This window comes from Populus trichocarpa, chromosome 1, assembly GCF_000002775.5.
Source record: "Populus trichocarpa isolate Nisqually-1 chromosome 1, P.trichocarpa_v4.1, whole genome shotgun sequence".
Classification (NCBI taxonomy): domain Eukaryota; kingdom Viridiplantae; phylum Streptophyta; class Magnoliopsida; order Malpighiales; family Salicaceae; genus Populus; species Populus trichocarpa.
This window is the reverse complement of record NC_037285.2, coordinates 23508912-23653090: the sequence shown is the minus strand read 5'-3', so window position 1 is coordinate 23653090 and position 144179 is coordinate 23508912. Positions and strand designations below refer to the sequence as shown.

Below are 144179 nucleotides of genomic sequence, written 5' to 3'. Positions count from 1 at the left end.
AGCTAAAAAACACAACCCCAAATCGCGGATAATACTCAAAACCTTCAAACGCGAACAGGCACAAACGTACCAGTCATTTCCAAGTCAATCCACACTAGCGGCATCTTATAAACTTCTGAAGAAGACGTAACCAAATTCTCCTCATTCTGTTTCTCTATTTTTACCACTAAATTAGAGTCATTCACTTTCTTCTTGCTCTTTCCTGTTGAAAAAAAAATTAAATCAACAAAAATCAATACTAAAAATTAAATAGCAAAACCTTTTTGTGTTTCTCTTGTAATTATTGCTTAATCAGATAATTATCAGAACAATTAAGTCAAAATTCTTCGAGCCTTCGGATTAACCTAGATGTAAAAGCGTACAGTGTGTGAGTGAAAAAGAGGAGCAAAATTGTGGAGAGTACCTCTGTTGTTAGATGATTTAGACTTTGAAGAGGAAGCGATGTTTACTCGATCGTCTTCGGCGTCGACTTCCAGTAGAGAGAACGCATTAGAAAGGAGGTTCATTTTTATTTTCTTTCCTGCTACTGCGAATTTGAAAGCGGATGGCAAGCAAGTCGGGCTTCCTTTCATATTAAGGTAGTTTGCTTTCCTATTAAGTTAGTGATTGAGACTTTAGAATGTTTTAGTGGAATTTTTTAAAGTGTTTGTATTTAAAAATATATAAAAATAATATATTTTTTTATTTTTAAAAAATTATTTTTAATGTTAATATATTAAAATGATTTAAAAATATATAAGAAAAAATTGTAAAAATCACAAAACACGGTTTTAACCATAAAAATTAAATTATTTTGAGGTGCAAAAAGAACATTAGTCAAGTTTTAATTATGACTAAGGTTTTTTTTTTTTAGTAAAAATATTTTGTGTGACTTTTTTGGTATTGGTTTATACAAATATTTTATATAAGAATTGTGTAACATAAATAAATTTTATATTTAATTTTTAAAATTAAGTTATTTTTTATAAAATATTTTTATCTTGTAAAGTTATTTATAAAATATTTTATAAATAAATGTTGATTCACATTATCATTTAATAATTTCAAACCAGATAAAGTAGTACTATAACTCCACCACCACCCATATACTATTCCATAAATTAATATCACCTCCTCACCACCACCATTTGTATTATTTTTTCCCACCATCATCTCTTCACCTCTATTCTTACCTTATCTTGTTATTATTGTCTTTGTCATCACTTACATTATTGTCATTATTTCATTACTGTTATAAACTTGTAAAACTCTATAAAAAAAAAAAGGAGAGAATTGACCTGGTAACTACTTAAAAAAAAAACATGAGGGAACCAACCAATAAACAATTTAAAAGACACTAAGATAAGAGAATACAACATCCAAACATAACATACCCTTATTTAAGAGGGGATATAAATACGTTGAGGGAGGGAGGGAGGGGGGGCCTTTTCTTCTTCCCTATGGCCTGCTGAAACAACCATGGCAACCCTTTCTCTTACAAGTTCCACCAAAGAAATCCCTTGCATGCCACCCATACAAAATACTTGAGCGAGAGGAGTAGATGTAAGGTGAAGAAAAAAAAACATTGAAGTAGTGAGAGAGAAAGGAGGAGGCCAGTTGGAATAATAGTGAATGGGAAAGGAAAAATAAAAAAGAAGGAGAAAAAAATCACAAAAACACTCCCTTAAATTATGTTTAATTTTGTGTGATAAGGATGACCCTTACTCTTACATTTATTGTTTTGATACTATTTGATAAAATAGGAGGAAAACCCCAAATAAAGTAACTTGAGATTCTTATATCTCATGATTGTGAAAGACTAAATGAAGAGGTTAAAAAGTCGAAATAAGAAAAGGATATTTTTTGATTCTATAGCAAAAGAAATTGGTGCATGTTAAAGAGGAAACCCTAGCTAGGGTCGGTCAATTGAAGAAGTGAAGGGAGAATAGAATGGAATGATACAATTTGTTAATTTGTGACTTTGACAAGTACTTGGAATTAGGTGTAAGTTGAAACAATATTTTAGAAGTACTAATATTCTTGTTTTACACCATGAATTGTAGAACTTTTTTAATCGTAAACTTAGAGAATTGATATATGATTATTTCATGTTAATATAGACATATTTGAAGTGAAAGTGATAATTTACATGAATAAACTTGAAGGAATAGAGACAACATGTTCGACCAAGAGAAGAAAATAAAGAAAGTCTCATTAGATGATGATCATCTTTAAAGAAACAAACAAGATAGTAGAAATTGAATTTATACATAATGTGAGAATAGTTATTAGCTTGTGTTTAATGATTTGAAATAGAAATGATTGAGAATGATGAAATTAACACTTAGAAAGAATGTCCTATATTTCAGCCATCATAAAGATTTAGGAAAGAAAATCCTTAAAATATAACTACTTAGAATTTAATTAAATACTACTTAATAACATTATGATAAACTAAATGAGATTATGGAAATAAGCATGATTCTTGAACATATCTAGTAGAACTTCATAAATTGAAATGTGTAGAACATATTATGTCATATTATAATAGAAGAGAATTTGATAGTATCATATTGAAAACACACAAAAGTATGCTTGGTAAGGAAAAGATATAGGCTTCAACTATCTTGGAAGAAAATAGAAAAGAAGGGCTTTCATGAATGTAATGGTAATTAATAGATCCTCCTTAATAATATTTGACGATTGGGTGAAATTGTAATAGATTGGAGATATTACATGCTAATTTTGCCTCATATGCTCTTGGAAATGAATTGTGATGTGGTCGGTGTCCATAAATAGGTTATGATATGATCTTTTAGAAAAAAAGAACTTGGTATTGACTTTTATGCATGAACTTGGGAAAAGAAAGATCGTAATGACTTAGTTTTCGTTGATGATTTTTAATGTAATGACTTAGTTTTCGTTAATGATTTTCAGTGTCGTAATGACTTAGTTTTTGTTGATGATTTTCAATAAAGTTGGAATGAATGTTTTATTATAACATTATTACCATGCAATGACATGAATAAAATACACACGTATAAAATATATTTATATGTGCATGTGCATGTGCATATATATGTGTGGAAATAATCTTTGACGATGCCTAGAGATAAAATATACTAATTAATGGTCTCTTTATGACAATAGAAATCTGATCTTCGATCGGGCGAGGACATACTACGGGGGAAGTAGGTATGTGATTTCCATCTACATCTAATTTTGTTAAATTCTTAAGGTATTTTTTTATAAGGTATTATCGTCTGAATTCTGTTATTTGATTAACCATGAATTATAAGGAATATTGAGATTAGCTTTGGCTAATGGTATCCATGTTGGATAGCTAGAACAAATCATAAGATTAGCTTTGGCTAATGGCATCCATGTTGGATAACCTGTAATAGATGTTAAAGATTAGCTTCAGCTAATGATATCAATGTTGGGTAGTCGAGAATAAATGATTAGTTAGTTTTGGCTAATGGCTTATATGTTGGATAGCTAGGAAAAATGTCAAAGATTAGCCTTAACTAATGGTATTCATGTTAGATTGTCGAGAACAAATGGTAAGATTAACCCGCTTAATGGTATCCATATTGGATAGCCAGAAGTAAAGGATAAAATTAACTCTGGCTAATGGTGTCCACACTACGATAACCAGAAATATATATTGAGAATAACCTTGATTGAAAACATTCATCGATATGATGAAAGGAAGATTATAACGTATTATTTATGACCAAAAATCATGTTTAAAAAGCTATATAGATTGGTTATAGTTAACGATGAACCATTTACGCAATGAATAATTTTGTATGTATAGGATTCATAGATTATAATACATATCATTAGTTGATTGTTGAATATAGCTTAAAATAAAATAACGTGGACTACTGGTGCATGAAGATGTGAAGTAATGTATTCAAAATAGACCCAATAGAAAATTATTAACGTGAACTTACTCATTAGATATTAATCTTAACCACAACTACATGCTTATTTGCTCAGTTATACTATAATTAATGTTTATACACTTACATTAAGTTTAATTTGTGACAAGATCATCTCATGACCATGGTATCAAGCAATCTCATAATATGCACCTTGTGAAATTGTATGATCATGTAATAATTTGTGTAGTAGTAAGAATAAACCACTTGTATTTTGTAAAACTGTATGATATTAATATTTGAATTTAGGATATATAAATTATGGTGTGTTGATAAATTTTATATTTTGCACATGATGTTTATATACTTTTTCTTTCTATAATATTATTGTATTTTATGTGTATCTAGTCTATATGAATGCTTAACGATGATTGGTTATTAACATGATAGATAAAAATTAATAATTGTTTATAATATCATGATGTTTATAATATCATGAAATATACAATTTAAAAATAATAAAATTAATAATTGTTGCATTAAACATCGTGCTGAAGGACGTAACCTAAAAAAAAAATACACCCTTGTTTTCTACTTATTACATATAAACAATATATCAAAATCAATTAAAATTTTATATGCTATTACAAAACCACCATCACCTTCAATATTACTCAAACCACCTTCATACTATAACACATCATTATTATTCCGCTATTATAACTAAAATCATTGTAATTTTTGTAATGTAAAATATTTTAGCACAATAACACTTTGCAACCATACTTTTACAAATTATTCTTTAAATTTTATTATTTATATAGTTGATTTTATATTATATACCGAGTTAAAAATAAGTGAATTTAATAAGAAAAAAAATATAAAATGTTATAGGTTTGCTATTATGATTTTTTTTAATACCCAAAGTGCTTTTATAAGTTGAAAAATATTATTTTACAAGTTCTTTCTCAAGCATTTAATTAAATACTATAAATACAAGGATGCATCAATGAAAAATGTATCACAATGGCCTCATCTTTCTCTTATTATATAAAATCCATGAGAGCTAAACAATTCCCGCTCCTGCTTGTTCCACTGAAGAGCACAAGCATACGAGCCGGCGTCCACCGAGTTCAAGCATGTGCCAGTCTGGGTGTTCCAAAATTTAATGCGCCTATCATCCTCACCTCCGCCCAAGTCTAGCAGGTTGCTCTGGAAGGAACACCAAGCAGGGGCTTTTCACAGCTGGTGTGGTCTTCAAGCTCGTGAAGTCGATGCGTCGGTGAATTTGAAGAGGCCATAGATCTATCCGATATTGGGGAAAAAAAAAAGTATCATTCCCTCCACTTGCTGATTGCTGGCCTGAAGCTGACCATTTCAGTCCACAAACTTCCTGCTGGTGTTTTCAGCAATGTATTCTCTTTTTCTTACGTCATTGTTGATGACTTTAGCATCTTTCCTCCGGTTGTAAATGGCTAGGAATGGGAATGGGTATTCATCTTGAATGAATTTTTTTTTTTTTATATCATATTTATTATTTATTGTAAAAAATTTAGATATTTATATTTTATTTATTGAGTTTTAAATATTTATAAAAATAAATCAACTTTTATTTATTATTCAACAAAAAAAATAAAAAAACAATATTATAAATATATGTATATTACATCAATATTGAAATATGTATATGTTATCCTGGATTAAAAAATATATAGCTTTACATGTATAAATATATATCTCGGGTTAAATTTAAATCTAAATCGGATTTTACAATATTTATAATTTATCAATTACTTATCGGTTAAGTTATCTCTCTCTCTCTCTCTCTCTCTCTCTCTCTCTATATATATATATATATATATATATATATATATATAAACTCACCTATTAAAATTGGGTCGAATCGATATCTTCTGAATAAATTGCTATTTTGATAGTGATTCTTGACCAATTAAGTTACTCGTAATGGTGACTTTGCGGAGCGCTCATAGCTAAACCAATAAGACGATAATATTGAAATAATATGTTAGATTATACCACAACTAAAAAAAAAATGAATGACTTGAAAATAAATGCAGAAATGATGAAGTTTGAAAGACTACATGTACCCAAGAAGACTCACTTTGGACTTTGATGCTATAGGATCTCTTATTGTCTGATCCCCTCCTACATGTCTTGTTAAGCTTAACATGGATGGTAGATCTCTCCTTGGTGTTGGTAGTTTGAATTTTTCTTGATATGTTAGGTATGCTTCTAACATGATGTTTAAGCTCTTTATTATTTAAGAGTCTGGGTATATGATGCAGATTTTTTAATCACGTGGTTAAACGACTCATAACAAAAATGATATAACTCCTGAAAAGACAATAAATCAGGTTTGATAGAGTATGACACAATAATAACTTATCTTAAAGCACCAACATTATTGGAATAAGAAACCCCTATCCTATGAATACAAATTTGCAAATAAGAAGTATAAGAAGGACGCCACAAGATCGGTTATACCTTGATAAGTCAATTTGTTCTTTGTCCGAGCAACAAAAAAAAAAAAAACATGTTGCATCACGCAAAACACAAGTTGATTTCATGAATCAATGGTTGCTGAAAATTTCAGCTTACAAATTCTTATATAATCGTTCAACTTGTAATCCTAATGGATCTAAAACTTGTGGGCTAATATTTACTCATTTACAATAAACCTAAAGTATGTTAAGTAAGCCCAAATATGAAGAAAAAAAATAAAAATAAAAATAACAAATCTGGCACATAAACTAAAGTTGTTGTACCTAATTAATCAAAATAATCTAAGATAGATAATTTTTCTAGTTTAAATAATATCATGAACGGAATTCTCATCCTAGAAACATTATAATCTTTGTTGTAACATTTAGATATCTAAAAAACTAGGAAATTAATTGTTGAAGTTGCCTCCCCTCTAGTTTCCTTATTTGTCTAGGATAATTAATTAATTATAGCTTTAAAGAATCATTCTTTTCTTGTGTAGCTTTAAAAACATGGAAATCTTTGTTGTTTTTCTTTGACCTTCCTTGAAATTTAAAAAAAACAAGATATCTCATTAAAAATAATCTTTACCAAATAAGAAGTCTACAAGTCAAAAAGAAATAAATAATAAAATCTTAACAATTTATTCTACCATATATTACAAAGTCTTTCTAAACTGTGATTGACCTAAACTCTTACCCCAACATAGAATAATATTTCGGACAATTCTAGGTAAATATTCAAATTTCTTTGTTTAACTCTTTCTTAGATCGTATTAGTATAGATTGGTTATGGTTGAATAAAATTCGTTTGGGGATGTGAATTTAGTTCTTAAGAGTTGCAATCATTGGCATCCTCGTTAGATTATTGTGAACAAGAGTGGGGAGTTATTAACTAACGATTGACAGGTCTCTTTAGTGTATGTTTTAAGAGAAGGTAATCAGAGTGCTCTCCTTCTCCTCCTTCTAGTCTCTGTGATGCTCTCCTTGTTGCAATCACATTATTTTGTGTAACCTGATTATGGTTACTTGTAGAGCTGAAGGAGAAAAGGTTGAAAACTTGAAAGCCAAAGCAATGAAATCCAAAATGAATGCTGATCATTTCTTTAAAACTTATAAATTTGAAATCCTCTTAGATATTCACATTGAACTCACTTTTAAACATATTATAAATTCATCAAAATTTTGAAAAATCACTAAAAAGATGGGGCACATATTCTGTTTCTACTGAAAATCAATTGAAAATAGTATAGGTGAATTTTATCCATTTTCATATAAATGCATTGATATTATTTTATGTTTGTATTTTAAAAGCGTTTTTGAAAAAAAATAATTTTTTTTATATTTTTTTCTTTGATTTAAATTAATATTTTTTTAATATTTTTAGATATTTTGATATGTTGATATCAAAAATAATTTTTTAAAAATAAAAAAAATATTATTTTGATATATTTCTAAATAAAAAATATTTTAAAAAACACAATTACATTTTCAAACAGGTCAAATCGATATGGTATATGGATATATGGTGATTTATAGCATAAATTGAAGCATTTTATACCGAGAGAAATTCATTGATGAACTAGCAAGGTTGACACATGTTGAAAGTGATATTGTTCATATAATAGAGATCAATATAATATAATTTCTTCTATAGTGATTTACTATATAAATTGAAGCATTTTAAACAAAAAATATATATATATATATATATATATATTGATGAATTGGTGAGTAATGACACATATTTTTTATCTTATTAAAATAGAATGAAAGCAGTACACTTCATGTAAGAAAGTGTTGAAACAAGATTTATCGATATTTATTTTAATATTTGATAAAAAAATATTTATTTTTAAAACAAGTCTATAATAATTACTAAACTCATATCTAGCACCTTATGGGTTTGGGCTGCATACCCTAGCTTAGATTGTACCCTAGCTTAGATTGTGGACATGAGCAAAGCACCTTATGGGCTTTAGATTTTGTTTAGCCTAATAACATGATTTAATGTTTATAGGTCCAACAAATGTTTTAATTCCAATTATATTTTCCCCTCATTAATATATAAGATATTTTTATTTCTCATTAATATTATAAGATAAAATGATTTTTCAACCTCTTTCCTTAAAAAAAAAAAGTTCATGAGCTATAAATACCTCCTGAACTATCAAGGTAAAAAATTCAAGATTAGACATTAAAAAATGCATTTATATTCATCATAAAAATAACCTTATTCTTGAAATTTAATGCTTTTCAATATATTTATTACTCTTTTTATATATAAAATTACTGACCTTACCCCACGAGAGTCCTCAAATCTCATAAAAAAGATATTCAGAGATATTTATCAAGTAATGTTTTTCTTTATTTTAAAATAAAAAGTTATTTAAATAAATATTTGATTAATCATAACCCAATCACCAAAATATAAATACACTGATTTAACCAAATTAATATGTAATAGAATATATAAAGATCTTACTTCAAAAAGAAACTCATTCACCGTATAAAGTAAATTGATAGTTTTTTTTTTTTAATAAATTGGGAAGTCTTGGTACTGCAAGAGTTACCATTTTTAACTCTCACCAAATAAAGGAAAAAGAAAAAAGAAAAAGCGAAAATTGAGAAAGAAGAATTGGAAGGGGTAGAGTGGTAAAGGAGAAAGGAAGGAGTTGAGGGAAGGGAAAGGAATTATCAGGTGCGGATGAGATAGAATCAGATGCGGAACACCACCATCGAGGGCACATTTCCTTTATATATATATAAAAGAAAAGAAAAAAACCCCACGTAGACGCTCTCCATTGCCTATTTATTTTCCAAAGCCAAGAGTCAGATTTTATCAAAGCACGCACCGAGAAAACCAGCCAGCAAATATCATCATCCTCTATTATTATAACCACATTTCCTGCTCTTTTCTACTCATCTCTCTCTCCCCGATATTTTCCTTCTCTCCAGTCTCCAAACAAAAATGGCCGATCAGCTCACCGAAGACCAGATCTCCGAGTTCAAGGAAGCTTTCAGCCTATTCGATAAGGACGGCGATGGTCTCTTCTCTTAGATCTCTTCTTATTTCGTCACCTCTTTCTTTCTTAGATCTGTTTCCTCTGTTATTTTCTCGTTTTATTGCAGTTTTTCTTCTTTTTAAGCGTGATCTGTCTCTCTTCTGCGTTTTATTCACATCGATTGGTCTTTTTCTTGTTTTTTTATAGAATTTTTCATTTCCTTGGGGATCTGCTGTGAAATGTGCTAGGGTTTGATCGCGATTTTTTTTTTAATATTTTGATTTGGTTCGGGTCGGGTTGACCGGATTGATTGATTGTTTTTTTAGACAATTTGAAAATGGATTTTATGTGTTTTGTAGTGGAATTTCTTTTTGCTGCTTTGTGCGAAATCATTTGCATTTGCGGTAGGGATGAGACTGATGATGTATCTGTTAATTTATTGCGCTGTTTCTTTTGTGTTTGAGAAATGTTGATGGATTTAAACTTTGGCAAACTTGCTTTGGCAAATCGTTGTTGGAACTGTAGGGATTTTTGTGTTTGATGATTAAAGTTGAGGTTCAAATGTTGCCAGAGTGTCGGCAGGCGAAGTGGTGGAGGGTGGGCGTTACTTTATTTGATCGTTGAATTGTAGCAGGAGCCAGAGGAATAATTGCCATATAATGTTTGGATATCTCTCAATGCTTGTTATATCATGTTAGGCGTTTTGTCTAAGTTTTGTGCTTATGCGGCTTTCCAAGTTTATTGTGTTTTATAACCCCATATGTTTATGGAATTAAAACGTTGCCGTGTTATTTTTTTAGTAATAAAAGGTTGGAACTTGATCTGCATTTGTCTGCTTTTCTTTGTATATTTTGCTGTAAATGCAGCTAGAATCCTTATTTTCGTTTCTATTTATGATTTATGTGCGTTCTTTGTGGTGGATATGCATGTATGTTTCCATCTTTTCACTTCAAATGATTTTTGCCCTTTCATTTTAATGATACCACATGCAATTTGTTGATTTTTGTGTATCTGAGTCCTCTATGAACACATCAACATCAGGACTTAATTTGAATGGTATTCATTTTCCGAACTTGATAAGGGGTAACACTAGCAATATGATAATTGTTTCTGATTTTACCACAGGTTGCATCACTACTAAGGAGCTGGGGACTGTGATGCGTTCATTGGGTCAAAACCCAACTGAGGCAGAGCTCCAGGACATGATAAATGAGGTTGATGCTGATGGGAATGGTACCATTGACTTCCCAGAGTTCCTCAACCTCATGGCCCGCAAGATGAAGGATACTGATTCTGAGGAGGAGCTCAAGGAAGCTTTCAGAGTTTTTGATAAGGACCAGAATGGCTTCATTTCTGCTGCTGAGTTGCGTCATGTCATGACAAATCTCGGGGAGAAGCTGACAGATGAGGAGGTTGATGAGATGATCCGTGAGGCTGACGTGGATGGTGATGGTCAGATCAACTACGAGGAATTTGTCAAAGTCATGATGGCCAAGTGAGGTTCACTCACCCAAAACCCAAAATCTGATGCATAAAACAAAAAAGGGAAACGGGGCAGATAAGTTTGATGAGAATTCCATTTCCCCTTGTGACATCTTCATTTGGTGTCATTGGCTTCATTGGGTTGTCCATTCTGTTGTTTGCATTGTTTTGTGGCACTTTTCCATAATGTCTACTTGTTTGCTCTGTTTCTTGTTCAGTAGCTTGGCGTGTTAGTATCTTTTCATTGGTGTTTGACATTTTCTTTCTACTTTTGGTATTATGAACCTAGATCAATTGGGAGAATTGGATGTTTTTTTTCATATGGATGACTAATTTTGTTGATATTTCAAACTTCATTGTCACTTTTCATGTATGTGGCGTTATTGGACATTTTTCTGTGCTGTAATGTCTTTGGCCATAATTTAATGCAATCTGATGTAGTGCCGTTGCTCATCTGTTAAATTTCACAGCAATAATTGCGATGTAAAAGACAATTTAGCTGCATATGGTAGGACAATTCGTTTCTGACTTTAATTGCATTTGCCCCTCTCCCCTTCTCTATGGAAACAAACTTTAATGTGGCTGTGGGCCGATCTCTTAAACCATGGTTAGACAACTGCGCTAGCTGTTCAATAAGCAAAGAATGATTATCTGAACCCCCTATTCAACAATGCCTAAGATGGCATGACTGTGGAGTTTCTCTGCTAGCCATTTGCTGTATTTGGCATTTCCTGGAGGTATATTTTCTACTTCAAACTATTTTTTTTTACTATAAGCCCCTTGAGTTTTCATTAAATCTTGTCCTGGAGAAGGTGTCTGATCAGCTAGCGCAGTTGCCTGGCCTCGGCCAATAACCACTATGGTACGCAACAGTTCTTTGAGTCCAACTTAACAGTTGGGCTGCATGTAAAAAGTCTTAATCCTTGGCTACGTGCTGGGTCAGGCCTTTCATCCCTGTTTGTATCTCTGGATTCTTGTTCTTAGAGGGTATGAAACAAGTTTGGCTTCCAAACACCCTTTTTTTTTCTGCGGGCTCATGAAACAAATTCGCTAGCTCACAAAGTCACAGGACACTGGTTAGGAGTCACATGTAAGAGGATATTTTTGGTTCCCTCTAGCGGAATGAGGAATAACTCTTTATCTAATCCCTGGCCTTACCTTTTTATGGCTGGTGTATTTTTCTGACCCGCCGAGAGTCTGTCTCAAGACAAGTATCTAATTCTTTTTGAAAGATCCCCGTCGAAATTGGTTGAAAACCCTGCTCTTGGGTTTTCTGTTGATTTAAAAGTTAAGCCCTGGTTTGATGTTTCTTGGTGAGTGGTGTTGGAATATTTAGTGCTCCTTTCTGCGTTGTCCCCCTTCAAAAACGAATGTTCAAAGTGAGCGTATCGTTGTCCAAAACAATTTGGTTTCAAAGGGAGGATAAATTTTTTATTTATTTTAAAAAGTAGTTCATAGTTCGAATCTTCCAAGTTCAATTTCGGATTTTTGCAGTCTCTCAAATCCTTTTTTTCGTTTGTTGGTATTTACAAAAAAGCTTTAGCTATCAAAATTTCCATCCTTTGGAAAATTAGCATGTTCTTGGCATCCAATTCCTTTTACTTTACAAATACAAAAAATAGTAAAAGGAAGACGCTAGGTTTGGATCTAAATAAATAAATAAATAAATAAATAAATAAAACCGTTATGCTGTGAATGCATGCCTTTCTTTGAACTTTAGTGTGAGTCATGATTTCTATACCTTGCTTGCAATGCTTTCTTCTTCAGTTAAATCAACAAATACGTGAAAACAGTTAGAACAATAAAAGGAAATGATGTCTTCCAAGATATCACTTATTAGCAATAATTAATTTGATGCTTTTCCTTCACGTCTTGCCCCCCAAAAGAAGCCTCATTATTTGCATTCTTAGAGTTTTTTTTTTCCTTGATGAATAAGAGAGAATTCAATAATGCTTATTTCTAATTGGTGTTTGACACTGAAATAATCTTGCTATAATTTTATAGTGATTAGGGTTTCAGTAGTTACATTATCATATGCATTCAGCATCAGAATGATTTTTTTTTCCTGAAATAGTATCATTTTCTTTGTTCCTAGCAGGATTTCCTTTTTCAAAATTAGATTTTTAATCTATATTATCATTAAAAAAATTCGCCTTTTCTTTTCGATGATCCAATACAGCTATACAATAAAAAAATCATCATTATTCGTACCTCTTGTCACCTCTCCCGGAGAATTTAGTACATAATAAATACATATTAAAAGGGGTTAGACCATAAAATAAAACTACGTATTTTCTACCCAATATTAAAGAAGCTAATAGCTTGAATTGGTTTTATTGCCGTACAGAAAAAGAAGGATGCAAATTGAAGAGAGGAAACAAGTTAGTAGAAAGGACTCCATCTACAAGCAAGACAAAGACAAAGGTGCAAAGAAACGACGTAAGCGAGGCAAGTTTCGAGAATGCTTGATCCTCTAGAGTTCGACCTCGTCACTCTTCATGTGATTTATTTGCCGTTCATCATCAAATGCATTCTACTAATGCATATAGGCAACGCTATAAAAGTAAATAAATAGATCATATTATCATATTTGATCTAGGGGTGGAATGGAACTATTTGTGGAATATATTGCCTTTTATGTATATTTCAGATTTGTTTTTTGAAGTAACACGTGCCAATAAAAAATATTTGACACAATAGAACAATGAAGAGGAATAGCTTGGGGGAGTTAGCTCGAGAGAAAGAGAAGACATTTTTATGAGCTATAATTTTATAGTTGTTGCCTTATATTATCTTTAATAATAAATATGCACACATGCATTACATGTATATACATATGTAAATAACTAACCTTAGATAATCTTAATGGGCTTTGTGTAATAGACCCAAATATAATATATATATTACTAATAATACAACAAATAACTAGGTGCAAGCCTAGAATTATATTTTATCATATTGCTTCAATACTCCCTCACAAGTTAATGAGGAAGACACCACATTTAGCTTGGATTGTAGAAACATAAACTTAAATGATGAGAGAGGTTTAGTGAGAACTTAAACAATCTAATCATGTCATAATTAATGTTTGAATAAGCATGTCAAAGCCAACTCAAACATGTTGTACCAAATATACATCAAAGGTGAAGGGACAAAATCAACCTTAAAGAAATTAAGAAGTACCAAATATACATCAAAGGTGAAGGGACAAAATCAACCTTAAAGAAATTAAGGGACATTATTGTTTCAACTGTCGCGGGGCGACGTCGAACGACGCACTATGAGCCTCCTAAGACATGTGTTGTTGGAAAGAAAAATGGTTTTGAGTTTAATCATAAAATTATGATTATAAAATTCAAGAGTCACCACCTAGTATTATGGTTGCTTGAAAACCTATGGTCCGCGAGAGTCTGGGTAAGGGACTGGTTGTTCAAGAGAAAGACACATCGCCTCCAGTGGACCCTATCTAAGGTAAGCTGCATTGTTGTTTGATTGTTATTCTAAGTCAAGTTTCTATTCATTGGTCTTTTTCTAAAGTCAAAGGCAAATCTTAACCGTTTTAAAGTCTAAATTTTAGCATTGTATTTATTTATACTTTGTATTTTTAATACCTGATGATATACTCTACCGTGTAGTTTTACACCAAAAAAAATTAAAGTCTACATCTAAACCCTAATATGAACAAAATGATTGGTGAAGAGTTTTTGATATTTTGGCTAAATCCTAACGGATAATCATAAACTAGTTACAATATTCACTTTTTTTTTTGCATTTTTAAAATGTGATAAATATGCAATTTTTTTTTTGTTTTTTTTATATGAAAACATACTTGGAAAACTTTTAGGATTTGGTTTTATGCATAAAAACAAAACATTTTTTTTTTGTTTTTGAAAGAGGAAATTAATTTTTTTTTTTTTTGAGATTTTTTGAATTTTTAATTTTTTTTAGAAAAATTTCGGAGAAAATCGGGTATTATAATACTGGATCTGTATCTTACAATATAAATATACAACCCGATACTATGCAAAATTGTTGAAAAAACATGCAAGAAAATCACAAATATTTTGAAATGACCCTTGGAAAATTTTTGGAGTTTTTATTTTTATTGTTTTAATATAATATTATATAATATATTATTTTTATTATTATTATTATAAATTGAGCTGGACCCGACCCAACCATCCAGGATGGGCCGAAACGAGTCCAGCCCGACCCAGTCAGGTTGGGTCGACTGGCGGCCTAACAAGCCCTTCTTTTTTTAAGTGGGCTGTACCCGACTTAACCATATGGGTTGGGCTGGAACAAGTCCATCCCACGACCCATGTGGTTGCTGGCCCATCCTAGTGACCACGCTAATTAATTAGTCACTGTATGCAAAAATAAATTCTGCATGCAGCTGTTACGGGGGAAGAAAAAGAAGGAGAAGAAAGGGCGGAAGGTTGCCTAGTATGGGGATCGTGGCCGTGATGAGGAGGTCTGGTTGGTGGCTCAAGAGGCGTTGGTGGAAGAAATGGTGGTTGACGTTAGCTGTGGGAGGAAGAAGCAAAAGCTTGTAGAGGAGAGAGGGAAGCTCACGGTGGCTACTCACAATGGTTCTGAGGCTGTGGTGAGTGAGGACACAATAGTGGAGGAGGAAGAGTGACTGAGATCAACGGTGGAGGAGGCGAAGAAAGAGGCTGGAAAAACAGGGGTAGGGGCTGTTTTTTTTTCTTTCAAACTTTGGCTTTAGATTTCTCCTTCCTTAGGCCATGAAATCCACCCCTATTTATAAAGGGTGGAAGAAGAATATTTTATCTTTCATTGTGTCAAATCTTAGCCCTTGATTTGACCCCGAAGGATCCTAACCGTTGGCTCAAAGTGGCCATCATGAACTGGAAGAGTTACTGCGAAAACAGGCTGGTCGGGTTGGCTACTTTGGGGCAGTGGCGTCAATCAGCCTGAACGGACCACATTATGGTGTAGTTAGATGTCAGGCCATCGTTTGTGTGCAAGTTTTGTCAAATTTAGTGGAGAGATGAACCGTTAAAATGCTTTGGGAAGGTTGCTCCTTGAGCAGTCTTTTCAGGCGAAAATATAAATAAGAAGATGAATAGTAACTAAAATGGCACTATTTTGGTAAAGTTCATTTTAGTCCTTCGATTTATGATTTCTTTCAATTACACCCCTGATTAGCTTCAAACTTTCAAATTTGTTCAATTTTCCCCTGATGAACTTCAATTTCAGCCCCGGGTTTCAACGTCTTTTTTTTTTTTATATTTTGGTCATTGGTTTTAAATTTATGCAAATTGACCCTCAATTAATCATTAAACTTTCAATTTTCTTCAAATTCACCCCTGATTTCATCCAAATTTATCCCCATAGTTCGACGCCTTTTACATAAAGGTTATTGACTGTGAATTTCTTTAATTTAGCCCTTAATTGACCCTAAAACTTTAATTTTCTTACAATTCTACCCTTGATTTGAACCAATTGACTTGGTAAAAATTAAATTTGATCTCCTAAAATTCTAATCTTCTCAATTATGCTCAAATTGGGCTCCCAAACTTAGTTTTTCACCAATTAAACCTTTAATAAAATTAATTTGACCCATTTAAAGTATAATTAAGACCTTGCACCTAATTTAATCCTTTAATTGGACCCAAATTAATTCTTAAACATAATTAAATTCTCGATTTGGCTCAAGATTAAATCAAATTAGCGTATTAAATATATAATCATGTCCACGAGCTTAATTTTTATGCAGATTTGTTCAGTAATCATGTAACTTGACCTTGAATTTATATTGTCTCTCAAGTGTTGGGTAAGATGGGGTAAAATTAGATGTTGATTTTCCTCATTTGAGTCGATGTTGATAAGAAAAATCCAAAAAAAAAAAAAAAATTTATAAAAAAAGAAAGAAGTTGAAGCACCAAGTTTGGGGACCTAGCAATATTTTTGCCTATAAATAGGAGTTTCCAACACATACACAAGAGGGGCAATTTTACACATTTGTAGGGAGGCAACAAAAAAAAACCCTAAACCTAAACCTATTTGATCTTTCGGCCGCCCTCCCTCTCTGAAAAAAAAGGAGAAACCCTGCTTTGGGATTTTAAACTTTCGGCTTCTTCTCCCTGCAGCTGGACAAGGCTCCCCTCCTCCAGCTGACAGTCTCCCTTTCTTCTGCCTCACCAGATCTCCCCTCTTTGAGCAAACCACAAACCCACGGTCCCCCTCTCATCCATCCCCATCTCCTTTCAGCTCCCCACCACAACCACAGAGGCTGCCCACTGCGCTTCCTCATCTCCTTCTCCCGATCTTTGACAGCCGACCCAACAACCCCATTGCTGGCTTTCACAGATCAGCTCCCTTCCTCGGCCAACCATTCCTCAGCTCTTCCCTAGATCTGACCAACACCTCTCTCAGCCACCGAGAACGTCGCCTAGTAGCCTGCAGGCCCTCAACCTCGCCAAGACCCGAACCGGCCGCCAGTAGCTGCACAGACGCGATAGAAACCCATTCGCTAGCAGTCCTTTGATCCTACCGCCGACCACCTGAAACAGAAAAAAAAAAGGGATCTGCAGAGAGAAAGAAGCAGATATGAAAAAGGAGAAGGGAGAGAAGCAGATCTGAAAACAAGGATGAAAACTTAAAATCAACTGCTATTTGTGTGTTTTTCTCTTGTTGCAGGTGACAGTGATCCTCACCGCCAACGAGGAAAGGAAGAGAAGAAGCCAATCTCGACTGCCTTGTTTCCCAGTTTGTTCTCGTGGCGGTGTGTGAACCCACACACTGCTAGTGGCGGGGGCGGGTGGAGAAGACGCGCTGCCACTATTCCTGAAGTGCTAGAAGTCTTCCCAGCACTGCTCTGAATTTGAGGGGGTTTATTTTGTAAATCTTAAATTATTTAATGTACTGTTTGTTTAGTTTTGATTTTTTTTTTATAATTTGTTGCGTGTAAATGTGAATGTAAAAAAGAAAAGAAAAAAATATAGTAAAAGTGAATGTGTGTGTTTGTATTTTTTTTTATGGATGTTTTTTTTATGATAAAATTATAAAGAATAAAGAAGAATTTAATGTTTTGATTTGCTCACAGTAAATGATTATGAAATTACATGTAAGTCGTATTTCTAATATCCGATGAAATGACAATTTTTAAAACTTCTTTATCACATCAAATCACGATGCAGCTTACCTCAGGTAGGGTGCACTAGGGGTGCTAATACCTTCCCTAGCCATAACCAGTCCTTTACCCGTGAATTTTTGACAAGACCAGTACACTCAGGTTTCCTAGTAACCCTTCAATGAAATATTAGGTGGTGACTCCCAAGAACCAATCAAATGAACAAAAACAAAAATCGCCATAGACTCCGCGCGGGGGACGTGCGACACTCTACATTCACCATCGACGAAGACTACTCCCTCTAACCACTGATAGCAGCTGCTAATGACATACACCAACAATGCTAGCAGTAACATCGATCATGATTATCATAACCCAAATAACTTAAGTCATGACCAAAATCCAACCATCCTCTTTCTTGATCTCACCAACCAAAACAAAACACCACCATAACATCATTATCCCTTTTCAACATCATCACAACAACTTCCTAACCAGCAATAGTAGTGTCAGTAAAAATGGAAGTAGTGGTGGGGGTAGAAGAAAAACAAGAAAGAAAAATAAAATGTTTAAGTGGCTTAATCTCCCTCTTCAAATAGTGGTGGAATACATCACCGACATGGAAAAGAAGATAAGAGACGACACGCCCTATCTAGTTGACCATCTTTGTGACCATCATCAGCGCATGAACCCACATACCACCTGTTGCTACCCAATTTTTGACCCATGTTTTAATAATTTTTCAAAAAATAAAAAAATAAAAAATAAAAGTAAAAATAAAAGTAAGGGTTTACATGTGGCGACAACATAGAGCATCAAGACTAATATTAAAGAAGCAATATGTCAAGGAGATAATTACTGAATCATATATAATTATTGCAATATAAAATACCATAGATATATGATTTGATTCGTGCTGGTTATGGAAAATAATCACTGCAATAAAAAATACTATATATATAGGATTTGTTGGTGCTGGTTATAGAAGACAATCTCTTCAATAATTATTGCAATATTTCTTTAAATAAAACGTGTAGAGATTTTCTATATAAGTGAACATCCCATATATCTAAGAGAAGAGGAAAATTTACAGAGGACAAATTTTTTAAAGAGAGAAATTTAGGTCAAACACAAAAAACCCTAAATCTAATTTTTTCTACCGGCCTAAACCAAGTCGTCGCCCCCATCTTTCTAATTTCTAAGCCAGCCACCAGCGAGAGCCCCTTTATTTCTCCATCTCAGCCACTGCACCCCCACAGAGACCCGACCACAGCACCAACAGTCCCTTCTCCCCGAGTCCAGCCTTTTCCCTTCGTTTTCTTCTTCCCCTCAGCCGACCAAAGAACACACCAGCCCCTCTGCCTTTCCATCTCTTCTTCATCCTCTCATCTTCAAGTCTAAGCCAGCCACCAGCGGCTCCCCCGGCTTTGGAGATTTTGGTCACAGAACCCCCAAGCCTCCAACAGCCTTTCCCTCTCATCAACAGCCCACCATTTTCCCCTTCAGCCAACCGACCTTCCCTCTCTGTCAACACAGCCCCCAGAAACGGCTCTCCCGCAATCTTCCTCCTCACTGGCTATTTCCTCTGCAACAGCGCTGCAATAGCAACACCAAAAATTAACATGACAGCACTGCAAGCTTTAGCAGCTTCAGCCTCTGCATTGTAACCTTCAGCAACAGCGCTGTGACTAGTCTCGCCTCTGCATCAGCAGTTGGTCCCAGTCGCCTGCCTTGCCATATCTCTTCCCCATCGCCCCAGCAGTAGCCGTGTTTTTTTCTCTGCACCGGGAGCAAGAAGCAGCAGGGATCCGCGATCATCACCATTCATTGTAATTCCTCAGCCACTTTGAGCACGCAGGCCAGCAGCAGCAGAGGGAATTTTTTTTTTCTTCAGCCATAGGTTACTCCTCCAGCAGCATCCTTCTTTTCCCTGCAGAAGTTGCACTGGTCGTAGCAAGGCCACCATTGAGACAATCATCTTTCAGCCAGCAAATTAACCTGTCTCCACGGGGAACAGCGAGCAGGGGCGTCCTTTGTGAGCAGCGCCCAGTCGTCTCCCTCCACTTCGCCTCCAGCCATTGCCTCGCAGGTAAGTCTTTCTTTCACTGGTTTTGCTAAATTAATTACCTTGCCACTGTAGCATGCATATGCATGCAATAGTGGCAGAACCGGTTACTGGTGTGAGCCGGTAACCGGGTTGAGCCTTGCTGAATCCCGTCAAGCCCACAATTAATTGCGATTAATTGTGATGCTTGTGTTTTTTTTTTACAAAAAAAAATATATAAAAAATGTTTTTTTGCGTGTTGCATACGGCCAATACCCTAACATATTTTGAATGTTTTTTTTTTATATATAAAAAATATATTGAAAGTTTTGAAAATGTGTTTTTGCATGGATTTCTTAAACACAAATTATTTTCTTGCATTTCTGGATTTTACAACATGTTTGTAAAACTCCAAAGGGTGTTGGCCAATATTTCAAAAAATATAAAAATCTTATTTTGTGGAGAAATCATCTAGTATTCACCATTAATGTTTGGATAAAGAAATCCCAAATGGATGAATATCCAAAATATTTAATGGGAATAACTTGTTATTATTCACTGTTAATATTTGGATAAAGAAACTCTGAGTGGTAAATATCCAAAATAATTTTCTAGGAATAATAAATCCGCACACATCCTTGAAAGAAGCTTTGATTATAATCGAGGACATTTCAATTTTTTTACTCCACGGTTTACGAGCCGTGAGAGTATAAAACACTAAGGTAAAAATAGGCTTTTAAAGCGCCCTAGATTTCTAAATTTTTGTCCCTCCTCCTTGCGATTTACGAGTTGCAAAACTCTTGAAATACTAAGGGAAAAATGAGCTATTAAAGCACATGGAATCTCCTTGGATTTCTATCTTAATAAATTTAGTCTGAATCAAACACAGATTTCAAGAGATCTGCATTGGTTCTCCTTGACACTTTGTAGACATATCTAAAGGTATGATCTATATTGGTCAAGGATTCTTGCTTTTAGACTTTGAACCCAAATCCATTCATCATAGCAAACCTATCATAGGAAAACTAATTAAGAGAACACCAACACCATAGCAATTATAAAGCAAACCAAACACCAAGCAGCTTACCTTAGGTAGGGCGTACTAGGGGTGCTAATACCTTCCCTTTACGCAACCAGTCCCATGCCTTAGAATCTCTGAAAGACCAGTCAGGTTTCCTAGTGACCATAATACTAGGTGGCGACTCCCTTATTCACAATAAAACAAAAGACCCCGAAATCAATCGAGGATCGCCGCGACGCCGCGCTCCGCTCGCGAGGGTGCGACAGGATGGCGACTCCGCTGGGGACACTTGGACTAAGCTTGGTAATTGTTTTTTTATTATGCTATGTGTTGTTGTTTTTTTTACTATGAATGATATTTTGTTTAAAAGCTTTAGCATGCATCTTTACATTCTGTCATACATGATGTAGTCATTCATCACTTTATTATTATTTTCTTTTTGGAGAGCACACACATTAAATTTGAAGTTAAGTGGGGGACTAGCAACTTGCCTTATGACTTGAGTCAAGGTTTAAGTTTGTGTAAACCCCAACTCTTTGCTGAGTGTTTAGACTGATAGTGATTGGTACACGTGCCATCCCACTAACTGCTGAACCCCCATATTGCCTTTACGAGGGTGATCACTAGGACAGCAAGAGACCCTCTTTAGAGACCAAGTAGTAAACCAACCCTATGTCTCACATAAAGGAACTAGAACCTATCCTTAGGATGTATGCTCCATAATATCTTTTTGCATCCAAACAAGCCTAAGCTCAAAGCATCTTGAATCTCAAGACCTTCATTCAAAAGCTAGCCAAGAGAGAGATGTTCCAGAATTGGGAGACCCAAGAAGCTCCATTGGTGTTCAAAATTTAATCAACAATGCTTGTTTGATCATGATATTGTGTTGTTTGCCTTTTTCAACTTTTTAAATCGAGGTTCCAAATGTCAATGGGATTTTATCCTTGTTTTTTAGCCAAACTTTTCCCTAGATTTTAAAGACCCCGAAATCAATCGAGGATCGCCGCGACGTCGCGCTCCGCTCGCGAGGGTGCGACACCACCTACAACTGCTATCACACACCAATGCGTGGCTGTCATGTGCCAATACTACGCTTAATAGTCCAACGACTTCTTCACTTGATTTAAATCATTTCGATTGACTTTAGCCACTCTAGAAGGTTGTTGAATCCTAAATTGATTGTTGAATAATTTTTTTATTATGTTGTTAGATATTGTGATGAAATGTTTATCTATTGAGATTGATTGCGTATTATTGTGAATGTTTGTGACACTTAAAGTGTTGTGATTTATACCATGGTGTGGCAACTTTAGGATATGATGCCCTAGTATTGGACGCTTGGATTTTCTTATATGTTTTTAATTTTTCATTATGATAGGTTTTTCATGTGGATGCATTTTTTAAAAAAGTACTATAGGGGTGTTTTCACATAAAAAAAAAATATATATAAATAATGATTGTATGCTATTATGATTGAATTGCGGTTTTATGTTTTTCAAAAGAAATTGTTTTGTTAAACTTGAATAGGATCAATAGTTGAAGGGTGCCTTTGACGATACCCTTTTGATTCGCCTTTTTATTATTGAGTAAATTGTTGTTCTATCAGCAGGGTCACTCTTGAAGTGATAACATTATGATTGAAAATAAAAAAAACTATCATGTTCTTTTTATCATTTTTATTTGTAATCATGTTTTTTTGGATATTATCTGTGTTTTATGACATATTATCTTTTTTGTTGCAAGTAGACCTGCATTGGGTTAACCTAGCCTCACATAGACCCAATGAGTATAATTGGCACCCTTCGGGTCATTCTAGACATATTCAATAAAGTAGGGCTAAAACTCAATTTTCACCATCCATACGGGTCCAACGCCCATTTTCGCAAATAGGTTTTTTTAATGAAATCCCCTATTTTAGGGATTAACATCAATATTTATTAAAAATCAATGTAATCACCTATTTTTAGTTATAAATGTTCATTTTTTTCTTTCTAAATTGATGAAATCACCTATTTTTAAGGATTAATGCCATTTTTTTTTCCTAAACCAACAAAATAGTCTATTTTCCGGGAGTAACATAAATTTTTTTCCTAAATTGATGAAATCCCTTATTTTTAGGGATTAACATCTTTTTTTTCTTAAATCAAATAAATAACCTATTTTTAGGGATTAATGTTGATTTTTTTTCCTAAATCAATGAAATCCCTTATTTTTAGGGATTAACATCCTTTTTTTTCTATATAAATAAAATCACATATTTTTAGGGATTAACATCGAGTTTTTTCCTAAATCAATGAAATCTTCTATTTTTAAAGATTAACATCCAACTTTTCCTAAATTGATGAAATCTATTATTTTTAAGGATTAACATCAGATTTTTCCAAAATTGATGAAATTATATATTTTTGGGATTAATGTCTAATTTTTCTTGAATTGATGAAATCACATATTTTTAGAGATTAATGTCATTTTTTTCCTAAATCAATTAAATCTTCTATTTTTAAAGATTAAAGTAAAATTTTTTCTAAATGAATGAAATCTCCTATTTTTAGAGATTAACGTCAAAATCTTCCTAAACCAATGAAATATCCTATTTTTATCACCTATTTTTTTAGATCAACGTTATTTTTTTTTCTAAATCGATGAAATCACATATTTTTAGGGATTAACATCAAGATTTTTCTTTATCGACGAGTTTTTTATTCATAGGGACCGATGTTAATTTTTTATTAAAAAAATCTTAAATAAGATTATAAATAAATGTTGATAATTAATAACATATGTAAAATAAATTTAGAAAAACATATTGTAAATGTAACCTTTCATTTGAAAAGATGCGGTAAGGATAACATCGATATTTCATTAGACATAAGTAACTTAATACCTAAATTTGTAAGACCAATGTCTATTTTAAGATTCTCAATTTTCTTTAATTCCTGGTGATGCATTATTGAGAACAACGTAATCTATATGGTTGTGTTGTTCCTAACAATGCAACTAATTAATTGTGCGGACCCAAAAGTTTGGTTGCTCCAAAAGTTTCCACTGCAAATTTAACAATATATATATATTAACTGGCACACACAATCTTTTCAAAATATAGGGTGTTTCTTGCTTACCTCAAATCTCTTGAAAAAGATTGAAAAGGTCTTAATTCAGCCCATCGAAGAATCGCAACAATGGGGAGTCGTATGCCCTTTGCTATAATTACCTTCACCCTCGTCATCTTCCTCTATGGCGAGTACTTTTACAATATTACATATATTAGATTCTTGCATGCAAAACTCTATTGTGCATATTATTCACTTTGATTATTCTCCTTGCTCTTACATATATATTTTCTGTTTGCATATGCAATATTGCGCAGCTTACATATATATTTTCTGTTTGCATATGCAACATTAATTACTTTTTCATTATTCAATGGATTTCGTGAATCCAATAAACATATCAACAAGATTTTCTTTTTATATATTAAAAAATAAACCTGGGTTATGTTATCTTTTTAAAAGAAAAATAAGTGAATTAATGCAAGATTTTAAATATTGAATTATGTACGGACGTTTAGTCCCGTAGAGAAAACGAAGGCCAAGTCTTAGATTCAAGTCCTATTCTTTTTATATGAAAAATAAAATAAAATAGATTCACATAAATTAGAGTTTGATGTATTTAAAACTTCTTTGTGTTTTTATTTGATAATAAAAATATTTTCGAATCAGTTAATTACTCGTGAACCATGACTGTTTAAAATTTTCTTTGAATCGACTAAGATTTAATTATTGATATGAACAAAAATAAATCTTGCGCAGCTTGCACGCATGCAGGAGCTCAATCTGTGACTTTCGTCGTCAAAAACAACTGTCCATACACAGTCTGGCCAGGAACTCTAACGGCTGCTGGCCGTCCGCCTATATCTTCAACTGGCTTCACATTGGCAACAGGTGCTTCATATTCGCTAAGTGTCCCTGCAACATGGTCTGGCCGCTTGTGGGCCAGAACGCAATGCTCTACAGATGCCTCGGGAAAGTTTGTTTGTGCTACTGCTGACTGTGCCTCTGGTGTCATAGAATGCAATGGAGCCGGTGCGATCCCACCAGCATCCCTGGCAGAATTTACTCTAAATGGTAGTGGTGGGCTAGATTTTTATGATATCAGCCTTGTTGATGGCTTTAACATCCCAATTTCGGTAACCCCGCAAGGAGGTTCTCCTGGCTGCAGTTCTACAAGCTGTGCAGCTAACGTGAATGCTGTTTGTGATCCTAGTTTAGCAGTGAGGGGGCCAGATGGGACTGTGATTGCCTGCAAGAGCGCGTGTTTGGCATTTAACCAGCCGCAGTTCTGCTGCACAGGAGAGTACAGTACACCTGACAAATGTCCTCCTAACCAATATTCGATGATCTTCAAGAAGCAGTGTCCTCAAGCTTATAGTTATGCTTATGATGATAAATCGAGCACGTTTACTTGTCCTAGTGGAGGCAACTATTTGATTACCTTTTGTCCATGATCAAATGTATGTGGTGGCTCGCAACTCTTTCTTTTTATGGAAAGAGAGTTGGAGGACAACACCTTTAATAAATGTTTTTTTATGATAATTAATAAAGAAATAGAATAATAGATTTGGGATTCACATCAATTATCAATTTTCATGCTGTTGATATGGTAAAACTGTATGCCATTCGTTACAAATTAGCAACCCTTGATCAACTTATATGTACTAAGTAGATGGTTTTAAATTAATTATTTTTGGCTGCTGTTGCCGCCTTCAATTTCAAAACATTGTTATTACCTTTCTTTGCCAAGTTAACTTGTCATAAGGTGATAATCTTTCTCGATGGTGAAAAAAATTGGAAAAAGTGGATGGTGTGTGTGTAGGACGCACCGACGAGTGGGGGGAGGTCGCAACACTTAGGTGGCATGTTCAGTAGCTTTTGATGACCGATTCTGCCCTTTCTCGATGCCCATTTGAACCCTCTCTCTGTGTTCTATGTCATTGTCTTCTGGTTTGGCTCTAGCGATCGATTCTTTTTTTGTTTTTTATTATTATTATTTATCTTTCATCACTATTTTTATGTCTAACACTCTCAAAAATATGAAAAAGTGTATTTAATTTCTTTAAATGTCATATTTCCCTTAAACGAAAACATGAAAAAACAATTGTTATTAAAAGTAGCAATGAAAGATTTTTTTTTTAATACTTTTTTCTAACTTGGGTTTGGGTTAACATGGGATGGCTTTTTTTTTTTTATATAATTTTTTTTTAATTTCATCCTCTAATATTGAGTTGGTTGAGATTTGGACTTCATATTTATTTTTAATTTGCTTTATATGGGGTTATCCAATTCTCATGACTAATGTCATGAAGTTGGTGGGTTAATTTGAGTTGACTCAAGTTGTTTTTTTTTTTCATTTTTATTCTTTAATATTGGGTTGGTTGGGATTTGACATTTGACATTTTTTCTTCAATTTATTTTCTTTGGGGTTATCGCGATTATATAACCCGGGTTGAATTTCTTTTCTTTCAATTCCATTATTTAACTTTTGGTTGGTTGGGAATTGACATTCGTTGTTTTTTTTTTTAAATTTTATTTTTATAGAGTTATCGCGATCTTATTACTCATGTCATGAATTTGGGGGTTAACTTTGTTTGACTCGAATTTTACAATTTCATCCTTCAACATTGGGTTGGTTGAGATTTGAGCTTTATGTTTTTTTCTTAAGCTTGTTTTCTATGAGGTTATCTCATTTTCATAACCTATGTTGCGAGTTCAACAAGTTTACCCCACTTGAATCAAACCATCTTTTTTTTATCTTTTTTTTAATTTAACTTTTTATTCAATTTCATCCACAAATCTTTTGTTGTTTGGGAATTGAGTTTCATGATTTGTTTAAATTTATTTTTTATTTGGTCATTACGGTCTTATGACTTTGATCATGAATTTTATAAATTAACCATGGTTTGCCAAAATCAATCTAGTTCATTATGGTCTTAATATATATATCAAAAGAATGTCATCTAGTGTTTTACTATCTTAATATTTTAAAAATATATTTTTTAATATGTATGAGATTTTAAGTTTATAATTAATTGTTTTTCTAGAAAACACACGTTAGCAATACCTTAACTTTTTTTACACTTAGAAAATATTATGTCGGGTGTAAATCAATTTTCTTGTGAGTATGGCCCTCTTCCTGCATTAAATTGCGTTCCTCTAAAAGGCTGTTTACTGGTCTGCTTTCTCATTAACTGAGATATATATATCTAGTTAGTCACTTGAGGTTCAAACCAAGAGCATTTGTATATTTTCATTGGGTTTATTTTATTTTTTTTATTTTTTATCAGGGTGGTTTATTTCCAATTTTATAATTTAATAAATATAAATAATTTTAAAAAATAGTTGATAAGTGCAAGTCAATGCGTTGGTCGTTCCCGCACATTTCAGGTGGCATGTGTAGGGATATTCATTGACCAGAGGCTGTCGTTAATGAGGCGGCGCGTGTGGCAGATGGTTGTTCAGTTTAATACCGACAACCTTTTCTTTTTCTTCTTCTTTCCTCTAATTGGCAGTTTACTACTCTGCTTTCCATTTTTTTTCTTCTTTCCTCTAATTGGTTGTTTACTACTCTGCTTTCTCATAGAAAATTTAACAATATATATTAAGTGGCACACACAATCTTTTCAATTTTATGCTCTACCACTAGGTTGGTGAGGAATTAACTTTGTTTAATTTTTTTTTTTATAGAATTGTCATGATTTTATTATTCATATAACAAATTTGAGGATTAATTTTGTTGACTCAGATTATTTTTTGTTTTTTAATTTAATTTATTTTTAAAATTTTAACCTTGAACATTGGATTGACAACATTGAATTAGCTAGGATTTAGACTTCATGTTTTTTTAGTTAGATTTTATGTTTTTTTTAATTTATTTTTTATGAAATTATTTATTTTCATAACCTTGTTTCGTGAATTTAAGAGGTTAAATTGAACAGGTTTTTTATTGTTTTTTATATATATTCTTCAGCCCGTGAGAAACCTATTTGTAGATAACAACCAACTTAACTTTAGAAAAGAGAAATATAGGTGCCTTAGCATTGACGAAAAGCCATGGGACAGTAAAAAGAAATGAACGAGAAACCCTTGCACATACCGAATCTTCTTCAACCAAAAATCATTTTATCTACGGCTTGGCCAATAATTATGCACTGCTAGAGGACTGGATCTTTTGAACATAAAAATCATGCACGATAGTTCATGCATCATCGTTAACCAGGGATCCAAAGCAAGGTAGCCATCATCTCATGTAAAGGAAACATACATCCAAAGCCCAAGCATGGTATGGAAAAACTCCCTGACAGTCCTATGCATTTTTATTTTCAAAAGACACAAAAAAACGAAGGAAAACCTATGACCCCAATAGTTATCAACATCTTTTTCCACCTTCTCATATCGTTCTTGAACTTTAACCTTGGGTAAGAGCATTCTTAATTAACTAGGCAAGGTCTTAACATGACCTTAGGACATGCAATCAAGTTTTCAAGACCATATGCGTTTGAAGCAAAAATCACACCCCATCCCCTTCAGTATCCGTAGCAAGTGAAAGAACACCCGTGACCAGGTTAGGACTTAAAAGATCCACACACCTTACAACACTATATGTTAACTTCATAGCACATAAAGGAAAAACGGGAGCTTGCCTTTGCAGTAGCATGCACATGTAAAAGATTACAACTACATGAGAATAAGTAGAAGCTTTATACCTTGAGTGATTATGATGGAGGCAGCTCCACTGGATATCCCGTACCTCTTCTTCACTCTTTTTTGAGTGGCTAGTGCTTGAATAAAGCTAAGTCCAGAGAGGTCAGAGGCAAGAATGTAGAACGAGCACGCTGAAGATGCACATGGACGATGTGAGTGGGCTCCTGGCCTGCCTTGGGTTATGATTCCGGTAATGAACACCTCAGGTTAATGGTACTGTGGAAGCAGCGGCTATGGTTCCTTGAGTCAACGTGGGGCAAGATAGAAGTTACTCGAGGGTGGAGAAAAAAGACAGCGCTGATGAAAGAGGCTGTATTGTTTTTTTTGTTTTTTTTTTGTTTCCAGTTATAGCTAGAAGGTGGCTTGAAAATGATGATATAATTTTTTTAGTTTTGTTTTGGTAAAGAAGAAGCTCGCTAATGGGTGTGTGTGTTGTGTATGGGAACTTTTTGGCTACCCTTTGAAAGGAAACGGGTCATCTGATTTTGAAAAATGGCAGTGAAGTTTTTCAGCCCCATTTTCTTCTTCTTCTTCTTCTTCTTCTCTCTCTCTCCCCTCCCCACTCTTTATGATTAAGATTTGGTGTGAGCTTTATAGAACACGAGCATGTTGTACCAAATGTACAATAATGATGAAGGGTCAAAATCGACCCAAAGAAATCAAAGGATATGATTGTTTCACCTATAAAAATTCTAGAACCTGCCCCGTTGCTTATTAATAGAAAGGCAAGGTAAGAAAAAGGAGGAGGTGTAGAAAAACACTCTAGCCTCCATAGAAAAATTAGAGAGAAAAAAAAAAGAGTGGGTAAGAAACCGTAGTGACCCTCGAAGAAAAACTTAAGATAGAGAAAAGAAAAAAAATGGAGTGAAAGTGTAGAAAAAAAATGGAGTGAAAGTGTAGAAAAAAAAATAGTTTTCTTCTTCTCTAAAACCTAGCCACCAAAGCAAGTGAAGAACATATGAGAATCTAAGAATTAATTGTTCATTTTAGTAATTAAGTAAATATTTATATTTTAGCTTAATAACAAAATTAAAATGAACTTACACACTTAATTTTGTATATATATAGGATTAATATCGGTTCAAGATTCAGTAGGTTCAAACTATTCAAATCTGGTATTTAAGTTGAACCAGTCGACCGCTTGGTAATACCAAGTGAACTGGTCTACCACTTATTCATCCGTGATGAACATCTGAGAAACTATAGGAATCGATTGACCAATCGGCTTGACAAATCTGAATCGGTTGATTGGTTCAGCCGTCAATGGAGCTACAACGACTAAAAATGGCTGGTTTGTTTTGGAAACTTATAAACAACTCTCATTATTGTTAAAATAAAAGAGGATTCTGAATATACATATTACAGAAGCTATTTTAAGAATTGAGCATTCATATTCTAGCACTAGAGCATTTATTTTCATACTCATGACACTTTATAAAGACCTTTATAAATCATCTAAATGCTATTGAGTAAGTTATGGAGATACTAGAGTTTAAATTATATCATCTACTCTTCGAGAGAGTTTTATTGTGAGTAAAATCATCCTTGTAATCCTTTGAGAGTTAGGATAAAACTCTTGGTATTGGTGAGGGAACATCACCAAGAATTTTTTTTTGAAAAGAGCATATCTTCAAGAGGGAAAAATCTTGGTGTGAATTCATCAAGTGGTGAAAAATCTTGAAAAGAAATGATCTTCAAGTGGTTTAAAATCTTGATGTGGATTCATCAAATGAAAATTCTAATCTTTAATTTGGACTAGTGAAAGAAAAAAATACACAAGACCAATTTGGTGCTTGAGATGTGTATATAAACTCGCTAAACCACATTAAAAATCAAGTTTACAATTCCTATCCCTTTACTCTTCACTTTACACAATCTAATTATATTGTTGGTTAATTGTGTTTAATTGAATTAATTTTAATATTTGTTATTATTAGTGGAACACCTAATTCACCTCCCTTTAGGTGTTTGCTTGAATCCTAGAACAACAACAACTACTCCCTCCAACTAATGATAGCAGTTGCCAATGACATACATTAATAATGCTAGCAGCAACATCGATCATGAATATCACAACCAAAACAACTCAAGTCAAGACCAAAATCCAACCATCCCCTTTCTCAATTGTCGCATGTGGTGCGACATCATAGTGAATGTCCTCCTAGAATTCCATATTGCCATGTGGTGTGGGGAAATGGACAGGATAAAGAATTCTCGTCTTTTATCCTTAGAAAGAGGGAATGAGAGTCACTACCTAATATTTTGGTCACTAGGAACCCCAACTACTCTCAGAGATTGGGCACGAGGATTGATTGCGTAAAGGGAAGGTATTAGCACCCCTAATACATCTTACGTAAGGTAAGCTGCATTGTCTGATATAACTAAAGTATTGTTGTGTTTTCTAATTGTTGGTCTGTCTAAGGTTTAAGAAAAGTCCTCTTTCTAATTGTTTTCTAATTGTTTCATGCACTATTCAATAAAAAAAAGTTCAAAATAATTTTGTTTTGAATGGCACTATGTGTCTTCTTCTTCCCTAACGTGCAAAGGCAGGGGAAGAAGGTTTTTCTTCCCCTCCTTTGCAACTTTCATTTCTCTCTCTCTCCCAAAAACCCAAAACCCCAACACAACCCACACCCCCTCATGGCTTACCACCATGATGAAAAAGCCAGGAGAGCCATTCCCTGCAAGTGGCTCTAGGGGTAGGCCACCATAGCCACCCTACCCCTACACCATGACTGGACAAGGATAGCAGCCCTCTCCCCCCCTTTTCCATCTTATAAATACTAGGGCGAGAGAGGAGCTGGAGGGGGAGACAAGTGAGATTATAGAGAGGAGAACAGAGTAAAACAGAAAGAAAGAGAGAAATAGAAGGGGAAAGAAAAGGAGAGCAGAAGGAAACAAGGGAAAGGATAGAGAGAGAGGAAGAAAGGGAAGGGAAGGTGACACGACCAAATAGTTGATGTCTTCTGTCAAGTGCAGGAGTGTCGAAGTAATAAATAACTCGGCAAGACCGGGGTAGAACCACATAGAGGTTAACTATAATAATAATAATAATAATAATAATAATAATAATAATAATGAGGACTTTGAGATGTAAGATTGATTGAAAGATTAAACAGTGATAAAAACAATTGTTAATGTTAGAGGATCCACTAATGGTATTTCAAACAAGTATAGTATAAACTCTTATTACTCAACTAGAAACCACACACAAAGGAGGTTCCAATCAGATTATAAATTGTTAACATAATTACATTAGCTATCTTATTCGAATAATGCTAATACTTGTAAATGTTGTCAGATATTCATGATTATAACTTATGTTAACAACAAATCAAGTTCCTTTCATAGCACATGTGTCGGTTATACCATACGGTTTGGGCTATGAAAGTACCAAGTATTTTTTGTACCAAGGGTTATAGAACATAAATCTAGATTAACCATTTAACAAGCAAAGTATTAAAAGTGAATAAGATAACAAATACAAAATATGTTAGTATCAAACATTAAAGTCCATATTGAGTTTATACTATACTTATTCTTATACTATTAGTGTAACCTTTTCACCTTGACAAAATTAACTTAGCTAAACATCATGAAGAAGAAAAACATAAATAAACAATATAAGAACATGAACATGATATAAGTTAACTAAGAATAGTAAAGGAAATGGAAAGCATAAACAAGAGATTGATACAACATAAAATAAAACTTGAACATTAAAATAAAAAGAGAGAGAGTGATCTTGATCTAAAAACCAAAATGTCTAAATGTATGGTAAATGCCTCCTTTTATAGGCTAAAATTCAGAACTATTGATTTGATGACTAATTATTGAGTGGATGACCACCTCTTGACTTGGTGACAACCATTGTCTTCTTGTCTGAACAAAACATCATTGCTAATGTCATAATTTGAATAGATAGTCTACATGAACGTTCTGGGCATTTGTCTCAGCTTTCCAACAAAACAAGAATGAGCTCATTTGGATATCTAGAACTCTAGATATGAGCTGAACACTGAACAGTGTTTGGGCTGCAAGACAGATTCCAACTTCTCTTTTGTTGCTACAATTTGAACTTGAAAATGACCCATTTGAATTTGGACTCTTCATTAAAGTTTTAGGCCTATGTCTTAGCTTTCCATCCATATAAACCAGACCTAAATCCAAGTTATACAGCTCCAGTTATGATCCAATAACCGAATGGTGTTCCAGTTTGAATTGAACCATCATCTCTTCTTTAAGCTTAGCCCTCTTTTTGTCTTTTTACTTTCAATAGTTAAACACATCAATCAATCCTTTAAATTGAGAGATTTGCCTGCATTCAAAATGAGCATTTACCATAAATCAAAGATATCTTATGTTATCGTGCTTGCTATTATAAAACATGCTCAAGTTAGGGAATTTAATGATATTTTAAGTCCAATATGATGATATAAAACCTTAATGAAAATGCACTTTTAAGTACTAATAACTATCTCATTAGGTCAAGCCTCTCAATTATCACAAACCTTGTTTCAGCTATAAATATTTCATTTTCTTACTATCCTCACTTTCAACTTTCTTTTTAAACTCTAAAACTTTGCTAAGGTTTTAGATCTTTCTTTCATGCAATGCACCGGACATACCTGGGGTAGTCAATGATAAATGTCACCACCATATAGAGATATCCACTGATTGATGCCTCATTTATTTTTCCAATACATCTAGGTGGATGAGCTTTATGTTAGTGTATATATTTAATTTATTAATAAAGATTTTTTTTTATTTTTAATATTCATCAAATATTTGATTAATGAATCTAATATTTGATAATAAGTCTAGAGTAAGGATAAATTCATTAAGACAAAAATGCTTCACAAAAAAAAATATAAAATTGTCCTGATCTGAGACAAAATTTAAGCATTACAAATATAAAGAGAAAGAGAGAACAAGAGTATAATTTTGATCTGAAAACTAAAATATCTAAATACATAATAAATATTTTTTTTATAGGTAAAAATTTAAAACCAAGATCCCACCAGCATCCTTGGCAGAATTTACTCTAAGCGGTGATGGTGGGAAAGATTATTACTATATAAGCCTTGTTGATGGCTTTAACATTCCAATTTCGGTAACCCCGCAAGGAGGTTCTCCTGGCTGCACAGTTCTACAAGCTGTGCAGCTAACGTGAATGCTGTTTGTGATCTTCAAGTAAACGTGCACGATTTATCATCATAAGCATAACTATAAGCTTGAGGACACTGCTACTTGAAGATCATCGAATATTGGGTAGGAGGACATTTGTCAGGTGTACTGTACTCTCCTGTGCAGCAGTACTGCGGCTGGTTAAATGCCAAACACGCGCTCTTGCAGGCAATCACAGTCCCATCTGGCCCCCTCGCTGCTAAACTAGGATCACAAACAGCATTCACGTTAGCTGCACAGCTTGTAGAACTGCAGCCAGGAGAACCTCCTTGCGGGGTTACCGAAATTGGGATGTTAAAGCCATCAACAAGGCTTATATAGTAATAATCTTTCCCACCATCACCGCTTAGAGTAAATTCTGCCAAGGATGCTGGTGGGATCTTGGTTTTAAATTTTCATCTATAAAAAGAGATATTTATTATGTATTTAGATATTTTAGTTTTCAGATCAAGATTATGCTTTTGTTCTCTCTCTCTTTTTATATTTATAATGCTTAAATTTTGTTTCAGATCAAGACAATTTTATAATTTTTTTTGCGAAGCATTTTTGTCTTAATGAATTTATCCTTACTCTAGACTTATTATCAAATATTAGATTCATTAATCAAATATTTGATGAATATTAAAAATAAAAAAAATCTTTATTAATAAATTAAATATATACACTAACATAAAGCTCATCCACCTAGATGTATTGGAAAAATAAATGAGGCATCAATCAGTGGATATCTCTATATGGTGGTGACATTTATCATTGACTACCCCAGGTATGTCCGGTGCATTTCATGAAAGAAAGATCTAAAACCTTAGCAAAGTTTTAGAGTTTAAAAAGAAAGTTGAAAGTGAGGTTAGTAAGAAAATGAAATATTTATAGCTGAAACAAGGTTTGTGATAATTGAGAGGCTTGACCTAATGAGATAGTTATTAGTACTTAAAAGTGCATTTTCATTAAGGTTTTATATCATCATATTGGACTTAAAATATCATTAAATTCCCTAACTTGAGCATGTTTTATAATAGCAAGCACGATAACATAAGATATCTTTGATTTATGGTAAATGCTCATTTTGAATGCAGGCAAATCTCTCAATTTAAAGGATTGATTGATGTGTTTAACTATTGAAAGTAAAAAGACAAAAAGAGGGCTAAGCTTAAAGAAGAGATGATGGTTCAATTCAAACTGGAACACCATTCGGTTATTGGATCATAACTGGAGCTGTATAACTTGGATTTAGGTCTGGTTTATATGGATGGAAAGCTAAGACATAGGCCTAAAACTTTAATGAAGAGTCCAAATTCAAATGGGTCATTTTCAAGTTCAAATTGTAGCAACAAAAGAGAAGTTGGAATCTGTCTTGCAGCCCAAACACTGTTCAATGTTCAGCTCATATCTAGAGTTCTAGATATCCAAATGAGCTCATTCTTGTTTTGTTGGAAAGCTGAGACAAATGCCCAGAATGTTCATGTAGACTATCTGTTTAAATTCTAACGTTAGCAATGATGTTTTGTTCAGACAAGAAGACAATGGTTGTCACCAAGTCAAGAGGTGGCCATCCACTCAATAATTAGTCATCAAATCAATAGTTCTGAATTTTAGCCTATAAAAGGAGGCATTTACCATACATTTAGACATTTTGGTTTTCAGATCAAGATCACTCTCTCTCTTTTTATTTTAATGTTCAAGTTTTATTTTATGTTATATCAATCTCTTGTTTATGCTTTCCATTTTCTTTACTATTCTTAGTTAACTTATATCATGTTCATGTTCTTATATTGTTTATTTATGTTTTTCTTCTTCATGATGTTTAGCTAAGTTAATTTTGTCAAGGTGAAAAGGATACACTAATGGTGTAAGAATAAGTATAATATAAACTCAACATGGATTTTAATGTTTGATACCAACATGTTTCGTATTTGTTGTCTTACTCACTCTTAATACCTTGCTTGTTAAATGGTTAATCTAGATTTGTGGTGTAGAAGCCTAGGTGCAACAAATACTTGACCCTTTCATAGCCAACTATATGGTATAACCAACACCTATGCTATGAAAGGAACTTGATTTGTTTTTTTTATTTATCAAATGTAAGAAGTATATAGATCGAAAATAGCAAGACAAGCTTGCAATACAAGCTGGAAACCAGCAGAACATTACAGACAGCAGCAGCAGCAGCCAAGGAGAACATATGCCCTTAGAAAACTAAAGCAAGAAGATCTTGCTGAACATAAGAAAACAAAAGGCTTGTGCTGGGGAACAGCCTCCCCTGAACAAGCAACCGGACCATAAAGCAAAGAAACCAAAGCAAGCTTAGCTTGCAAAACAAGTACAACACAAAGGCGTGTGCAGGGGAACAGCCTCCCCAGGACAAGCACACCGAAAATCACTAGGGAACATGCGCCCTTATACAAACAGAAGATCCGATCCAGCAGACCAACCAAACATCCCAAAAAGGGGGAACAGGCTTCTACAGTAAAAGCAACAAGCTACAAGCCAAATAGCAATCAACAGGCCTGACAAGCAAGGCAGAGAGGAGCAAGCAACAACCAGCAACCAGCAACCAGCAAGCCACATCCAGCAACAAGCCAAACAACAAGCAAACTAGGGAACACAATGTATCTCTCAGGAGAACAGGGCAAGAAATAATCATGAATACCTGACTACATTTACAAGTATTAACATTACTCAAATAAGATAATTAATATAATCATGTTAAGAATTTATAATTCGATTGGAACCTCCTTTGTGTGTGGTTTTCAGTTGAGTAATAAAAAGAGTTTATACTATACTTGTTTGAAATACCATTAGTGGGTCCTTTAACATTGACAATTGTTTTATCATTGTTTAATCCTTACATCAATATCACATCTCAAAAGTTCTTTTCAACTCCTTTTCATTTATTATTTATAATTTTATATAGTTCACCTCCCTGTGGTTCGACCTCGGTCTTGCTGAGTTATTTATTACTTCGATACTCCTGCACTTGGGATAAGACATCAATCTTTTGATCATGTCAGATTGCCACCTCTGCTATTTATATAATTAGGGTAGTACATGTGTTATGGTGTAGCATATTACACATAATAAGTCAATACATTAATAATACAATATTTCCTATTCTAACACATTCCATAATACACCCCCTCAAGTTGAAGGTGAGTTATCCACATGAAGCTTGGAACATAAAAGAGCAAATATAGAGTAAGAGAGTGGCTTAGTAAGAACATCTACTAATTGATCTTTGGAGGAGATGAAGCAAATCTGAATCTCCTTTTTGGTCATCCGGTCACGAACAAAGTGATAATCAACTTCAACATCTTTTGTTTAAGCATAAAAAATCAGATTAGCAAATACATAAGTAGCACCCAAATTATCGTACTAGATAGTAGTAACAGAACTAGGGGAAAACACAGATCTGTCAGAAGATAGTGTAACCAAAGAACCTCAGCAGTACCATCAACCAAAGCTTTATACTTTGCTTCAGTGGAGGAGTAAGCAACAGTGCATTGCTTTCCAGATTTCCATGAAACAAGTGTGGTACTAAGAAAAACAATATATCCTCGAGTAGATTTTCGATCATCAACACTCCCCGCTCTAACTGCGTCAGTGAACCCATGAAGTGATAAAGAGGAGCCACGAGTAAGGTGGATGCCATAAGATGACATACCTTTAAAGTAGCGTAAGATACGTTTAACAGCAGCCCAATGACTCTTAGTAGGAGTATGCATAAACTGACAAACCTTGTTAACAACATAACAAATGTCCGGTCTAGTAAATGTGAGATACTAAAGAGCACCAACAATTTATCAAAAGCGAGTGGGATCCGAGAATAACATAGTAGACGAAAGATCAAGCTTAGAAACAAAGGCTGGTGTATCGACAGGTTTACAAGATGACATACCAGCATGACAAAGAATATCAAGAACATACTTATGCTGACTCAGTATGAGTCCCACACTAGTAGGAGTGACCTTAACTCTCAAAAAATAATAAGCATTACCCAAGTCACATAGCTTAAATTTTGAACTCAGTAAGGTAATAAGGCGATGAATTAAGGCAAAGTTGTTACCATTAAGTAGGATGTCATCGACATAGAGAAATAAATAGCAAATATCATGATTCCTTGTCAGAACAAAGAGAGAGGTATCAACCTTGGAAGCCTGAAAACCAATAATCTGAAGGAAGTCACTCAGGTGGGTGTACGAAGCCCGAGGGGCTTGTTTTAGACCGTATAGAGACATGTGAAGAAGACAAACATGATTTCGCAAAGTAGAGTCTACAAAAGGAAGGCATTGTGGACATCAAGTTGTTGAATCTGCCATCCTTTGGACATGACAATAGTGAGAACTAATCGAACAGTAGTTGGTTTAACAACAAGACTAAAGGTTTTTGAGTAATCAATGCCTTCCTGTTGAGTGAACCCGCGCGCAACCAAGCAAGCCTTATAGTGGTCAATAACACCATTAGTTTAACACTTTATTTTATACAACCATCAATAGCCAACCACATTCATGGAGGGATCAAAAGGTACCAGGTACCATTGGCATGTAAAGCTGCAATTTATGACTTCATGGTAGTATGCCAACAAATAAAACGGTCGGCCTCCTTAAAAGTAAGAGGTTTGAGAGTGGAGGGAGACATTACCCGTGAAGCTGGAGGTTATGAGGAAGAATAAGCGACTGAAGTGATGTTGGCAGTCCTGTTATATCTGGGACTCAGCACCATAGGGTGTTGTCGCTGTGCTGAAGGAGCAGGGGTTTGAATAGGGGACGGTGCCACACAAGAGTATAACTGGACAAATCAACACAGAGGTCCAGACTTGGTGAAGACATGGTAGATGATTTGGATGGAGAGGAAGAGCTGGATGACCGTGCTGGAGAGACAGCAGCTGGAGGAGACGCACACACAAACAACACTGGTGTTGCAGACTCTGTACTTGCAAAATGATCAACATATATGGAGGCAGATGGTGATAAGGGGACATCAGGGTTAAAGGAAATTGGTGGTGGGGCTGATGGTGTGGTAGACGGAAAGATGGTGAGTGAGGGAAGGTGTGTGACAGTGGTAGGCGGATGGGTATGGCTGGTGGGTGGAGGGAGATGGGCAGACTCGAGAAATGGAAACACTTGTTCATTAAATCGAAGATGACGGGAGATGTAGAGACAATAAGTCCAGACAATGATACCCTAGATGAGATGAACTATAGCCTAAGAACACACATGTAGTAAAGCGATAGTCTAACTTATGAGCATTATAAGGTCGAAGGAAGGGAAAACATAAACATCTGAAAGTACATAAAAAATCAATTAGGTGGTTGACGAAGCAGACATTCAAAAGGGGATTTATTGCGCAAAACTGGTGTAGACATACAATTAATGAGGTAAACAGAGGTTTCAAAAGCATAAGTCCAAAATTTTAAAGGTGCCTTACATTGACCAAGAAGGGTAAGACTAGTTTCAACATTGTGACGATGACAACGCTCAACAATACCATTCTGTTCAAGCGTATGTGGGCATATGAGGTGATGATGAATACCAATGGTTTTACAGAATAAATTTAATTTACGATATTTAGCACCTAGTCAGTTTGAACAAATTTAATTTTTCGAGAGAATTGTCGTTCGACGAAGACTTGAAATTGATGAGATGAAACATATTGAAGACATCAAATTTGAGGACAAGAGGATAAAACCAGATAAAATTTGTATGTGCATCCATAAAAATAACAAAAATAACAAAAACCATCCGAAGATAACATAGGAGTAAGGCCCCACACATCATTAAAAACAAGTTCAAGAGGAGCAGATGTTTGATGACCTGTAGGGCCTAAAGACAGACGAGATGATTTGCCTAACGGACAAGCTTGACATTGAAAATTTAAAGGACAAGAAGTACAAACAACCTTTTTATTTGACGCTAAGAGACTTAGAACATGAGAGCTGGGATGATCGAGACGACGATGCCAAACATCAGCAAAGGTAGATAGAAAAGCCTGGGGAAGACACTATCTTGGATATAAGATCCTTCATATAGAAAAAAAAAAGAGTGAAACTAAAAAAGACACAATTTTCATGACAAAATTGTTGAATAGATAAGAGTCTTTTCTTAATTTTTAGAACATGTAGAATATTAGACAAAGTAAAGGTTCGTTTTAGAGCATGCAAAATTTTATGAGCTGTATTAGATATAATAAGTGTCTTGCCATCACCAACATACAATTGATCATTACCAAGATAAGGGTCTGCATGTGTCATACCGACAATGTTCGAAGTAACATGTTGATTCGCACCTGTATCGGGGAACCAAGTGATAGGATTTGTTGTTAAAGCATCACTAAAGGAGAGGTTGGTTGAAGCTTGATTCCCATTATGCACAAGCTAAGAACATTGTTGTGCAGAGTGTCCGATGTTGCTGCAAAGTTGGCATCTAATCTGTCGAGGCCACTGGTGTTGCCCTCCTTGTTTTTGTTGATGTCGTAGCTCCTATGTTCTGCTAGGAGGAGCTCCCACTGTTTCCATAGTAAGGCTGGCTAGGGTACTGGTTATAATTGCTGCAAAAGTTACCTCTCCAGCCTCCTCTTCTTCCTCTACCCCAATAAGAAGAGGAGCCACTGCCATTAAATCCAACAAAGGCACGTTGTGCAGCATATGTAGAGGGAGGGTGTGGGTAGCAACGGTGCAGTAGCTGGAATGGATTGAAGAGAGCTCATGTGTAAAAATTCATGTGTAGACAAGTAACTATGGAGCTCAGAGTATGGATGAGGCTTAACGTTGGTCAACAGACTAGTAACCAAATCTCAAAATTCATCGCGAAGGCCTCGAAAAACATAGAGATTGAAGTCAGTGAAGGAGATAGGCCTGCCTGCTACGGCTAGTTCGTCAAATAAGCCTTTAGCTTTCTGCAGGTAGAGAGTGACAATATCATCACCTTGATGAAGATCCTGAAGAGAGCCATATAATTGCATAATCCTAGAGTTGGATGGAGAGGTAAGGGTACTTTCAAGGGTGCTCCAAACACTTGCTGCAGTTGGGCAGTCCACCACAAGGTGAAGAACATCAATGGAGAAGGATGAGAGTAAAGCATTGAGTATGAGTTAATCTTGTTGTTTCCATGAGAGAAACATTTAGGAAGGACCAGAATTAATGTTTGTAGAGGTGACAGTAGAGTGACTGGACAGATCAAGCAGAGAAGGGTAAGAATACGAGCCATCGACAAACGAGAACACCCTTAGCCAATCAGATATGGCTTCATTTGCATACGCTAAAATAAATAATTGGAATTGGTGAGTTTGAGGTTGATGGCCTGCTGTGTATTTGGCAGTGGAATAACAGCTGCTGTCGCAGTAGAGGGAAGCGTGACAACATTAATGTTGGGAGAAGAAGGACTGCTAGTGGTGCCAACTGTAGCAAAAAACAAAGGATCCATATTACAGAAGATGAGTAGAAAACAGAAGTTGATAGCAGATAATTGCAGGGAAGATGAAACAATAGCAAAGAAAATAGCAGAAAATGTTGAAGCAGTAGCAAAATCAACGTTGCAGAATGGAGTAGAAACAGTTGTTGTTACTCAATTTTGGACCCCACGTGCTGAAGACAGTGTATACCTCTTTTGAACAGAGTGTAGGAGTTTAGCTCATATTCACCAAAAGATTGACAAAGGCACATAAAGAAATATTTTAAAACCTTGTTTGAGTTGTTTTCTGCTCTTTTTATCCTTCCCCTTTACTACCAAAATCATCAGGTTTTCTTAGTTTGATCAGGAGTCTTCATAATGCTAAATTCATTATTTTTTATCTGGTCTTTAAGGTTGAATAAATCCCTCAGAATTTGCACTAAAAAAATAGTTCTGCTGCTGTCGCAATTTTTTTGGTTCCAACTTAGGCTCTGATTCTGACTCAGTTTCGTACGATATCTGACCATCCTAGGTATATCCTGTCACTCATTACATATTGAAAAATTGACGTACACCTTTATTAGGTCCTAGGGATCATTGTTCTTAGAGCAGATTCTCATTTAGATTTGGATGCTCAGTATTGTCAGATCAAGAACCTTTTTGACCAACTAGATTACTACCAGTTTCTGTTCTGTAAAAAGATTTTATCTCACTTCAACTCCTTCATCAAAGTTGTAGTCCTAGACGCGTAGATGAATTTGAGCTTTTGAATCACTTGATTTCAATATTAGAGGCTCAAGATGTTCCCATTTGAATATCTAACGTGAAGGTAGAGAATTCTGCCGCGAGAAGGATATTGACCCGAGTCTGCACTAAAAAAACTCTATTTTTGGCCTAGTTTTGTGATGTTTGTTCTTAGTTCATACTCTCAGTCATATCAGGATTCTCGGCATTCGTCAGTTTTTGAGTTAGACCCAGAGATCCCTTTTGACCAACTAGATTACTGCCAGTTTCTGTTCTGTAAAAAGATTTTATCTCACTTCAACTCCTTCATCAAAGTTGTAGTCCTAGACGCGTAGATGAATTTGGGCTTTTGAATCACTTGATTTCGATATCAGAGGCCTAAGATGTTCCCGTTTGAATATCTAACGTGAAGGCAGAGAATTCTGCCGCGAGAAGGATATTGACCCGAGTCTACACTAAAGAAACTCTATTTTTGGCCTAGTTTTTGTGATTTTCGTTCTTAGTTCATACTCTCAGTCATATCAGGATTCTCGACATTCGTCAGTTTTTGAGTTAGACCCGGAGATTCCTTTTGACCAACTAGATTACTGCCAGTTTCTGTTCTGTAAAAAGATTTTATCTCACTTCGACTTCTTCATTAAAGTTTTAGTCCTAGACGTGTAGATGAATTTGGGCTTTTGAATCACTTGATTTTGATATCAGAAGCTCAAGATATTCCCATTTGAATATCTAACGTGAGGACAGAAAATTCTGCCGCGGGAAGGATATAGCCCAAGTTCGCGGGGCTGATTCGAAGGATTTTTTTTGGACCCAGGACTGAATCAAAAATTGTTAAAATGAGGGATTGAATTGAAGAAGGATATTGAAAGCTGGAGAGGGGGCTGGATCATCATAAATGACAGGAAGTTTTCCACACCGAATAAGGAAAATGAGACTTTGCAGCTGCACCCTCCATCTGATTTCTTTCCTTTTTTTTGCTGCAAATTCCTGCTGTTTTTCCTTTATCATCATGCCTGAATTTTGGAGCTGCAACCACGTTTTTTCTTGCCTCATTTGAAAGGGAGCAGCTGGCCCTATGGAAGGAAAGAAAATAGCCACACCCTCCTCTAAAACTGGAAAGAAATCAGACGTAAAGCACCAGCACAAAATCAGAATATTGCAGCTTCCTTTTGCGTTTTTTTACTGCAAATCAGTAGGGATTTATGTCCTAGAATTAATGCATTAAATCTTTCCTAAATAGAGATATTCTAGACTATATATAAACCCCTCTAATGACCTAGCAAGGGGCGGCAAAAAGAGAGCAAAAAAATAGCAAAAAAAGGGAGCAGAAAAATAAGAGAAAAAGAGAGAACGGGAGAGAGGATAGGAAAAGAAAGACAAGAAAAACGCAAGAGAGAGGCAGTAGAAAAAAAGCAGAAAAACAGAGAGAGTTTCTTTCTTGCATTCTTGAGTTACTGTGAGGAAAGAGGAGGAAAAAAAGACAAGACGGAGAGGGAGCTTTGCTGCTAAGCCTTGACAGCAACGTTCATTTGGTTTATATTTAGCTGCTGCAGTAAAGCATTTCAGTAAGACCTGCATTGCTTTGAAAAAGGAGAGGCGTGAGTCGGGTTTTGCTCTAAACTCTGTCAGCAACGTTCGTTTGGTTTTGATTTCAGCTGCTGCAATAAGACATTTCAGTGAGACCTGCAGGTCCTTGTTTTTGATGTTTAAAAACTGTTTTGTCTTCTGGTTTTGCACCTTCGTTTTCTATCTTAGCTACAAATTTGCATGCTTGCCCACTGTCCCTCCCGTGTCTTTGAGTTAAGATTTTTTTATATATGTTAGAGTTGCGTTTGTTTTGCTCTCTTATTGAGAGGAATTTTAAACTTTAAGGGTCTTCATTATTCCTTCATTTCTTTGTCCGAGTGCTCTCTGTTAGAATGTTGCATAGGAATAGTTGGCTTTTAGGCGCAGTTTGGGTTTTTAACACAGACAGAAAAAGGAGTCAGGGGTTTTGCTATAGGATTGGGTTCAAAGGGTTGTTTTTTTTTTACGTGATATGGACTCTTTTGTTTTTTTTTTCTGTCGAAAATAATAGGTCATGCTATGTTTAGGCTCTGAGTGATTTGATGGATCAAATTCTATTTGATGAGTTTTGGCTTTGGAGCGCTTTTCTTTTTTTATTTTTCTCCTGCTTTATTTTAACTGAAATGTTTAAGGCTTATGATTTTTTTTGAAATATATGTGATGACTTGTTGTCTTTATTTGTGATTACCGTGATGCTTATGTTTCGATCAAATAAAAAATATTTTCTTGCGTGTTGCATACGGCCAATACCCTAACATGTTTTGAACGCTCTTTTTTTTATACACAAAAAAACATTGGAAGTTTCGAAAATGTGTTTTCGCATGGATTTCTTAAACACCAAAAATTGTTTTTCTTGCATTTCTGGATTTTACAACATGTTTGTAAAACTCCAAAGGGTATTGGCCAATATTCCAAAAAATATAAAAATCTTATTTTGAGGGGAATTCATCTATTATTCACCGCTAATGTTTGGATAAAGAAATCCTTAAAGGACGAATATCCAAAATATTATTGGGAGTAATAAATCCGCACACATCCTTGAAAGAAGCCTTGATTATAATCGAGGACATTTCAAATTTTTTTTCCACGATTTACGAGCTGTGAGAGTTAAAACACTAAGACAAAAAAAATAGGTTTTTAAAGCACCCTAGATTTCTAAATTTTTGCCCCTCCTCCTTGCGATTTATGAGTCGCAAACCCTTGAAAAACTAAGGGGAAAATGAGCTTTTAAAGCACATGGAACTTCCTTGGGTTTCTATCCTAATAAATTTAGTTTGAATCAAAACCTAGAAAACTGATGGGATTAGAAAACATCAACACCATAGCAATTATAAGACAAACCAAATACTAAGCAGCTTACCTTAGGTATGGCGTACTAGGGGTGCTAATACCTTCCCTTTACGCAACCAGTCCCTTGCCTTAGAATCTCTGAAAGACCAGTTAGGTTTCCTAGTGACCATAATACTAGGTGGCGACTCCTTTACACAAAAAGACCCCGAAATCAATCGATGGTCACCGCGACGCCGCGCTCCGCCGCGAGGGTGCGACAGGATGGCGACTCCACTGGGGACTTAGGACTAGGCTTGGTAATTTGTTTGTTTATGCTATGTGTTATTGATTTTTGTTTTCTTATATGAATGATACCTTGTTTAAAAGCTTTAGCATGCATCTTTACATTCTGTCATACATGGTATAATCATGCATCACTTTATTATTTTTTTTTTTTTTGAGGGCACACACATTTAACTTTAAGCTAAGTGGGGAACTAGCAGCTTGCCTTATGACTTGAGTCAAGGTTTAAGTTTGTGTAAACCCCAACTTTTTGCTGAGTGTTTAGACTGATAGTGATTGGTACATGTGCCATCCCACTATCTGCTGAACCCCCATATTGCCTTTACGAGGGCGATCACTGGGACAGCAAGAGACCCTTTTTTAGAGACCAAGTAGTAAACCTACCCTATGTCTCACGTAAAGGAACTAGAACCTATCCTTAGGTTGTATGATCCATAATATCTTTTGTATCAAAACAAGTCTAACCCCAAGGCATTTTGAATTGCAGGACTTGTGAACGAAATGGCCACCATTGCTAAATTTTCCATCATAGAATATGGGAAAAATTCTGAACTGTCACAATTGACTGAAGGAGACTGCCTTAGAAGCGATGCTAAGAAACTGTCACCAATCAAGAACCTGAATTGCATTATGAATGAGGTGAACAAGTTAACGACTCACTTTCAGAATGTGGATAAGGATGCATTTTTTAATAAATACGGACGTTTGATGGAAATTGCAAGGGTAGAAGTTTTAAGCCCAGCTGTGCGAGCCATAGTTCATTTTTGGGATCCAGACTACCGGTGTTTTTCTTTTGGAAGTATAGACCTATGTCCCACTATGGAGGAATATGGGATGTTGACTGAGTTTCCAAACAATCTGTATCGGATTTATTTGCCTTTGAGATCTGACAAGATCATCCCCGAACTGTCAAAACTGCTCAGAATCTCCAACTTGGAAAAGTTTTTGGAAAAGAATGCTACCGGTCTGAAATGGAGGATGCTAGAAATTGAACTGGAAAAGAAGTCAGGATTAGAAAAAGAGAGATTGATTGCCTTGGGCATATTTGGCCTTGTGTTGTTTCCAAGTCAGACGGGTTTAGTGAGTTTGGAGGCCGCTGCTGCTTATGTAGAGTATGAGAATACACAAATCAATCCAGTGGCTGCGATTTTAGCTGAAACCATCTTGACGCTTAATCATTGTAGGAGGACCGGAAAAGGGGCAATGAGATGCTGCACGCAGTTGTTGTATATCTGGATGGTTAGCCATATCGAAACAAAAAAAACCTGTCTTCAATAATTTTTGGTGGTTCACCCAAAGACCCCTGAAGTTAGTAGAAGAAGAAGAATGGGTGGATCTAGACAACCAAGGTTGGGTTGACAAATTAGAAGGTTTGCCTAATAGTGATTTTAAGTGGAGAGCCCCATGGGTAACGATAGTGAAAGTCCTAATGAGTTGTGGACAAAGACGTTGGGTACCATTGGTAGGGATTACAGGTTATGTAAGTTATGCTCCTGCCCTGGTGGTAAGGCAACTTGGGGGCATGCAGTTTGTTCCAAGGACTATGGGAATTGCTCAATTCTTTGGTTTGTTCAAAGATCCCATTGCACAAGAAGTTTTGGAGATCATCAAACAAGATTGGAAGCATCTGGTTTTGGTTGAGATAGAAGGTTTAAAGGATCCAAGTGCAAGCGAAGGATATGCAAGATGGAGAGACTTAGCTGCTTTAGCCATGCCTTGTGTAGAGGCTAAATCTCCCCAAACTATAGAAGAGTCTGTTAAGAGGAAAAGGGTCAATAATGAAGAGGAGTTGAGAAGACAAGTGGAAAAACTTCGGACAGAGTTGAGCAAAAGCAGAAAAGATAAGGCAATGTTGGAAGAAATGATGCTAAAAGAAGATAAAAGGAGAGCATTTCTAGATGAGCAAATACAATCTAGAGATGCGCGAATAACAAAGCTTGAGTTAAAGCTGGGTGAGGAGAAGATTGCTAGGGAAAAGAGTGAGAAGGAGCTAAGAGGGATGAGTTTGGATTGGATGCAAAGTTGCTCTGAACTTGAAGCAATGGAGATTGACTTTAACGATTGCCAAGGAAGTGCAGAATATTTCCAAGAAAAATTTGCACAAGTCCAGTTTGAATTGATGGATAGGATTGGGAAGTATGAGGATTTGAACAAGAAATATATGGAGTTGGAAAGCCGTTTAATGGGGATTGCAAAAAAAGATAATAAAAGGAAAGGTTTTGAGGCTTTTGAAACAGAATTAGCGGTTAAGAGGAATGAGATAAAAGTTATGAGGATAAAACTTGATAAGGAACGTGAAAAGGTGAAGTATTTGGACGAGAAGCTAGCAGCAATGGAAAAACACAAGGATCAAATCGACGCCAACAACACTGCTTTGAACAGAACCAATATGTTGCTCATAGAAAAGATGACCAAGACAGATGAGCAAATGGATGAAGCTGCTGCACATGCTCGAATTATTAGAATTAATGCGCGGAATGTGGGAGGGGATATCATTCGCTATCGCCGAAGCCTAGCTGAAACCGATGTCTTTCTAGGGAAGATTGAGAACCGTGGTTTTGCCTTCTTACCTTTGGCTAGAGAGTTTGTGGAGGAAAGGGATTAATAAATTTTGTATTTCCTTTTTATTTATTAATGTAATAAACTTATCAAGCATTAATGAAAAGGGCGTTGACCCATCTTCTTATGCAAAATCTGTCTCTTGGTGAATATGATTCAAGCAAACGACTTCAAAGGCAGTACTCCTAGCAATGTGACAAAAGAACCTATGTTTATAAGGTGGTGGCTATTATTCGTTCACAAGAAGGTTGCATCCATACCTAATATACAAAGCATTCTCAATCATGCATTTTCTCATACATCTATACACGCATCTGCAGACTAAGAAACATAGGTCCCCCTTCTAGAATCCACAACACTCGACAAAGAAAAAGGATGGAAAATGAAGAAAGGTCACAACCAGAAGCTTAGTATCAAAGGGAACTTGAAGGAGTTCGGAATGATGTGGCGCACCTGACCAGTTTGCTTGAGCAAATGTTGAGAGCCAAAGATGGAGAGGGAACGTCTACTCAAACTGATGAAGCACCAGCAGCAGCTCAAATCCTTGTCGCACCTATAAACATGGGGGCAAATACACCACATAAGCAGCATCCTAATCCCACTCGGCCCATCCAAATCCCTATTACAATGGATTTAACAAACGAGGATCCACAGGACGTCAGATTCTCTGATCATGTTGGGTATGATAAATGGACTGCGCTAGAAGAGAGGCTAAGGGCAGTTGAAGGAAATGATTTATTTGACCCAATTAGGGCCGCTGAAGTATGTTTGGTACCTAACATCGTAATTCCAAAGAAGTTCAGAGTGCCGGAGTTTGTTAAGTATACCGGGATGGAATGCCCAAAGACCCATCTTCGTTCCTACTATAACAAGATGGCAGAAGTTATCCACGATGATAAGTTGCTAATTTACTTCTTCCAAGATAGCTTGATAGGATCGGCCCTCAGCTGGTATATGAGGCTGGACAACGTTAGGATCAAGAAATGGACAGATCTGGCAGATGCTTTCTTAAAACAATACAAGTTCAATCTTGAGATTGCTCCTGATAGGACCAGTCTAATTACCATGGAGAAAGGAACTCAAGAGTCCGTGAGGGCTTATGCTCAGAGGTGGCGAGACCAAGCTATCAATGTACAACCTCCACTAATAGAGACGGAGATGGTAACGTTGTTTGCCAATACTTTTAGGGCCCCATACTATGAGCATCTTATGGGTAGCTCAGCCCAACATTTCTATGATGCTGTGCGAATTGCTGAAAGGATTGAGCAAGGAATCCGAAGTGGGAGAATTGCGGAACCTATAGAGAAGAGGGGTTTTGTTGGGAAGAAGAAGGAAATTGAGGTAAATAACCTAGAAGACAGTTATAAAGGGAGAGGAAAAAACTACCAAAACTACCAAATACCTACCTCCCAAATCACTAGCATCAACTTTTCCAAACCCTCCGTCCCAAACCAACCCCATCAAACAAAATTCCCCACCAATAGCCAAAACAATTACCAAAGGAGAGACAACCGACAACTAGAAGAACAATTACCACCTTTGCCAATAACCCTAAAGGAGTTATATGCCAAGTTACTAAGTATTGGGCAGATAGCTCCCCTACCATTACCTCCTATGCAACCGCCTTTCCCTACCTGGTACAACCCCGAGTTGACTTGTGAATACCATGCTGGTAATACGGGTCACAACATCGAAAACTGCGTAGCTTTTAAGAAAAGGGTATCGCAGTTGATCAAAATCGGAAGGGTCACTTTTGAAGATTCGCCTAATGTGAATTCAAACCCTCTACCCAAACATGCTGTAGGTGGTAGTGGAGTGAATACTATGGAGGTCGGTAGTAAAGAGAAGGTGCTGAGAGTGACCATGGCAAGGCTGTATGAAATGTTGGTACAATCTGGACATTTGGAGAAACCATCTGAACATTGCATAAGGGAAGATGATTTTTGCCCATTCCATAGAAAGAAAGGGCATCACATTGATGAATGCATTGAGTTTCATCAAAAGGTTGTGAGAATGCTGACTTTAGGAGAGTTAAGGATTGGGGCTGTAAAAGATAATGAAGAGATAGAGATGATAGAGAATCGGGGGAAATGTAGAGTCCAATCAACAGCTAATGGGCTCTCGAAATTGGTATTAACTAAGCCCTCGTATGCAAACAAAGTAGACTATGGAGCGATGCCTGGAGATTATGGTTATACCTCGAATGTCGAAACTCCTTTGTCATTGTTCCAAAATGAGATAAGTGGGCTAACTCGGAGTGGTCGTTGTTTCACACCTGAAGAACTAGAGAAGCAAAGAAAGGCTAAAGGCAAGGAGGTATTGGACCTCGATAAAGAGCTCGAGGTAAATAAACCTGTGACTGAGGAAGAAACAAATGAGTTCCTGAAATTGATGAAGCATAGTGAGTATTGTATAGTGGATCAGTTGAAGAAGACCCCTGCCAAGATCTCCATCATGTCATTAATACTTAGCTCCGAGCCGCATCGTAATGCTTTGCAAAAAGTACTGAATGAGGCCTACGTACCCCAAGATATTGAACAAAAAACTATGGAGCATCTAGTAGGGAGGATCCATGCTGCTAATTACTTATATTTCACGGAAGATGAACTTGACGCTGAAGGAACGGGACATAACAAGCCCTTATATGTCACGGTTCGATGCAAAGATTGTCTCATTGGTAAAGTTCTCATCGATAACGGCTCAGCCCTTAATGTGTTACCAAGGCATATGCTGGATGAAATGCCAGTAGATCCCTCACATATGCAACCCAGTGTGATGACGGCTAGAGCGTACGATGGCTCGCCAAGGCAAGTGATAGGGACAATTGAGGTCGAACTAGCTGTGGGTCCACAAGTCTTTCTAGTAACCCTTCAAGTGATGGATATCCACCCTTCCTATAGTATGTTGTTAGGAAGGCCATGGATACATTCTGCGGGAGCTGTCACCTCCTCACTGCATCAATGTTTGAAGTACATTGCCAATGGTGTTCTGGTTACTGTTAAGGCTGAGGAGACTATATCAATGGTAAGAAATGTGGCGGTTCCATTCATCGAAGCCGAAGATTGTAAGGATGGAAACCTTCATGCATTTGAAGTTGTGAATATCGAGTGGGTGCCCGAGAACACTGTGGTGAGGAAACCAGAAATCTCGGAGGCCACCAAAATAGCCGCTAAAAGCTTTTTGAAACACAAGATTCCTTGCCCATATGACATCAAGAAAGGAAGACTTGAATGGATTGATATAATCAAGCTGAAAGCTACAGAACAGAGGTTTGGGCTTGATTATAAGCCCAAGAAAGAGGATTACAAGCGAGCTGCTGGTGCAAGAAGGGAGAAAAGAATGGCTAGGATTGAAGGAAGGAAGCCTGAAGAAGAAAGCTTAGCTATCCCTCCAATCAGGATTTCTTTTCCAAAGGCCGCATATGTGATGCAACCTGATAAGGGACATGGAAACCTTCTTCAGAAGTTTTTTTCAATGAACATAAACACTTTGGAGGGAGATCAAGTCGAGGACATTGCTAAGAAGATTGAATCCGGAAGAAGGGATGAAGAGCTACCGCAATTAACCATCTACACTCTGGAAGAATTTACCGCCAAGACTTTCATTCGAAAGCTAGCCGAAGGAGAGAAGTTCCAGAATTGGGAGACCCAAGAAGCTCCATTGGTTCTCAAAATGTAATCAACAATGATTATTAGATTATAATTTTATCTATGTTGTTTGCCTTTTTTTTTCTTTCTATTTTTTTTTTTCATTGACAATCGAAGCTCAAGATGTCAATTGGATTTTATTTTTGTTTTTGAGCCAATCTTTTCCTTTTAATGAGATCATGCATTTTCAAAATTCATCTTGATGTCTTACTGTGCATTTACACATCACTTCCCGCTTTCAGGAACCCTGAAAGTGGATCCTCCACAACAACACCTGCACTTTACATTGAGAATGAATGGCCAAACTTTAAAGAATACATAGTAGCTGTAGAAGATGAGGAATGGGAGGAGAAAAACATAAGTGAATTCACAAAATTAATAGAACAGCATGAACAGGCTTGGAGGCCCGCTAAAGAGGAACTTGAAACCATAAATGTGGGTAATGAAGAAATCAAGAGAGAGCTGAAAATAGGGACTTTGATCACCCCTGAAGAGAAGGAAGAATTGATTGCACTGCTTCGAGATTACATAGATGTCTTTGCTTGGTCCTACGAGGATATACCTGGTTTGGATACGGATATCGTAGTACATAGGATACCACTGGTGGAAGGATGCAAACTGATTAAGCAGAAGTTGAGGAGAACTCATCCGGAGGTCTTAATCAAAGTAAAAGCAGAAATTGAAAAACAATGGAACGCTGGTTTTTTGGAAGTAGTCAAGTATCCACAATGGGTGTCAAACATAGTGGTGGTACCCAAAAAGGAAGGTAAAATCAGAGTTTGTGTGGACTTTAGGGACTTAAACCGGGCTAGCCCTAAAGATAATTTTCCTCTACCACACATAGATATGTTAGTTGATAATGCAGCACGTAGCTCCACATATTCCTTTATGGATGGATTTTCGGGCTACAATAAGATAAAAATGGCGCAAGAGGATAAAGAGAAGACAACCTTTGTAACACCATGGGGAACATTTTGCTACAAAGTCATGCCATTTGGTTTAAAGAATGCTGGGGCCACCTACCAAAGGGCTATGGTGACTTTGTTTCATGACATGATGCACAAAGAGATTGAAGTATACGTGGATGACATGATTGCTAAATCTAGAGAGGGAGAGAATCATGTCCAAATATTGAAGAAATTGTTTGAAAGATTAAGGAAATATAAGTTGAGACTTAACCCGGCACAGTGTTCGTTCGGGGTGAAATCTGGGAAGTTGTTGGGATTTGTGGTGAGTGATAAAGGGATAGAAGTGGATCCCGACAAAGTAAAGGCTATTCAATTTATGCCACCTCCCAAGACTGAGAAGGATGTGAGAGGTTTCTTAGGAAGGTTGAATTACATTGCTCGATTTATATCCCAATTAACCACGACTTGTGACCCGATCTTTCGTTTGTTAAGGAAGAAGAACCCTGGAAATTGGAATGAAGAGTGCGAAGAGGCTTTTGAGAAAATCAAGCAGTACTTGTTAAATCCACCCCTGCTTGTTCCTCCTATACCAGAAAGGCCATTGATATTGTACCTAACAGTAACAGAAACAGCAATGGGATGTGTGCTTGGGCAACACGATGAAACCGGAAGGAAGGAAAGGGCCATTTATTACCTGAGCAAGAAGTTCACGGAATGTGAGTCTAAGTATACTGTGATTGAGAAGTTGTGTTGCGCACTGACATGGGCTGCAAAGAGATTACGTCAGTATATGTTGTATCACACTACGTGGTTAATTTCCAAATTAGACCCGTTGAGGTACATTTGTGAAAAGCCCTATTTATCGAGCCGAATTGCAAGATGGCAAGTTCTATTGGCTGAGTATGACATAATATATATGACAAGGAAAGCTGTAAAAGGGAGTATTATTGCCGATCACCTGGCTGACCATGCTATGGAAGATTATGAATCATTAGACTTTGAATTTCCTGATGAAGATGTGCTTGCAATCGAGGAAGAGAAATCAGATTGGTGGATTATGTACTTTGATGGTGCTGTAAATGTATGTGGTAACGGAGCGGGTGCGGTGATAATCTCTCCTGATAAGAAGCAGTATCCGGTTTCAGTTAAGCTACAGTTCGGGTGTACCAACAACACGACTGAGTATGAAGCTTGCATTCTCGGTTTTGAGGCTGCATTGGAGCTAAACATCAGAAAGATAGATGTGTATGGAGACTCAATGCTGATCATTTGTCAAGTAAAAGGAGAATGGCAAACCAAGGAAGAGAAGTTAAGGCCTTACCAAGAATACCTATCTAAACTGGCTGGAGAATTTGAGGAAATAGAGTTCACCCATCTAGGAAGGGAAGGAAACCAGTTTGCAGATGCTTTGGCTACACTAGCATCTATGGCCAAAATAGACTTCGGGCACAGGGTACAACCAGTACACATCAATATCAGAAATAACCCAGCTCATTGTTGCTCAGTCGAAAGAGAAGTGGATGGAAACCCTTGGTACTATGATGTCAAGAATTTCATCCAAAACCAGGCATATCCCATGGGGGCATCCAAAATCGACAAGAAGACCTTGAGGAGGTTGGCAATGGATTTTTATCTTGATGGGGAGATTTTGTATAAGAAATCATTCGACGGGACTTTGTTGAGATGTTTGGATGAATTTGAGGCAAAAAGCGCGTTACGAGAAGTCCATGAAGGGATTTGCTCAACCCATGCTAATGGACACGTGATGGCTAGGAAGATACAAAGAGCCGGTTACTTCTGGATGACATTAGAAAAGGATTGCATCGACTATGTCCGAAAATGTCATAAGTGCCAAGTATACAGTGACAAAATCAATGCCCCTCTAACTCCTCTATTTAACTTGACATCTCCATGGCCCTTCGCGAAGTGGGGAATTGATGTGATTGGACCTATAAACCCAAAAGCCAGCAATGGTCATAGGTTTATTCTCGTGGCTATCGACTACTTTACAAAATGGGTAGAAGCCGGGTCATTTGCTCATGTGACGCAAAAAGTAGTGAAGAAATTTATTGAGAGAGATTTGATTTGTCGATATGGTCCACCAGAAAAGATTATAACTGATAATGCCCAGAATTTCAATGGCAAGATGATAATAGAACTCTGCGCTAAATGGAAAATCAAGCATTCCAACTCTTCGCCGTATAGACCAAAGATGAATGGTGCGGTAGAAGCTGCTAACAAGAATGTCAAAAAGATTATTCAGAAGATGGTAGTCACCTATAAGGATTGGCATGAGATGTTGCCATTTTCCCTTCATGCGTATCGCACCGCAGTCCGAACCTCAATAGGAGCCACCCCGTACACGTTGGTATATGGAATGGAGGCGGTTATGCCTTTAGAAGTGGAAATCCCCTCATTGAGAGTACTGGTAAATTCTGAGCTGGAAGAGGTAGAATGGGCAAAAGTTAGATATGAACAGCTGAATCTGATCAGTGAAAAGAGGATAGCTGCAATCTGTCATCATCAACTTTACCAAAGAAGGATGGCCAAATCATACGACAAAAAGGTTCGACCTCGAGGATTCCATGAAGGAGATCTCGTACTGAAGAAAATATTGCCTTTACCAGGAGAAGATCAGAGTAAATGGGCGCCGAACTATGAGGGCCCTTACATGGTGAAGAAAGCGTTCTCGGGAGTAGCTTTGCTGTTATCTAGAATGGATGGAGAAGATCTAGTTAGGCCAGTGAATTCTGACTCTGTAAGGAAATATTACGCTTGATGTATTCTGTAATCTCCCAATCAATAAAATAAAGTTTGGCCATGAATTTCCTTTGTAAAAAAACCTTTTTTCATAAAAAGCATGATCTCATAGCATTTGAAATCTTTTACTTAAACAAACTCTTTTCTTACACATGACTAAGGAAATGACTCCATTAATTGGAGGGAACCAAATCAAATCTAAACTTGGCGTATTTATGCACACCACACTGGGGGCAAGAAGTGTACGAAGTGCACATAGGGGTCCATAGTGAACCAAAGCCAAAAGGGGTATCATCATAAAAATTTCTAGAAAAAGCGTCTCTTATGAGAATTGCCAATTGCATTGAAGTTTCAGTTTTCATGAACAACCAAATCTTTTGAGTTTTCCTTTTAAAATAATAATAAAAAGACAATACTCAGTGGAGCAATAAAGGGCCCCATAAGGAACCAAAGATCTCTTCACCAAAAGGATAGGAAGTATAGCGCGTGGAGCATATTTTGTTTTAAGAGGACAAGTCGGACAAAACAAGTGGAAACAAGAGCTCAATAAGTCTACAACAGAAAGGGGGACCTATGTTTCCAAAATAGGTAACAAAAAAACATGCATGTTATATTGTCATAACACTAACCTGGCAGGAAAAGGCGTGACGAAAGACAAAATAAATTTCCAAGTTTTTTGGGAACTGCTGAAGTACAAAATCTCAGGTCAACGAAACTATGGAAAATGATAGGAATTGTGAACCAGCATTGCTTCATTCCACGAGGTAAGATGATTTCTTTTGAAGTTCAAAACGGGCAGGTCACCCAATATTGAGATCTTTTTTTTTTTTTGAAAAAAAGCATGGAGTATTTGCTAAAAATCTTAAAACGGGCAGGTCACCCGATATTGAGACCATTCCTTAGAAAAGCGTGGAGTTTTCTAAAGAATTTTAAGAGAGGCCGGTTACCTGATATTGAAACCGTTTCTTAGAAAAGCGTGGAGTTTTCTAAGAATTTTTAGATGGGCCAGTCACCTGATATTGGACCGTTTCTTAGAAAAGCGTGGAGTTTTCTAAGAATCTTAAGATGGGCAGGTCACCCGATATTGAGACCATTCCTTAAAAAAGCGTGGATTTTTCTAAAGAATTTTAAGAGGGGCCGGTTACCTGATATTGAAACCGTTTCTTAGAAAAGCGTGGAGTTTTCTAAGAATTTTAAGATGGGCCGGTCACCTGATATTGGACCGTTTCTTAGAAAAGCGTGGAGTTTTCTAAGAATCTTAAGATGGGGCGGTCACCTGATATTGGACCGTTTCTTAGAAAAGCGTGGAGTTTTCTAAGAATCTTAAGATGGGCAGGTCACCCGATATTGAGACCATTCCTTAGAAAAGCATGGAGATTTCTAAAGAATTTTAAGAGGGGCCGGTTACCTGATATTGAAACTGTTTCTTAGAAAAACGTGGAGTTTTCTAAGAATTTTAAGATGGGCCGGGCACCTGATATTGAGACCATTTCTTAGAAAAGCGTGGAGTTTTCTAAGAATCTTACGATGGGCAGGTCACCCGATATTGAGACCATTCCTTAGAAAAGCGTGGAGTTTTCTAAAGAATTTTAAGAGGGGCCGGTTACCTGATATTGAAACTGTTTCTTAGAAAAGCGTGGAGTTTTCTAAGAATTTTAAGATGGGCCAGTCACCTGATATTGAGACCTTTTCTTAGAAAAGCGTGGAGTTTTCTAAGAATCTTAAGATGGGCAGGTCACCCGATATTGAGACCATTCCTTAAAAAAGCGTGGATTTTTCTAAAGAATTTTAAGAGGGGCCGGTTACCTGATATTGAAACCGTTTCTTAGAAAAGCGTGGAGTTTTCTAAGAATTTTAAGATGGGCCGGTCACCTGATATTGGACCGTTTCTTAGAAAAGCGTGGAGTTTTCTAAGAATCTTAAGATGGGGCGGTCACCTGATATTGGACCGTTTCTTAGAAAAGCGTGGAGTTTTCTAAGAATCTTAAGATGGGCAGGTCACCCGATATTGAGACCATTCCTTAGAAAAGCATGGAGATTTCTAAAGAATTTTAAGAGGGGCCGGTTACCTGATATTGAAACTGTTTCTTAGAAAAACGTGGAGTTTTCTAAGAATTTTAAGATGGGCCGGGCACCTGATATTGAGACCATTTCTTAGAAAAGCGTGGAGTTTTCTAAGAATCTTACGATGGGCAGGTCACCCGATATTGAGACCATTCCTTAGAAAAGCGTGGAGTTTTCTAAAGAATTTTAAGAGGGGCCGGTTACCTGATATTGAAACTGTTTCTTAGAAAAGCGTGGAGTTTTCTAAGAATTTTAAGATGGGCCAGTCACCTGATATTGAGACCTTTTCTTAGAAAAGCGTGGAGTTTTCTAAGAATCTTAAGATGGGCAGGTCACCCGATATTGAGACCATTTCTTAGAAAAGCGTGGAGTTTTCTAAAGAATTTTCAGAGGGGTCGGTTACCTGATATTGAAACTGTTTCTTAGAAAAGCGTGGAGTTTTCTAAGAATTTTAAGATGGGTCGGTCACCTGATACTGAGACCGTTTCTTAGAAAAGCGTGGAGTTTTCTAAGAATCTTAAGATGGGCAGGTCACCCGATATTGAGACCATTCCTTAGAAAAGCGTGGAGTTTTCTAAGAGGTCACCCGATATTGAGACCATTCCTTAGAAAAGCGTGGAGTTTTCTAAAGAATTTTAAGAGGGGCCGGTTACCTGATATTGAAACCGTTTCTTAGAAAAGCGTGGAGTTTTCTAAGAATTTTAAGATGGGCCTGTCACCTGATATTGAGACCGTTTCTTAGAAAAGCGTGGAGTTTTCAAAGAATCTTAAGATGGGCAGGTCACCCGATAATCAGACCATTTCAAAAAAAATTGAAGTTTTTCTAGAAATCTTAAATAAGCAGGTCATCTGATAGGGAGACCATTGTTTAGGAAAAGCAGTGAGATTTAGCAGGATCAGATGGTTTATCTTTACAACACTTACTACGCGAAGCGCTTGACAAGTTTTGCTTCGTAAGCATTGTAAAGAGGGGGCAACTGTTGTTACTCAATTTTGGACCCCACGTGCTGAAGACAGTGTATACCTCTTTTGAACAGAGTGTAGGAGATTAGCTCATATTCACCAAAAGATTGACAAAGGCACATAAAGAAATATTTTGAAACCTTGTTTGAGTTGTTTTCTGCTCTTTTTATCCTTCCCCTTTACTACCAAAATCATCAGGTTTTCTTAGTTTGATCAGGAGTCTTCATAATGCTAAATTCATTATTTTTTATCTGGTCTTTAAAGTTGAATAAATCCCTCAGAATTTGCACTAAAAAAATAGTTCTGCTGCTGTCGCAATTTTTTTTGGTTCCAACTTAGGCTCTGATTCTGACTCAGTTTCATACGATATCTGACCATCCTAGGTATATCCTGTCACTCATTACATATTGAAAAATTGACGTACACCTTTATTAGGTCCTAGGGATCATTGTTCTTAGAGCAGATTCTCATTTAGATTTGGATGCTCAGTATTGTCAGATCAAGAACCTTTTTGACCAACTAGATTACTACCAGTTTCTGTTATGTAAAAAGATTTTATCTCACTTCGACTCCTTCATCAAAGTTGTAGTCCTAGACGCGTAGATGAATTTGAGCTTTTGAATCACTTGATTTCAATATTAGAGGCTCAAGATGTTCCCATTTGAATATCTAACGTGAAGGTAGAGAATTCTGCCGCGAGAAGGATATTGACCCGAGTCTGCACTAAAAAAACTCTATTTTTGGCCTAGTTTTGTGATGTTTGTTCTTAGTTCATACTCTCAGTCATATCAGGATTCTCGGCATTCGTCAGTTTTTGAGTTAGACCCAGAGATCCCTTTTGACCAACTAGATTACTGCCAGTTTCTGTTCTGTAAAAAGATTTTATCTCACTTCAACTCCTTCATCAAAGTTGTAGTCCTAGACGCGTAGATGAATTTGGGCTTTTGAATCACTTGATTTTGATATCAGAGGCCTAAGATGTTCCCGTTTGAATATCTAACGTGAAGGCAGAGAATTCTGCCGCGAGAAGGATATTGACCCGAGTCTACACTAAAGAAACTCTATTTTTGGCCTAGTTTTTGTGATTTTCGTTCTTAGTTCATACTCTCAGTCATATCAGGATTCTCGACATTCCTCAGTTTTTGAGTTAGACCCGGAGATTCCTTTTGACTAACTAGATTACTGCCAGTTTCTGTTCTGTAAAAAGATTTTATCTCACTTCGACTTCTTCATTAAAGTTTTAGTCCTAGACGTGTAGATGAATTTGGGCTTTTGAATCACTTGATTTCGATATCAGAAGCTCAAGATATTCCCATTTTGAATATCTAACGTGAGGATAGAAAATTCTGCCGCGGGAAGGATATAGCCCAATTCGCGGGGCTGATTCGAAGGATTTTTTTTGGACCCAGGACTGAATCAAAAATTGTTAAAATGAGGGATTGAATTGAAGAAGGATATTGAAAGCTGGAGAGGGGGCTGTATCATCATAAATGACAGGATTTTTTCCACACCGAATAAGGAAAATGAGACTTTGCAGCTGCACCCTCCATCTGATTTCTTTCCTTTTTTTCGCTGCAAATTCCTGCTGTTTTTCCTTTATCATCATGCCTGAATTTTGGAGCTGCAACCACGTTTTTTCTTGCCTCATTTGAAAGGGAGCAGCTGGCCCTATGGAAGGAAGGAAAGAAAATAGCCACACCCTCCTCTAAAATTGGAAAGAAATCAGACGTAAAGCACCAGCACAAAATCAGAATATTGCAGCTTCCTTTTGCGTTTTTTTACTGCAAATCAGTAGGGATTTACGTCCTAGAATTAATGCATTAAATCTTTCCTAAATAGAGATATTCTAGACTATATATAAACCCCTTTAATGACCTAGCAAGGGGCGGCAAAAAGAGAGCAAAAAAATAGCAAAAAAAGGGAGCAGAAAAATAAGAGAAAAAGAGAGAACGGGAGAGAGGATAGGATTTTCGTACAATTTGCATTGTTTTCGATCTCTTGTGTGGTTAGTTTCTTTTGAGTTTTCTTGATGATTTATGCCTGTAACCCGTTCTATTAACCAGAGTCAAGTACATGTGGATCTCAAAATAGAAAACACTTTACTCAGGTTATGAAACGAAGCTCGCGTCAACACTAAGGCTATTGCATGATAACAAACACTCATAGAGCTTGCTGCTCCTAACATGGAAAATCAACCATACTCATCTTAAGGAGTTTCATATGGTTTGCGTTGGCATGAAACTGAATGGAGTTGATGAAGAACAAGTTAAGTTGAAAGCTTTCTCTTTCTCTTTAAAAGGGGCAGCAAAGGCATGGCTTTTCTCTATTCTCCCAGGTTCCATTGGAACGTGGAATGCCATGAAGAAGATCTTCCTTGAGAAGTAATTTCCTAGCATCTCAAGTTGCCAACACAAGGAAAGAAATATGTGGGATTCGGCAATCTTATGGCGAGACACTCTCCGAATATTAGGAAAGATTTGAGCAACTGTGCATCCAATGCCCTCATCATTAAATACCCGGTCAGCTGCTCATTCAATATTTCTATGAAGGATTGATGCCTACTGATCGTAGTATCATTGATGCTGCATATGGAGGGGCATTGGTAGACAAGACACCAGAGGGTGCACGCCAATTGATCTTAAACATGATAGCCAACTCAAAACAGTTTGGCACCCGTGGAGACATCTCAAACAAACGAGTAAATGAGGTAAGTATTTCTAACATTGAAAATAAAGTTAATGATCTTACTTCTCTTATGCGCTCTTTGGCTTATGGAAATGTACAACAAGTGAAAGTTTGTAGCATATGTTCCTTACAAGGACATAGCACAGATATATGCCCAACAATACAAGAAGATTATATTGAACAAGTTCATGCAGTTGATGGAGGATTCAACGGATAACCCTAGCGTAACTATGATCCCTTTTCCAACATGTACAATCCCAGATGGAGAGATCATCCAAACTTACGCTATGGGAACCTGCCTCAACAAGGCAATCAAGGCCGACAATTCCATCCCCATGGATTTTAGCCTTAGCAGAATTATCAAGTGAGACCGCCCCCTCCATTCACAAACTCTAATGTTATGGGTTCGTCATCCAATGATGATCTTTATGAGATGACGAAGACATTAGCTTTTAATACAATGACCTTGCAATAAAACGTCATGTCTTTTCAACAAGAACAAGGTTAAGTATTCATAATTTGGAGAAGCAAATGGAGCAAATAGCTTCAAGTGTGGGGAAATTGGAAGCACAAATGAATGGAAAATTGCCTTCCCAAGCATTGAATTCAAAAGAGAATGTTAGTGCAATCATGCTGTGAAGTGGGAAAGAACTTGAAAGGCAAAGGTTGAAACAAATTGAGATGGAGGAAGAAGAAGAGATAGAAACCAAATTGAGTACAAAGAAGAAACACCCTTCTCCTCCACAAAATGAAACAACGACCAACACTCCAAAGGTAACTCGTCAGTCAATGAATTCTAGTTTTAAAACAATTCCATCCTTTTCTGTGAGTTCTTCTAGGTCAAAGAAAGAGGACAAAGAAAAAGATAATTTAGAGGTTTTCAAGAAAGTAGAACTCAACATTCCTTTACTTGATGCTATCAAGCAAATTCCCAAGTATGCCAAATTTTTGAAGGAGTTGTGTACTACCAAGAGAGCTTTCAAACTGAAAGGTCATGAAATAGTAAGTATGGGTGAAGTTGTATCTGCTGTTCTTCAAAAGAATATGCCTTTGAAGCAAAAAGACCTAAGTGTATTTACTATCCCATGTGTTATTGGTAATGCTAGTTTTAAAAGGGCTTTATGCGATTTAGGTGCATCCATTAGTGTTATGCCTAAACATGTTTATGATTCTCTTAGTTTGGAGCTCAAATAAATCTAGTATTGTAATACAACTTGCGGATCATAGTTTTGTTTATCCACTTAGTGTGATAGAAGATGTTCTAGTCAAGATTGATAGTTTGGTTACTCCATGCGACTTTTATATTCTTGATATGGAACAGGACTCTTGTGATTCATCAAACAACACTCTTATATTGTTTGGGAGACCATTCTTGAAAACTGCCAATACAAAGATTGATTGTGGTTAGGATACTTTGTCTATGGAGGTAGGAGATGAAGAAATTGAATTTAATTTTCATGATGCAATGAAATATCCATACAACAATGTTTATTCTATCACATGCTATGACCAAGTTGATAAGTGTGTGCGACAAGTTTTTTATTATGACCGTGAGAACGAATTAAGCATGACTTTGAGTTATGGCTATGATTTTACCAAGATAAAAGAGATAGAGAGGCACATGTGTTCCCCAAAACATGCACGAATCAGCATTGGCTTTGCAAGCTTTGCAAACCATTCCTTATGGTAATGTCTTTGTTGATTTAGTACTTTCACATAAAAAGCTTTTGCCATCTATTTTACAGGCCCCTGAGTTAGAATTAAAACCTTTGCCCGATAATTTGAAGTATGTATTCATTGGCGACAACAACACACTTCCCGTTATCATAGCAAAAGATTTGACAAGGGCGCAAGAGGAAAAAATTATGAAGTTGTTGTGTGATCACAAGACGGCAATTGGATGGACTTTAGCCGACATCAAAGGCATTAGTCCCTCCATGTGTATGCATCACATATTATTGGAGGACAATGCAAAACCAATGAGGGAAATGCAAAGGAGGTTGAATCCGCCTATGATGGAGGTAGTGAAAGCTGAGATTTTGAAACTATTAGATGCAGGAGTCATTTACCCCATCATGGACAGTAAATGGGTGGTGCCTATCCATGTGGTGCTCAAAAAGATCAGGATCACGTTGTTAAAGAACAAAAATGAGGAACTCATTACTACTCGCATCTTGAGTGGATGGAGAATGTGTGTTGATTATAGAAAGCTTAATCTCTCTACACGCAAAGATCATTTCTCATTACCATTCATGGACCAAATGCTTGAACGCCTGACAGGTAAGTCTTTTTATTGCTTTCTTGATAGATATAATGGATATAATCAGATTGTTATTAATCCTGAACATCAAGAAAAGACTACATTTACATGTCCATTTGGTACATATGCATATAGGAGAATGCCATTTGGTCTCTGTAATGCACCTGCAACTTTTCAAAGATGCATGATGAGTATTTTTTCTGACTATGTTTAAAGAATAATTGAAGTTTTCATGGATGATTTCACAGTGTATGGTGATTCTTTTTGTCTTAACCCCATTGTCAACTATATTTAATTTTTTATTTGTATTTTGCTTTTATTTAGCTACATAAAAATAAAAATGCGTATGTATAAAAATAAATTGATTTTTATTTGTTTATTTATTGACGCCAGAGTCAGGAATAAAAAAGGAAAATGATGATTTAAATTTATTTATTTTGGTACCTACGTAATATTTACCAACGCCAGAGTTGGAAATATTCGTAGTTAAATATTCACTGGCGCCAGAGTCAGGAATATTGCAAGTAAACCATCAGAGCATAAACCAATAAATATTTAGCAATTTAAGACAAAACTAGCAATGCAGCCTGCCTCAGGCAGAACATTTAAGGAGTGATAATATCTTTCCTTTTACGTAGCAGTCCCGAACCATAGAATCTCTGTTGACCAGTTAGGGTTCCTAGTGACCATAATACTAGGTGGCGACTCCTTAAACAAGACCATTCCGCATTAAAGAACAGGATGCCAGAAATCCGTTCTTTCCAAAGATTTAATAATTTTTAAGGCCGCCGCGATGTCGGGTGCGACACTTTTGATAAATGTCTAGAAAATTTATCTTTAATTTTGAAAAGGTGCATTGAAACTAACCTTGTCTTGAATTTTGAAAAGTGTTATTTTATGGTAGAACAAGGAATAGTTCTTGGACATGTTGTGTCTTCATGTAGATTAGAGGTTGATAAAGCTAAAATAGACATTATTTCATTATTTCCTTACCCCTCATGCGTGAGGGAAGTTCGTTCTTTTCTGAGCCATACAGGTTTCTATCGACGCTTTATCAAAGATTTCTTGAAGATCACAACACCCTTGTGCAAACTATTAGTGAAAGAAGTGGATTTTGTGTTTTATCAAGCATGTAAAGATGTCCATGATGAGCTCAAGAGGCATGTCACATCTACCCCTATCATGCAACCACCAAACTAGGATGAGCCTTTCAAGATAATGTGTGATGCGATTGACTCTGCGATAGGGGTTGTAATTGGGCAAAGAATTGGTAAGAATTTGCATGTTTAGCCTATGCTTCCCACATGTTGGACGGAGCGCAATGCAATTACCATACAACTGAAAAGGAACTTTTTGCAATGATATTTGCTCTAGAAAAATTCATGTCATATTTACTTGGTATAAAAGTCGTTTTTACTGACTATGTAGCTTTGAGGTATCTTTTGAAGAAAAAGGAGTCCAAACCAAGATTGATTAAGTGGATCTTGCTTTTACAAGAAATTGATCTTGAGATCAAAGAAAAAAAAGGTGTTGAAAACCAAGAGGCTGATCACTTGAGTCGACTAAGGACCGAGGATATACAAACCAAAACAATAAGAGAGACATTCCCCGATGAGCAGTTGTATGTGTTATATTCCTCTACAAGACCATGGTATGCTAATTTGGTGAACTATTTAGTCACCAAAGAATTCCCTTCAGGTTTGTCTACATCCTAAAAAAACAAGTTACTAGCTGATGCTAAATATTATTTTTGGGATACCCCCTATTTGTGAAAATTTTGTGTGGATCAAATAGTTAGGAGATGTGTACCACAGGATGAATTTCATTCCATTCTCACTTTTTGTCATTCTCATTCTTGTGGTGGGCATTTTGGAGAAAAAAAAACGATCCATAAGGTACTTGAAAGTGGTTTTTATTGGCCTTCTATTTTTAAGGATGCATATTATTTTTGAAAATCATGTGAAAAATGCCGAAGAACAGGTAATATCACTCATAAGAATCAAATGCCTTTAACGAATATTCTTGTAAGTGAAATTTTTTATGTTTGAGGTATTGATTTTATGGGTCCATTTCCTTCTTCTTTAGGCAATCTTTATATCCTTCTTGAGGCGAAAGCCACATGAACTAACAATGCTAAGGTTGTTTTAGATTTTGTCAGGACTCACATATTTGATAGGTTTGGAATCCCTAAAGCTATCATTAGTGATCATGGCACTCATTTTTGCAATCGTTAAATGGAAACATTGTTACACAAATACATGTGACTCATTGAACTTCCACAACATACCATCCTCAAATGAATGGCCAAGCTGAAATTTCAAATTGAGAAATCAAATCCATTTTGGAGAAGATAGTGCAACCTAACCGGTGAGATTGGAGTCTACGACTTGGTAATGCACTTTGAGCTTATCGGACTGCTTACAAATCACCTATAGGAATGTCACCTTATAGGATGATTTACGGGAAAACATGTCATCTACCGGTGGAGCTTGAACACAAAGCTTTTTGGGCCATTAAAAAATGTAACATGGATTATGATGCTGCTGGGATTGCAAGAAAGTTGCTATTACAAGAGTTAGAAGAGATTTGAAATGATGCTTAAGAATGCAAGGATTTGCAAAGAAAAGAGTTTAATGTTGGAGACAAAGTCCTTCTTTATCATTCGTGTTTGGAACTTTTTCCTGGAAAGTTGCGCTCTCGTTGGATTGGACCCTTTGTTGTTTCTAATATTTTTCCTTATGGTGCAATTGAAATTACAAGTTTAGAAACAAACAAAGTGTTTAAGGTCAATGAGCATCGCTTGAAACCTTTCTATGAAGGTTGGACGACAGAACTCACCGCTTCTGTGGATTTAGCAAAACCAATCTATGAAGAATAAGTATGCCACATGTTGAGCCAATGATATAAAACAAAAACGCTTACTGGGAGGCAACCCATCACAAAAAGAAAAAAAAATCATATTTGCTTTCTTTTTCCCTTATCTTTTATTTTTCACATTTTACTTTATTTTTGTCATTCTCCTATATTCCTTTTCTTTTATTTCAAGATTGAAGACAATGTTGTGTTTAAAGTGTGGGGGTATTAAGGGAATTTTGGTTTTCTTTGTTATTTTTCAAAAAAAAAAAATTCTATGTTTGATTTTTTTGAACTCCCATTGGTTTATGAGAATATGAGTATTATGCATGAGAATTAATTGAGATAGATAAAGATATAAATCTAATGAATGAGTGTGCATGCAAGTTTTAATGTGTAATTGGTTTAAGGATTGACTTTGAAAATATGTCATGTTGACTTTATACTGTTATACCAATGCAAGCTTTTGAGCCTTCAACATTATATTCTTTGATTGTGCATTCTTTCAATGATATGTATCTCTAGAACTTGCTTCATATCTTGTTGAGATTACATTCGCATTACATATATATATGAAGATGACAAAGGCATTAGGAATTTCAATCACTTGAGCCAAAAAGCCAACCTAAAACATATTATCCTTAGTGAGCCCTTTTGAGCTTGTTTATCTTTTCTTTGCTTTATCCATGTATAAGCCTTAACTTTTTATATGTTTTTCTCTTTTACCCTGGCCAAGGATTAGTAGAGCATATACTTGTGATATATCATGGAATTATGGTTGGAAATTATGTGAAAAGAAAGAAGAAGTGATGCTTGATGAAAAGATGGGCAAAGTTGCCAAAGGTGAAAAACAAGAAGAAAAAAAAAAAACAAAAAAGTGTTCCTTTATGTTCTTAAGATTTTACGTTGAAAGAGCTTGAAATCAAAATAAGTTAAGCATTGGTGATTAAAGATGGAAAATTTATGTGCTTTGATGGAATATCTTGTTTGAAATATCATTTTTCAGAATGCTCTACTTTCTTTGGTTTGAGCCTTTTCTTTTACCTCACCTTAACCTTAGCCCATTACAACTAGAAAATAAGACGTTTTGATTTATGCATTGCTTGTAATATGTTAGTAATAGAGATGAGATTGAAGAGCAACCTTATGCTAGAACATATTCATTGATTGAATTTGAAAGATTTAAACACATAAGCCCTAAACACGTGAGTGTTGGAGTGTATGTCAATAAGATGACCTATCATTTTGGCATGACATAGATTTCATTTAAATCCAGATGATTAATTGAGTTTTGAAGTTTGCATATAAATAAATTCATGAAAATTTATACTCCTTATCCTTTTTTTATTATATTCTTGTTTATAATGCATATATTCTTAGATATTGATGAGAGATTATGAGATTAGTCATAATAATTTAATTTAATTTAATTTAATTTCAATTTGATGTTACCTATCCTTTCTCGAGGACGATCAAGAGCTATGTGTGGGGGTATTTGATGTTATCATATTATTTGATAGTTTCACCCACATTGTCGCACGTATGCGGCGTCGCGGCGAAAACATCCACCCTCATATTTTATCTTATCTATCTATCTGGCAAATATGGGGAGACAAGGAATTCTTGTCTTTTATTAGTGGAAAAATGGAATGGGAGTCGCCACCTAGTGTTTTAGTCACTAGGAATCCTAACTGGTCTCAAAGATCGGGTACGGGGACTGGTTGCGTAAAAGGAAGGTATTAGAACCCCAAATACGCCCTACCTAAGTTAGGCTGCATTATTTTATTATCTGATAAAATCTAAGGTCTTGTTGTGTTTTCTAGTTGTTGGTCCGTCTGTGGTTTAAGAAAAGGTCTCTTTGGTAAGGAGATCCTTATCTTATCAGGTAAAACCTAACCGTTCTAACGTCAACAAAAGAATTTCATATCCGGAATATGTCTTACGTATAAGGTCATAACCCCATAAATTAAAAGAAAACAAAATTAATTTTTTTTGAAAATTTTGAAATATTGGCCTAGTTCTCGTAACTTTAATAAACTGGTTATTAAAGCCAAAATGCATGCTAATACATATTTTTGAAATTTTTTTTGTTGTATGAAAATACAATATGCATTTAATTTATTTTTTTTGAGAGACTTGGCTGTATGCATGAAACCAAAACATTTTATTTTATTTTTAATTTTTTTTAATGTTTTGACAAAAATCAGGTTTTTTAATACCAGATTTGTATCTTTACAGTATAAAAATATAAATCAATATTGATCAAAATATAGTAAAATATTTGCAAAAAAGCACAGATTTTTTTGAAATAATTTTTAAAATTTATTTTATTTTATTTTATTTTTCGGGCTGGGCCCAGCTCAGCTCATACGGTTGGGATAGACCCAGCCACCCATGTGACTAGGCTGGACCCAGTCAGCCCAGCCTGGTCATTGCCGAAGCCAGTGACCCAATTAGGCCATGCACGCGTAAAATTGGATAGTGCGAAGGTAATTAAATTAATTAAATTACTTTTTCACTGTTCATAATCCTTCTTGCAAATAACCAGAAACGTTGGCGCAGAGTTACTATGACGCTTTTTATTACAGGGACTGAGGAGGGAAGTGAACATACCTGGTGCTGGAGAGATGAAGACGATGATGGTGCTGACCTCTTTTGCTATCTGCGTTCTCTGCTTTAGGTTGCTAATGTGTTCCTCTGTTTTTTTTTTCGTTCACTCTCCTCTCTCTCTCTCTTTCTCTTTTTCTTTCTTTTCCTGTTTGCTCTCCTCTATTCTCCTCTCTCTGCTTTCTTCTCTTACTGCTTTTTTTTAGTTTCTTACGCTCTTCCTCCCTCTGTTTTCTCTTCTTTACGTTCCCCTCTCCCTCTGTTTTTTCTTTCCTCTGTCTCGTTCCTTTTTTTTTCTCCTTCTGTTCAGTACATCCTCTAGCTTTTATAGCCAGAGGATGCAGGCGTTTTCATTTGTTGTTGCAGGGACAGAGTAACGGCCGGCGTGCATCATGGTGGCGAGAGATATCAGCCATGAAACATGCCCCATTGATTGAAGCAAATCAACGCCTTCGCTGCTGCAACGTCTCTCGGCCAGCTGCACGTAACGACAGTGAGCAGTGTTCAGTGAAACGACACCGTTTTGCAACTTTAAATGATATTTCTGATTTGGTCCTTGGATGTTTTTGCAAGTTTATAATCAAGACCCCAGAAAAATTGTAATTGGATCCCTTGATTTGAGCGCCTTTTCCAGTTTGGTAATTGGTTTTGGATTGTTTCAATTAAGTCCCTAATTGGCCATCAAACTTCAATAATTATGCAATTAAGCCCCTAATTTGACCAAATCAACTCTTTAAAATTATAATTGGCTCTCAGAACTTTAATTTCTTCCAATAAAAGCTTAAATTGACTTAAAAATCAATATTTCTTGTAACCAAACCCTCCATAAATTCAATTAAACCTTAGATAAAATTTAATTAAGTCCATAAACATCTGATTTTGGACTTTTCTTCCTCAAAAATTAAATTTTCCTTGTAAACAAGGCTCTCACCACTTGAAAATATATTGTCAAATTTCAATTCTTGTATTTTTGAACCTCCTCAACCAATTTCTAGACATTTTATGGGTGTTCCAACATCCTTTTCTCACTCATATTATTTTTTTGGATTCCTTCCGAATATATTTTCTAATATGTATTTTTTTTATTTTTTGTGCGGGAACCCAAAAATGGATAACAACACACATTTACATAGTGTTTTGCTTATGTTTTGTTTTATATAAAATGCCTTAATATTTTTTGTTTTATGTTTTGAAGGCACTTTTGGATGAAAGATGTAAAAATGAGTAAATTAAAGGTAATTGGCAGATTTGACCTTCAATAGATGTTTTGTGCAGAGTGTGAGTTCTAGAGGTCAAAATGAAGTGATTCCAGTGGAATAAAAAGCTAACATCCATACCTTTCTGGAAATCTAAGCCAAGAAAATAAAATAAGGAAGAATATGGAAATTGCAACCTTCAAAGTCAAATCTTGCAATCTGCTGGTATTGACCTTCAGCCATTCCAACTTGAATATCTTGAGTTACAAAAATCCAATTGATGCAAACTCAATGTTTTTGGATTCTGGACTCAAATAAATATCAACACTCCAACTTTCATCAAAAAACAATGTCATATGAGGGAGATATGATTTTTCAAAGATCACAACTTAATTCTGCCAGCAAACAAGTTTCGTGAAGAAACGAGTCCAAATTACGTTAAGAGGCATTTAAACCGACATTCAAGTTTTTGTTTCACCAATTTAGCTCCTCTAAGTCAAAGATTGAAGATTTCATGCAAGGATATTTCTTTTTTTTAGGAAAATAGTTATTGAAGTACTTAAATGTAAACTGTCTACTTAAGGGAGGACTATTTTGTAAAATAGAGACTAGGTTTCTTAGGATATAAAAAGAATGAGAGAAGAGAAGAGAGGCAGGCTGGAAAGAAGAGAAAAACACCCCTTTCCTCTAAGAAACCCGAAATCATGCATTCCTCCTTCTTTTTGATTAGTTGTTCAACAAACATGCAAGGCTAAACTCTTTTTCTTGGTTGCAAGAACACAAAAACCTTCGGATTTCAAGAACTGTGAGATTTATTTTACCTTTTCTTTCCAGTTTATATGATGAATATGTTTGTTCTCCTACGCTTATTTTTTCTATGATTGTTTATTTTAATTGCTAGAGCGGACTCTAAGTTATTATTGTAGACAATTTATTGCTAAGTTTGATATCAAAACCGGAGTTGTGGTATATGAACTTGTGAAGCAACTGAGTTTAATAATTGTGATGGATCTATGTTATTAATCTTAAGGAGAATATTCAATCAAATCAAACATAGACTGCAGATAGTTATTTTTTCTTGATTAATTAACTTATCTAGTTCTTAAGGCTGCCATTTAATTAAATTACTAGTGCGGACACTGTGGTTGTTTGATGACTAGGGTTAGTTATATAGCGGATCCATTAACTAACCAATGTTAAGAAGAGATAAATATTCGGAATATAAATTGATGTTTTGTTTCCATGATCAGTTCTGATTTCTGTAGGTGGACGTTTACTTGTGACCAAGGTTTGTTCTATTGATTATTTTCTGATTTTATTTAATTTTGCTTGGTATTTTTTTGTTTTCTTTTGCTTTAACCTAGATAACTTCACAACCCCCCAGTTGCATATCATACAGCATAAAAATCTGACTCGAACTTTCCTCGTGGGATCGACCCCTTATTTGCTCTATATTATCTTGTGTGTTGTATTTTAAGTTAGGGTAATTAATTTGTGTGACCGCGACATCGTAACAACAATGCAGTAATTAACAGAAAAAACAATAGCACAATGAAGCAAGTAATTAACACGCTGATCATGAGGCAGAAAGTCAGCGTTGCAGAGAAGCAATATCGTTGCTAATGGATTTTGTTTGAAGCAGTAGTAATAAAAAATAATTAGAGGGGCTGTCGTTTGAAGAATAATTAGCTGATGGAGGAGTAGAAATAGACAACAAACAGAGGAGATGATTTTGTTGCAGAGAAGTAGTAGAGGGGCTGCTGTTTGAAGAATAAATATGTGAAGATAAATTGGCTCTGATATCAAGTTGCAACAAAGTTTGTGATAATTGAGAGGCTTGAGCTAATGAGATAACCACCTCTGCTATTTATATAATTAAAACAGTACATCTATTACAGTATAGTATGCTATATACGATAAGTCAATACACTAATAATACAATATTTCCTATTCTAACACATTCTATAATACTTAGTACAGATAACGTGACACTTGTGAAGAACTCAATAACTATCTAAGAGTATGCAGTATTTGTCGACAACTTACTTGTCCAGCAGGGCCCCATCAAAATAGAGTAGCGGGGAGAAAGAATAGGCACTTAGCGAAAACTTGTAGACGTATGCTACATGTCAAGAATGTTCCAAGGAGATTCTAAGGTGAGTGCATGAAGGCAGCTACACATGTTATCAATAGGCTTACCTAAGCAAATCTTAGATTCACCACATCATGTGAAAAGTTACGAGCATAAGGGCAAAGATGTGTTACTTTAGAGTGTTTGGATATGTATGATATGTGTTCATGCCCGATATTCTTCGAAGAAAATTAGATAAGAAAGTGATTCATTGCATATTCTTGGGTTTAAAATGAGCAACGAAAAGCATGGAAATGTTGCAATCCCAGTACCAATAAAATGTATGGTATCGAGAAAGCAGTGACGGAGCCCACTACCAGAAAATTGATAAATACAAACAGAAATACCGAGGGAATATTTTCATCGGTAAATTTCCGAGGGATTTTACCGACGGAAATATTCCCTCGGTATATACCGACGGAATTACCGTGGGAAAAAAATTTAAAACATAGCAAAAAAAAAAAGATGACGTGTCATTTTTACCAACGGAATTACCGACGGAAATACCGACGGAATTTTCCGTCGGTAAATTCCCTTGGTAATTCCGTCGGTAAACTGTGAACACTGTTCATCATCTCAATTACAAAGGGAATCACTGACGGAATTTTCCGTCGGTATTTTCCAGAGAGTGTTATTTGGCGGTTTTCTGAAAAAATTCAATTAATTTAAAATTTTCATTTAAATATTACAGACGGAATCACCGACGGATTGAAAAACCGTCGGTAATTGTTGGCGGTTTCTGAAAAATTTTTATGAAATTGAAAATTTAAATTAAATATTACCGATGGAATTACCAACGGAATAATTAAAAAATATTAATATTCAATTATCCGTCGGTAAATCCGTCGGTAACGCGCCCCAATAAAAAGCATGAATCCCCTTATTTCACAAGAGACAGACTCATTTCTTCTTCTTGTTCTTCTACTTCTTCTTCTTCTTCTTCTTCTTCTTCTTCGCTATATGTAAAAAACATCAATATATATTTCTTTCTCTTCTTTTCTCTCCTCATCTCCTTCTCTTTTCCTTCATGCTTGGGTATGTCTTCTTCTTCTTTCTTCTTTTATCCTCTTAGTTTTTTTTTAATTAATATGCTTAACGAAATATTTTTTTCTCTCCTTAGCTTCACTTGCAACTACATTAAGGTAAGATTTTTTTTCTTCTTTTTTCATGATTTTTTTCACTATATTTGTTTTTTATTTTATTTTTAATTGTTTTTGTTCTTAATAATTGTATAAATGTTGTTGTGAGATTTTTTCTTCATATGAGATCAATTTTTAGTTAATTTATTTATAGGATTTTTAAATTTTTAGCAATTGCATCTTTATTTTTTTCATATGAATTTTTTAGTTGAATTTATTTTTTCATTTTATTTATTTGTTGCAAATTTGTTTGAGTTGATTTTCTTATTCTTTTTCCAAGCATTTTGAGTATATATTATACAGTGTTAATTTATGCTAATTTAATTATTTTATAATTTTATAAAATGAATTTTTTTAAATGTTTTTAAATAATTACCGATGGAATTACCGACGGCAATTCCATCGGTAAATCCGTTGGTAATAAAAAAATATTATTACCGAGGGATATACCGACGAAATGAAGCGGATAAATTTATTTTTTTATTACCAACAGATTTACCGACGAAAAAATAATTACCGACGAAAGATTCACCGACGGAGCATTTCCGTCTGTGATTCCGTCGGAAAATTAATTACCGACGGAATATGTGTCTTACGCCGACGGAAAAATTCCGTCGGTAAAACTGTTAAATCTTGTAGTGTAGTGGCCACAATAGATCAAGAGAGGGCAATTGCCCCTTTAATCTCTTTTTTTTTAAAGTATCTTTTTATATTAAAATATTAATATTATAGCTTTACAGGGTTAATTTTTTTTATTAGCTACTAATTAATCCAAACTCTTTTTCTTTTTTCATTATTGTCCATGTCTTTCTCTCTTCTACAAAATTTTTCTTCAAACCTCTTATATTTAAGGAAAATTTCCTTCATTTTTTCTATTTGTTTCATTATCTAATTTATTTCCTTCATTTTTTCTATTTGTTTCATTATCTAATTTTAGTTTTATTTCTTTATAATTAGTTATTGAAAATGTTGGGGTTTATAATAATTTATGGGTTTGTTGAATTAATACGTGTATGGGTAATATTATATGTTAATAGATATGAATTGAAATGAGTTTTGATGAATTGATAAGTATTTTGCTATGAATTTCATATGAAAAATGATGATGATGAATTTACTAGTGATTAAAAATAAAATACAAGACAATTCAAAAAATTATCATAATATATAAATTAAAAATAAAACATTTAATATTTATGTTTAATCCATTTGTATAAAACAATAAGTTAGCAAGAACAACATCAATTTGTGACAATCTTTTTAAGCTATGATTTTAGATGTTATGTACTATATGTCAACATAGAATTGTTGCCAAGAACTTTCCTAGTCTTTAGAAGATTTAGAAATAGATAAATGAAAGTTTATTGTATATATTGAGAAAGATATTTTTAATGAGATTAAAAATAAAAATTAAAAATAAAATCATTATAAAGCAGTTTAAAATATAAAATCTCGAAGAGAACAATTATAAAGTTTTTTTATTTTAAAAGTATTCTTAAATTAATTTTACTTGACTTGAGTTGGTACATATATTTCAAATTAATTTCTTTATATAACACATGTTTGTATAGCATATAATATCAAATATTTGCTAGTAATTTGCTCTCTTATTTAAAAAATCTTGGCTCCACCACTGCGAGGAAGGTCATGTTTGATGAAGCAACTTCCTAGTGGCCAATAGAAAAGGTGAAGGTGTGTTAGAGAATAATATAAATCATATTTGAAACTTTACCTAACAGTTTAAGCTATTGGGTTGAATTGGTTTTTTGATATGGTATCAGAGCCTTGATGACCAAGTGATCACGAGTTCAAATCTCATCATCTCCATTTATTTGATAAAAATCAAGCATAATGTGGTGTGAACATGTGCAAGTTTCAAGCTCAAATGGCTTTCACTTGAAGGGGTGTGTTAGAAAATAATATAAATCATATCTTAAAATATGTAACAAATACCTTGAAAAATGGAGGAGTCTACAACATTTGATGATCAAGAAAATCCTATAATGCGAGCAAGCCCCTGGAAAACTAGTGTTCATCAAATATCTTCGAAAGAAGAGTAACCAAGATAGCAAAAGTTTAAGAACAAGGTACACATCAGTCATAAGTGAAAAGGTCAAGGAGACAACGGAAACTAAATCCAAAATATGCTAACATAACATTAGCTTTGAAAGCTTAGGTTATAGAGCCTATGACTTAAGAAGAAGTATCACAGAGTAGTGAATGAAAGAAAGAAATGGATGAGGAGATCCATGCTCTAATGGAAAATCGGACATGAGACTTAGTGTCGAAGCCTATATAGACGTGAAGCACATATCTTATAAATGGGTTACAAGGTGAAGACATGTCCAGATGGATCGATCAAAATATATAAGGCAAGTTCGGTAGCTCGAGGGTTCTTGCAGTATGGATTAGATTATGATGAAATATTCAGTTTAGTAGCAAAAATAACTATTGTGAGAATATTAATTGCATTAACAGCTAAAAATCCGTAGAAGCTATGGTAAATGGATGTAAATAATGCATTCCTGCAATTTCACGGAAGGCTCTAGATAGTCAATCGAATATGGTGGGCAATGGGTAGCGCTTCTTGGTCTAACACGTGGAGAAGCAATTTAATTGTGCAATAATAGGAGTCTACGCCGGAACCACAGTACATGAGAGGCGTGAACTGTGGGATTATCTTCTTATCTTACAAGCTGCATTTGCACACCTATGTTCATTGTTGGGGACTTCAATGAAACTTTGCATCAATATGAAAGGAATAGTGGGTTTTCGAATGCAATTGGGTCTGCAGATTTCAAACGTTTCATCTCAAGCTCTAACCTTTTGGAGTATTCCCTCAGTGGCCACCGATACACACGATTTCATGCCACCTCAATGAGTAGAATTGATAGAGCCTTTGCCACTCCAGACTGCCATTTAAAATTCTCAGGCCTTCTTCTCATGAGTCGTTTGCCACGAGGGTTGTCTGACCACTGTCCAATTATTTTAGGACAGCAATGCCAAACGTGGGGATGGGAGCCATTTCGTTTTCTAAGTTGCTGGGTATCCCAACCTCTATTCATGGAGAAACTTTGACATGTTGGTTTTTTATTTAATTTTATAGGGTTTAAAAGGTAAAATTAAAATATCAAAGATATTTTAATAAAAAAATTAATTTATCAACTTTTATATGAAAATTAGATACTACAATATATTTTTGTTATTTTATTCTTATCTTCAAGATAAAGTTAATTATTCGTTTTCAAATTTGATTGTTAATCAAATTCAAACTTAATGAGAGGCTATTATCAGAAACCCTTAAAGAGAGAAACATAAAAAAGAAAGAGAAGAGGTAGCGGCGAACCCTATACTAGCCACCATATAGGCTTTCATCCGGTGTTGCAGGAGAGGCCTTCGTCTCCTCTTTCCCTCCAGTCCAGCAGGAACTTCTTCTCTGCGCCACAGCAACAGCATCATCCCTATCCCTCAAGGTTGGCTCCCCTTTATGAGAAATACGGCAGTAAAGCTAGTTCATGTTGACAACAGCAGGACTCCATCCTCAGCCATCAATAGCGTTGCCTCCAACTGTGAGCTCCATCCCCAATGTTGGTTGCAGTCAAGATTAGCAACAACGTCATCAACAACTCCAGCAACCGGGATAAATTAAATGCAAGCCAATAGCAACATCAGAGGGGACCCACTAAAACAATCTTTAAATTTATTGATGAAATTTTCCGTCGGTATTTGCACTACTATTCCGTTGGTAATTAATTTACCAACAAAATCACCGACGGAAATGCTCCGTCAGTAATTTTTTGTTTGTCGGTAAGTCCGTTGGTAATAAAAAAATATTATTACCGATGGATTTACTGATGGAAAAAACAAGCAAAAAAATTTTTACCCACTTCATTCCGTCGGTAATTCCCTCGGAAAAATACTGTATATAATTCCGTCGGTAATTATTTAAAAATATTTTTTAAAAATTTATTTTACAAAACTATAAAATAATTAAATTAATATTAATCAAAACTCTATAATACTCAAAATGCTTGGAAAAAAAGAAGAAAATCAACTCAAACAAATTTGCAACAAATAAACAACACAAACAAATAAATTCAACTAAAAAAATTCATATGAATTTTTTTTTAAAAATCCTATAAATAAATCAACTGAAAATTGATCTCATATGAAAAAAGAAATCCTACAATAATATTCAAACAATTATTACGAACAAAAACAATTAAAAATAAAATAAAAAACAAATATTGTGAAAAAAACACGAAAAAAGAAGAAATTGTTTTTTACCTTAATGTAGTTGCAAGTGAAGATAATAAGAGAGAAACAAAATTCATAAAGTATACCAATTAAAAAAAAATCCGTCTGGTAATATTTAATTTAAGCTAGATTTTTTAGAAAACCGTCATATAACACCGATAACTTTTCAATCCGTCGGTGATTTTGTCTGTAAAGAATAATATTTAACAGTGCAATTGGGAAGTGAATAGTTCTAGAGCTCTCCTGTAAAATACCACCGATGGAAGTTTCCGTCGATGATTCCCTTTGTAATTGACATGATGAATAGTGTTTACAGTTTACCAACGATTTTACCAACAAAATTTACCGACGAGATTTATTCCATTGGTAATTCCGTTAGTAAAAATAACACGTCATCATTTTTTTTTCTTTGTTTTAATTTTTTTCCCCACTGTTATTCCCTCAAAATTTTTGTTTGTATTTATCAATTTTCTAGTAGTTACTGTCTTTCCTTTCCTCCTCGCCTAAAACAACAGCCATCAGCATCAGCTACACCCTTGCATTTCCAACAGCAGCCTTCTCTTCTCAGTAGTGGCAACACGAATTTCAGTGACTTGAGCAGCAACCACCGTGAGCAACAACAGTTGTTTCTCTTCAGCCACGGTTGTAGACATCCGTACGTCCTCAGCACAAGCATAAAAAGAACCAGTAGAGAGAGAAGGAAAACGGACGAGCACAGTACAGACAAGGAGAGCACAGAAAGAAGACCAAGGGAAGAACGAAAGGAAAACAGAGGAGAAGAAGATGGTTTCAGTAGGCCAGCCCTCCATCATCGTCATCTTCATCTTCAAGTGCCGCAACAGTTTGGAAGATCTCCTCCGTGACAACACCCCAACTTCATCATGAGCAGCATGTTGGATTGACAATCGTGAGCAGCGCCCAACCGTCTCCCTTGACTTCGGCTCCAGCAGCAGCACGCCCAAGTAAGTTTCCTTCCTTGCTTGCTAAAATAATTAACTGGTTACTGTTGCATGCATGCGTGAACCATTCACACATGCATGCAACAGTGGCCAGCCGGGTCACTGGTTTGGACCAGTGACCCGACCCCTTTTTAAGTTTTGAGACCAGGCTACATAAATAACAAAAAAAATGATAAAAAAGAAAAAAAATAGTTTCTGTTTCTTTTAATGCAGAATTTTGTGAATTTATTTACTGGTGTTAGAGTCAAGAATACCGTATTTTTTGGGTTACGCAATATTTACCAACACCAAAGTTGAAAATATTCACAGGCGAATATTCATTGACGTCAGAGTCAGGAATATCATAGGAAGACCATAAGAACAGAACAAAAACAAACCTTTAGCAATTTAAAACAAAACCAGTAATGCGGCTTACCTTAAGTAGAACGCTTAAGACGTAATAATATATTTCCTTTCGCGTAACTAGTCCCGTACCAAAAAATCTTTGTTGACTAATTAAAGTTCATAGTGATCATAATATTAGGTGACGACTTCTTAAACTAGACCATTTTCCCCAAAAGAACAAGATGTTAGATATCTGTTCTTTTTTTTTTCATTAGAAAATATTTTTGATCGATCACCGTGATGTTCAGGTATGACATTAAGTTTGATGGGAGAGTTCAATTAGTTAAAAAGATGGCATTTATGGCTACAAAACTCAGAATTTAGAACAACCAAGAGTTCGACAATCAAGACTTAAAACTGCTACATCTTCAGCATGAAATCCAGACCATTGAGAACATAACAGAGGATATACAACTTAACAATGATGAAATTTCTGAGCTACAAACATTACGATCCAAGCAGTGGGATGCAAGTGTGTGGAATCAATCTGGCATAAAAAATCACGATAGACCTGGTGTGCAAGCTTAGGGGTAAAAACACAAAATTCTTCCACTTGACAGCTAAGACTCGAAAAGGCAGAAACTTTATTAATCAAATCAGATATAATGATAAACTACATACCTCTCCAGCAGACATTAAGGAGGCGACAACGTCATCCTTCTCAAGTCTGTTCACTAATGACACTACTGATAGAGCTACAATGAGACCACTTGGGTTCACTAAACTCTTCACATAACAAGTTCAACAACTAGAATAAGAGGTAACTATCGAAGAGGTCAAGCAAGCAATTTGGAGTTGTGATGGGACCAAAGCTTTAGGACCTGACGGGTTTACGTTCACCTTCTACAAGATAGCATGGCATCTGATAGGGATGATATTTTTTACATTGTACATGAATTTTTCAGGCTTGGAAAATTTCTAAAGGGGGTTAATGTCTCTCATGTAGCTTTGGTCCCAAAGACTAAACTGCCTACTAAGTTTTCAGAGTATAGGCCGATAAGTTTAGTGCATGACTTGTACAAAATTATTGAAAAATTGTTATCCAACAGATTGAGACAGGTTATGCCTAGCATTATTAGTGCTAACCAGACAACTTTCATCTCTGGTAGGTTTTAGATGGTTTCATGATGGAAAATGGAGTTGTACTCAGTGTTAAGAAAAGTGGGCAGCATGGTTTTGTTATGAAAGTGGACTTTCTTAAGGCTTTTGAATAAGTTGTTTGGGAGAGTTGAGAAGAAGTAGGAGGCTTAACCTATTAGTTATCCAATCATTTTCTATTTATATGTGTAGGGCAATTTATAATAGTAAAGGTAGAGATTACAACACTAGAATAGTGCCCATAATATTTCTTATATACACACACACACACACACACACACATTCTATAATATGGAGTATCTAGAGGAAATGATGTCGTATATGGGCTTTGAGCAGAGGTTGATTTCTCTAATCCATGAATGCATTATGGGATTTAAGTTATCAATTCTTATTAATGGTTCACCAAGCATGGAGTTTGGAGTCCACCGTGGTCTACGTCAAGGCAACCCACTATCGCCTTTTCTTTTTGACATAGCTGTGGAAGGGTTATCAGTTCTGTTCAAGAGAGCTTCAAATTATGGCTTGTGTAAAAGAATTAATTGTGGAAATGGCATGCATTTGAGTCATTTGCAATATGTAGATGATACCTTAGTGTTTAGTCCTAACGACTTCCATTCGATATCAACCGCTAAAAGGAATTTGAGGTGGTTTGAGTTCGCTTCAGGTCTGAAAGTCAACTTCCATAAAAATTCACTGGTTGGAATCAATTTAGATGATGAATATACGACAGGAATGAAAAATGCAATATATTGCAAATGGGACTTTACTTGGGAGCAAATCCGAAATAACTCTCCACTTAGAAACCTATAATAAATAGCATTCATACAAGACTATGCCTGTTGAAAGGATGCTTATTAAGTATGGCAAGAAGAATGTGTCTTATTAAAATAGTGTTATCCACCCTCCCCTTATATCACATGTCTTTGTTTCTTATGCCAAAGAGAGTTGCTAAGGTCATTACTTCAATTAAGAGGAGATTCTTATGGTGTGGGGATTCAAAAGATCAGAAAATTTATAAAGTTGCATGGCAGATAGTGGTCAGGGGAAAGAATAGAGAAGGTTTAGACATTGGTTCACTAGAAGGCAAGAACAAGGCGTTGCTATTTAAATGGCTATGAAGGCTACGAGATAATAATCTAGGAGGCTGGCAAGAGCTTATCAGTAAAAAGTATCAAGCTTCCTTCACTAATGGCCTATCAACTCTTCATCCACCTCTTTCAGAAACATGGCAATCCATAAATTCTCTCAACAGCACAAACTCTGTACATGGAGAGGCTTTGAAGAACAATTGTTGGTATCGGGTTGGTAATGGCAGACACATCCATTTCTAGACAGACAAATGGTTATGTGGTGGGATGTTAAAAGATCTTTATCCATGCCTATTTTCCTTGTCCACAACATCTTCATCATGCTTGCTGGATATGAGGGAGTACATCTCAGCTCAGTGGCAGTGGAGGTCACACTTTGAAAACAGTGAAGGATTGTATCCTCAATGAAGAGAAGAGGAGGAAAGGGACAAGCATTTCCGAGTCTCATGCACTTGTTACAGAAAGTCGAGGGAGAAGTCAAAGCAGGTTCTCTCATGACAAGCAAGATAGAGAATTCAGCAATAGAAAAGGCAAATGGAAGCCAAGAGGAAGATCTCAATCAAGAAAGGGTTTCAAGTGTTATTATTGTGACAAGCCTGGACATATGCAAAAAGATTGCAGAAAGTATAAAAGAGATAAAAAGGGTAGAGATGAAGACAAGAATGAAGACAATGGTACAGCTGCAGTTGTATCTGATGGTGATGTTGCCATTGTGTGTGATGATGGCTGTGTTAATCTTGCATGTCAAGATACCACCTGGGTTGCAGATTCAGCAACTTCTTACCATGTTACACCCCGACGTGATTTTTACACATCCTACACTGCTGGTGACTTTGGTCAAGTTAGGATGGGAAATCAAGGGATGGCTAGTGTTGTGGGCATTGGAGATATTTGGTTGGAAACCAATACTGGGTGCAAGTTGCTACTCAAAGATGTTAGGCATGTGCCTGATATGCGCCTACATTTAATCTCTACAGGTACTCTTGATGAAGAAGGCTATCATAGTTACTTTGGAGATGGTAAATGGAAGCTCTCCAGAAATTCCCTAATTGTTGCTAAAGGGAAGAAGATGGGTCTCTACATGTCACAAGCCAAGGTGATCAAAGGGGAGGTGAATGCAATTGAAGATTGCTCTACTGATCTATGGCATAAGCGGCTTGGACATTTGAGTGAGAAAGGCCTTGGCATCCTTGCCAAGAAGAACTACCTTCCATTGAAAGGTATGAACTTGAACACATGTACTCATTGTTTAGTTGGTAAACAACATAGAGTTGCATTTCAAAGATCACCTTCACATAGAAGGTCACATGTTCTTGATTTAGTTCATACTGATGTTTGCTCTATGATTGATAAGTCTCTTGGAGGTGCATTGTACTTTGTTAGTTTTATTGATGATCACTCCAGGAAGATTTGGGCCACTTGTTTGAAATCCAAAGATCAGGTGCTTGATGTCTTTAAGGATTTCCATGCCAGAGTTGAAAGAGAAACTGGTAGAAAGCTTAAATGTGTTCGAGCAGACAATGGTGGTGAATACAGAGGTCCTTTTGATAAGTACTGCAGGGAACAGGGTATCAAGTTGGAGAAGACAGTTCCTAAGACTCCACAGCAGAATGGAGTGGCTGAGAGAATGAACAGAACCATTGTTGAAAGAATTAGATGTATACTCTCTCATGCAAAGCTGCCTAAGTCCTTTTGGGGTGAGGCAATGAAGACTGCAGTTGCCATGATCAACCTTTCTCCATCAGTTCCTCTTGAGTTTAATGTTCCAGATAGAGTTTGGAAAGGAAAGGATGTTTCCTATGCACACTTGAGAGTGTTTGGATGCAGAGCATTTGTACATGTTCCAAGGGATGAAAGGTCCAAGCTTGACAGCAAGACAAAGCAGTGTATTTTCTTGGGATCTGAAGATGATGAGTTTGGCTATAGGTTGTGGGATCCAAAGGAGAAGAAAATTGTGAGAAGCAGAGATGTTATCTTCTTTGAAGATCAAACCATTGAAGACTTTGAACTGAAGGAGAAAACAGAGTCTACTACTTTTATTCCATCTAATTCAAATCCAAGACCTACTCCACAGTTACCTTTGATGCTTGCTAATCATGGGGGAGATTTGCAAAATGATGATAATGGTGGTTTTCTTATTGAGCCATTAGTTGGTGATCATGAATCAACTAATGATGATATTGATGTTATTCCTGAGCAGGTTATACAGGAAGCTCCAGATGAGCCACAATTAAGGAGGTCAACCAGACCTCGCCAACCTTCCACCAAATATTCTCCTCATGAGTATGTGCAAGTTACTGATGGGGGAGAGCCAGAATGCTTTGATGAAGCCATGTCACATGAGAAGAAAAGTGAGTGGTTGTAAGCAATGCAAGAAGAGATGAAATCCTTGCATGAAAACCATACTTTTGAGTTAGTGAAGCTTCCTAAAGGTAAGAGAGCACTCAAGAACAAATGGGTGTTCAGGTTGAAAATTGATAAACATTGCTCACAACCAAGGTACAAGGCAAGATTGGTTGTGAAAGGCTTCGGTCAGAAGAAGGGTATTGATTTTGAAGAAATCTTTTCACCAGTGGTCAAGATGTCTTCAATCCGAGTTGTGCTTGGCTTAGCTGCTAGTTTGAATCTTGAAGTTGAGCAACTTGATGTGAAAACTGCCTTTCTCCATGGTGATTTAGATGAAGAGATCTACATGGAACAGCCTGAAGGGTTTGAAGCAAAAGGTAAATAGCAGCTAGTTTGCAAGTTGAAAAAGAGCCTATATGGGTTAAAGCAAGCTCCAAGGTAGTGGTATAAGAAGTTTGATTCTTTTATGGTGGATCATGGTTATGACAGGACCACTTCTGATCATTGTGTATTTATGAAAAGGTTTCCAGATGGAAACTTTATTATTCTCCTATTGTATGTGGATGATATGTTGATTGTTGGCCATGATGCTAAGAAGATTCAGATTTTGAAGGAAGAGTTAAGCAAGTCTTTTGCAATGAAAGACTTAGGACCGACAAAACAGATTCTTGGCATGAAGATCACACGTGACAGGAAGAAGGAGAAACTTTGGCTATCTCAGGAGAGATATGTTCCAAAGGTACTTGAGAGATTCAACATGAGCAATCCAAACCGGTTTGTTCTCCACTTGCAAGCCACTTTAAACTAAGTTCTAAGCAGTGTCCTTCAAGTGATGAAGAAAGAGATGAGATGAAAAAGGTTCCTTATGCATCCGTAGTTGGTAGCTTGATGTATGTCATGGTTTGCACAAGGCCGGATATAGCTCATGCAGTTGGTGTGGTCAGTCGGTTCCTCTCCAATCCTGGTAAAGAACACTGGTCAGCAGTGAAATGGATACTCAGGTATCTCAAAGGTACTTCTAGTTTCAGCTTATGTTTTGGTAATGATAAACCTGTGTTGGATGGATACACAGATGCAGATATGGCTGGTGATGTTGATTCTAGAAAGTCCACATCAGGATACTTGATGAAGTTTGCAGGGGGAGCAGTCTCATGGCAATCAAGGTTGCAAAAATGTGTGGCATTATCCACTACAGAGGCTGAATATATTGCTTTTACTGAAGGGGGCAAAGAGTTGTTATGGATGAAGAAGTTCCTACATGAACTTGGCCTAGTTCAAGAGAACTTTGTGTTGCACTGTGATAGTCAAAGTGCAATCCATCTCAGTAAGCATCCTACTTTTCACTCTCGATCAAAGCACATTGAGGTTAGATATCAATGGATTCGAGATGCTATGGAGATGAAGTCATTTGTTGTTGAGAAGATCCATACTGATAACAACGTGTCAGACATGATGACCAAACCTCTACCGAGAGAGAAGTTTGAGTTTTGCAGAAGGGAGGCAGGCTTGTCAGAGCCTCCTAAATTGAAGCTTACATGTTGATCGCCAGTATGGCGAATTCCTCACATGGTGCGTGAGGGGGAGATTTGTTGTGTGGTCCCGCACCATGTGATGGGGGGACCACCACATTAATTAAGGAGGCAGCTGGCTGCCTCTTTGGTTTAAATTAAAATGAAACTACCACTGTAGAGGTAGTAGCAAAATTTGAACAAGAGAGCAGAGAAAAACCGAGAGAAAGAAAGAAGAGGAGGCAGCAGAGCAGTCTGTCTTCTTTCTTTTATTTCCAGTTCGTTCACCGTTGGATCGGGCTGAGATTTGGACAGCAGCTTCTAGACACGTTACTCTTCATTCTGAACGGTTGGATTGAATATTGGTGGTGTGAAAGCTGATCGTTTTGACAGAAAACGGGGCTGTCAGTGTTGTGAGCTTTTCTCTAACATTACTCTCTTTAATCTTGTTGTAATCCGAGAATAAGTTGTTCTTGATGATATATTTGTTGTAGCCCTTAGTTGAATCTGAGGAAGAACAATTGTGAACCCATTATTTGTGATAGTGGAAGTTTTTAGGTGGACTCCGGTCCCGTGGTTTTTCCCGTATCGGGTTTTCCACGTAAAAATCTTGGTGTTGATTTGTGTGATTGTTGCATTATATTTATTCATTGTTTGATTCTGTTTTTACTGCACAGAGAGGGAAAAAGGATTGGGACTTGTAAATTGTGAATTGTATTCCGCTGAATTGATCCGGTTAGTTGTCCCTAGTTTTCCCAACACATGATAATCATCTTTTCCTCCATTGCTACCACACGTGGAGACTGTGGCAACAATTTCATAATTGGTTTGGCATTTCTAGGTGCATGCTGAATAGAATAGATCAAATCATCAGCCAATGGCGAGACATGGCAAAAGGCAAGTTTCAGCGAAGTGCCTTAATGATGCTATCGTATGGCATTTTATGGGGTATTTGGATTGCAAGGAACAAGCTCATATTTAAGGATAAGATGCCAGATTAGAATGCACAGTTTCAACTCATTCTCCACCATCTTACACTTTGGTTAAAGGCTTGGAACATTAACTTTACATACACAAAAAATGATTTAATTAGAGGCGCTGACAACATTTTATCATGAACTAATAAGTAAAGTGTTATTGGTTTAGGAGCTTGTCAATACTTCTTTTTGTACATCTCTTAATATTTTGAATTCTAGTTTACGATAGCCTTAACGGTAAATTGATTCCATCAATAATATCTCTATTATATATATATATATATATATATATAGAGCAGCCGCAAGGGTTTCAAAGGAAAATTTATCCTGAACAAGTATGCAAGCTAAAGAAAGCCCTGTGTGGGTTAAAACAAGCTAAAATGACGTGGTATGGTAAGAGTTTCTAATACAAAATGGCTACTCAATGGCTTCATCAGATTCAAACTTGTCTGTTAAAAATCAAGGAGGAGAAATAGCAGTAATAATGGTCTATATAGATGATCTCATTGTTACTAGAGACGATACCAAGGAAATCGGTCAAATAAGAGAAAATTCAGCAGCCCGTTTTCAAATGAAGGAGCTTGGAGAGCTTAAACATTTCCTTGGACTTGAAGTTGAGTGAACAAAGTCATTTATTTCTAGCCAACATCAGTATACAAAAAGATTTACTATAAAGATATGGAATCCTCAATCGCAAGTCTGTCTCTACCCTGATAAAGGTTCAAGGAAAATTATGCACAACTAAGCAGGGGCGGAGCTAGGATTATTTGTTAGGGGGGGCCAAAATTAATATAACAATATATAATATTTGTTTTAATTTATTGTATATGAGTTGTAAAAAAAAACATGTATAATTTAATTTTATTCAAATAACTTACTACAAACATATAATGATCTTTATATAGGCTAAAAGGTTTGAAGCAATACAATTATGTATTGACGAATACTAGGTAGTCTTATCTACTTAATCTTGACACGATCAGATATTACATATGAAGTTGGAGTAGTTAGCCAGTTCATGTAAAATCCGCAGAAGCCTCATTCGGAAATTTTAAGTATATCTAGCAATTTAGGAAAAAAATATGAAATAAAATTACAGTCAAATGAGAATATTTTATTTCCTTGTTCTTCTTTGAAAAAACATACCTTCCTTTTGACCAATCTTCTGTTTTCATCTTTAAAGAAAATTTTATTTAATCTTCCTACAAGAAACTAAAATAAATAAAACGTGGAGGATTTGAATAATTAAAGAAACAAAATTCTAAAAATAAAATTGATAAATTGATATGTTATTAACTCAGTTCAAAGGGTCCATACATCCATTCCTATAAATTTATTAATCATCAAAGTAAAAATAAATGTTCTTTCAAATCAAGCAAATAAATTCGATATTCCTTAAAACTACGAGGAATCGATGAGACTATCAGTAAATTAATTAGACAAAGCTTTTTAATCAATTTCTTACTATCAAACAAATGTAATATTGAAAAGCAATTCTCATTCATTCGACAATAGCCTTAAGAGAAAAGGCTGTCAAATTTATACTAAACAATCCTTCAAAAGCTTGACAATTTAACTTAACTTATTCTTTCCAAATAATTTAAGATGAGAGTTGCAACAATCAAATTAATTCTTTTGCTTCTAACTTTAGTCCCCAACAACAATTATGAATTGAAAGAAACTAGAAATCATACATGTCATCTCAAAACAATTCAATTATCTTGAACATAAATCAATAACATAATTCTTAAAAAAAAAAATAAGTACTTGAGTCTGAAATAATTACAATGATAATGTTATTTCTCACAACTTGATAATGGAGAAGGTGTCTATTCCCCTTGAACCGAAATTGAGAATTAGTTGCTCATGGTCTTTGAAAATTCCAGCAGCGAAGATGAACTCTTTAAATTTTTTTTTGGCAAAGAACGCTTTTTTCCTCGTTGCTTTGTCACGTTGATCCTAAGAGGCAGCCTTCATGATAAAATATCAAGGCTAAAGACTAGGAGGTAAGAAGCTATAAAGAATATCTATCTGATCCCATCAGATTTTCTTTAAAAGATAGGACTCTCATCTTGTTAGTTTCTCATCAGATCAAGAGACAAAACTTGTCATCTAGCTTGCATCAGGATTTTCATCTTGAAAATAATTTTATCAGATCTGGAGTCCTTCATAAAAGTTGTATCCCTGGATGTGTAGATGAATTTGGGCTTTTGAATAGTCTGATTGCGATATCTAAAACTCAAGATATATCTATTTGAATATCTAATGTGAAAACAGAGAATTCTGCTACAAATAGGATTCTGGCTCGATTTTGCAGGTCTGATTAGATGTTCAAATAAGATCAGATTTCTTCCCATAATACCTTCCTGGAAAGCTGGATATGTGTAGTTCAACTTTGATTAAGCCACGTTCCTATTCTGTAACTCCAACATGGTGAAAAAGATGTCAGAAATACCAAGGTTCGAAACATAAAATGCAGAATTTTTTTATCTTTTAGCAATTAATTCACCAAGTCTTTTAGGCATGCCAAACTCATAAAATTACTTTCAATCAGCTCAAATAAGATTAAAACACATTAAAAGCATAATGTAAAAGAATTAAAAACATATATATATTTTGCATTTATCATCATTTTATCTTTGTAAAAGAAAAATAAATGAATTAATGCATTGATTTTATATATTGAAATTATGTATAATCCCAATGGATATCTACATGTTAAGTTTTTTTATATATATACCCTACCTATTATTCATCAAGTAAAAAATTCAGATATTCATACTTTATTCATTAGATTTCGAGTATATCTATATTGGTAACCATTGTTCTACTGTTATTTAATATTCAACAAAAAATAAAATAGTAATAGATATATTTGAAATATGTATACATGTAATAAATGATAAAATGAATAATATTATACATGTATGTGTGTGTGTGTGTGTGTGTGTTATATCAATATTGAGATATGTATATATTATATTGGATTAAAATATATATAAATGTTCTATACACACACACACACACACACACACACATATATCTCGAGAAAATCACCTAGTTTTAGGGATTAATGTTAATTGTTTTTTCTAAATCAATGAAATCTCCTATTTTTAAGAATTAATATCATATTTTTCAAAAATTGATGAAATTATTTATTTTAGGGACTAATGTCCAATTTTTCCTGAATCGATGAAATCATATATTTTTAAAGATTAATGCCAAATTTTTAAGGGATAATTTGGAAGAGTGTCGCATTCCTCACGGCTCCTCGGTTTCACATGCTGGAGCAGTGTTATTAAACCCGGCCTGACCTTGCCGGTTGACCCGGGACCCGGCCGACCCGGGAGTTGGACCGGTCCAAGTTTGTCAAAAGACCGGTCAGTGCAACGACCCGTTCAAACCTAGTGGGTCAACCCGTGACCTGGGCGACCCGGGTGAGAACCAGTGTTTTTTTTCTTCAAATGTGAGATTTGAAACCCATTGGTATATATACTTTGTGTTTCCAAGAAAACAATTATGTTTTTTCAATGTGGGATAAAAAACTTAAAATGATAACATAGTATCTTTTTAATGTGAGATTTGAAACCCATTAGTATATATACTCAATATTCACAAGAAAAAAACTATGTTTTTTCAATGTGGGATTTGAAACCCATTAGTATATATATTCTATGTTCCCAAGAAAAAAGTTATCTTTTTTCAATGTGGCATTTGAAACCCATTAGTATATATACTCAATATTCACAAGAAAAAAACTATGTTTTTTCAATGTGGGATTTGAAACCCATTAATATATATATTCTATGTTCCCAAGAAAAAAATTATCTTTTTTCAATGTGACATTTGAAACACATTAGTATATATACTCTATGTTCCCAAGAAAAAAGTTATCTTTTTTCAATGTGGGATTTGAAACTCATTAGTATATATACTCTATGTTCATAAGAAAAAAACTATGTTTTTTCAATGTGGGATAAGAAAATTTTTTGGTTTAAATACTTCAATTTAAAAACTTAACATAATATATTTTTAATGCAGAATAAATTTTTTTTAAAATATTCTTTTAAACTTCATTATTTACAATATGTATAACATATATTTACATGGATTTTTTCTTAATTTTTTCATATAAAATATTAAAACTTTAATTTTTTTAAATTTTTCCGGGTTGACCCCGGTCGACCTGGGTCGACCCATGAAACCTGGGACCCGGCCCCTTGGCCGGGTCAACCCCTGGGCCGGGTTTAATAACTATGTGCTAGAGGAGAACTCCCACTGTTGGCTGTTTACTAGTCTGGCCCTCTTCCTGCATTCAATTGCTTTCATTCAATTCCTCTAATAGGCTGTTTATTAGTCTGCTTTCTCATTAACTGGGATATGGGATATATAGTTTCAATTCCTCTAATAGGCTGTTTACTAGTCTGCTTTCTCATTAATTGGGATATTTAGTGCTTTCGTTAGTCAATTGGGTGTTGCTTTCATTTGACGTGAGAAGCAAGGCGTTCCTCTAATTGCCTGTTTACTATTCTGCTTTCTCATAAATTGAGATATCTAAGTTAGTCACTTGTGGTTCAAACCAAGGGCATTTGTATATTTCATTGGGTTTTTTTTATCAGGGTGTTTTATTTCCAAATTTATAATTTAATAAATATAAATAATATTAAAAAAATAGTTGATGAGTGCAGGTGAGTGTATGGGCGGTCTCCGCGCACTTCAGGTGGCGGGTGTAGGGTCATTCGTTGAACAAAGGCCGTTGTGGATGAGGCAACGTGTGTGGCAAATAGTTGTTCGGTTTGGTGCCGACAAGCTTTTCTTTTTCTTTTTCTTCGCACTCTCCCCTTGATTTTCGTGAGTGCCCCTTCAAAATTTCAAAGCACGCCTTCAATTTGTTATTCCTTCATATTAATTGGTCCCTGTTCTTTTGATTATTACTTGTTTTGTTTGGAATAATTTATAAAATTGAAATTCTTTGACAATTTCATTCCCTTTGGTTTTTTCATCTTCCAAATTTTGTCCCTGTTCTTTTAATTCTTATTTTTTTATTTGAGATCATTTTTTAATTTGAATTTTTTTTTAAAATATCATCCTCTAGAAGGTTTTTTTTTTGTTTTTTCTATAGGATTTTTCACTTATTTTGAAAAGGACTTGGGATATCTCGAGTATTTTTATTTGTTTTTTAATTTATTTTTTTTATAAATATTTTTTTCATTTAATATAATATAATATAATTTAATAAATATAAGCATGTGATGCTCATTTCATAATATTTTGAAATACAAAAAAAAATGTATTGGGTAGACATCATTTTATTGGCACGGATAATCATTTTATTAAATACAAAATTTATTCAAATAAATAAATTATTAAACACAACTAGGTACATGCTTCGTGTTGCGATATCAAATATTTTGGTTTATATTTATCTCTTAATTTTCCTAGTTTAGTCTTTATTTATCATTAACGGGTTTCTTTTATATTTATTAGCATAGATAATTCTTGATTTATTTAATAATATGTATGCGAAATAAATTTTGAATTGCCAATTTTTTATTAAAATAAATCACGAAAAACATTAGAAATAAATTTAGATAATTAATATTATGCACCGAATAATTTTTCTTAAATGCATTGTGGAGGTAACTTTTTATTTTAAAGGATATGATAAGGGTGATATTGATCTTTCTTATACTTAACTAGCACAATGTCTAAATCTCTAACCAATGTCTAAATCTCTAACCAATGTCTAAATCTCTAACCAATGTCTATTTTTAAATTCTAAATTTTTTAATTAATAGGTGGTGACTTTTTTTTCCTTTAATTTTGAAGAATCTCGCATTCATCACGGTGTGATAATTTTGAAGAGGGTCACATTCATCACGGCTCGTCTGCTGGACCAGAGTTACATTCAATATTCAATTTTTGGATGAGTGCAGGTCAGTGCATGGACGGTCTCTGCGCACTTTAGGTGATAGACCCAATTTTATAATTTAATTTTTTATAAATATAAATAAATTATAATTTTATAATTTGACATTCATTGTCAAATGTCATCGTGGATGAGACGGTGCGTGTGGAAGATGGTTGTTACCAGCAGAGTCAAGAATTTTTCCCGTCCTGGGTTATTAAATAAATATATAAATTTTTTTAAGATCAATTATTAACTTATGTACATGAATTTTTTAAGTTAACAGTAAAATTTTAATTGAAATACATTATCCAAAATATTAAAAAATAAATTTAAAAGTACATAAAATTGAAGTGAAAGTAAAAATAAACCTACTATTGAAGTTATATCCTTCGATGTTTTGTGGAATATAATTCATTTATAATCGAATCTGAATCGATATTGTAACAACCCCTTAACCAGGATAAAATAACAATCTCATATCAACTGGAAAAAAAATAATTAAATTTTTTTCCCTTTCTCAATTCCTCATTCCTTCACTTGATTCTTTCTAAGATTAGTGTTTTATAAGTCGGACTTTATAAGTGTACAAGGTTATTCTCTCACTTATTTTTTTTCCTTTGATTTTTCTTTTTATGTTTTCCCTTACGTTTCTCTCTTTCTCTCTCGTCTTTTCTTTTCTTTCTTTTTCTATTTTGCTTCTGCTCAGTCGGCAACATATAAAAAGAAGGAAGAGATGATTTGTTTTATTTTTAATGGCAAATAACTATTTTGCCCTTAATGAGTTGTTTTGCTTTTATTTGACGGTCCTTTTTTTTGTTAGCACTACCAAGCTCCGTTCATTTAATCAGATTTTAATCAGATTTTATTCAATATATTTGAAGATTCCTTGTAAAATTTCAGCTCAATTGGATGGTCGGATTGAAAATTACGCCCAATAACGTAAAACTGGTAAAATTGTGATTTTTCATCAAATTTCTGACTTTCTTCAAAAACTCTGAAATTTTAACTCAAGTTAAAGTATCATATTAGAAGGGTCCACACAAATTTTCAGAATTGTTTGATAACTTAATGGAGAATTATGATTTTAAGCATCAATTTGATCCTAGTTTAGTCTTTACTTATCATTAACGAGTTTCTTTAATATTTATTAGCACAAATAATTCTTGATAAATAGTTCTAGTTTAGTCTGTATGAGAAATAAATTTTGAATTGCCAATTTTTTATTAAAATAAATCACGAAAAGATTAGAAATAAATTTAGATAATTAATATTATGCATGGAATAATTTTTCTTAAATGCATTGTGGAGGTAACTTTTCATTTTAAAGGATATGATAAGGGTGATATTGATCTTTCTTAGACTTAACTAGCTCAATGTCTAAATCTCTAACCAATGTCTATTTTTAAATTCTAAAGTTTTTAATTAATAGGTGGTGAATTTTTTTTCTTTAATTTTGAAGACTCTCACATTCATCACGGCTCGTCTGCTGGACCAGAGTTGCATTCAATATTCAATTGGGTGTTGCTTTCATTTGACGTGAGAAGCAGGACGTTCCTCTGTTTACTAGTCTGCAAATTTTACACTATTTATTAAGTCTGCTCATTTCATAATATTTTTAAAATATAGAGTGTTTCTTGGTTACCTCAAATCTCTTGAAAGATACTGAAAAGGTCTTAATTCGACGCATCTCGGCAATGGAGAGTCGTATGCCCAATATTGCTATAATTACCTTCACCCTCGTCATCTTCCTCTATGGCAAGTAGTTTTACAATATTACATATACTAGATTCTTGCATGGAAAACTCTATTATGCATATTATTCACTTTGATTATTCTACATATATATTTTCTGTTTGCGTATGCAATATTAACTAGTTTTCATTATTCAATGGATTTCGTGAATCCAATAAATTTATCCAGGAGGGAGTTTCCAGATAAAAAAGAAAAAAGAAAAAAATATATTAAAAAAAAACATGGGTTATGTTATATTTTTAAAAGAAAAATAAGTGAATTAATACAAGATTTTAAATATTGAATTATGTTATCTTTGAATCGACCAAGATTTAATCATTGATATCAACAAAAATAAATCTTGCGCAGCTTGCACGCATGCAGGAGCTCAATCTGTGACTTTCGACTTCACAAACAACTGTCCATACACAGTCTGGCCAGGAACTCTAACGGCTGCTGGCGGTCCGTCTTTATCTTCAACTGGCTTCACATTGGCAACGGGTGCTTCATCTTCGCTGAGTGTCCCTGTCAATTGGTCTGGCCGCTTGTGGGCCAGAACGCAATGCTCTACAGATGCCTCGGGAAAGTTTGTTTGTGCTACTGCTGACTGTGGCTCTGGTGTCATAGAATGCAATGGAGCCGGTGCGATCCCACCAGCATCCTTGGCAGAATTTACTCTAAGCGGTGATGGTGGGAAAGATTATTACGATATAAGCCTTGTTGATGGCTTTAACCTCCCAATTTCGGTAACCCCGCAAGGAGGTTCTACTGGCTGCCCTTCTACAAGCTGTGCAGCTAACGTGAATGCTGTTTGTGATCCTAGTTTAGCAGTGAAAGGTTCAGATGGGACTGTGATTGCCTGCAAGAGTGCGTGTTTGGCATTTAACCAGCCGCAGTACTGCTGCACAGGAGACCATAATACAGCTGAAACATGTCCTCCTACCCAATATTCGATGACTTTCAAGCAGCAGTGTCCTCAAGCTTATAGTTATGCTTATGATGATAAATCGAGCACGTTTACTTGTCCTAGTGGAGGCAACTATTTGATTACCTTTTGTCCATGATCAAATGTATGTTGTGGTTCACAACTCTTTCTTTTTATGGAAAGAGTTGGAGGACAACACATTTAATAAATGTTTTTATGATAATTAATAAAGAAATGGAATAATAGATTTGGGATTGACATATCCCAAAGGATCGATTATCAATTTTCATGCTGTTGATATGGTAAAACTGTATGGTGTATGCCATTCATTATAAATTAAAGATATTTTCAGTTCATTGGTCAAGGTAGCAATCCTTCAACTTATATGTACTAACTACTAAGTAGACCTAGTGTCGAATTCAATCTCAAAACATTGTTATTACCTTTGTTTCCCGAGTTAACTTGTCATCAGGTGCTAATCTTTCTATGGAATTTAAATCTAAGCGTGTGGTGCTCATTTTATAAATAAATTTAGCTCATTTTATTTTAGTTATCATGATAATATAACCTGGGTTCACTTAAAAATTTACGAATATAAAATCCATTGAGAAACTAAGAATTCACTAAGCAATCAATACATGCACGAGGTGCTTGTTTTAAACTATAAAAAAAAAGTTTTAGTTTGCGAATATGGTTTGGGGATTGTGGATCAATAAAGTCAAGAGCCTGGGTTCAAGGTTGTCAAAAATATTTTTTGACACGACACGAAAAATATAAAATAAACTCAGATCGTAAAATCGTAAAATCATAAATAATTTTTTAACTAATTATATATTGATAATTTTAGTCAAGAAATTAAATTACATTAAAATCTAATAAAATGAGTCAACAATATTATAATCAATGAGCGATCTAAATAAAATGAGAGAGATAGATAGTATGAATCAATAAATTAATGACATGGAGAAATAAAAAGTCACAGAACAAAATTTTTCAATACAAGGGAATCACTGAAAGGTAGGAAGCACACATAAACCTAGTGACAACCTGGTTGTTCCTATCACAATAAGTCTTGATAGACCCCTTTTGGGTTGCAAGCTAATAAGTTTAAATTAGTAATTAACTAACATAAATTCAATAATAAAACAAATTCCTAAACAATGTCTAATGCGCTAGAAAAAATTCAAATTAAAAATAATTATTTAAAATTAAATAAATAAAATAGAATAATAAAAAAGTCTTCATGTTAAAATTCATCCATGTAACCTGAATCTTCTATTTTTTGCATATTCTTGGTAGATTTGAGTCCTGATTTCAAACATGTCATTCTCTCTTGTTTGGATGAATTCTTGGGCCTACGTATATAGTTGGAAAGTTTCAGATGTCTAGTTTCTATCCCAACTTTAATTGAAGCAAAATTCCACCGGTAGCTCTGGATATGTTCCAAACAGTACACGAAGGACTTGTTTGACATATTTGACAATATTAGTTTACTAACTTTGACCCTCTAAAATTATGTTTCCTAACTCTATTTGACCTAACAATTTACCACAATATATGTTTATGTATCTAATATTTTCCTGTAAAATATCAGTTTTATCCAATATACAGTTTGAAATATATGCTCAATCTCGCAAAACTAGTCAGCAGATATTTTAAGGCCAAATTTGAACCTGACTTGATTCATATCACAAATTTAGTAAACTCATAAAATCGGACTGAGTTTACCGATTTTACTGATTTTGCACAAGTCTGATTTTACTATTTTTGAGTTTTTAGTCCGATTTAGCACGTTAGATACATGTTGACTCATAACTCGCGATTTTAACAACCTGGCTTGGGTTATAAACACATCTAAATGAAGAAATCCCTCTAATAAGCCGACCAACCTCAAGTATCACCAATATCGAGCATTGTCTAAATAGTGCAAGGCTTCCTCACTACACTAAATATCTCTTGAAAATCAAACCCTTTTTTGTCGATAATAGCATTTGGCCACCAAACATGTTTTGTAGTGCTAAAAAGTCCCATCTTCCATATGTTTAATCTTGTATACTCATTTACATCGCATCACATTCATATTTAGATCAATTAGTAGAAGTACATGTTGACTTTGAAGAATGTTGAGAGGGTAACACATTATTTGGATCAAAGTAATTGAAAAATAGAAAGGATAACTCATGGAAAATACAATGTTGAATGTGGCACGGATGTGGTATCATTGCGATCATCCTCCTAGATCAGGACTTTGGTGTGGTGTGGAAAGAACATGGACTTCTTGTCCTTTATAAATAAAAAATGCTTGGAGTTGCTATCTTGTATTTTGATCACTGAAAACACTAACTAGTCTTCAGAGTCTAGACAAGGGGACAAGTTGTATATAGGATGGACATTATCACCCTTAGTAATCATACCTAAGATAAGCTTTATTGTTTATTTTTCTGATTATTACTAAGGCACTGTTTTCTTTATCTAATCATTGATTTGTCTATTAGTTAAAGAAGGTCTACCCTAGTACAGAGAACCATGGCTTTATGGGTCAAGTCTAGCCATTCTAGAGCCAAAACATATTTTTGCATTTGTTCCTTTTAATATCGAGAATACATTTTAGATATAAGCTCATAATTCATTGTATTAAAATAAACAAATTAATTTTTTTAGTATTTTTAAAACTTAGGCCAAATCCCTGTGGATTTAATAAACTTGTTTTTAAATATGAAAAGGTAAAAAATGACGTGGAAAACCAAAAATATAGTTGCAAATTGGCTCTTCAAAACTTGAAAAATAATTAAAATTAGACTAAGATATGTTTGACGAAACAAAAAAAAATTAAGAAAAGAAAATAAAGGCCATGAAAAATATGTTTGGTCATATTTACCACACATGTCCTTAGTGAAAAAGAAAACTTAAAATTTGTCATATGAGTGTTTGTGCCTTGAAGACCCATGAAAGCTTTTTTTTTTTTTTTTTCTTTAATATTCTTAAACCCGTGATAAACCGATTTCTATATATATCAACCTACTTAACTTTAGAAAAGAGAAATATAGCTGTACTAGCATTAACGAAAAGCCATGGGACAGTAAAAAGAAATGAACCAGAAACCCTTGCACATACCGATTCTTCTTCAACCAAAAATCATTTTATTTACGGCTTGGCCAATAATTATGCACAGCTAGAGGACTGGATCTTTTGAACATAAAAATCATGCACGATAGTCATTGGAGATTTCTGTACGTAAAGCAAGGTAACCATCATCTCATGTACGTAAAGGAAACATACATCCGAAGCCCAAGCATGGTATGGAAAAACTCCCTGACAGTCCTATGCATTTTTATTTTCTGAAGACAAAAAAAAAAAAAGGAAAACCTATGACCCCAATAGTTGTCAACATCTTTTTCCACCTTCTCATACCGTTCTTGAACTTTAACCTTGGGTAAGAGCATTCTTAATTAACTAGGCAAGGTCTTAACATGACCTTAGGACATGCAATCAAGTTTTCAAGACCATATGCGTTTGAAGGAAAAATCACACCCCATCCCCTTCAGTACCCGTAGCAAGTGAAAGAACACCCGTGACCAGGTTAGGACTTAAAAGATCCACACACCTTACAACACTATATGTTAACTTCATAGCACATAAAGGAAAAACGGGAGCTTGCCTTTGCAGTAGCATGCACATGCAAAAAGATTACAACTACATGAGAATAGGTGGAAGCTTTATACCTTGAGTGATTATGATGGAGACAGCTCCACTGGATATCCCGTACCTCATCTTCACTCTTTTTTTGAGTGGCTAGTGCTTGAATAAAGCTAAGTCCAGAGAGGTCAGAGGCAAGAATGTAAAACGAGCACGCTGAAGATGCACATGGACGACGTGAGTGGGCTCCTGGCCTGCCTTGTGTTATGATTCCGGTAATGAACACCTCAGGTTAACGGTACTGTGGAAGCAGCGGCTATGGTTCCTTGAGTCAACGTGGGGCAAGATAGTAGTAACTCGAGGGTGGCGTAAAGAGACAGCGCTGATGAGAGAGTCTGTACTGTTTTTTTGTTTCCAGTTCTAGCTAGAAGGTGGTTTGAAAATGATGATCTAATTTTTTTAGTTTTTTTTTTCGTAAAGAAGAAGCTCGCTAATGGGTGTGTATGGGAACTTTTTGGCTACCCTTTGAAAGGAAACGGGTCGTCTGATTTTGAAAAATGGCAGTGAAGTTTTTCAGCCCCATTTTCTTCTTCTTCTTCTTCTTTTCTCTCTCTCTCTCATTCCCACTCTTTATGATTAAGATTTGGTGTGAGCTTTATAGAACACGAGCATGTTCTGCCAAATATACAACAATGATGAAGGGTCAAATGTACCGAAAAAAATCAAAGAATATGATTGTTCTACCTATAAAGATTCTAGAACCTACCCCATAGCCTATAAATAGAAAGGCAAGGTAAGAAAAAGGAGGAGGTGTAAAAAAAAACTCTAGCCTCTACATAAAAATTAGAGGGAAAACAAAAAGTGGGTAAGAAACCCTAGCAAACCTTGAAGAAAAATTTAAGATAGAGAAAGAAACAAAATGGAGTGAAAGTGTAGAAAAAAAGAGTCTTCTTCTTCTCTAAAACCTAGCCACCAAAGAAAATGAAGATGAAATGAGAATTTAAGAATTAATTGTTCATTGCAGTAATTATATAAATATTTATATTTTATTTTAATGCCATAATTAAAATGAACTCAAACACTTCTTTGTATATATATAGGATTAGTATCGGTTCAAGATTCAGCAGGTTCAAACTGTCATAAAAAGAATATCTTCAAGTGGTGTAAAATCTTGGTGTGGATTCATCAAGTGACAATTGTAATCTTCAACTTGGACTAGTGAAAGAACAAAATACACAAGACCAATTTAGGTGCTTGAGGTGTGGGTATAGACTTGCCAAAACCATGTTAAAAACTGAGTTTACAATTCCTATCCTTTTACACTTTACTTTATGCAATTTAATTATATTATTCGTTAATTATGTTTAATTGAATTAATTTCAACATTTGTTATTAATAGTGGAACACTTAATTCACCGACCACTGATAGCAGCTTCCAATGACATACACTAATAATGATAATAGCAACATCGATCACCAATATCACAACCAAAACAACTCAAGTCGAGACCAAAATCCAACCATCACTTTTCTCAATTGTCGTACATGATGCAACATCGCGCGAACATCCTCCTGAAATTCCATATTGGCATGTGGTGTGGGGAAATGGATAGGATAAGGAATTTTTGTCCTTTATTAGTGGAAAGAGGAAATGAGAGTCGTCATCTAGTATTTTGATCACTATAAACCCTAACTGGTCTCAGAGATTGGGCACGAAGACTGGTTGCGTAAACGGAAAGTATTAACACCTCTTATACTCCTTACCTAAGGTAAGATGCCTTATTTGATTGTCTGATATAACTAGAGTATTGTTGTGTTTTTTAATTGTTGGTTTGTCTAAGGTTTAAGAAAAGATTTCCTCAGTAAGGAGATCCTAATCTTATCGGGTAAAAACCTAACCATTCTAAAATCTATATATAAAAGAACTATATTTTTAATATTGGTAAATACCTAATTGTTCTAATGTCTATATATAAAAGTTTGTAATCTCAGAAACTAAAAGAAACACAAAATATTTTTTTTTTGATATTTTTGAAATATGAGCTTAGTTCTCATGGCTTTAATAAACTAGTTATTAAAGCTCAAAATGCATGCTAACACGTATTTTTTTTAAAAAAATTATTTGCATGAAAATATGATATGAAATTTTTTTTATATTTTAAGAGACTTGGTCATATGCATGAAAACAAAGCATTTGTTTTGTTTTTCAAATACACACACACACAACATTTACGGAGAAAACTGTATATTTTAATACCAGATTTGTATTTTTACAATATAAAAATATAAATCAATATTAATTAAAATTGATAGAAAAATACACGAGAAAATCACAAATGTTTTGAAAAGTTTTTTTGAAAATTCTTGAAACATTTTGTTTTTTTGAATAATATATAATATTAATATTATATTATAAAAATATATTGTGTTGGGCCCAGCCCAATGATGTGGGCTGAACCCACCCTGGTTGGGCCGAGATTTGGCTCAAACAAACTGGTCCGAGGTTGGCCCAACAAACTTGGGCCGATTTCGGCCCAACAAACTCTATTCTCTATTTTTTTCTATTTCGTTTTTTTCCTTCCCTCTCCTACTTTTTATTTTTTTCCATTCCTTCTTCTTCTTTTGTTCTCATCATCCCCCTTTTTTTTCTCCCTCCTCACCTCGTGGTGAGGGGGTATTTATAAGGGGTAGGGGAGCGAGAGCGACCCTACCCCTGTCTAGTCATGGTGACGGGGTAGGGTAGCTGGGGCGGCCTCTGTGCAATCACCCTAGAGTCACCTGCAGGGCTTGTCTTCCGTGCCCCTTTCATCATGGTGGTAGGTCATGAGGGAGTGTGGGTTATGTCAGGGTTTTTGGGCAAGAGGGAGGAGAGACACTGCAAAGAAGGGGAAGAAAGTAAGGGGAAGAAAAACTTTCTTCCCCTGCCTTTGCGCGTCAAGGGAAGAAGAAGATGCACAATGCAGTTCAAAACAAGCTTCTTTTTTTATATATGAACAATGAATGAAACAACGTTATTTTGTACAAAATGCGTCGTTTCATTTAAATGAAAATGGCACCAAAACGTATCAATTTCCAAATCAGTCCTTAGCTTTTTATTTATTCATCAAGTCCTCAATTGGAATTTTGATTTTAAGAATTAATTCAATTGCTTCCTTGCCAAATTCAAAGGTCACCTCTGATGTTGGCCATCTTTTTCTCTTTAGTCCTTAGTATTGAATTTGTGCATTTTGACCATCAATTGATCAAAAACCTTTAAATTTCTTCAATTTAACCCCTGATTTGGTCAATTTCAGCCCTTATATTCATGCACCTTTTCCAGTTTGGTTCTTGGTTTTGGATTTCTTCAATCAAGTCTCTAATTGCCCATCAAACTTCAATATTTATGCAATTAAACCCCCGATTTGATCAAATTAACACCTAAAAATTATAATTCGACTCTCAAACTTTAATTTCTTCCAATTAAAACCAAAATTAACTTAAAAATTAATTTTTCTTGCAATCACCTTCGTAAACTCAATTAATCTTTCAACAAAATCTAATTGAGTCCTTAAACATCTGATTTTAGACTTTTCTTCCTCAAATTCAATTTTCTTTGTTAATATGGCCTTCATCAATCAATAATATACTGTCAAATTTCAATCTTTGTATTTTTGAACTTCCTTAACCAATCTTTGGCCATTTTTGGGCGCCCCCATGTCTTCTTCTTACTGCTATATATTTTTTTTGGTTTTCTTCCAACAATTTTTTTTCTTGATTTTTTTCTTTTTTCTCCTTTTTATCCAAGGACCCAAAAATAGAGAACAACATCAATCTCACTTACCAAAACAAAACACCACTATCAATGTTGTAATCTCTTTCCAACATCATCACAATAGCTTCTTAACCAGTAGTAGCAAGGTAGTAACAGTGGAAGTAGAGGTGGGGAGAGAAGGAAAACAAGAGAGAGAAATTAAATGTTCAAGTGGCACAATCTCCCTCGTCAAAGAGTGGTGGACTACACCACCAATGTGGAAGAGAAAAGAATATAGTGGCACACCCGATCTAGCTAACCACCTCTGTGACCATCATTGGTGTATGGGACCAGATACCACCAATAATTGTTATCACACACCAGCACGTGGTTGTCATATGCCAATATTGCCCTCAATAATCTAATAGTTTCTTCACCCAATTCCAATTGTTTTGATTAACTTTAGCCACTCTAAAAGGTTGTTGAGGCCTAAATTAATTTTTTGAATAATGTTTTATTATGTTGTTAGACATTATGATGAAATGCTTATTGATTGAGACTAATCATGTATTAATGTAAATGTTTGTGATATTTAAAGCGTTGGGATTTACACTGTGGTGTGGCAACTTATGGGGTATGATGCCCTCAGTTATGAAATTTTAATGTGGATGTTTGATTTTTCTTATATGTTTAGTTTTTCAGTATGAAGGGTTTTGTGTGTGGAGGTGTTTTAAAAAACATACAGTAGAGATTAACATTAATATTTTTTTCTAAATCGATGAAATTATCTATTTTTAGGAATTAACGTCAAGATTTTCTTTTATCGTCGAGTCTTCTTTTCTTAGGGACCAACATTAATTTTTTATTAATATAAATCACAAATAAAAATAGAAATAGATTTAGATAATTAATAGTATGCATAGAATAAATTTAGAACAAAACATTGTGGAGGTAACCTTTCGTTTGAAAGGATGCGGTAAGGGTGACATCGATCTTCCCTTAGGTATAACTAACTCAATACCTACTGACCGATGTCTATTTTAGGATTTCTAGTTTTTTTTTTATTACTAGGTGGTGACTTCATTATTTTTTTTCCTTCAATTTTGAAGAGCTTCCTGAGTTATGTGGTTGGTTGTTATATACACAATGGAGATTCCTGGTGGCTCACGAGAGTTGTTGATGGTTGTCGCACGTGTGTGACATCACGGCTAACATCCTCTCGGGTTGGGAAATGGGAAAGACAAGGAATTCTTGTCCTTTATTAGTGGAAAGAGGGAATGAGAGTTGCCACCTAGTATTTTGATCACTAGGAACCTTAATTGGTCTCAGAGATCTGGCATGGGGACTGGTTGCGTGAAGAGAAGGTGTAACAACCCTGATTTTTTTTTCATCATTGTTATTTTTATATACAAGTTCCATCAAATTTTCTACCAAAATTTTAGCAGAGTCTCCTCTATACAGGGAGGTCCCAAGTTATCGACAAATTCATATTACACTTCCAATTTCATTTCACAATCTGATCCAATCATCCTGGATCTTAACTCAACTCATCATCACCAACACAACACATCTTATTCAATAACATTATACAATTCAAGTTCACAAAATAACAATGCATAATTCAATTGTTACATCATCTAAACTATATCTTGCATAATAACATCATAAAATGTTATTCAAGTGAAGGATTCGATTACAACTATAAACATGCATGGTTAAATAGGTACTTAGAATTACAAACATTAGATTAAAGTCATACATCCAAATGTACGGGTTAATATTACATTTCAAGTTTTAGGAGATAAGTCTCTTAATTTACAAATCATTACATGGCCGAAAGCAAAAGGTAACTAAACTAAGATAACTCTTGACGCGACCCTAATGAACCTGGAAATAAAAATTAACATGTACATATAAATATAAAAAGGTAGTTGTCGCACCCTCCCGAGAGCTCGACGTCGCGGCGACCCGTCCTCGTAGCAGGGATTGATTGTTGGGGTCTTTCTGTTGTGAAAAAGGAGTCGCCACCTAGTATTAAGGTCACTGGGAAACCTAACTGGTCTTTCAGAGATTCTAAGGCAAGGGACTGGTTGCGTAAAGGGAAGGTTTTAGCACCCCTAGTACGCCCTACCTAAGGTAAGCTGCTTGGTGTTTGATTTGCCTTATAATTGTCATGGTGTTAATGTTCTCTAATCCCATTCTTTTCCTAGGATAAGTCTGCTCTGATGAACGAAATCTAGGGTGCTTTAAAAACCTATTTTTGTTAGGCTCGCAAACCGTGGAGTAAAAAAAATTTGAAATGTCCTCGATTATAATCAAAGCTTCTTTCAAGGATGTGTGCGGATTTATTATTCCTAGAAAATTATTTTGGATATTTACCACTCCGGGTTTCTTTATCCAAATATTAACAGTGAATAATAACAAATTATCCCCAATAATATTTTGGATATTCGTCCTTTAAGGATTTCTTTATCCAAACATTAGTGGTGAATAATAACAAATTATCCCCAATAATATTTTGGATATTCGTCCTTTAGGGATTTCTTTATCCAAACATTAGTGGTGAATAATAACAAATTATCCCCAATAATATTTTGGATATTCGTCCTTTAGGGATTTCTTTATCCAAACATTAGTGGTGAATAATAGATGAATTCCCCAAAAATAAGATTTTTATATTTTTTGGAATATTGGCCAATACCCTTTGGAGTTTTACAAACATGTTGTAAAATCCAGAAATGCAAGAAAAATGATTTTTGTTGTGTTTAAGAAATCCATGCGAAAACACATTTTTTAAACTTCAAATATTTGTTTTTTAGATAAAAAAAACGTAAAAACAATGTTAGGGTAGTGGCCGTATGCATGAAAACAAAACATTTTTTTTATTTTTATTTTTCTGATGTCTTGACGAAAATCGGGTATTTTCATACCGAATTTGTATCTTTATAGTACAAAAATACAAACTTGCAGAAAATCATAGATTTTTTAAATACATCTTTGAAGAAAACTTTTTGAATGGGCCAGACCCGGCCCAAAAGGAAAATGGGCCGAAATCAGCCCCAAAATAAAATGGGCCTACTTTCTACAGGGGCTGGACTCAGCCCAGCAGCATGGGCTGGGCTGGGGTCCAGCCCAAAACAAGTATAGACTGGTTACTGTACACCAGCATAGTAACCGGGTTACTGTGCATATGCACAGTAAGTAACAAGTGAATTATATTGTATGAACAGTGAAATAGCATTTCACTGTTCAAGTGAATTATATTTCACTTGAACAGTGAAATGCAAGGAAATGATGCATGCACAGCGACGAGAAAGAGACAAACCTGGTGGCAGCAACGATGTTGCAGACGATGGCGAACAATCCCTGTGATGCTGGTGGCGGTGGAGAGGCAGCCGACGAGGTCTCCCGGTGGTTCTGACGGTGGTGCTGCTGGCTGCTTCGCTGGCGGTGCTGCGGCGGAGGAAGAAGGAGAGTTGTTGGCCGGTGAAGAAGCTGGAAGGCGGAGGAGCTCCTGTGGAGGCTGTCGCTGCTGAGGAGGCCGCGGGAGGCGTTTCTGGGGCTGCTGAAGTTCTGCCGCTGGCTTTGTGTTGATGAGAGGGAGAGGGGACAGTGTTGGGGCTGCTGGCAGAGAATGAGAGGAAAGGGAGAGGGCTGCCCCGGTTTGGCTAGAGGGGGCTGTCCCCTGTTGCTGGCTGCGGGAGGGAAAAAGAAAGTCAAGCCGGCTGGGAGAGAGGAGAGGAAGATGATGAGTTTTCTGGTTTGTCTTTGGCAAGGCAAAAGAGGGAAGGCACGGCGTTGGAAGTAAAGGAAGAAATCTGCAGAAATTGGGCGAAAATGCTGGTTTTTTGGCTGAATTTGGACCCGATTTTCTCCTCCCCCAGGTCTTCAACAGAGATTCTATTTATAGGCGGTGTAAGAGGGCCATATTGTCTATATTGGGGAAAATTTTCAGCCCTTGATTCGACTCGAGGAATCCAAACCGTTGGTTCAAAGTGTGCACCTCGAGCTGCCAAATTTGGCAGCTCAAGGCTGTGAACTGCCCGAGGTGGCCACTTAGAGCCACTCAACGGAGCTGTTTCTAAATTTTTCAAACCGACCGGACCATCCTCCGGGATAAAGGGGTTTCAGGTGGACATGTTGGTGCATGTTTTGTCGGATTTGAAAGCCAGACGAGCCGGAAAATGCGCCTGGAAAGCAGCCACTCGGGCAGCTTTTCGAGGAAGAAAGTGAACAGTAACTGGTTCTTTTTTTTTTTTTAATTGCAAAACGGCGCCGTTTTTGATAAAAATAGGGATTTCTTTGCCAATTCTCAATTTAGTCCTCCGACTTTCAGTTTCGTTCAATCTCATCCCTACTTGACCATTAAACTTTCAATTTCTTCAATTTGGCCCCCGAATTTTGTTAATTGCAGCCCCTATACTTGCGCGCCTTTTCCAATGTGGTCCTTGGTTTTGGATTTCTTCAATTAAGTCCCTAATTGGCCCTTAAACTTTAATATTTATGCAATTAAGCCCTTGATTTAACCAAATCAACTCTCAAAAATTATAATTTGACCTCAGAACTTTAATTTCTTCCAATTAAAGCCTAAATTGACTTAAAACTCAATTTTCCTTGCAATCAAAACCTCTATAAATTCAAATAAACCTTCAATAAAATCCAATTGAGTCCATAAACATCCAATTTTGGCCCTTTTCTCTTCAAATTAAATTTTCTCTTCCAACAGGGCTCTTCTCAGTCAAATATATACTGTAAAATTTCACTCCTTGCATTTCTGAACCTCCTCAATCAATTTTTTTCTGATTCTTTCTGAGCGCTCCCACCTCTTATTATTTTTCTAATCTCCTTTGGCTTTTTATTTTTATTTTTTGTGGGGACCCAAAAATGGGTTACAACAGATGCCCCCTCTTTATAATGCTTACGGAGCAAGGGTTTTGCGCAGTAAGTTTTATAAAGATAAACCCAAAACGGAACTCCCGAAACTGATCTGGTCGAAGTTTGATTGATCTGAAACTTGTCTTTTACAGCAATCCTCCTTAGCCCCCAAAAACTATGATCAAAATTTAGTCATCTTGAGATCCCTTCTGGCCATCTCCTTTGAATTCTCACTTCAGTTTGATCAACATGGAATTCCATCCGAGATCCCTTCTGGCGATCTCTAAAAAGTCATATTTGTAGTTTGTCCAAACTGAAATCCCATCTGGCGATTTCCCTTAGCCAAAGCTAAAATCGGTATTACGGTTGGGTTAACCTGAGATCCCTTCTGGCGACCTCCTTAGCCAAAACCTATATTTGTAGCTTACTCACTTTGGAATCCCATCCGGTGATTCAAAACTAAACTCTGTGGGGTTGGGTTAACCTGAGATCCCATCTAGCGATCTCCTTTAACCACAACCAAAACAAAAAAATGTGTGTGGTCTCATTATGATGGGTGACCTACCCGAGTGGAGAAGGGGAAGAGTGGTCTCATTCTTATGGGTGACCTACCCAAAGGGGAAGAATGGCCTCATTATTATGGGTGACCTACCCAAGTAAAAAAAGATGGAGAATGGTCTCATTCTAATGGGTGACCTACCCAGAAAAAAATGATGGAGAATGGTCTCATTCTAATGGGTGACCTACCCAGAAACAAAATGATGGTCTCATTGTGATGGGTGACCTACCCAAGTGGAAAAGGAAAGAGTGGTCTCATTCTTATGGGTGACCTACCCAGGTGGAAAAGGAAAGAGTGGTCTCATTCTTATGGGTGACCTACCCAGGGGGAAGAATGGCCTCATTATTATGGGTGACCTACCCAAGTAAAAAAAAGATGAAGAATGGTCTCATTCTAATGGGTGACCTACCCAAAAACAAAATGATGGTCTCATTGTGATGGGTGACCTACCCAAGTGGAAAAGGAAAGAGTGGTCTCATTCTTATGGGTGACCTACCCAGGGGGAAGAATGGCCTCATTATTATGGGTGACCTACCCAAGTAAAAAAAAAGATGGAGAATGGTCTCATTCTAATGGGTGACCTACCCAGAAACAAAATGATGGTCTCATTGTGATGGGTGACCTACCCAAGTGGAAAAGGAAAGAGTGGTCTCATTCTTATGGGTGACCTACCCAGGGGGAAGAATGGCCTCATTATTATGGGTGACCTACCCAAGTAAAAAAAGATGGAGAATGGTCTCATTCTAATGGGTGACCTACCCAGAAAAAAATGATGGTCTCATTATGATGGGTGACCTACCCAAGTGGAAAAGGAAAGAGCGGTCTCATTGTAATGGGTGACCTACCCAAGATAAAGGAAAGAGCGGTCTCATTGTAATGGGTGACCTACCCAAGATAAAGGAAAGAGCGGTCTCATTGTAATGGGTGACCTACCCAAGATAAAGAAAAGAACGGTCTCATTGTAATGAGTGACCTACCCAGGTAGAAGAATGGTCTCATTGTAATGGGTGACCCACCCAAAAAAAACATAGAGAATTGGTCGCATTGTAATGGGTGACCTACCCAGAAAAATGTTGATAATGGCTCAAAGGCGCACTTGAAAGGAGGTAGGGTTAGAAAACACACTACCTAAGAAGTGAGGGCTCAAAGGCGCGCTCAAAAGGAGGTAGGGTTAGAAAACACACTACCTGAATGGTGGTGGCTCAAAGGCACACTCAGAATGAGGTAGGGTTAGAAAACGCACTACCTAAGAAGTGAGGGCTCAAAGGCACGCTCAAAATGAGGTAGGGTTAGAAAACGCACTACCTGAGAAATGGTGATGAAACACCGATCTGACACATGTTGAAAGCAATGCATTATGGTCAATATGCATGTATGTTTTTGTTACCTATCTTGGAAACATAGGTCCCCCTTTCATCGTAAACTTCTTCGAGCTCTTGTTTCAACCTTTTCTCATGAACCGAAATATACCATATCCTCTTAATGAAGAGATCTCTGGTTTCTTATGGGGCCCTTTCTTGCTTCATTGAGTATTGTGCTTTATTATTATTTCAAAAGGAAAACTCAAAAGATTTGGTTTTGTTCATGAAAACTGAAACTTTCAATGCAATTAGCAATTCTCATAAAAGATGCTTTTTTAGAAGCTTTTTATTATGATACCCCTTTGGGCTTTGTTTCACTATGGACCCCTATGTGCACTTCGTGCACTTCTTGCCCCCTAGTGTGGCGTGCAAAAAAAATGTCAAGTTTAGATTTGATTTGGTTCTCCAATTGATGGAGTCAACTCCTTGGTTATGCGTAAAAAAAGAGTTTGTTTAAGTAAAAGATTTCAAATGCTATGAGATCATGCTTTTTATGAAGAAAGATTTCAAATGCTATGAGATTATGGAATACATCAAGCGTAATATTTCTTTACAGCGTCAGAATTCACTGGCCTAACTAAATCTTCTCCATCCATTCTAGATAACAGCAAAGCTCCTCCCGATAATGCTTTCTTCACCACGTAAGGGCCCTCATAGTTCGGCGCCCATTTACTCTGATCTTCCCCTGGTAAAGGCAATATTTTCTTCAGTACCAGATCTCCTTTGTGAAATCCTCGAGGTCGAACCTTTTTGTCATATGATTTGGCCATCCTTCTTTGGTAAAGTTGATGATGACAGATTGCGGCTATCCTTTTTTCACTGATCAGATTCAGCTGTTCATATCTAACTTTTGCCCATTCTACCTCTTCCAGCTCAGAGTCTACCAGTACTCTCAATGAGGGGATTTCCACTTCTAAAGGCATAACCGCCTCCATTCCATATACCAACGTGTACGGGGTGGCTCCTGTTGAGGTTCGGACTGCGGTGCGATACGCATGAAGGGCAAATGGCAACATCTCATGCCAATCCTTATAGGTGACTACCATCTTCTGAATAATCTTTTTGACATTCTTGTTAGCAGCTTCTACCGCACCATTCATCTTTGGTCTATACGGCGAAGAGTTGGAATGCTTGATTTTCCATTTAGTGCAGAGTTCTATTATCATCTTGCCATTGAAATTCTGGGCATTATCAGTTATAATCTTTTCTGGTGGACCATATCGACAAATCAGATCTCTCTCAATAAATTTCTTCACTACTTTTTGCGTCACATGAGCAAATGACCCGGCTTCTACCCATTTTGTAAAGTAGTCGATAGCCACAAGAATAAACCTGTGACCATTGCTGGCTTTTGGGTTTACAGGTCCGATCACATCAATTCCCCACATCGCGAAGGGCCACGGAGATGTCAAGTTAAATAGAGGAGTTGGAGGGGCGTTGATTTTGTCACTGTATACTTGGCATTTATGACATTTTCGGACATAGTCGATGCAATCCTTTTCTAATGTCATCCAGAAGTAACCGGCTCTTTGTATCTTCCTAGCCATCACGTGTCCATTAGCATGGGTTGAGCAAATCCCTTCATGGACTTCTCGTAACGCACTCTTTGCCTCAAATTCATCCAAACATCTCAACAAAGTCCCGTCAGATGATTTCTTATACAAAATCTCCCCATCAAGATAAAAATCCATTGCCAACCTCCTCAAGGTCTTCTTGTCGATTTTGGATGCCCCCATGGGATATGCCTGGTTTTGGATGAAACTCTTGACATCATAGTACCAAGGGTTTCCATCCACTTCTCTTTCGACTGAGCAACAATGAGCTGGGTTATTTCTGATATTGATGTGTACTGGTTGTACCTTGTGCCCAAAGTCTATTTTGGCCATAGATGCTAGTGTAGCCAAAGCATCTGCAAACTGGTTTCCTTCCCTTCCTAGATGGGTGAACTCTATTTCCTCAAATTCTCCAGCCAATTTAGACAGGTATTCTTGGTAAGGCCTTAACTTCTCTTCCTTGGTTTGTCATTCTCCTTTTACTTGGCAAATGATCAGCATTGAGTCTCCATACACATCTATCTTTCTGATGTTTAGCTCCAATGCAGCCTCTAAACCGAGAATGCAAGCTTCATACTCCGCCGTGTTATTGGTGCACCCGAACTATAGCTTAACTGAAACCGGATACTGCTTCTTATCAGGAGAGATTATCACCGCACCCGCTCCGTTACCACATACATTTACAGCACCATCAAAGTACATAATCCACCAATTTGATTTCTCTTCCTCGATTGCAAGCATATCTTCGTCGGGAAATTCAAAGTCTAATGATTCATAATCTTCCATAGCATGGTCAGCCAGGCGATTGGCAATAATACTCCCTTTTACGGCTTTCCTTGTCATATATACTATATCATACTCAGCCAATAGAACTTGCCATCTTGCAATTCGGCTCGATAAATTGGGTTTTTCACAAATGTACCTCAATGGGTCTAATTTGGAAATTAACCATGTAGTGTGATACAACATATACTGACGTAATCTCTTTGCAGCCCAGGTCAGTGCGCAACACAGCTTCTCAATCACCGTATATCTAGACTCACACTCCGTGAACTTCTTGCTCAGGTAATAAATGGCCATTTCCTTCCTTCCGGTTTCATCGTGTTGCCCAAGCACACATCCCATTGTTGTTTCTGTTACTGTTAGGTACAATATCAATGGCCTTTCTGGTACAGGAGGAACAAGCAGGGGTGGACTCAACAAGTACTGCTTGATTTTCTCAAAAGCCTCTTCGCACTTTTCATTCCAAATTCCAGGGTTCTTCTTCCTTAACAAATGAAAAAATCGGGTCACAAGTCGTGGTTAATTGGGATATAAACCGAGCAATGTAATACATATCGTGGTTAATTCCTTATACTTCTTTCAAGACAAATCCTTCAATATTTGGACATGATTCTCACTTTCTCTAGGTTTAGCAATCATGTCATCCATATCTTCAATTTTTCTTTTATTTTTTTCCATTGCCCGAATCTATGGTTTCAAGCTCCTCTCTGGCGGGTTTCCGAGCTTGTTCACGTTGTCCTATTTTCATCTACATCTTCCTCTTCTATAGCTACTATGTATTCTTAAGTTTGGCCATTCATTCTCAGTGTAAAGTGTAGATGTTTGTTTTGAAAGATCCGATTTGAAAATGGAAAGTGATGTGTAAAAACATCAAGATGAACTTTTGAAAATATATGATCTCATTAAAGGAAAAATTGTCTCAAAACATTTGCTTGAGCAAACCGATTAGGTGCGCAACATCATTCCAAACTCCTTCAAGCTTTCTCTGGTACTGAGCTTTTGGGTGTAACCTTTCTTCATTTTCCAACCTTTTTTCTAATCGAGTGTTGTGGATTCTAGAAGGGGGACCTATGTTTCTCAGTCTGCATATGCGTGTATTTATGTATAAGAAAATGCATGATATAATGCATGATTGTGATAAGAATGCATTTGTATATTGGGTATGGATGCAACTTTCTTGTGAACGAATAATAGCCACCACCTTATAAACATAGGTTCTTTTGTCACATTGCTAGGAGTACTACCTTTCAAGTCGTTTGCTTGAATCATATTCACCAAGAGACAGATTTTGCATAAGAAGATGGGTCAACGCCCTTTTCATTAATGCTTGATAAGTTTATTACACTAATAAATAAAAAAGGAAATACAAAATTTATTAATCCCTTTCCTCCACAAACTCTCTAGCCAAAGGTAGGAAGGCAAAACCACGATTCTCAATCTTCCCTAGAAAGGCATCGGTTTCAGCTAGGCTTCGGCGATAGCGAATGATGTCCCCTCCCACATTTCGCGCATTAATTCTAATAATTCGAGCATGTGCAGCAACTTCGTCCATTTGCTCATCTGTCTTGGTCATTTTTCTATGAGCAACATATTGGTTCTGTTCAAAGCAGTGTTGTTGGTGTCGATTTGATCTTTGTGTTTTCCCATTGCTGCTAGCTTCTCGTCCAAATACTTCACCTTTTCACGTTCCTTGTCAAGTTTTATCCTTATAACTTTTATCTCATTCTTCTTAACCGTTAATTCTGCTTCAACAGCCTCAAAATCTTTCCTTTTACTTTCTTTTGCAGTCACCATTAACACAGCTTTCCAACTCCATATATTTCTTGCTCAAATCCTCATACTTCCCAATCCTATCCATCAATTCGAACTAGACTTGTGCAAATTTTTCTTGGAAATATTCTGCACTTCCTTGGCAATCGTTAAAGTCAATCTCCATTGCTTCAAGTTCAGAGCAACTCTGCATCCAATCCAAACTCATCCCACTTAGCTCCTTCTCACTCCTTTCCCTAGCAATCTTCTCCTCACCCAGCTTTAACTCAAGCTTTGTTATTCGCGCGTCTCTAGATTGTATTTGCTCATCTAGAAATGTTCTCCTTTTATCTTCGTTTAGCATCATTTCTTCCAACATTGCCTTGTCTTTTCTGCTTTTGCTCAACTCTGTTTGAAGTTTTTTCCACTTGTCTTCTCAACTCCTCTTCATTATTGACCCTTTTCCTCTTAATAGGCTCTTCTACAGTTTGGGAAGATTTGACTCCTACACAAGGCATGGCTGAAGCTGCTAAATCTCTCCATCTTGTATATCCTTCACTTGCACTTGGATCCTTTAAACCTTCTATCTCAACCAAAACCAGATGCTTCCAATCTTGTTTGATGATCTCCAAAACTTCTTGTGCAATGGGATCTTTGAACAAACCAAAGAATTGAGCAATTCCCATAGTCCTTGGAACAAACTGCATGCCCCCAAGTTGCCTTACCACCAGGGCAGGAGCATAACTCACATAACCTGTAATCCCTACCAATGGTACCCAACGTCTTTGTCCACAACTTATTAGGACTTTCATCGTCGTTATCCATGGGGCTCTCCACTTAAAATCACTATTAGGCAAACCTTCTAATTTGTCAACCCAACCTTGGTTGTCTAGATCTCCCCATTCTTTTTCTTCTACTAACTTCAGGGGTCTTTGGGTGAACCACCAAAAATTATTGAAGATAGGTTTTTTTGTTTCGATATGGCTAACCATCCAGATATATAACAACTGCGTGCAGCATCTCATTGCTCCTTTTCCGGTCCTTCTACAATGATTAAGCGTCAAGATGGTTTCAGCTAAAATAGCGGCCACTGGATTGATTTGTGTATTCTCATACTCTACATAAGTAGCAGCGGCCTCCAAGCTCACTAAACCCGTCTGGCTTGGGAACAACACAAGGCCAAATATGCCAAAGGCAATCAATCTCTTTTTCTAATCCTAACTTCTTTTTCCAATTCAATTTCTAGCATCCTCCATTTCAGACCGGTAGCATTCTTTTCCAAAAACTTTTCCAAGTTGGAGATTCTGAGCAGTTTTGACAGTTCGGGGATGATCTTGTCAGATCTCAAAGGCAAATAAATCTGATACAAATTGTTTGGAAACTCAGCCAACATCCCATATTCCTCCATAGTGGGACATAAGTCTATGCTTCCAAAAGAAAAACACCGGTAGTCTGGATCCCAAAAATGAACTATGGCTCGCACAGCTGGGCTTAAAACTTCTACCCTTACAATTTCCATCAAACGTCTGTATTTATTAAAAAATGCATCCTTATCCACATTCTGAAAATGAGTCGTTAACTTGTTCACCTCATTCATAATGCAATTCAAGTTCTTGATTGGTGACAGTTTCTTAGCATCGCTTCTAAGGCAGTCTCCTTCAGTCAATTGTGACAGTTCAGAATTTTTCCCATATTCTATGATGGAAAATTTAGCAATGGTGGCCATTTCGTTCACAAGTCCTGCAATTCAAAATGCTGGGGGTTAGACTTGTTTTGATGCAAAAGACATTATGGATCATACACCTTAAGGATAGGTTCTAGTTCCTTTACGTGAGACATATGGTAGGTTTACTACTTGGTCTCTAAAAAGGGGTCTCTTGCTGTCCCAGTGATCGCCCTCATAAAGGCAATATGGGGGTTCAGCAGATAGTGGGATGGCACATGTACCAATCACTATCAGTCTAAACACTCAGCAAAGAGTTGGGGTTTACACAAACTTAAACCTTGACTCAAGTCATAAGGCAAGCTGCTAGTCCCCCACCTAACTTAAAGTTTAATGTGTGTGCTCTCGACAAGATAGTAATAATACAAGTGATGCATGATAGGGTGCAATAAAATCTATATCCATATCTGATATACCATGCATGATAGGATGTAAAGATGCATGCTAAAGCTTTTAAACAAAGTATCATTCATAGTAAAAAAAAAAAAAAAACAACAACACATGGCATAACAAAAAAAAAAAACAATTACCAAGCTTAGCCCAAGGGTCCCCAGCGGAGTCGCCATCCTGTCGCACCCTCCCGAGAGCTCGACGTCGCGGCGACCCGTCCTCGTAGCAGGGATTGATTGTTGGGGTCTTTCTGTTGTGAAAAAGGAGTCGCCACCTAGTATTAAGGTCACTGGGAAACCTAACTGGTCTTTCAGAGATTCTAAGGCAAGGGACTGGTTGCGTAAAGGGAAGGTTTTAGCACCCCTAGTACGCCCTACCTAAGGTAAGCTGCTTGGTGTTTGATTTGCCTTATAATTGTCATGGTGTTAATGTTCTCTAATCCCATTCTTTTCCTAGGATAAGTCTGCTCTGATGAACGAAATCTAGGGTGCTTTAAAAACCTATTTTTGTTAGGCTCGCAAACCGTGGAGTAAAAAAAATTTGAAATGTCCTCGATTATAATCAAAGCTTCTTTCAAGGATGTGTGCGGATTTATTATTCCTAGAAAATTATTTTGGATATTTACCACTCCGGGTTTCTTTATCCAAATATTAACAGTGAATAATTTGGATATTCGTCCTTTAAGGATTTCTTTATCCAAACATTAGTGGTGAATAATAACAAATTATCCCCAATAATATTTTGGATATTCGTCCTTTAGGGATTTCTTTATCCAAACATTAGTGGTGAATAATAACAAATTATCCCCAATAATATTTTGGATATTCGTCCTTTAGGGATTTCTTTATCCAAACATTAGTGGTGAATAATAGATGAATTCCCCAAAAATAAGATTTTTATATTTTTTGGAATATTGGCCAATACCCTTTGGAGTTTTACAAACATGTTGTAAAATCCAGAAATGCAAGAAAAATGATTTTTGTTGTGTTTAAGAAATCCATGCGAAAACACATTTTTTAAACTTCAAATATTTGTTTTTTAGATAAAAAAAACGTAAAAACAATGTTAGGGTAGTGGCCGTATGCATGAAAACAAAACATTTTTTTTATTTTTATTTTTCTGATGTCTTGACGAAAATCGGGTATTTTCATACCGAATTTGTATCTTTATAGTACAAAAATACAAACTTGCAGAAAATCATAGATTTTTTAAATACATCTTTGAAGAAAACTTTTTGAATGGGCCAGACCCGGCCCAAAAGGAAAATGGGCCGAAATCAGCCCCAAAATAAAATGGGCCTACTTTCTACAGGGGCTGGACTCAGCCCAGCAGCATGGGCTGGGCTGGGGTCCAGCCCAAAACAAGTATAGACTGGTTACTGTACACCAGCATAGTAACCGGGTTACTGTGCATATGCACAGTAAGTAACAAGTGAATTATATTGTATGAACAGTGAAATAGCATTTCACTGTTCAAGTGAATTATATTTCACTTGAACAGTGAAATGCAAGGAAATGATGCATGCACAGCGACGAGAAAGAGACAAACCTGGTGGCAGCAACGATGTTGCAGACGATGGCGAACAATCCCTGTGATGCTGGTGGCGGTGGAGAGGCAGCCGACGAGGTCTCCCGGTGGTTCTGACGGTGGTGCTGCTGGCTGCTTCGCTGGCGGTGCTGCGGCGGAGGAAGAAGGAGAGTTGTTGGCCGGTGAAGAAGCTGGAAGGCGGAGGAGCTCCTGTGGAGGCTGTCGCTGCTGAGGAGGCCGCGGGAGGCGTTTCTGGGGCTGCTGAAGTTCTGCCGCTGGCTTTGTGTTGATGAGAGGGAGAGGGGACAGTGTTGGGGCTGCTGGCAGAGAATGAGAGGAAAGGGAGAGGGCTGCCCCGGTTTGGCTAGAGGGGGCTGTCCCCTGTTGCTGGCTGCGGGAGGGAAAAAGAAAGTCAAGCCGGCTGGGAGAGAGGAGAGGAAGATGATGAGTTTTCTGGTTTGTCTTTGGCAAGGCAAAAGAGGGAAGGCACGGCGTTGGAAGTAAAGGAAGAAATCTGCAGAAATTGGGCGAAAATGCTGGTTTTTTGGCTGACTTTGGACCCGATTTTCTCCTCCCCCAGGTCTTCAACAGAGATTCTATTTATAGGCGGTGTAAGAGGGCCATATTGTCTATATTGGGGAAAATTTTCAGCCCTTGATTCGACTCGAGGAATCCAAACCGTTGGTTCAAAGTGTGCACCTCGAGCTGCCAAATTTGGCAGCTCAAGGCTGTGAACTGCCCGAGGTGGCCACTTAGAGCCACTCAACGGAGCTGTTTCTAAATTTTTCAAACCGACCGGACCATCCTCCGGGATAAAGGGGTTTCAGGTGGACATGTTGGTGCATGTTTTGTCGGATTTGAAAGCCAGACGAGCCGGAAAATGCGCCTGGAAAGCAGCCACTCGGGCAGCTTTTCGAGGAAGAAAGTGAACAGTAACTGGTTCTTTTTTTTTTTTAATTGCAAAACGGCGCCGTTTTTGATAAAAATAGGGATTTCTTTGCCAATTCTCAATTTAGTCCTCCGACTTTCAGTTTCGTTCAATCTCATCCCTACTTGACCATTAAACTTTCAATTTCTTCAATTTGGCCCCCGAATTTTGTTAATTGCAGCCCCTATACTTGCGCGCCTTTTCCAATGTGGTCCTTGGTTTTGGATTTCTTCAATTAAGTCCCTAATTGGCCCTTAAACTTTAATATTTATGCAATTAAGCCCTTGATTTAACCAAATCAACTCTCAAAAATTATAATTTGACCTCAGAACTTTAATTTCTTCCAATTAAAGCCTAAATTGACTTAAAACTCAATTTTCCTTGCAATCAAAACCTCTATAAATTCAAATAAACCTTCAATAAAATCCAATTGAGTCCATAAACATCCAATTTTGGCCCTTTTCTCTTCAAATTAAATTTTCTCTTCCAACAGGGCTCTTCTCAGTCAAATATATACTGTAAAATTTCACTCCTTGCATTTCTGAACCTCCTCAATCAATTTTTTTCTGATTCTTTCTGAGCGCTCCCACCTCTTATTATTTTTCTAATCTCCTTTGGCTTTTTATTTTTATTTTTTGTGGGGACCCAAAAATGGGTTACAACAGTAGTAACAAACAATAACAATGACATGTAATGATTTATATAGAATTTCTTTTGATACATAAAATTAGGCATAGACCACTTTTACAACATACATTTTCCATCTATTACCAATATCCATCTATTACCAATATCCATCTAATATCCTATCCCATTTGCCAAAAATAATTTCATCTTGGAAATCTCAATACAACTCAATAGTTTCGAACACCATCTCCTTATGAATCAATTCTCACTTGATACCAAGATAGTCCTCTCTTGGTATCATTAGTTTATCTCATTCTTTTGGAATAACTAATCAATATTTTCTCTTTCATTTTTCGGAAGGTAATTGCCGATACTATTGAATCTCATTAGTATCATTAGTCTCCCAATATCGGGTTAGACAAATCAATTCCATTTAAGTGTCGATATCAATACAACCAATTGATATCATTAATTATTTCTACCCTAAAATAGTTAATCAATTCTTATTCACATATGGTTTACCATCAAAGTTGTCAATGTCAAGAACCCTTGCCATCATTAGCCTCCTTACCTGGAGTAGCTAATCACACCAGAAATGGTTGCCAATACCAATAGGACCGATTGATATAATTAACTATTCACGACCTAGAATAATTAATCAACTTATTTTTTTCCCTTAACCAGGAGTAACCATGCCGATGTTAGAAATCTTTACTAACATCATTAGTCACCCAATTACTTGGGATTGACTAATCAATTTAAGGAATGCTGGCACCAATGGAACCCCATCGATACCATTAGCTATCCAAACCCGGATAGCTAATCAATGTCATCTGAAATGTCGGTACCAATGGAACCTCATCAATACAATTAGCTATCCAAACCTGGATAGCTAATTAATGTCATCTGAAATGTCGGTACCAATGGAACCTCATCGATACCATTAGCTATCCAAACCTAGATAGCTAATCAATGTCTTCTCAACCTTCTATTTGTACCGATTCCCTTTTATTCTTCTTATTAACATCATATACATTGTAACAAACACTACGGTCATTAAGCATCATTCACATAACCTTGGTCACCCTCATCACAGTGCCAAGCATCAATTTATGCCCTTAACCACCCTCATCATGGTGCTAAGTATCATCATAACGTATCATTAGCCACCGACACTAGAATGACCAATTATCTATCATTTCTCCTCCAATCTCCTAGTCATTGTGTATACATATTCCATACTGAAGTATGTAAGATAATAACATCTATTCCAAAGTTATCATGGCTAATTCAATACCTATCAATGTATGCAAGGTAATCATATTCATTCTAATAATAACATAATTAATTTGATACATAACAATGTACACAAGGTATTCATGTTCGTTCAAACATTATCCTAGCTATCTTGATCCATACCAATCTACGCAAGGTATACATATTCATTCAAACATTATCTTAACTAATTGATCTATACCGTTGTACGCAAGGTACTCTTATTCATTCTAATAATATCATCACAAGTTTGATACATATCAATGTACGTAAGGTACTCGTATCCATTCCAATTATATAATAACTAGTTGATACACATCAATATATACAAGGTGCTCATATTCATTCCAATATTTATCAAAGCAATAAAACAGTAAATTTTGAAATTTATCAATGAGTTTATACAAAATGAAAAGACAAGGTGTGATGCACCTACCTATTTCCCCAACCGATCGAGTCCCATCAACTCCTGACGACCCTACTCCAGGCATCTCTTCTGTTTGAGAATCAAGAGATACAATTAGTACCCTCTTCTAATTTTATCACAATGTGTGTTCTCATACTATTGCCATCTCATTCAAATTAATTCATCACCATGTTTTGATTTCATTTTCTGATTATTTCCTTCAGCTACCTCATTAATTCGTAAGTAAAGTTATAGAATTCAGTTTTAAGTGTGGTTTGGCTTGTTGGAAAGGTAAGACACGGTTCTACAACTCTACTAAAGGATCGGAAGACCAATTCTGCCCTTAACACCCCCGAAATTATCTGTTATAATACTCAACCAAATCTGTCAAGTACAAGACAATTCGACCCTTCTTTCATTTTTAGTCCATATCTGGAGTTTTATAACTCCAAATTATACGAGGTCAGTTTTGTTTAAAAGATAACATCTATACCTACAACCTTTGTGAAGAACCCAATCTGGAATTTTATCATTTTGGCTCCCTAACCACAGCTGAAAGGTGGGTGATAAAACTGTTAAGTCCCAATTCATAGATTGGACAACCAATATCTCCCTTTTCCTACTATCAATAATATAGCCGAACATGCCTAAGGAAAGACACTAAGGATTTTCTTCAATTTAAATCATAAATAGCATGCTTTTGATGGTTAAACACAAATTAAGCCACCACACTTTCCACCATTATAACATGAAACACGTACCAAAACATCATAGCATTGTAACGGTTAGATCTTTCTAGATCAAGACAAAACCAAAACAGACCTGAAAATTGACAACATATTGTTCTTCGATGAATAACTTCTTATCGGAGTCTATAATCCTGATATCCACCGTTCATAATGAAGAGCTCATCAATATGACCCACATATCCAAACTTGAGCAGGATCCAACGGTGGACAAGGGTGGAAACTGCTAGAGACCATGACTGACCTGCAAGCAGATTTTCCTTGAAATGTTGTAAGGGCTATATCTCTCACATCGAACTAGAACATTCAGATCCGAATGGTTAGATGTTAGAGGGTAGTGAGAAGTATAATATATCCCAAAACCAAACCAATGTAACAGTGCAATTCAGAGATATGGCCGTTTGAATTTCTGCTCTCAAGGTACTATCTCTCTCTCTCTCTCTTTTCCTTTCATTCGGCACTCCTACTTAATTTCTGCATAATTTTGCAATTTATATAGCAAATATATCTATATTTACTGAAACACCCTTATATCAAGTTTAGGTATCTTTTCGTTCAACCAAATGCCTTTTCGCTGCTCGCTTTTAAAATACCATGCAAAAAAAATCTCTCTCTAAAATTTCTTTTCTAATAATTCAATACTATTCCATTTTATTTTATTTTAACTAGATCATCCCATTTTTGGTTCTGAATTATCAATAATTTTATTAATATCATGAAATTTGATCGGGGGTTTACAATTTACCACCATTTATATTTTATTTCTCATTATTCAATTCATCATGGTGAAGTCTTTTGTTGGGGTTTTACAGAGTTTCCACCAAGTCATCTACATATCTAAATTATAAATTTCTGAAGTTTCACATGAGGTATTAGCACCTTTAATGCGTCTTACCTAAGGTAATCTGTATTGTTTAATTATCTAATATAACTAACATATTGTTGTGTTTTCTAATTGTTGGTCAGTCTAAGGTTTAGGAAAAGTCTTTCTTAGTAAGGAGATCCTTATATTATCAGGTAAAAACCTAACCGTTCTAATGTCAATATATATATAAAAAAAAGAACTACCTTTTTATTTAATATCCATAATACGTCTTATGTATAAGTTTATAATCCTAGATACTAAAAGAAAACAAAATATTTTTTTAGTATTTTTGAAATATAGGCGTAGTTCTGATTGCTTTAATAAACTGGTTATTAAAGCCCAGAATGCATGCTAACACATATTTTTTTGAATTTTATTTTGTATGAAAATACAATATGAAATTTCTTATATTTTTTAGACTTGGTCATATGCATGAGAACAAGAAATGTTTTTTGTTGTTTTTCTATATATTTGTTTTGCAACATTTTGGAGAAAAAACAAGTATTTTAATAACGAATTTTGTATATTTATAGTGTAAAAATACAAACCAAAAGAAATTGGGTCGAGGTCAGCCCAAAAGATTTGGGCCGATGTCGACCCAACATATTGTTTTTTTTTTATATAAGGCTAGACCCAGCCCAAAAAACCATTAAATGGTTACTGTGCTTAGCACAGTAATTAGTTACTATACAGAATGTGAATTGCTCATATTCTGCATGCAAATGAAATGAAGAAGGAAAGCAGGTAAGAAGATGTTACATAGAGGGGAAGAAGATTACTTGGAGTGAGGGTAGCATGGTTGCTGATGTTGACGGTGGCATTGTTGTGGTGGCGACTAGGAGGAATGGTGGCTGCTGCTACTAACTAGCAAGAGAGATGAGGAGAAGAGGTTCCTTTTCTTCTCCGAGTAGAGGCCAAAGAGTGTTCCTTTCTTTTCTTTCCTTTTTTTTCTTTGTTTTTCTTTTTCTTCCCTTTCTTTCCTTTGTTTTCCATTGTTTTTCTTTCTTTCCTTTTCTTTTTTGTTTCGTTCCTTTTTCCTTTTTCTTTCTTTCTTTCTTTCTTTCGCCCCCCAACCTCCTGGTAAGGATGGTATTTATAAAGGGCGGGGGGGGGAGCTGCCCTTCCCCTGTCTAGTCATGGCGAAGGGGTAGTGTAGCGCTAGGGCGTCCACTGTGTAGCCGCCCCAGAGTCGCCTGTAAGCCTTGTTACCTCTGCCCCTTTCATCATGGTGGTAGGCCATGAGAGGGTGTGGGTTGTGTTAGGGTTTTTAGGCAAGTGGGAGGGAGAGAGAGAGAGAGAGAGAGAGAGAGAGAGGGAGGGAGGGAGGGAGAAAGGTGCTGTAAAGGAGGGGAAAAAAACCTTTTTCCCCTGCCTACAGCACGTCTAGGGGAAGTAGAAGATGTACAGTGACATCCAAAATGACACCATTTTGAGCTTTGTCTTTTTTTTTTCTTTTTGGAATAAGAATACATGAAATGGCATCGTTTTGTACAAAACACGCCTAAGAAGTCCTTTTCTCCAAATCAGTCCTCAATTTTTTATTTGTTCAATTAAGTCATCGATTTAGATTTTGATTTTAAGAATTAATTCAATTGCATCTTTTTCAAATTCAAATGTCAGCCTTGAAGTTGGTTGCCTTTTTCACTTTGATCCTTGGTTTTGAATTTGTGCATTTTGGCATTCAATTGATCAACAAACTTCCAATTTCTTCAATCTGGTCCCTGATTCGGTCAATTTCAACCCTTATATTCACGTTCCTTTTCCAATTTGGTCCTTGGTTTTGTATTTCTTCAATCAAGTCCCTAATTGCATTTTTTCAAAATGATCCTTGGCTGAAAATTTCATTAATGCAGCCCTTAATTGACTCCAAAACTTTAATTTTTCTATATTTAAAATCCTTCCTCAGCCAACATTTTCTACGTCGCTAGTATCCTTGCTATTATTATTTTATTATTTTATTTTTATTTTGAAAAGGAATAAGGTAAAAAATGGTGGGGAATAACCCAAAAATGAGTTTTGACATCAACAAGCATGAAGGATGTCATGAAAAAATCAATGAGCATATCCAAGATGCAAAACAAGTGAAGACTAAGAATTAATTGTTCATTTAAGTGTTTATGTAAATATTTATATTTTAGCTTAATAGCACAATTAAAATGAACTCAAACACTTCACTCTACATGTATATAGGATTAGTATCAGTTCAAGATTCAGCAGGTTTAAATTGTCAAAATCTGGAATTTAAGTTGGTCCGGTCGACCATTTGGTAATACCAAGTGAACTGGTTGTTCAGTTTGGTGCCGACAACCTTTTCTTTCTCTTTTTCTTTTTTCTCTCATTGATTCTCGCTTGTGCCCCTTCAAAATTTCAAAGCATGCCTTCAATTTGTTATTCCTTAAGATTTGGTGCCTTTTCTTTTGATCATTATTTGTTTTGTTTGGAATAATTTATTAAATTAGAATTCTTTGACAATTTCATCCCCCTTCAATTTTTTTATCTTTCAAATTTTGTTCCTATTTTTTTTATTGCTATTTTTTTTATTTGAGATAATTTTTTAATTTGATATTTTTTTACAATATCATCCTCCATAAAGTTCTTTTTTCCTATCAGATTTGATCCCTCATTCTTTTGATTGCTATTTTTTTTTCACTTTGGCAATTTTTTTTTAAATTGATTTTTTTTCCTGTTTTCATTATTCAATATTAAATTAGTTGAGAATTGTGCTTCTTAATCAAGTTCAAGTCTAGGATTTTATAAGTTGGGAGTTTTAGAGATTAACTCAGGTTTAGGAGGTTCACCCGAGTTTGCTTGGTTTTTTTCCTTTTTTTAAGCTCATGTTTATTTTAGTTTCATCCTTTAATATTTATTTAATTAGATATTGGGCTCCATTGATTTTTTTTTTCTTTCTATAAGATTTTTCGCTTATTTTGAAAATGACTCGGGATATCTCGAGTATTTTTATTTGTTGTTTTTTTTAATTTCTCTTTTTTATAGACATTTTTTTCATTTAATTTAATTTAATTAATTAAATAAATATAGGAAAGTGATGCTCATTTCATAATATTTTAAAATACAAAATAAAAAAATATATATTTGGTAGACATCGTTTTATCGGCATGGATAATCTTTTGGTTAAATACAAATTTATTCAAATACAAAAATTATTAAACACAATTAGATATATGCTCTGAATTGCGATATTAAATATTTTGATATTTATTTACAAGATATTTCCATAAAAAAATCTACCTGATATTTATAGACACAGAAATATAGCTTTTACACTTACAAAATATTATGTCGGGTGTAAATCAATTTTCTTGTGAGTATGGCCCTATTCCTGCATTCAATTGCTTTCATTAGACGTGAGAAGCAGGGCGTTCCTCTAATTGGCTGTTTACTAGTCTGCTTTCTCATTAATTGAGATATCTAGTTAGTCACTTGTGGTTCAAACCAAGGACATTTGTATATTTTCATTGGGTTTTTTTTTTTTTTTTTTTATCAGGGTGGTTTATTTCCAATTTTATAATTTAATAAATATAAATAATATTAAAAAAAATAGTTGATGAGTTCAGGTTAGTTCGTGGGCAATTCCACACACATCAGGTGGTGCGTGCAGGGATGTTCATTGACCAATTGCTGTCATGGATGAGGCGGCACGTGTGGCAGATAGTTTTCAGTTTGTTACCGACAACTTTTTTTTTTGTCTTATTTCCTCTTTTCTTGATTTCCGTACGTGGCACTTCAAAATTTCAAAGTAGGTTTTTAATTTGTTATTCATTCGAATTTGGTTGCTATTCTTTTGGTTATTGTTTTTTTTTTATTTTAAATAATTTACAATCAACACAACATTATGAAACTTGTGGATTTGGAATTATTCCAGAGTTACATTCATTCCAGAAGCAGGGACTACTCTGCTTTCTCATCAATTTTGAAGAGTCTCGCACTCATCACGGTGTGATAATTTTGAAGAGTCTCGCACTCATCACGGTGTAATGCCTGAGGAGAACTGCCACTGTTGGCTGTTTACTAGTCTGCTTTCTCATCAATTGAATTTGAGATATCTAGTTAGTCACTTGTGGTTCAAACAAGGGACCGGTACTGTTACATTCAATATTCAATTGGGTGTTGGTTTCATTTGACGTGAGAAGCAGGACGTTTCTCTAATTGCCTGTTTACTAGTCTGCTTTCTCGTTAATTGAGATATCTAGTTAGTCACTTGTGGTTCAAACTAAGGGCATTTGTATATTTCATTGGTTTTTTTTTTTTGTTATCAGGGTGGTTTATTTTTAATTTTATAATTTAATAAATATAAATAATATTAAAAATAGTTGATGAGTGCATGTCATTGCATGGACGGTCTACGTGCACTTCAAGTGATAAACCCAATTTTATAATTTATTTTTTTATAAATATAAATAAATTATAATTTTATAATTTGATATTCATTGTCAAATGTCATTGTGTGGAAGATGATTATTAGCAAGGGAGGAGCAAAGAAGTTTTCCTGTCCTGAGCTATTAAATAAATATATAATTTTTTTTTAAGATCAATTATTAACTCATGTAAATGAATATTTGAAGTTAACAGTAAAATTTTAATTTAAATATATTATCCAAAATATTAAAAAATAAATTTAAAAGTACATCCTTCGATGTTTAGTGGAATATAATTCATTTATAATCGAATCTGAATCTATATTGTAACAACCCCTCAACCAGGATAAAATAACAATCCCATGTCAACTGGAAAATAAAGTAATTAAATTTTTTTCCTTTCTCAATTCCTCCTTCCTTCACTAGATTCTTCCTTGGATTAGTGTTTTATAAGTTGGACTTTATAAGTTTACAAGGTTATTCTCACTTATTTTTTTTTCTTGGATTTGTTTTTATGTTTTCCCTTACTTTTCTCTCTTTCTCTCTCGCCTTTTCTTTTCTTTCTTTTTCTATTCTGCTTCTGCCCAATCGGCAACATATAAAAAGAAGGAAGAGATAATTTGTTTTTTTTTTAATGGTAAATAATCATTTTATAACCTTTAATGAGTCGTTTTGCTTTTATTTAACGGTTTTTTTTTTATTAGCACTACCAAGCTCCGTTCATCCTAAAATTTTAACCAGATTTTATTCAATATATTTTAAGATTTCTCGTAAAATTTCAGCTCAATTTGATAGTCGGATTGAAAATTACGCCCAATAACATAAAACTGGTCAAATTGTGATTTTTCATCAAATTTCTGAATTTCTCCAAAAATTCTGAAATTTGAAAATTCAGAAATTTTAACCCAAGTTAAAGCATAAGGCTCCACGTAAATTTTCAGAATTTTTTGATTACTTAATCGAGAATTATGATTTTAAGCATCAATGTTTTGATTACTTAATCGAGAATTATGATTTTAAGCATCAATGTTTTGATTACTTAATCGAGAATTATGATTTTCGTGTATGGCCCTTTAAAACTTCAAAGCACACTTTCAATTTTTTATTTCTTCTATTCTTTTGATTATTGTTTTTTTTTTATTTTAAATATTTTATAAAATTGAAATTCTTTGATAATTTAATAAATATAAATAATATTTAAAAAAAATAGTTGATGAGTACATGTTAGTTCGTGGACAGTTCCACACACATCAGGTGGCGCGTGTAGGGATGTTCATTGACCAATTGCTGCCGTGGATGAGGCCGCACGTGTGGCAGATAGTTTTCGGTTTGTTGCCGACAACTTTTTTTTCTTCTTATTTCCTCTGTCCTTGATTTTCGTATGTGGCCCTTTAAAATTTCAAAGCACACCTTCAATTTATTATTTATTCATATTTGGTTCCTGTTCTTTTGATTATTGTATTTTTCATTTTAAATAATTTATAAAATTAAAATTCTTTGATAATTTTATCCCCCTTCAGTTTTTGAAATAATGTATCACAATCAACACAACATTATGAAACTTGTCGATTTGGAATAATTCCAGAGTTACATTCATTCCAGAAGCAGGGACTACTATGCTTTCTCATCAATTTTGAAGAGTCTCGCACTCATCACGGTGTGATAATTTTGAAGAGTCTCGCACTCATCACGGTGTAATGCCTGAGGAGAACTGCCACTGTTGGCTGTTTACTAGTCTGCTTTCTCATCAATTGAGATATCTAGTTAGTCACTTGTGGTTCAAACTAAGGGCATTTGTATATTTCATTGGGTTTTTTTCGTTATTTTATAATTTAATAAATATAAATCATATTAAAAATAGTTGATGAGTGCAGGTCATTGCATGGACGGTCTGCGCACTTCAGGTGATAGACCCAATTTTATAATTTATTTTTTTATAAATATAAATAAATTATAATTTTATAATTTGACATTCTTTTTCTTGGATGAGACGGTGCGTGTGGAAGATGGTTGTTACAAACTTTTCTTTTTCTTCTTCTTCTTTTTTTTCTCTTCTTGATTTTCACGTGTTCCTCTGTTTGGCTGTTTACTAAGTGGAGAGATAGTGCAAATTTAACACTATTTATTAAGTGGCAAACACAATCTTTTTAAAATATAGTGTTTCTTGCTTACCTCAAATCTCTTAAAAGATACTGAAAAAGTGTTAATTCGACGCATCTCGGCAATTCGACGCATCTCGGCACCCTCGTCATCTTCTTCTATGGCAAGTACTTTTACAATATTACATATATTAGATTCTTGCATGGAAAACTCTATTATGCATATTATTCACTTTGATTATTCTACATATATATTTTCTGTTTGCATATGCAATATTAACTAGTTTTCATTATTCAATGGATTTCGTGAATCCAATAAACTTATCCAGGAGGGAGAGTTTCCAGATAAAAAACAAGAAAGAAAAAAATATATTAAAAAAAAACCTGGGTTATGTTATATTTTTAAAAGAAAAATAACTGAATTAATACAAGATTTTAAATATTGAATTATGTTATCTTTGAATCGACCAAGATTTAATTATTGATATCAACAAAAATAAATCTTGCACGCATGCAGGAGCTCAATCTGTGACTTTCGACTTCAAAAACAACTGTCCATACACAGTCTGGCCAGGAACTCTAACGGCTGCTGGCGGTCCGTCTTTATCTTCAACTGGCTTCACATTGGCAACGGGTGCTTCATCTTCGCTGAGTGTCCCTGTCAATTGGTCTGGCCGCTTGTGGGCCAGAACGCAATGCTCTACAGATGCCTCGGGAAAGTTTGTTTGTGCTACTGCTGACTGTGCCTCTGGTGTCATAGAATGCAATGGAGCCGGTGCGATCCCACCAGCATCCTTGGCAGAATTTACTCTTAGCGGTGATGGTGGGAAAGATTATTACGATATAAGCCTTGTTGATGGCTTTAACCTCCCAATTTCGGTAACCCCGCAAGGAGGTTCTACTGGCTGCCCTTCTACAAGCTGTGCAGCTAACGTGAATGCTGTTTGTGATCCTAGTTTAGCAGTGAAAGGTTCAGATGGGACTGTGATTGCCTGCAAGAGTGCGTGTTTGGCATTTAACCAGCCGCAGTACTGCTGCACAGGAGACCATAATACAGCTGAAACATGTCCTCCTACCCAATATTCGATGACTTTCAAGCAGCAGTGTCCTCAAGCTTATAGTTATGCTTTTGATGATAAATCGAGCACGTTTACTTGTCCTAGTGGAGGCAACTATTTGATTACCTTTTGTCCATGATCAAATGTATGTTGTGGTTCACAACTCTTTCTTTTTATGGAAAGAGTTGGAGGACAACACATTTAATAAATGTTTTTATGATAATTAATAAAGAAATGGAATAATATCCCTAAAGGATCGATTATCAATTTTCATGCTGTTGATATGGTAAAACTGTATGGTGTATGCCATTCATTATAAATTAAAGATATTTTCAGTTCATTGGTCAAGGTAGCAATCCTTCAACTTATATGTACTAACTACTAAGTAGACCTAGTGTCGAATTCAATCTCAAAACATTGTTATTACCTTTGTTTCCCGAGTTAACTTGTCATCAGGTGCTAATCTTTCTATGGAATTTAAATCTAAGCGTGTGGTGCTCATTTTATAAATAAATTTAGCTCATTTTATTTTAGTTATCATGATAATATAACCTGGGTTCACTTAAAAATTTACGAATATAAAATCCATTGAGAAACTAAGAATTCACTAAGCAATCAATACATGCACGAGGTGCTTGTTTTAAACTATATAAAAAAAGTTTTAGTTTGCGAATATGGTTTGGGGATTGTGGATCAATAAAGTCAAGATCCTGGGTTCAAGGTTGTCAAAAATATTTTTTGACACGACACGAAAAATATAAAATAAACTCAGATCGTAAAATCATAAAATCATAAATAATTTTTTAACTAATTATATATTGATAATTCTAGTCAAGAAATTAAATTACATTAAAATCTAATAAAATGAGTCAACAATATTATAATCAATGAGCGATCTAAATAAAATGAGAGAGATGGATAGTATGAATCAATAAATTAATGACATGGAGAAATAAAAAGTCACAGAACAAAATTTTTCAATACAGGGGAATCACTGAAAGGTAGGAAGCACACATAAACCTAGTGACAACCTGGTTGTTCCCATCACAATAAGTCTTGATAAACCTCTTTTGGGTTGCAAGCTAATAAGTTTAAATTAGTAATTAACTAACATAAATTCAATAATAAAACAAACTCCTAAACAACATCTAACGCGCTAGATAAAATTAAAATTAAAAATAATTATTTAAAATTAAATAAATAAAATAGAATAATAAAAAAGTCTTCATGTTAAAATTCCTCATAACTCGCGATTTTAACAACCCGGCTTGGGTTATAAACACATCTAAATCAAGAAATCCCTCTAATAAGCCGACCAACCTCAAGTATCACCAATATCGAGCATTGTCTAAATAGTGCAAGGCTTCCTCACTACACTAAATGTCTCTTGAAAATCGAACCCTTTTTTGTCGATAATAGCCTTTGGCCACCAAACATGTTTTGTAGTGCTCAAAAGTCCCATCTTCCATATGTTTAATCTTGTATACTCATTTACATTGCATCACATTCATGTTTAGATCAATTAGTAGAAGTACATGTTGACTTTGAAGGATGTTGAGAAAAATAGAAAGGATAACTCATGGAAAATACAATGTTGAATGTAGCACGGATGTGGTATCATTGCGATCATCCTCCTAGATCAGGACTTTGGTGTGGTGTGGAAAGAACATGGACTTCTTGTCCTTTATAAATAAAAAATGCTTGGAGTTGCTATCTTGTATTTTGATCACTGAAAACTCTAACTAGTCTTCGGAGTCTAGACAAGGGGACATGTTGAGTATAGGATGGACATTATCACCCTTAGTACATCATACCTAAGATAGGCTTTATTGTTTATTTTTCTGATTATTACTAAGGCACTGTTTTTTTTTCTAATCATTGATTTGTCTATTGGTTAAAGAAGGTTTATCCCAGTAGAGAGAACCATGGCTTTATGGGTCAAGTCTAGCCATTCTAGAGCCAAAACATATTTTTGCATTTGTTCCTTTTAATATCGAGAATACATTTTAGATATAAGCTCATAATTCATTGTATTAAAATAAACAAATTAATTTTTTTAGTATTTTTGAAACTTAGGCCAAATCCCTGTGGATTTAATAAACTTGTTTTTAAATATGAAAAGGTAAAAAATGACGTGGAAAACCAAAAATATAGTTGCAAAATGGCTCTTCAAAACTTGAAAAATAATTAAAATTAGACTAAGATATGTTAGACAAAACAAAAAAAAATTAAGAAAAGAAAATAAAGGCCATGAAAAATATGTTTGGTCATATTTACCACACATGTCCTTGGTGAAAAAGAAAACTTAAAATTTGTCATAAGAGCGTGTTTGATAAACCTATTTCTAGATATATCAACCTACTTAACTTTAGAAAAGAGAAATATAGCTGTACGAGCATTGACGAAAAGCCATGGGACAGTAAAAAGAAATGAACCAGAAACCCTTGCACATACCGATTCTTCTTCAACCAAAAATCATTTTATTTACGGCTTGGCCAATAATTATGCACAGCTAGAGGACTGGATCTTTTGAACATAAAAATCATGCACGATAGTCATTGGAGATTTCTGTACGTAAAGCAAGGTAACCATCATCTCATGTACGTAAAGGAAACATACATCCGAAGCCCAAGCATGGTATGGAAAAACTCCCTGACAGTCCTATGCATTTTTATTTTCTGAAGACAAAAAAAAAAAAAAAGGAAAACCTATGACCCCAATAGTTGTCAACATCTTTTTCCACCTTCTCATACCGTTCTTGAACTTTAACCTTGGGTAAGAGCATTCTTAATTAACTAGGCAAGGTCTTAACATGACCTTAGGACATGCAATCAAGTTTTCAAGACCATATGCGCTTGAAGGAAAAATCACACCCCATCCCCTTCAGTACCCGTAGCAAGTGAAAGAACACCCGTGACCAGGTTAGGACTTAAAAGACGATCCACACACCTTACAACACTATATGTTAACTTCATAGCACATAAAGGAAAAACGGGAGCTTGCCTTTGCAGTAGCATGCACATGTAAAAGATTACAACTACATGAGAATAGGTAGAAGCTTTATACCTTGAGTGATTATGATGGAGACAGCTCCACTGGATATCCCGTACCTCATCTTCACTCTTTTTTTGAGTGGCTAGTGCTTGAATAAAGCTAAGTCCAGAGAGGTCAGAGGCAAGAATGTAAAACGAGCACGCTGAAGATGCACATGGACGATGTGAGTGGGCTCCTGGCCTGCCTTGTGTTATGATTCCGGTAATGAACACCTCAGGTTAACGGTACTGTGGAAGCAGCGGCTATGGTTCCTTGAGTCAACGTGGGGCAAGATAGTAGTAACTCGAGGGTGGCGTAAAGAGACAGCGCTGATGAGAGAGTCTGTACTGTTTTTTTGTTTCCAGTTCTAGCTAGAAGGTGGTTTGAAAATGATGATCTAATTTTTTTAGTTTTTTTTTTTGGTAAAGAAGAAGCTCGCTAATGGGTGTGTATGGGAACTTTTTGGCCACCCTTTGAAAGGAAACGGGTCGTCTGATTTTGAAAAATGGCAGTGAAGTTTTTCAGCCCCATTTTCTTCTTCTTCTTCTTCTTTTTTCTCTCTCTCATTCCCACTCTTTATGATTAAGATTTGGTGTGAGCTTTATAGAACACGAGCATGTTGTGCCAAATATACAACAATGATGAAGGGTCAAATGTACCGAAAAAAATCAAAGAATATGATTGTTCTACCTATAAAGATTCTAGAACCTACCCCATTGCCTATAAATAGAAAGGCAAGGTAAGAAAAAGGAGGAGGTGTAAAAAAAAACTCTAGCCTCTACATAAAAATTAGAGGGAAAACAAAAAGTGGGTAAGAAACCCTAGCAAACCTTGAAGAAAAATTTAAGATAGAGAAAGAAACAAAATGGAGTGAAAGTGTAGAAAAAAAGAGTCTTCTTCTTCTCTAAAACCTAGCCACCAAAGAAAATGAAGATGAAATGAGAATCTAAGAATTAATTGTTCATTTCAGTAATTATATAAATATTTATATTTTAGTTTAATGCCATAATTAAAATGAACTCAAACACTTCTCTGTATATATATAGGATTAGTATCGGTTCAAGATTCAGCAGGTTCAAACTGTCATAAAAAGAATATCTTCAAGTGGTGTAAAATCTTGGTGTGGATTCATCAAGTGACAATTGTAATCTTGAACTTGGACTAGTGAAAGAACAAAATACACAAGACCAATTTAGGTGCTTGAGGTGTGGATATAGACTTGCCAAAACCATGTTAAAAACTGAGTTTACAATTCCTATCCTTTTACACTTTACTTTATGCAATTTAATTATATTATTCGTTAATTATGTTTAATTGAATTAATTTCAACATTTGTTATTAATAGTGGAACACTTAATTCACCGACCACTGATAGCAGCTTCCAATGACATACACTAATAATGATAATAGCAACATCGATCACCAATATCACAACCAAAACAACTCAAGTCGAGACCAAAATCCAACCATCCCTTTTCTCAATTGTCGTACATGATGCAACATCGCGCGAACATCCTCCTGAAATTCCATATTGGCATGTGGTGTGGGGAAATGGATAGGATAAGGAATTGTTGTCCTTTATTAGTGGAAAGAGGAAATGAGAGTCGTCATCTAGTATTTTGATCACTATAAACCCTAACTGGTCTCAGAGATTGGGCACGAAGACTGGTTGCGTAAACGGAAGGTATTAACACCTCTAATACTCCTTACCTAAGGTAAGATGCATTATTTGATTGTCTGATATAACTAGAGTATTGTTGTGTTTTCTAATTGTTGGTTTGTCTAAGGTTTAAGAAAAGATCTCCTCAGTAAGGAGATCCTAATCTTATCGGGTAAAAACCTAACCATTCTAAAATCTATATATAAAAGAACTATATTTTTAATATTGGTAAAAACCTAATTGTTCTAATGTCTATATATAAAAGTTTGTAATCTCAGAAACTAAAAGAAACACAAAATATTTTTTTTTGATATTTTTGAAATATGAGCTTAGTTCTCATGGCTTTAATAAACTAGTTATTAAAGCTCAAAATGCATGCTCACACGTATTTTTTTAAAAAAAATTATTTGCATGAAAATATGATATGAAATATTTTTTTATATTTTGAGAGACTTGGTCATATGCATGAAAACAAAGCATTTGTTTTGTTTTTCAAATACACACACACACAACATTTACGGAGAAAACTGTGTATTTTAATACCAGATTTGTATTTTTACAATATAAAAATATCAACCAATATTAATTAAAATTGATAGAAAAATACACGAGAAAATCACAAATGTTTTGAAAAGTTTTTTTGAAAATTCTTGGAACATTTTGTTTTTTTGAATAATATATAATATTAATATTATATTATAAAAATATATTGTGTTGGGCCCAGCCCAATGATGTGGGCTGAACCCACCCTGGTTGGGCCGAGATTTGGCTCAAACAAACTGGTCCGAGGTTGGCCCAACAAACTTGGGCCGATTTCGGCCCAACAAACTCTATTCTCTATTTTTTTCTATTTCGTTTTTTTCCTTCCCTCTCCTACTTTTTATTTTTTTCCATTCCTTCTTCTTCTTTTGTTCTCATCATCCCCCTATTTTTTCTCCCTCCTCACCTCGTGGTGAGGGGGTATTTATAAGGGGTAGGGGAGTGAGAGCGACCCTACCCCTGTCTAGTCATGGTGACGGGGTAGGGTGGCTGGGGCGGCCTCTGTGCAATCACCCTAGAGTCACCTGCAGGGCTTGTCTTCCCTGCCCCTTTCATCATGGTGGTAGGTCATGAGGGGGTGTGGGTTATGTCAGGGTTTTTGGGCAAGAGGGAGGGGAGACACTGCAAAGAAGGGGAAGAAAGTAAGGGGAAGAAAAACTTTCTTCCCCTGCCTTTGCGCGTCAAGGGAAGAAGAAGATGCACAATGCAGTTCAAAACAAGCTTCTTTTTTTATATATGAACAGTGAATGAAACAACGTTATTTTGTACAAAATGCGTCGTTTCATTTAAATGAAAATGGCACCAAAATGTATCAATTTCCAAATCAGTCCTTAGCTTTTTATTTATTCATCAAGTTCTCAATTGGAATTTTGATTTTAAGAATTAATTCAATTGCATCCTTGCCAAATTCAAAGGTCACCTCTGATGTTGGCCATCTTTTTCTCTTTAGTCCTTAGTATTGAATTTGTGCATTTTGACCATCAATTGATAAAAAAAACTTTCAATTTCTTCAATTTAACCCCTGATTTGGTCAATTTCAGCCCTTATATTCATGCACCTTTTCCAGTTTGGTTCTTGGTTTTGGATTTCTTCAATCAAGTCTCTAATTGCCCATCAAACTTCAATATTTATGCAATTAAACCCCTGATTTGATCAAATTAACACCTAAAAATTATAATTCGACTCTCAAACTTTAATTTCTTCCAATTAAAACCAAAATTAACTTAAAAATTAATTTTTCTTGCAATCACCTTCGTAAACTCAATTAATCTTTCAACAAAATCTAATTGAGTCCTTAAACATCTGATTTTAGACTTTTCTTCCTCAAATTCAATTTTCTTTGTTAATATGGCCTTCATCAATCAATAATATACTGTCAAATTTCAATCTTTGTATTTTTGAACTTCCTTAACCAATCTTTGGCCATTTTTGGGCGCCCCCATGTCTTCTTCTTACTGCTATATATTTTTTTTGGTTTTCTTGCAACAATTTTTTTCTTGATTTTTTTCTTTTTTCTCCTTTTTATCCAGGGACCCAAAAATAGAGAAAAACATCAATCTCACTTACCAAAACAAAACACCACTATCAATGTTGTAATCTCTTTCCAACATCATCACAATAGCTTCTTAACTAGTAGTAGCAAGGTAGTAACAGTGGAAGTAGAGGTGGGGAGAGAAGGAAAACAAGAGAGAGAAATTAAATGTTCAAGTGGCTCAATCTCCCTCGTCAAAGAGTGGTGGACTACACCACCAATGTGGAAGAGAAAAGAATATAGTGGCACACCCGATCTAGCTAACCACCTCTGTGACCATCATTGGCGCATGGGACGAGATACCACCAATAATTGTTATCACACACTAGCACGTGGTTGTCATATGCCAATATTGCCCTCAATAATCTAATAGTTTCTTCACCCAATTCCAATTGTTTTGATTAACTTTAGCCACTCTAAAAGGTTGTTGAGGCCTAAATTAATTTTTTGAATAATTTTTTATTATGTTGTTAGACATTATGATGAAATGCTTATTGATTGAGACTAATCATGTATTAATGTGAATGTTTGCGATATTTAAAGCGTTGGGATTTACACTGTGGTGTGGCAACTTGTGGGGTATGATGCCCTCAGTTATGAAATTTTAATGTGGATGTTTGATTTTTCTTATATGTTTAGTTTTTCAGTATGAAGGGTTTTGTGTGTGGAGGTGTTTTAAAAAACATACAGTAGAGATTAACATTAATATTTTTTTCTAAATCGATGAAATTATCTATTTTTAGGGATTAACGTCAAGATTTTCTTTTATCGTCGAGTCTTCTTTTCTTAGGGACCAACATTAATTTTTTATTAATATAAAAATAAAAATAGATTTAGATAATTAATAGTATGCATAGAATAAATTTAGAAAAAAACATTGTGGAGGTAACCTTTCGTTTGAAAGGATGCGGTAAGGGTGACATCGATCTTCCCTTAGGTATAACTAACTCAATACCTACTGACCGGTGTCTATTTTAGGATTTCTAGTTTTTTTTTATTACTAGGTGGTGACTTCATTATTTTTTTTTCCTTCAATTTTGAAGAGTCTCGCATTTGTCATGGTGTGATAATTATGATAATTATTAATTAACCAAGTTAAGAAAATTTATATCGACTACAACTAATTATTTTCATTGATAATTATTAATTAACCTATAAAGTTAAAGAATTTTATTGAAATTTAATTTCACTACAACTAACATGGGAAGACAAGGAATTCTTGTCTTTTATCAATGGAAAAAATTGAATGGGAGTCGCCACCTAGTATTTTGGTCACTAGGAGCTCTAATTGGTCTCAGAGATCGGGTACGGGGACTGGATGCGTAAAGGGAAGGTATTAGTACCCAAATACGTCCTACCTAAGGTAAGTTGCATTGTTTTATTGTCTGATAAAAACTAAGGTCTTATTGTGTTCTCTAATTTTTGGTCTATCTATGCCTCAAGAAAAGTCCTCCTCGGTAAGGAGGTCCTTATCTTATCGGGTAAAAATCTAACTGTGCTAACGTCAAATAAAAAAACTAACTTTTTAATATCAGAAGTATGCTTTACGTATAAATTCATAATCCCGGATATTAAAAGAAAACAAAATTTTTTTTTTGGGTTTTTTTTAAATATTGGCCTAGTTCTCATGGCTCTAATAAACTTGTTATTAAAGCCAAAATGCATGCTAAAACATATTTTATATTTTTATATTTTTTTTTATAAGAAAAAATGATATAATTGTTTTTTTTATCTTGGAGAGACTTGGCTGTATGCATGAAAACAAAATATTTTTTTGTTTTATAAATTTTTTTGCAATGTTATGAAGAAAACCGGGTATTTTAATATCGCATTTGTATCTTTACGGTATAAAAATTCAAAATATTTCTTTGAAAATTTTTGTGATTGGGCCGCCTACTGTTCACGCCTATTGAATTAATTCACGCCTACTGTTCACGCAGTGAACAGCTGGGACGAAGAAGAAGAAGAAGAAGAAGGGGGGGAGGAAGGCTGACCTGCGGTGGTTCTGACAGTGGCGGAGGACAGCGTGGTGCAAGCGGTGGTGGCTGTGTTGGCTTCCTGTGGTGGAGATGGTGGCTTAAAAGCTGACGGTGATGACAGTGGTGGCCTGGACGGCGGAGAGAGAGAGAGTGTGAAGAGACAGACGGCAGAAAAGAAAAAATTCTTGGGAGGAAGGCTGGTTTTTTTGCTGTCTTTGGACCCATATTTCTCCACCCCCTGAGCATGAAGATAAAATCTATTTATAGGTGGCGGAAGAGGGACATTTTGTCTCTTCTGGTGCAAAATCTCAGCCCTTGGTTCGACCCGAAAGCATCCCAACCATTGGCTCAACCCGAAAGCATCCCAACCATTAGCTCAAAGTAGCAATGATGAACTGTCAGTTTGCAGGAAAAATGGCTGGTCGGGTTGGCCATTTTGGGGCGGTGCCACCGCCTCTGCAGCCTCGATCAACCCGAACGGCTTACACTAGCGTGTAGTCAGGTATCACAGGATTGTTTTCTTGTACGTTTCATCCAATTTGGTGAAGAAACGAGGCGCCAAATGCCTTGGGAAGGTGGCCACCCAACCAGCCTAGCTGGAGAAGAAGATGAATAGTATCTTACGATTTAGTCCTTCAATTTGTGATTAATTTCTATCAACACCCCTGATTGGCTTTAAACTTTTAATTTTGTTCAATTTTACCCATGAAGAACTTCAATTTAAACCCCAGATTTCGGCGCATTTTTCCCTTTGGTCCTTGGTTTTGGATTTATGCAATTTGACCCTTAATTGATCAATAAACTTCCAATTTCTTCAATTTGACCCCTGCTTTGGTCAATTCCAGTCCCTTTATTTACGCGCCTTTTTCAATTTGGTCCTTGGTTTTGGATTTCTTCAATCAAGTCTCTAATTGGCCATCAAACTTCAATATCTATTCAATTAAGCCCCTGATTTGACCAAATCAACTCTAAAAAATTGTACTTTGACCCAGAACCTTAATTTCCTCCAATTAAAGCCTAAATTGACTTTAAATAATTTTTTCTTGTAATCAAACCCTATATAAATTCAATTAAACCTCCAATAAAATTTAATTGAGTCCATAAACATCTGATTTTGGACTTTTTCCTCAAATTGAATTTTTCTTTGTCAACAGGGCTCTTCATCTGTAAAATATACTGTCAAATTTTAATCTTTGAATTTTTGAGCCTCCTCAACCAATTTCTACCTATTTTCAGGGCGCTCTGACAGCCTCTTCTCACTGTTATTATTTTTTAGATTTTTTTTTAATATGTTGTTTTATTTTTTGGAAGAGAAAAAATGAATTTTAGGAATAACCAAAAAATGGATTATGACAAGGTTTACAATATTCTTAACAGTGTAGCATATTGAATTGTATTGTTGAGAACAACGTAATTTATATGGTTGAATCGTTCCTAACAATGCAACTAATTAATTGTGCTATTTTTATAATATTTTTTTACCTCAAAAAACTTAGATCCAAGTGCAATTTCTACGAGAAGTTATGTAAGTCATAGTCATTAAACTTGGTCTAGTCCAACAGGATGCGTTCCTGATTCGTTGACCCAAAACCTTGTTTTGTTTTGATTTTCTTCTGAACAGAAATGGACAATGATCCAGTCAAACTCGAGTGACTTAAAGGGTCAACATGTAACTCGGTTCACTTGGTCAAACTTGTGTTGCATGTGAACATCGAGGCGAGCTATGTGAAAAAAAGTCGTCACCTAGATTTATGGTAACTAGAAATCTTAACTGATCTTTAGAAGTTCTAGGTAAGGGGTTGGTTATGTATTAGGTAATATAGACATAACCCTATACATCCTACTCAAGGTAAGCTGCATTGTTGTTTGTTTTTAATGATAAATGTGTTTTGTTTTTGGTTCACCTAAACTAGTATGTATGTTATTCGATGTATAGTTCTTATTATCTATTAGAAAACATTTAAAGGACAAGTTCTACTATTGGACCTTTCTATCCTCAGTTATTTGCAAATGATGAGCACACCTATATATGAGGCTTATTGCGGGTTGAAAAATTCATATTATTCATTATGTAGCAATCAAAGAACAGGGCCCGCTATTAGACCATTCCATCTTGGGCTACTTAATTTTATTGGTTAATATCCTAGAGATCATGTATTAATTGGTGCTATTATTCACTTATCGACACTAGAAGAACATAACCCAATATTAGATCATATCATCATGGGTCAATTAGTAATTAATAGAAACAGTTAATTCATCGATCAAATATTAATTGATCTTGTTACTCGATAACCGACATCTGAAAGAGAGGACCTAGTAGAAGACCATTCCATCTTGGATTAATTAATCAATTAATAAGAACAATCAATACAAGGACAATTTTCTTTTTCTTTTTCTTTTTCTTTTTCTTTTTCTTTTTCTTTATTAATCAACACCTGAAAGATAAAGCCTAAGGTTAGACCATACAATCTTGGGTTAATTAATCAATCGTTATTTTTATAAAAATAATCGGTCCATATATATTCATTGCAAGAATTTTCACAATGATCTAAAAATTCTCAAATTTTAAATTTTATGGTTATATTCAACCATCTTATAATATTCATCCAACTAACTTCCAAAAACAAATATCTCACACATTTTGCATGTTTTTTATTTTTTATATGGACATAGCCAATTAACAAACAATTTCTAATCAACATTTCTTTTATAAAAAAATGTATATGTTGTCTATCATATCTTCAAAATCACAATTCATACTTTTCAATTATTTTTTAATCAAACAATCGAAATCAATAATGCTCATTTATTATTTTCACATGATACTTATATCATATTATATTTATAACAAAACTCCAAATCAAACAACTTTCTCATCACCTCAAAATTATGTTCATAAAACCAAACAACATTAACAAATTTCAATCTTAACATTAATATTTCACCTTTGAGAATGCCTAAAGATGTTTGGAATCTATTGGAAGTAGGTTGATCAATGGCATTGTGTCTGTTGCACGCCCTAGAAGAGAACTGCCAATGTTGGCGCGTCATGCCGACGAGACCTCAAATCGTGTGAGGACCTCAGTATGGTAGATCAGTCCTTCCTCTTCCTGGTAACTCCAATGGTGAGGCTCACAGCAACCAGAGAAAGAAGATCGGCTGAGTTGAAATTTCTACTTTGTTCTATTTCTATTGTAATTCTTCTTTCTCTTTAGTTCTTCTCTCTACTGCTTATAGGTGCTACAGTCACCATGGGAGAGGGTAAGTGGTTAGTTTGAAGTTGCTAGTACTAGTAAGAGCTTCTTGAGTTATGTGGTTGGTTGTTATATACACAATGGAGATTCCTGGTGGCTCACGAGAGTTGTTGATGGTTGTCGCACGTGTGTGACATCACGGCTAACATCCTCTCGGGTTGGGAAATGGGAAAGACAAGGAATTCTTGTCCTTTATTAATGGAAAGAGGGAATGAGAGTTGCCACCTAGTATTTTGATCACTAGGAACCCTAACTGGTCTCAGAGATCTGGCATGGGGACCGGTTGCGTGAAGAGAAGGTGTAACAACCCTGATTTTTTTTCATCATTGTTATTTTTATATACAAGTTCCATCAAAATTTCTACCAAAATTTTAGCAGAGTCTCCTCTATACAGGGAGGTCCCAAGTTATCGACAAATTCATATTACACTTCCAATTTCATTTCACAATCTGATCCAATCATCCTGGATCTTAACTCAACTCATCATCACCAACACAACACATCTTATTCAATAACATTATACAATTCAAGTTCACAAAATAACAATGCATAATTCAATTGTTACATCATATAAACTATATCTTGCATAATAACATCATAAAATGTTATTCAAGTGAAGGATTCGATTACAACTATAAACATGCATGGTTAAATAGGTACTTAGAATTACAAACATTAGATTAAAGTCATACATCCAAATGTACGGGTTAATATTACATTTCAAGTTTTAGGAGATAAGTCTCTTAATTTACAAATCATTACATGGCCGAAAGCAAAAGGTAACTAAACTAAGATAACTCTTGACGCGACCTTAATGAACCTGGAAATAAAAATTAACATGTATATATAAATATAAAAGGGTAGTAACAAACAATAACAATGACATGTAATGATTTATATAGAATTTCTTTTGATACATAAAATTAGGCATAGACCACTTTTACAACATACATTTTCCATCTATTACCAATATCCATCTAATATCCTATCCCATTTGCCAAAAATAATTTCATCTTGGAAATCTCAATACAACTCAATAGTTTCGAACACCATCTCCTTATGAATCAATTCTCACTTGATACCAAGATATTCCTCTCTTGGTATCATTAGCTTATCTCATTCTTTTGGAATAACTAATCAATATTTTCTCTTTCATTTTTCGGAAGGTAATTGCCGATACTATTGAATCTCATTAGTATCATTAGTCTCCCAATATCGGGGTAGACAAATCAATTCCATTTAAGTGTCGATATCAATACAACCAATTGATATCATTAATTATTTCTACCCTAAAATAGTTAATCAATTCTTATTCACATATGGTTTACCATCAAAGTTGTCAATATCAAGAACCCTTGCCATCATTAGCCTCCTTACCTGGAGTAGCTAATCACACCAGAAATGGTTGCCGATACCAATAGGACCGATTGATATAATTAACTATTCACAACCTAGAATAATTAATCAACTTATTTTTTTCCCTTAACCAGGAGTAACCATGCCGATGTTAGAAATCTTTACTAACATTATTAGTCACCCAATTACTCGGGATTGACTAATCAATTTAAGGAATGCTGGCACCAATGGAACCCCATCGATACCATTAGCTATCCAAACCCGGATAGTTAATCAATGTCATCTGAAATGTCGGTACCAATGGAACCTCATCAATACAATTAGCTATCCAAACCTGGATAGCTAATTAATGTCATCTAAAATGTCGGTACCAATGGAACCTCATCGATACCATTAGCTATCCAAACCTAGATAGCTAATCAATGTCTTCTCAACCTTCTATTTGTACCGATTCCCTTTTATTCTTCTTATTAACATCATATACATTGTAACAAACACTACGATCATTAAGCATCATTCACATAACCTTGGTCACCCTCATCACAGTGCCAAGCATCAATTTATGCCCTTAACCACCCTCATCATGGTGCTAAGTAGCATCATAACGTATCATTAGCCACCGACACTACAATGACCAATTATCTATCATTTCTCCTCCAATCTCCTAGTCATTGTGTATACATATTCCATACTGAAGTATGTAAGATAATAACATCTATTCCAAAGTTATCATGGCTAATTCAATACCTATCAATGTATGCAAGGTAATCATATTCATTCTAATAATAACATAATTAATTTGATACATAACAATGTACACAAGGTATTCATGTTCGTTCAAACATTATCCTAGCTATCTTGATCCATACCAATCTACGCAAGGTGTACATATTCATTCAAACATTATCTTAACTAATTGATCTATACCGTTGTACGCAAGGTACTCTTATTCATTCTAATAATATCATCACAAGTTTGATACATATCAATGTATGTAAGGTACTCGTATCCATTCCAATTATATAATAACTAGTTGATACACATCAATATTGTTGTAACCCATTTTTGGGTCCCCACAAATATAAAAAATATATATATATATATATAAAAAAAAAAAAAGAATTTGAACAGTGTCGTTTTGACACTGTTCCTCTACCCGCCGCGCGCCCTGCCAAAATCAAGGGAGCTGAACCTCGACAGTCGCGCCCAATGGCCGACCAGCCGCAGCATGATTTGCTCCCAAAGCGCACTAGCAAAAGAGAGGAGGGGGGAGTTTTTTTTAAAAAGAACGGGAGAGAGGGACGAGAGAGGGGGCTGGAAAACTAAAGAGGGGGGAAGTTTTTTTGAACAAAGGAGAGGGGAACGGGAAAGAAGCAAAGGACGAAAGGGGCCAAGCAACGCTAAAACAGAGGGAGGTGAGATGTGAAGGGGGAGAGGTAGAGTTTTGAAGGGGAGAGAGGGATCTTTTGAAACTGAAAGGGGAGGGAAGTTTTGAAACAAAGAAAGCTACTGTGAGAGGGTAGGGAGAGAGGAAACGAGATAGGAAAAGAAGGGGAGAAAAACACAGAAGAAGGAACGAAAGCAGGGGAACCTTTGGAAAGTTGAACGAGAGCAGAGTGAACGGAGAGAAGAGAAGGAAAGGATTTCTGAAACAGAGGGAGGGAAATACAAACACACCAACGCCACCTGGATCGGGAACACAGCAGCACTGCCCACGCCACCACCATCCTTCATCAGCTCATCATCTTCCAGCCACACGCCGCGCCACCATCAAAGAAAAAACAGGAGCTTGCACCTCTACGCAGGCGAAGAAAGCAGCAGCAAGGCACTGCCCGACACTGAGAACAGCCCCCCATCTTCTTCCCAGCCGCGGCAACACCACCAGGAACAGCGCACGTTCTCTCCACCACCACCAGCTGCCACTGTCTTCCTAGTCGACAACAGCACAGTTAGAAGCAGAAGGAGAAAGGGAAACGGAGGAGAACATAGGAACTTAGAGAAGAAAAAGGAAGAAAGGCTGAATACCGCACTCCAAAGGCCGACCACCATCTCAGCCATCCTCCGGTCAGCAACCACCACCAGCACCTCCACGACGCCACTGTAGAGAGAGAAGAACGTTGTTGACAGAGGGAGCAAAGGAAACAAAGAGAAGAAGCAGTGCCGAAACAAAGGGAGGAGGAAGAAGGTCGCAGCAACCACCAGCAAAACCACCACCAGCACCACTGTCAGCTCCTCTACCCAAGCTCATCGTCGCAGGTAACTCTTCCCCTGTTCATCTTCTTGCATGCAGAACGTGCACTGTGCACGTTCTGCAAGCAAGAAATTAATTAGCTGGTTACTGTGCAGGGGCACAGTAACCGACTAATTAATTC

General features: G+C 35.5%; 6 protein-coding genes across 11 annotated transcripts in view; 4 read left to right on the top strand and 2 right to left on the bottom strand.

The window, feature by feature from the left end:
* Nucleotides 1-589, bottom strand: part of LOC18094943 (oligoribonuclease) — a 6755-nt gene extending 6166 nt beyond the window's left edge. The window contains exons 1-2 of one of the 2 annotated variants that reach the window (XM_024594186.2): nucleotides 404-589; nucleotides 71-202 (exon numbers count right to left, since the gene is read on the bottom strand). In XM_024594186.2, the coding sequence (XP_024449954.1) occupies nucleotides 71-202; nucleotides 404-572 (301 nt within the window). In that variant the 5' untranslated portion in view covers nucleotides 573-589. The remainder of the gene's footprint in view (nucleotides 1-70; nucleotides 203-403) is intronic. The other variant, XM_024594220.2, reaches the window with a different exon arrangement.
* An 8553-nt stretch (nucleotides 590-9142) lies between these two features.
* Nucleotides 9143-11174, top strand: LOC18094942 (calmodulin). Its single transcript, XM_006369347.3, has 2 exons — nucleotides 9143-9414; nucleotides 10498-11174. Exons 1-2 carry the CDS (start codon nucleotides 9339-9341, stop codon nucleotides 10869-10871), a joined length of 450 nt encoding a protein of 149 aa, XP_006369409.3. The 5' UTR covers nucleotides 9143-9338; the 3' UTR covers nucleotides 10872-11174.
* Nucleotides 11175-24128: 12954 nt separating this feature from the next.
* Nucleotides 24129-94468, top strand: LOC18094937 (thaumatin-like protein 1). Of its 5 annotated transcripts, none has more exons than XM_024609140.2 (2): nucleotides 24129-24255; nucleotides 24828-25651. In XM_024609140.2, exons 1-2 carry the CDS (start codon nucleotides 24198-24200, stop codon nucleotides 25520-25522), a joined length of 753 nt encoding a protein of 250 aa, XP_024464908.2. In that variant the 5' UTR covers nucleotides 24129-24197; the 3' UTR covers nucleotides 25523-25651. The 5 variants fall into 5 exon arrangements, with proteins under 5 accessions (XP_024464908.2, XP_052303043.1, XP_052303040.1 ...); XM_052447083.1 differs by lacking the exon at nucleotides 24828-25651 and adding an exon at nucleotides 93645-94468 and having other exon boundaries at nucleotides 24188-24255; XM_052447080.1 differs by lacking the exon at nucleotides 24828-25651 and adding an exon at nucleotides 93630-94468 and having other exon boundaries at nucleotides 24188-24255.
* LOC112328691 (uncharacterized) lies at nucleotides 38787-55122 on the top strand. Its single transcript, XM_052456556.1, has 8 exons — nucleotides 38787-38888; nucleotides 38919-39007; nucleotides 41276-41552; nucleotides 46414-46468; nucleotides 46696-46794; nucleotides 46879-47812; nucleotides 48250-51462; nucleotides 51678-55122. The coding sequence occupies exons 1-8, from the start codon at nucleotides 38787-38789 to the stop codon at nucleotides 55120-55122; spliced, it is 8214 nt and encodes a 2737-aa protein (XP_052312516.1).
* Nucleotides 94469-104816: 10348 nt separating the features above from the next.
* Nucleotides 104817-112255, bottom strand: LOC112325252 (uncharacterized). Its single transcript, XM_052455337.1, has 7 exons — nucleotides 112080-112255; nucleotides 110521-111166; nucleotides 110041-110358; nucleotides 109518-109956; nucleotides 108901-109325; nucleotides 108291-108316; nucleotides 104817-105246 (listed from the first exon to the last, which is right to left on the bottom strand). The coding sequence occupies exons 1-7, from the start codon at nucleotides 112253-112255 to the stop codon at nucleotides 104817-104819; spliced, it is 2460 nt and encodes an 819-aa protein (XP_052311297.1).
* Nucleotides 112256-116138: 3883 nt separating this feature from the next.
* LOC127905663 (thaumatin-like protein 1b) lies at nucleotides 116139-128718 on the top strand. The gene is made up of 3 exons (XM_052455287.1): nucleotides 116139-116269; nucleotides 127496-127557; nucleotides 127911-128718. Exons 1-3 carry the CDS (start codon nucleotides 116139-116141, stop codon nucleotides 128588-128590), a joined length of 873 nt encoding a protein of 290 aa, XP_052311247.1. The 3' UTR covers nucleotides 128591-128718.
* Nucleotides 128719-144179: the final 15461 nt, after the last annotated feature.

Bases quoted from the DNA above. Each gene is read 5' to 3' on its own strand.
- LOC112325252 (XM_052455337.1), bottom strand. From the start codon at position 112,255: ATGACCAAGACAGATGAGCAAATGGACGAAGTTGCTGCACATGCTCGA. The intron at 109,957-110,040 runs GCAATGGATTTT...GATGAATTTGAG, and splicing joins AGAAGACCTTGAGGAGGTTG to GCAAAGAGTGCGTTACGAGA. The intron at 105,247-108,290 runs GTAGTGCGTTTT...TCCCTCCCGCAG, and splicing joins GTTTCATCACCATTTCTCAG to CCAGCAACAGGGGACAGCCC.
- LOC18094942 (XM_006369347.3), top strand. From the start codon at position 9,339: ATGGCCGATCAGCTCACCGAAGACCAGATCTCCGAGTTCAAGGAAGCT. The intron at 9,415-10,497 runs GTCTCTTCTCTT...ATTTTACCACAG, and splicing joins ATTCGATAAGGACGGCGATG to GTTGCATCACTACTAAGGAG.
- LOC127905663 (XM_052455287.1), top strand. From the start codon at position 116,139: ATGCTGGTGGCGGTGGAGAGGCAGCCGACGAGGTCTCCCGGTGGTTCT. The intron at 116,270-127,495 runs GCGGAGGAGCTC...ATACTGAAAAAG, and splicing joins GCCGGTGAAGAAGCTGGAAG to TGTTAATTCGACGCATCTCG. The intron at 127,558-127,910 runs GCAAGTACTTTT...GCACGCATGCAG, and splicing joins CCTCGTCATCTTCTTCTATG to GAGCTCAATCTGTGACTTTC.
- LOC18094937 (XM_052447077.1), top strand. From the start codon at position 93,224: ATGGAGAGTCGTATGCCCAATATTGCTATAATTACCTTCACCCTCGTC. The intron at 93,285-93,629 runs GCAAGTAGTTTT...AATCTTGCGCAG, and splicing joins CCTCGTCATCTTCCTCTATG to CTTGCACGCATGCAGGAGCT.
- LOC112328691 (XM_052456556.1), top strand. From the start codon at position 38,787: ATGGTAGATGATTTGGATGGAGAGGAAGAGCTGGATGACCGTGCTGGA. The intron at 38,889-38,918 runs GTACTTGCAAAA...ACATATATGGAG, and splicing joins ACACTGGTGTTGCAGACTCT to GCAGATGGTGATAAGGGGAC. The intron at 39,008-41,275 runs GTGTGTGACAGT...TGTATTTGGCAG, and splicing joins AAGATGGTGAGTGAGGGAAG to TGGAATAACAGCTGCTGTCG.